We start from the raw sequence: 102933 nt of genomic DNA on the forward strand, positions 1-102933 counted from the left end.
GGGGATACACCACTGCAGTGGCACTCACAGGTGACCCAGTTCTGTTTGCTAGGGAGCTTGTGAGCTCTGGCTCAGGGGAAATAAGCTTGTCTTGGGTTGCAGAGCAAAGTTAGCTGTGAGGCTGGGCTGTGGCCAGCTGGTCTGTGTGTCCCAGCTGGGGCTGAGGCCAGCTTTCACTTCCTTTGGAAATACCACACACTGGGCCTCAGAAGCTTCTGCAATATTCATAGATCCGAAATTCCCTGGGGAGTTTTGATTGATGGGTTTTCTGAGCAGTAGTTCAGTAATATGATGCTCAAAGTTAGAACTTTCTGACCTAGAGAACAAAGATTACAATCCCAAGAATCCTAACAGCCAGAAACACAAAGCAGTGAGACCAAGTGTGTGACTTAGAAAATACATTCTCTCTTACAAATGAACTCACTTACAAAACAGAAAGAGAGTCATGGACTTAGAACATGAACTCATGGTTCCTGGGGCAGGGGGGCGGGGGGTGGTGCAGAGGGGGCGGGAAGGGGCTGTGGATAGATGAATAGTTAAGAATTTTGGGAATTCCCAGGTGGCTCCGGTAAAGAACCAGCCTACAAAAGGAGGAGATGTAAGAGACATAGTTTCGATCCCTGGGTCCAGAAGATCCCCTGGGGAAGGGCATGGCAACCCACTCCAGTATTCTTGCCTGGAGCATCCCATGGACAGAGGAGCCTGGTGGGCTACAGTCCATAGAGTCGCAAAGAGTCGGACACGACTGAAGCGACTTAGCATGCACTGTTGTATTTAAAATGGATAATCAACAAAAACCTATTGTGCTGGCCACGGAACTCTGCTCAGTGTTACGTGGCAGCTTGCTTGGGAGGGGAGTTTAGGGGAGAATGATACCTGTATATATATATATGGCTGAGTCCCTTCACTGTTCACCTAAAACTATCACAACATTGTTAATCGGCTATACCCCAACACAAAATGTTTTTCATGTTAAAGTAAATAAATAAATAATTTATTTTTTTAAAGTACATACTCTCATCTGGACTTGGCAACAGGGGAGATCTGAGTGGTGTCATGGGCTCAAATACCAGCTCTGCCTACAGCCTGGAGATCTTGGACAGACCCTGGGCTTCAGGCTCTTGAGCTTAGGGTCCTCTGGGTTCTGTTGTACATTCTGAGTCACTTCACACATGTCCAGGTCTGTGCGAGGACCTGTTAGAGACACGGAGGGGAAGATGGGGGTGGTCCTTGTTTCCAAGGGCAGGTGGAGACATGGTCCACGTACAAAGTAGGACGGGAATGTTGGAGAAGGAGATAAGGAGGACATGATTCAGGTCAATAAGCACTGTAGGAATCAAAGGGTGTGATGTTGGTGTTTGAAGAGGATTTTCAGAGGAGCAGGAAGGGGACCTTGGAGGCAGGGGAGGTGGCAGAGGCAAAGACACCAGGGGGGAAGGCAGTGGTCCATCCTGGGCCAGCAGGAGGCTATAGGAGACTCAAGAGTATGTGAACTGAGAGCTTCCAGATGTACAAGCTGGATTTAGGAAAGGCAGAGGAACCAGAGATCAAATTGCCGATATCCATCGGATCATAGAAAAAGCAACAGAATTCCAGAAAAACATCTATTTCTGTTTCATTGACTATGCTAAAGCCTTTGACTGTGTAGATCACAATAAACTGGAAAATTCTTAGAGAGATGGGAATACCAGACAATCTTACCTGTGTCCTGAGAAACCTATATGAAGGTCACTAAGCAGCAGTTAGAACCAGACGTGGAACAATGGACTGGTTCAAAACTAGGAAAGGAGTACATCAAGGCTGTAATATTGTCACCCTGCTTATTTAACTTCTATGCAGAGTGAAAAGTGAAAGTGTTAGTCACTCAGTTATGTCTGACTCTTTGTGACCCCATGGACTGTAGCCCACCAGAGTCCTCTGTCCATGGATTTCTCCTGGCAAGAATACTGGAGTGGGTAGCCATTTCCTTTTCCAGAGGATCTTCCCGACCCAGGGATCGAACCCAGGTCTCCTGCATTGCAGGCAGGTTCTTTACCATCTCAGCCACCAGGGTGAGTACATCATGCAAAATGTTTGGCTAGATGAAGCATAAGCTGGACTCAAGATTGCTGGGAGAAATATCAACAACCTCAGATATGCAGATGTTACCACCCTTAAGGTAGAAAGCGAAGAGGAACTAAAGAGCCTCTTGATCAAAGTGAAAGAGGAGAGTGAAAAAGCTGGCTTAAAACTCAGCATTCAAAAAACAAAAATCATGGCATCCAGTCCTATCAATTCATGAGAAATAGATGGAGAAAAATGAAAAACAGTGGCAGATTTTATTTTCCTGGGCTCCAAAATCACTGCAGACAGTGACTGAAGCCGTGAAATTAAAAGACACTTGCTCCTTGGAAGAAAAGCTATGACAAACCTAGACAGCATATTAAAAAGCAGAGACATCACTTTGCCAACAAAAATCCATCTAGTCAAAGCTATGGTTTTTCCAGTAGTTGTGTACGGATGTGAGAGCTAGACCATAAAGAAGTCTGAGCACCGAAGAATTGATATTTTTGAACTGTGGTGTTGGAGAAGATTCTTGAGAGTCCCTTGGGCAGCAAGGAGATCAAACTAGTCAATCCTCAAAGAAATCAACCTTGAATATTCATTGGAAGGACTGATGCTGAAGCTGAGGCTCCAATACTTTGGCCACCTGATGCGAAGAGCCAGTTCATTGGAAAAGACCCTGATGCTGGGAAAGACTAAGGGCAGAAGGAGAAGGGGACGACAGAGGATGAGATGATTGTATGGCATCATCAACTCAATGGACATGAGTCTGAGCAAACTCCAGGAGATAGCAAAGGAGAGGGAAGCCTGGTATACTGCAGTCCAAGAGGTCACAAAGAATCGATACAACTTAGCAACTGAATAACAATGAATAACGGGAGACTCTATAATACAGATGCCCATCCAGATCCCCATCACCCACTCCCCAGAGCTGTGAATGTCTGCTGCTGCTGCCCCACAGAGCATCCTTCTCCAGAGAACTGCCTTTGGCTGAGAGGAGCCACCTGGTCCTTACACCCCCCAGGGGGTGGCTGGCAGCTGATGACTGGGTGATACAAGGTTACGAAGTCCCACCCTCTCCTGTCCTGGTGGAACAGCTCTGTGGGGATGTTCATACTCCAGAATTCCCAAGGGATCAGGCTGTTAAGCTGAAAACAACTCTGCTTGGCTCGTCCACCTGCCCCACCCTGCTTGCCTCCTTTCTGACCAGTTTTCGTCATCTGCACAAAACCCCCCTGTCCTACTCTGCCTCTAAGGAACCCACCAACTAGGTCCAGTACTGGGCAGAATTAAGGGGTCCTTGGATGCTAGACAAGGACGACTGGGGATGAGAGGGTTGGATGGCATCACCGACTTGATGGACGTGAGTTTGAGCAAGCTCCGGGAATTGGTGATGGACTGGGTAGCCTGGCGTGCCGCAGTCCATGGCGTTGCAAATGTCGGACATGACTGAGCAACTGAACTGAACTGGATGCTAGGATATTTAATTGTAGGCAGACCAAATAGAAAGAAAACTGACTTCTTCAACCTGTTCTCACCTGTGCCACTTTACTTTTTTTTTTTTTATGTAGGCCATTTTTAGAAAGTTATAATATTGCTTCTGTTTCACGTTTGGGTCTTTTGGCCATGAGACATATGGGATCTTAGCTCCCCAATCAGGGATCGAACCTGCACCCTCTGCATTGGAAAGAGAAGTCTTAACCACTGGACCACCAAGGAAGTCCCCACCTTTTTGCTTTTAAAGTTCAGCAAGTCAAAGGGAAGCCTGGTGTTCTGCAGTCCATGGGGTAGTGAAGAGTCAGACACAACTGAGTGACTGAACCGAACTGAACTGAAGTCAAAGGGGCCCACCCCACTTTCTCCTGGGTGCCTGCCCCAGACAGAGAATTTCCTATAGATTTCCTCATGGTGCCAGAAGTGCTTTGGTTTAGCTGGAGAACAGTGGCAGGTTCAGATTCTGCTGCCCCAGGAACTCCTCTGTTGCGGGGTGGTCCAACAGCGTGGGGGTTCAGCCTCCTCGTTGGTGAAGGCTCTTAAAGGGACAGAGACTGGTGGCGTGTTTCTTCCTCCACGTGGCCGGCCCCTTAAGAGGCATATGAAGAAGAAAGCCAATGGTAGAGAAAGGCCACCTCCCTCCTTCATGCCCCCTTCTGTTTCCAAGCCACCTCCTTCCTCTCCCCATCTTTTCCAAGTACCACCCACCAGTTCAACTAAACATCCACCAGGTGCCAGGCACAGTTCTGGGCACTGGGCTACGGCTGTGATCATCATGGTGAAGACCGGCTCTCGGGACTTCACATTCTAGTCAGTGGAGGCTGGAAAAGGGAAGTATACTAAACAGAAATAGTATTATCTACTACAAAGGAAAAAACAGTAATGGCTTAGAGAGAGGCTGAGTCCTACGGGGATGGGCCACCGTGGGTAGGGGTCAGGGAGGGCCTCTAGGAGTTAAGCCATCAGTGCTGAGAAGAGGCTGGTCCAGCAAAGATGTGGGGAAAGAGCATCCAGGCAGAGGGAACAGCAAATACGGAAGTCCTGGAGTGCACTGACCACGCCACATCTGGGGGATCCAGGGGAATCTCCGGGGAAACTCAGGTTGCTCTCTCTTTTATTGGTCCTTGTAGGGATGGTCAGGGAAGGAGGGAATCACCTCTATGTGCCTGAAGATTCTACACCTTTACCCCGAGTGGCATTAGACAAAGTGGAGTTCTCTGTGAGGGTATCTCTCCTCTTCCAGACAGTGAGCTGGGTTTTCAACAGTAACCCCAAGGCTTTCAGGACAGTGCACAGCCTTGCGTTCTCTATTTAGTGCCTCGTGGGGTCAGATGTGTTGGTCACTCCCTATATCGGACCACTCCTGACTCCCACGTGCCTAGGATGATGAAACTTCCTGTCTGCGTGCGAAGGCTTTAACTTCCTTCTCTTTGGACACGCAAACATGTTGAAAACTTACAAACTGAAACAGTACTTTTAGCAAGGTGGACCCCAAACACATCTTAGAGCCAAGGGAACAGGGGCCTCCATCTCCTCTCCCAGGAGACGTGGAGCCAGACAAGGTACTGATTAACCTCCAAGCAGGCTCCCTGCCAAGCCGGCTCCCTGCCAAGCCTTCCCTAACAGGTCAGCCAGGCCCCAAAGTCAGCTTCCTTCCTCCACTGACCTCTGGGCTGCCTGGTCACTCGCTTGGCTCATGACAATTTATTTTACTTTATTTTCAGGAAGATGCCCGGGGGTCTCAGCAGGAGAGCAGACGGGATTAGGAACTTCGAGGCCCAGTGTCACCCTCTCATCCCTTTAGCGAATGGCCCTTGAATTAACTCCAGACTTCGGGACCACGAGATCTGATCCCATCAGCTTGGTTTGCTCTATGAAAATAATCATAATAACTACATGGAGGGGAAGGGAGAATCATTCAAACCACTCCCAAGTCTCAGGGTGATGTCTGCTTGGCTTCATCACTCCGTGTAAATTTTTGACAGTTTCTCTTTAGGGTCCTTCGAGGACCATTCTCCTCCAGCTATCATGGGTGACTTGAAGGGAAATCCAGACCCCACGTCAGGGAGATGCCTGTCCCTCTGTTCTTTTAACTGGGCACCCCTCTGGCAGGCAGGAGAGTGAGGCTGGTGAGGGTCCATGACACAGAGCAGGCTAGAAAGCATGTCACAGGGAACACAAGAGCAGAACTCAGTGTGAAAGAGACAGAGACGGTGGGAGTGGGTGGGTGTCAGAGCAGGGGACACTCAGATGACATGGGTGTGACTTCCCGGGGCTCAAGGAACAATCTGAAGTACTTGATTGTAATAAGGAACAGCCTGATTCTGCTGCAGGCAAAGCGACATGCTGGATCTTAGTTCCCCAACCAGAATTTGAACCCTCATCCCTTGTATTGGAAGGCGGAGTCCTAACCACTGGGCACCTGGAAGTCGCCCTGCCCATCCCTCCTTTCATGATGCTTTTAGCTCTCTGAGCATCTGTTCTTATCTCCCCAGAGAAGCAAGAACAGTGTATTGATTCTCTTTCCTCATAGCATAAAACATAATATTTGCTAGGAAGCAGAATTTAAGTAAATATTGATGGGTGGGTGGGAAATGCTTGTTCTGTCTTTTCTTGGAAGAAATGATCCTTCAAGAGCCATCATTAGCCAAGCACTAGATTCTCCCCTGGCCCCAGCACTGGTAGAATACTTGGTCACACCCATCCCTTCCTCCTTGCAAGAAGATCCAACCTGTCAATCCTAAAGAAAGTCAGTCCTGAATATTCATTGGAAGGACTGATGCTGAAGCTGAAGCTCCAATACTTTGGCCACCTGATGCGAAGAACCGACTCATTGGAAAAGACCCTGATGCTGGGAAAGACTGAAGGCAGGAGGAGAAGGGGACGACAGAGGATGAGGTGGTTGGATGGCATCACCGATGCGATGGACATGAGTTTGAGCAAACTCCGAAAGCTGGTGATGGACAGGGAAGCCTGGCATGCTGCAGTCCATGGGGTCGTGAAGAGTCGGATATGACTGAGCGATTGAACTGAACTGAACTGATCCCTTCCTGGAGACAGAACAGGGGCTCCTACTCTGAACAGCCCTCCTTGCTGAAGGTCATTCTCCAGAAACACCTCCTTTTCTGCAGAGAATGGGTTGGTGTGAATTTGGCTCCCACAGGTGTCCCTCTCCAAGGGAGCTTGACCTCGCAGAGCTTGACCTCTGAGCCTGAAGGAAAGGGCTTTGTGGTCAGGTGGGGCCATCCTCAGGGATGATCTTTGAGAGCGGGGTCCTGAGCAGTGCCCAATGAGATGAAGGGAGTCCCCAGGATGACAGAGGACAAAATCCAGAAACAGCCGCTGTGGCCTACAGAAAGCTTATACATGACAGAGGAACTGAAACTTTTAGTCGCTCCATCGTAGGGAGTGAGCATACAAGTCACATGACCCCATGGACTGTAGCCTACCAGGCTCCTCTGTCCATGGAACGCTCCAGGCAAGAATACTGGAGCGAGTTGCCATTTCCTACTCCAGGGGATCTTCCCAACCCAGGGATCAAACCCAGGTCTTCTGCTTTGCAGGCAGATTCTTTACTGTCTGAGCCACCAGGGGAGGCAGCATCACAAATTGTGGGGAAAGAATTTGTAAGTATTAATAAGTATTACAGTAATACTTAGTGTTGGGATAACTGGAGAGCCCTGTGGAATCAGAAACAACTGGAGGCGTTCCTTTTGTATTCCAGGATACATTCCAAAGAAACTGGAGATTGGGTGTAACAAACGAAACCATCCTGGGACTTCCCTGGTGGTCCATTGGTTAAGACTTTGCCTTCCAATGCAAGGGGTGGGAGTTCAATCCCTGATTAGGGAGCTAAGATCCCCCCAAGCCTTGGGGACAAGAAATCAAAACATAAAACAGAAGCAATGTTGTAAAAAATTCAATGAGGTCTTTTAAAATGGTCCACATTAAAAAAAAGGAAACACAACAACAAAAGGAAACCATCCAAGGACTAAAGGGAAACATGAATACATGCTTCTATAATCTTGGGCCAGGGAAATCTTTCCTAATTCTGACTCAACATCCAGAAGCATTAAAGAGAAACAGCAGTAAGTTTCATTTAACTGAAGTTTTTGTCATGGCGCCAAAATTAACTTAAATAAATAAAAACTTAAAAGACAAATGACAGACTGGTTAAAAAATTTACAACTGTATCACAAAAGAGTTAACATTCTTAGAATAAATATAAAATGCTTCTAATATAAATTTAAATGTCAACCAACTGTGAGAAAGATGCACTCAAAATACAAACACTTTACGGAAAAAGAAAAGCAAATAAATATTTCAAAACTACATAAAAAAGATGCTCAACCAAGCTTGTAGTTAAAGAAATGCAAATTGCTCCAAGGAACTAATTCTTGCTGATCAGATTGGCAAAAATCCAAAAGTTTAACAAAACACTCTCTTGTCCAGGCTGTGAGAAGACAGACATTCTCACACTTTGCTAGTGGGAATGGAACCGTCCTGCTGAAAGGGAATTTGGCAATACCTGCTTGGGTCTTGGCCCTTTGATCTTGTGATCCCACTTCTAGGAATCTATCTTAAAGATTCACCACAAACAATGCAAAAAGACACAGGGGCAAGGCTATTGTTGCAGCCTTATTTGTAATAGCTTAAGCCTATAGACACTCTCTTGTCATTTCCTTACGTTTCATACTGGAATGATCCTGCTGCACGTATTCTTAAAATTGCTCTATATTTCAGAGGTGTATGCTTGGTAAAAATTGTTTGCAGAAGTCTTATCTGACAGTTTGAACTGTGGTTCGGGGTAAGAATTCTATTTAGTAGAAAAATTTTATTATAAATATTAGCATCTTCATTTGGTAAATTTTCTTGGGTAGCATACAAACATTCCTGTGATACTTTTTGCTCCTGTATGTATGTTTGTATGCCTGCTAGTTCATATGGGGGAGAGGGCAATGGCAACCTACTCCAGTGCTCTTGCCTGGAAGGTCCCATGGATGGAGGAGCCTGGTGGGCTGCAGTCCATGCGGTCGCTAAGAGTCGGACACAACTCAGCGACTTCACTTTCACTTTTCACTTTCATGCATTGGAGAAGGAAATGGCAACCCACTCCAGTGCTCTTGCCTGGAGAATCCCAGGGACGGGGGAGCCTGGTGGGCTGCTGTCTGTGGGGTCACACGGAGGCAGACACGACTGAAGCGACTTAGCAGCAGCAGCAGTAGCAAGCCTGGAAAAAATGCCAAGTGCCCATCAATAAGCAGAATAAACAATAGTACATCCACACCATGGAGTACTTTGGAGCCATCAAAGGAATGAGGAATCTTCCTCAAAAAGTTGAAAATAGAATTACCATCCGACCCAGCAATTTCACTTCTTGGTATATACTAAAAAGAATTGAACTCAGGGTCTCCAGGAGACCCCATGTTCACAGCAGCATTACTCACAGTAGTTAAAACATGGAAGCCACCCAAGTGTCCACTGATGGATGAATGGGTAGGAAAAATGTCATCTATGCATACAGCGGAACATTATTCAGCCTTCAAAACAAAGGAAAATCTGCAATATGCTACATGGATGAAACTGATGACATTAAGCCACTGAAACATAGAATCTCAGAGATATCTGGGCTCCCATGTTCACTGTAGCCTTACTCAAAATAGCCCAAAAGTAGAAGCAACACAAATGCCTATCAGTAGATGAATGGATGAAGACAATGGGGCATAAACACACAGAGGAATATTATTCAACCTTTAAAAAGGCAGAAAACCCTCTCATCTGCACAGTGTGGATGAACTTCATACTAAGTGAAATAAGCCAGTCACCAAAGGAAAATTACTGCATGGTTCCACTTATGCTGTGCTGTGCTTAGTCACTTCAGTCACGTCCAACTCTTTGCGATCCCACGGACTGTAGTCCACCAGGCCCCTCTGTCCATGGGATTCTCCAGGCAAGCACACTACAGTGGGTTGACATGCCCTCCTCCAGGGAATCTTCCCACCAGGGATCGAACCCAGGTCTCCCTCATTGTGGGTGGATTCTTAACTGTCTGAGCCACCAGGGAAACCCAAGAACACTGGAGTGGGTAGCCTATCCCTTCTCCAGGAGAACTTCCCAACCTAGGAATTGAACCGGGGTCTCCTGCATTGCAGGTGGATTCTTTATCAGCTGAACTTTCCGAGAAGCCCCAGTCAAACTCCTAGAAAGAGAATGGTGGGTGCCAGAGTCTAGGGGAAGGGAAAATAGGAAGTTGTTCAGTGGGAAATAAAGTTTCAGTTGTTTAAGATATAAAGCTCTTGAGAACTGTTGTATGACGATGTAAATTGAGTTAATGTTTTCACGTGTATTTTTAATTTTTAATTTTATTTATTTTATTTTTGGCTGCAAGTGGTCTTTGTTGCTGCATGGGCTTTTCTCTAGTTGCAGTGAGCAGGGGCTACTATCTAGTTGAGGGGCGTGAGATTCTTATCACAGTCGCTTCTCTCATTGCAGGGCACAGGATCTAGGGAGTGCGGGCTTCAGCAGTTGCGGCTCCCAGGCTCTAGAGCACAGGTTCAATAGCTTGGCGCACAGATGTAGCTGTTCCCTGGCTGTGGGATCTTCCCGGATCAGGGATGGAACCTGTGTTTCCTGCATTGACAGGTGGATTCTTGACCAGGGAAGTCCCATATTTACTTTTAGAAAGGGTAATCATTTGCAGCCAATTAAGCCGACTGTGCTCTTTTCCCCATGGGGGCCCAGTGTGCAATGGCTGCAAACAGCAGCCTCCTTGGTAGTGTATGCAGCCTGTTGCCTGTACAGGTAGCCCTAAGGGACCTTGGAGACAACTCTTCCTAGTGGGCATTCATGACTGGCCTGCTGTTTCTCAATCTAGACTCCAGACAGGTATGCGCGGTGCCTTTGGAAAGCCCCAGGGCACAGTGGCCAGGGTCCACATTGGCCAGGTCATAATGTCCATCCGCACCAAGCTACAGAACAAGGAGCATGTGATTGAAGCCCTCCGCCGGTCCAAGTTCAAGTTCCCTGGCTGTCAGAAGATCCACATCTCCAAGAAGTGGGGATTTACCAAGTTTAATGCGGATGAATTTGAGAACATGGTGTCAGAAAAGCGACTCATCCCGGACGGCTGTGGGGTCAAATACATCCCTAATCGTGGTCCCCTGGACAAATGGCGGGCCCTGCCCTCATGAGCATCAGCTCTGTTCCCTCCTTAATCATGCTCACCAATAAATGCTATTTCCTGTCAAAAAAAAAAAAAAAAAAAAAGGATAATCAATCCATGTCTTTTTGTTCTTGTTGTTGTTGTTTTTTGATGTGGATAATTTTTTTTTTAAAGTCTTTATTGAATTTGTTACAATATTGCTCCTGTTGTATGTTTTGGTTTTTTGGCCTCAAGACATGTGCGATCTTAGCTCCCTGACCAGGGATCAAACCCCCATCCCCTGCATTAGAAGGTCTTAAGTCTGAACCACTGGACCACCAAGGAAGTCCCAAATGTCAGGTGATTTTCACTATGATTTTTTAATATGATGGGGGCTTCCCTGGTGACTCAGACAGTAAAGAATCGGCCTGCAATGTGGAACACCCTGGTTCAATCCCTGGGTCGGGAAGATCCCCTGGAGAAGGAAAGGGCAACCCATTCCAGGATTCGTGCCCGGAGAATTCCATGGATGGAGGAGCCTGGCAGGCTATAGTCCATAGGGTCGCAAAAGAGTCAGACTTGACTGACCAACTAAGTTTCACTTTCACTTTTAAAGTGATTCCTGTGGTGGAGAGGCTGATCCTTCCCTTGGTTAACCCAACCTTCCCCGCACTTGATCTTCAAAGGAGGTCCCACCCTGTGCTGCCCAGACCAGACATGGCACCCTTGGGTGCACAGTGAAAGCGTCAGGGGCAAATCCAACAAAGAAGGGAGTAGCTCACTGGGGCTAAGATGCATGTGCAGCGCTGCCCTGCCGCTTTGCAGGCCTTCCCCAGTCACTGCAGAACTGACTGGGTGTGGATATGTTACCTTCCTCTGCAGGCACAGGGCCCTTCGTTGTTGGGCTCTTGCATGGCTCTCAGCCCATGCTCCTGAATCCCGCCATCCCCTTTTCTCATATCTCACGTCTCTGCGATGCCAAGTTGTGTGCCTGGACCATTGTGAGCATGGCCCTCGGCAAACTCATCCCATCAGAACTGTTTGAAGCTTGGCTAAAAGGGGACAGTCAACTAATTTCTGTTATTGGTGCGTGTGTGTGAGTCACTCAGTCCTGTCTGACTCTTTGCGACCCCAAGGACTGTAGCCCACCAGGCTCTTCTGTCTGTGGAATTCTCCAGGCAAGAATACTGGAGTGGGTAGTCATTCCCTTCTCCAGGGGAACTTCCCAACTCAGGGATCGAACCCGGGTCTCCTGCCTTACAGGCAGATTCTTTAAAATGTGAGCCACCAGGGAAGCCCTGTTAAATGGATCCCAAAGAAACTGAGTTTACATGGCTCTCAAGTAACTTCCAGTTAATCCTCTTTGCAATGCCAGCTGGAAGGAATGCTCCTCCAGGAGGTACACAGGGAAGAAGTGCAAGCGTCCTTACCTCCCATTGACAGCTGACCACATGGAGGCCCAGAGAGACTGGCAACTTGCCCAAGTCCACTTAGCTAGTTAGCAGCAGAGTTGGGACCAACTTCCGTAGGTCTGGCTCCAGGCCTGGTGTCCGATCAGATGAAGTGAAGTGAAGTGAAGTCGCTCAGTCATGTCCGACTCGTAGTGACCCCATGGACTGTAGCCTACCAGACTCCTCCGTCCATGGGATTTTCCAGGCAAGAGTACTGGAGTGGGTTGCCATTTCCTTTTCCAGGGTATCTTCCCAACCCAGGGATCGAATCCGGTCTCCCGCATTGTAAACAGACGCTTTACAGTCTGAGCCACCAGGGAAATCCAGGACCAGACATGTCCGATCAAGTACATGCGCACAAATCACCCAGTCAGTTCTCCATCATAAGCACCACAGGCCCTGGGCCTAGTGCTCATGAGCTTTGCCAAGGCCCAGGAAAACGTGTTGGTCCCTAAATTCAAAAAGAGAATAGCAAGACTTCCTTGGTGGTAGAGGATAGGAATCTGCCTGCCAACGCAAGGGACACGGGTTGGACCCTGGTCCCGGAAGATCCCACATGTTGCCAAGCAACAAAGCCCGTGAGCCACAACTACCGAGCCCGCGTGCTGCAACTACTGAAACCTGTGTGCCTAGAACCTGGACTCCGCAAAAAAGAGTGGGCCTCGCTCGCTGCAACTAGAGAAGGCTGAGCGCCGCAACGAAAACCCAGTGTAACCAAAATAATAAATTTTTTTTTAATTTTTAAAAAGAAACCAGGAGATAGAAAGGTTGAGGATGGGTGAGGTGTGTGATTGCCAAAAACAAAGGGGTGATGTGATGGTAAAGAAAAAAAAAAGAAGAAGAAAGAAAAACAATAAAAGAATAAAAGTAAATATTGAGAATTTCCTGGTGGTCCAGTGGTTAGGACTCTGTACTTCCACTGCCGAGGGGCTGGGTTCAATCCCTGTGGAGGGAACTAAGATCCCGCAAGCCACATGGCATAGCAAAAAAAAATTTTTTTTTTTAAATTTTTTAAGCGTGTATTTATAAACTGTGACACTGTCACCTATTCAACTGCAGTTGTGTTCAACTATTTTTGGTTACTTTTCCATTAAGTTGAATGAGGGGTGTACCTGCATTTTAATGTATTTGCTGTGATACGCGGTTGAGCCTCCAAAATCAGAGTGCTGGGCCCCCATAGGTCTTCAGATAGACACTTGGGTAGTAGAACTCTGAAGGGCACAGGTCTGGGCACCCCAGCTCCAATGTCCCGCCTCTGAGATAATTGTATTATTTGGTAAAATGATAGCAGCAAGCCAGACAAAAGAGCACTTGGTAGAAACTCCTCCTGTCTCCAGTGGGGCCCAAATGCTGCTTAGAAAGACTCATCAATGCCATCTTCTAGGTTTACTTAAGCAGCCATGTAGAATCAGACACTCTGAGAGGCAGTACTGACTCAAAAAAGACCTGATGAGACAATGCTTGGGAAATGGAAGGGGTGAGAGTGATACATCTGACGTCACCTCTGGAAGAACCCTGGAGGCTGCTGAAAGATAGCCTGAGGGAGAAGCTTCATGAATGGGAGCAGATCCCAGAGAGAATCACAGAGAGATAGATGGTTCCCTGATGGAACCATGCCTGAAGCCCACTTGATTTCTCAGCTACAAGAGCCAACAAATCCCCTTTGTTGCTCCGCTAGTGTGGGTTGAGTTTTGTTGTCTGAAATCAAAACCATCCTGACTGAGGTAGCCCTCCCATCTCTCTCATCCCTCTGATCCCGGAAAGAATCCAGAAGAGAGATCTTAGCTCCTTGCCCAGGAATCAAACCTGGGTAGTTTGGGTTAAAACCAGGCATCCTCACCACTAGACCACCAGGGGCTAGAGGCTAGAAGAACAGTGGTCCTGGCTCTTTCCCCTATTTGAAAGCAAGAATTTGTTTCTAGGAGGCAAAAACTGTACAAACAGGTACAAAATTTATTATTAAGACACAGCGCAACATTTAGGAGAGCACGCAGAGAAACAGCTTATTTACTTAAGTCAGAAGTTAGGCAGAAATGCACACCCGGAGAGGAACACAGGTGTCCTGAAAGAGGAGTGCCATAAAGAGGTGATACAAATCACTTACCTAGGGCAGTCCTTCCGGGTCTTTGTTTACCTTTGTTTGTTTGTTTGTTTTTTAAATTGTAAATATTTATTTGGCTTTGTCGAGTGTTTGTGCGGTGTGTGGGACCTAGTTCCCTGACTAGGGATGGAACCTGGGGCCACTGCATTGGGGATGCAGAGTCTTAGCCACTGGACCACCAGAGAAGTCCCAACTTGTTTCTTTTTTCACATTTGACCTGTCTTAGGACCCTCCCCAACATGCATGCTCAACTTTTTGCTAAGACGGATCTCACCTCCATCTTGGGTTTGTAGGTGCGTGCCCACGCTTATGGGGTGGAGCCCCCTCTCCTTTTGATCCCCAAGGAGCCTTCCTGCATATGTGCAGACAGGGAAGCTTTCCTTGAACTCAGGAGGGGTCATTGCATCTTTATCAGAACAGAGCTTAGCGTCTGCCACCAGCTCTGTCCTTGGAGTGTCTGGGTGAGAACAAAGCTTCAGTTTTACTCCACTTGACAGACACCAGCTGTCCAACCCCAGGGGCCCATCTGTCTCCTGCCTGACATCCACCTTGAGCACAACCTCAGGCGCCCTTCCCTAGAGCACTTTCTTAGGGGTTGGCCAAGAGGCAACTGCACTCAGGCCCTCTGACCTTTCACTCACTGTGACAGAGCCAACCTGAAATCCGAGAGCTTTAGAGAAACATTCCTTTCCCTAGAGGTGGCCGAGAGGATCAGGGTGTCCAGGAAGCTGGGCTTGGGATGGGAGTGTCTGTGCTGCTGGGTCCAGCACTTTTGTTCCTCTCTCTTATGCCCTCCACACCCTCCTAGCAGTAAGTTGGGTAAGCAGACAGAATGCCCAAACCCCATTCACCCATTGCATAACCATTTACTAACCCCACTGTAAGACACCCCATGATGGGTTCTGGGCAAAGACAGGGGAGCGGTGAGCAGAGCACGGGCTTTAGCAGAGGCCTGAGTAACCTGGGCAATAGGAGGGGAACTAGGAGGTGTTAGAGTGTGGGGTCTGGAAATTCCCTTGTGGTCCAGTGGTTAGGACTCTGAGCTTTCACTGCTGGGCCCAGGTTCTATCCCTGGTTGGGGAACTGAGATCCCACGAGCCCTGTGGCAAAAAAAAAAAAAAAAATTAAAATTAAAAAGAAAAAGAGTATGTGGGCTTTGGATCTGAAGTGCAGTTGTCCTTGGGCAAGTCACTTTGTAATTCTGTGCATCAGTTTTCTTATCTGGCAAATGATTGGCATATCTTGTAAGTATTAGCTTTTTATTATTATTTGTTTTTATTATTAAGCATTAATTTTTATTATTATTGGATTTATTTTTAAGAAAGAGAATTGACTTTAACCCAACCAGCTGGGCAGAGCTTGGGCTCCCTGAGGACGCCTGACCTTGGAATACAGGAGTTTTCAGCTAAAGGGCTTTAGGCAGGGACTTCCCTGAAAGTCCAATGATTAGGACTCCATGCTTCCACTGCAAGGAGCACTGATTTGATCCCTGGGGAACTAAGATCCTATAAGACCAATTCCAATTTCACCTCTGAGGTTCCCATTCTGGGCTTCTATTCAGAAATGCAGGAGGGGTCCTCCCTAATTCTTAGTTAAGTGCAAAGAACCATGTTTGAGGGAAGGAGGGACCTTCCTGGGACAAAAGGATTCCTCCTTTTCACAGCAATTCAATTCCACGCAACCGGAGTTTGCACTGAACACCTGCCGTGTGCCAGGGCTCAGGCTTGCGTACTGGGAGCAGAGAAGAAAGCAAGGTTCCTGTGTCTCCTGAGCCCTCGGCCTCGAGGCCACGGAGGGATGGTGATGGAATGACATCAGTGCCCGCTGTCATTCAATAAAGGCTGAAGGGACCAAGGTCAGAGGAAGAAAGACATTAGCTCTGAACCCTGCAAGACTCCTCAGCAGAAGCAGGATCCAGACCAGGGGAGATGGAAAGAAGGGCAGGCCTTTGATAGGCCTAAGGGCATGGCTCTGGGGAGGAAAGATAAGAAAAGGCACAGAGGTGGGGCCCACAGGGGCCAGCGGGACACAGTCAGGGCGGGAGTGGGTGAGGTGGGACACCAGGGGGAGACATCGGGAGGACTGAGACCTCCTGCAGCCCCAGAAGGCTCGGCCACCTGTCAGACAACTGTGCCCGGCACTCGGGGGCAGCTGCTGGTAGCAAATTCGGTGAAAGGTCAGTGAAGTTCAGAAAGACCAGAGTGAGGGACTTCCCTTGAAGTCCAGTGGTTAAGACTTTGCGCTTCCACTGCAGGGGGGCATAAGTTCAATCCCTGGTCAGGGAATAAGATCCCATGGGCCCTGCAGTGTAGCCCCAAGAAAAGGAAAAAAAAGACAAGGGTGAGCCAGACTGGGTGGTGGGGGGGGCGGGGTTTGAGGGGGACAGGGGAGCAAGGATCCTTGATGGTCCCGCCACAGGTGCCCGCTTGGTTTGATTCCAGCTCCAATCCCCTCTGACTCTGGAATCTGTTCCAGATTCCACAGTGTTTCCACAGGCCCCACGATCAGTTGCTAATTGCTGCTCGCTTGCCCCAGGGCCCCATAGGGAGTTGACGTCAGGGCTCAGTGCAGCCCTTGTAGCCAGCAGGTATGGCCGGCAAGGTAGTCATTACAGATGCTCGAAGGGATTGTGGTCAGACACGATTGGAACTCACTTGTCACTGCAGCTCCATGGCTCAACCCAGTACTGACTGCATAACTGAATTGTTTGATTGCTTCTTTAGTTGTTCACTACAGGGCAAGGGGTGTGTATGTGTATGTGATTTTCATGTATGTGTGTGTGCTGAGTTCTTCATAAATGCGGTTTTGATTGTGGACAGCCCTGTATCTTCTCCTTCTCCTCTGTCCCTTTCTCTGCTGCCTTGACCACTTTGTCTGCTTTGCCCAGGAAGCAGTGCTCACTGCTGAGCATCTAGTCCTCCATCTTTCTCACGCTCGCATATCCATCTGCACGCACTGTACTGGGATTTAATCTCGGGAAGCAGACAAACATAATGAGAGAATGCTGGCTTGGGGGTCAGGAGGCCTACGTCCTGGTCACTGGCTCGACGATACATCTTCTGTGAAGCCCTGAGTCAGGCCTCTCCTCTCGGTGGGCCTCCGTTTCTTTATCTAGGGCCTGGCCCAAAACCAGCATTTAAAAACGTTGACTGAATGACTAAATTAGATTAGATCATCTATAAACGAACTTCCTGGCTTGAAAAATGCTGTGACCCATGAAGGAATTAGTTGCCCTTTAGGTGATTTAAAAAGTAAGTTGGGCAATTCCCCAGCAGTCGAGTGGTTAAGACTCTGAGCTCTCAATGCAGAGAACACAGGTGCGATTCCTGGTTGGAGAACTAAGATCCTGCCTGCTGCCCGGCATGGCCAAATAAAATAAAATTTTTTAAAAAAAAGAATATGTAAAAAAAAGGAAATTGACTGGAAAATGTGTTGCATTTGTGTCTCTCTCCAAATGTGGGGACAGAGGCCATTCTAATGATAGCACAGGGCAGGGACTGGAATGGGGGTGCCGGGCAGGTGGCGGAATGCCTCCCTGAAGGAAAATTTGGATCCAATACCTAGAAGTTGGGGTGGATGTGGGGAAGTAGGGGTGGATCTTGGGGAAATCATCAATTTCAGAAATAGCAAAATATCTGGATTGCTGCCACTACCACCACATACACACCCACAGTACTGAAAGGACAGCTGGACATGTGAGCAAGTATGAAAAAAAAAAAAAAAATAGAGAGAGCTGCTGAATTCCAACTGACTCCAAAGAATTACAAAAGGCAGGGATGTTTGAAAGGGGGTTGGAATGTCATCCGTGCAGCGAGAACTAAAAGAAGGGAAGGGAAAGAGCACGCTGTACCCTCCCTTGGGAGGGTTCCCCTGGGTCGGGCACAGGCATCTGCCCTAGACCACGTGCTCTGTCTGAACAGTGGGTGAATTCTCTGCTGAAAAGGCCAAGGGTGGGCTGAGGCCCTGCTGAGGGATTGTCATTGCCCCACTTGGGAAGCAGGTCCTATGTGCCCTGATGTGTGGGCAGCCTCAGTGGCAGGGACCCAGACTTTTCTTTTGGGAAAGTTCACACGATTCCCAGATTCTCTCTGGGAATCTGAGGAATCTCCCAGGGCTGCAAACCCTGGGAAGAGGCATTACTGACAGCTCCCCAACCTTGCTGTGTCTAAGGGGAGCTCAGGCCCACGGGGCACACAGGCATGTGAGGAGCTAGCCTTGGTCCCTGTGAGTAGTATATTCTAGGAGGAGACGTGAGTTCAATCCCTGGGTCAGGAAGATCCCCTGGAGAAGGAAATGGCAACGCACTCCAATATTCTTGCCTGGGAAATCCTGTGGACAGAGGAGCCTGACAGGCTGCAGTCCACGGGGTTGCAAAGAGTCGGATATGACTTAGCAACTAAATAGCAACAAGCCCAGAGTACTCTCAGGGCTCAGGGGTGGGTCTGGATCCAGCTGCCCCACTCAGGGATGCTATGGAATAGCCAAGGGTCTCCAGGCCTTCCGGTCACCTCTTAGCCCTGCTAGCCACGAGCACCAAGCTTGGGAGATAACTCAAGACCAAGTGCACAGCCTGAACCTTGTCATGGGTTCCCTAACGATGCCTTCTAAAGCATCACAAAACTCCCACCAAGCAAACAGACTCTGGTTACTAACCAAATCAGCTTACTGGTTTTAAAAACTGCCTATAATATCTGCTAGTGGAATTGCAGCTTTGAAAGTGTCAAGTGTTGACTGCCAACTGGGGCATCCTAAAGCTGGTCAAAGATGGGGGCTGGCTTGCCTTCGCCTGGATTTGGAGCTGAGGAACTGCTCTCTACCTACAAGCATATTTCAGTCTCCAGGCAACTGGAATCTCAAAGGTTTTCTTTCTCCATGCTTTGTGGTCCAGGGTCATGGACTATGAGAATTGTACTACGTACTTGCTCCTTGGAAGAAAAGCTGTGACAAAGCTAGACAGCATATTAAAAAGCAGAGACTTCATTTCGCCGACCAAGGTCCATACAGTCAAAGCCATGGTTTTTCCAGTAGTCATGTACGAACATGACAGTTGGACCATAAAGGCAGCTGAGGGCTGAAGAACTGATGCTTTTGAACTGTGATTCTAAAGAAGACTCTTGAGAGTCCTTTGGACAGCAAGGAGATCAAACCAGTCAATCCTCAAGGAAATCAACCCTGAATACTCATTGAAAGGACTGACGCTGAAGCTGAAGCTCCAATACTTTGGCCACCTGATTCAAAGAGCCAATTCATTGAAAAAGACCCTGATGCTGGGAAAGATTGATAGCAAAAGGAGAAGGGGATGGCCGAGGATGAGATAGTTAGATAGCATCACCAACTCAATGGACATAAATTTGAGCAAACTCAAGAGACAGTGAAGGACAGAGAAGCCTGGCATGCTGCAGACCATGGAGTTGCAGAGTCAGATATGACTTAGTGACTGAACAACAACAATCAGGGCCGCAGATCTGGAAAATTACCCCACAATTAGACTCTGAATTAGTCACACGGCCTTGCCTCTTACCCAGCTGTGGGACGTCCAGCCCAGCAGTCACTGAACCAAACCACTCTGACCATCAGTTTCCTTCTCTGAAAAGTGGAGAGTGCTTCTAGTACCAGGACCTGCCCCACCTCCTACTCAAGATATGTGGTTGGTTTCAGCCACAATAAGGTGTCAACTTACTTTATGTAAACTCTCTGGCATGTTATGTTTGTAGGATGTAACGATTCTGAGAATGCTCTAATCCCATCTCCAGGAAGCACATTGCTTTTTTTTTTGGCTGCACCATGCAGCTTGCTGAATCTTAGTTTCCTAAACCAGGGATTAAACCTTGGTCCCCAGCAGTGAGGCTGATTCCTAGGTGGTGTAGTTGGTAAAGAATCCACCTTCTATGCAGGAGACACAGGTTCAGTCCCTGGGTTGGGAAGATGCCCTGGAGGAGGAAATGGCAACCTACTCAAGTATTCTTGCCTGGAGAAATTTATGGACAGAAGAACCTGGAGGGCTATAGTCCAAGGTGTCTCGAAGAGTCAGACACAACTGAACACACATGCATGCATGCCCCAGCAGTGAAAGCTCCAAATCCTAACCACTGGACTGTCAGTGGATTCCACGTAGAGAGAATCCATCCTTCTAGTTTTCCTCCCTGGCCCCTAGTGACCTCCTACAAATTCCTCCAGCCGAGGAAACTCTCTGTGGCCACCATCACAGGCAAAGGGAACAGGTCCACAGAGCAGGGAGCTCCTGATCCCACATGCCATCACTGTCCCCATGGTCCAAGTGGTCACAGACCGCTCAGCCCTGCAGTGTCCTCAGCTCTCTGCCAGGAAATAATCCTCAGACCCCACAGAAGCTCATGTACTCTCTGCATCTTCCTCGTGAAGAGCAGGAAGAGCTGGGCTTAAGATGGAAAAAGCAAACCTACAAGGCAAGAGGTGGAAGGCCTATCCCTCAATAATAGGACAGGTGAGTAAGAGCTGGCCTCTTAAATGAATCCAACACACAGTTCTCGGTAGCCTGGGAGCCTGGCGCTTTGAGGGTCTTGTAGTGGGGAATGCGAGGCACTGCCCAGGTGAACAGGCCAGGAGCTCCTCTTCTGGTGCGGGAGGCAGGTACAGAACAGGTCACTGCCTGTGGCCCTGGAGAAATGTTCAGAGCACAGGAGGGCACAAAGAATGGAAATTTTCAGCTCTGCAGGGCGATAGGGAAACATCATGGAAGCTATGTGAGATGGGTGTCAAAGGCTGGGTTGTCTTCAGACAGAAAAGTCAGGGCAGCACACAGCCTGGACAGAGGGACCAGCTGTCACAAGCCCCGAGGTATAGGGGACTGCTCCTGGGCAGCAAGGAATAGCTGAAGAGGAGGACCCGGGGGAGAGTGGGTGGCAGATGGGCAGGGCCTCTCCCTCCACGGTAGACCTGGACTTTTATCGTGAGGGCAGAGTAGAGTCTGGCAGCTGTTATAAGTGGAGGAGTAAAGCGCTTACCTTTGCATTTCATAAAGCTGAGATAGGCAGAAAAGAGATTACAATCATCCATATCTGTGGCTTCCTTGGCCACAGATTCAACCAACGGATCAAGAATATTTTTGAAGAAAATTCTAGAAAGTTCCAAGATGCAAAACTTGAAATTGCCATGTGCCTGGCATATTTACATAACATTTACATTGTATTAGGTATCATAAGTAACCTAGAGACAATTTAAAGTACACAGGAAGATGTGCATAGGTTATATGCAAATACCACACCATTTTATTTTCTTTCATTTTATTTTTTGGCAGTGCCACATAGCATGTGGGATCTTAGTTCCCCCATGAAGTTTGGAACCCATGCCCCCTGCAGTGGAAGCACAGAGTCTTAACCACCAGACTGAAGGGAAGTCCCAATACTACATCGTTTTATATAAGGGACTTTGGAAAGATTGAAGGTAGAGGAGAAGGGGACAACAGAGGATGAGATGGTTGGATGGCATCACTGACTCAATGGGCATGAGTTTGAGCAAAGTCCGGGAGTTGGTGATGGACAGGGAGGCCTGGCGTGCTGCAGTCCAGGGGGTCACAAAGAGTCGGACATGAATGAGTGACTGAACAGAACTGGACATCTTTGGATTTTTTTTTTTTTTTTTTTTTGCATCTTTGGATTTTGGTACCCGCAGGAGTCCTGGGGATGCTGGTAGTTAGAGAGGGGTGGGGCTGCAACCCGCAGTACAGGCAGGAAATAGGAGCCAGGGACACTGGTAGCCGCCCAGGTTGACTAGGGCCTTCTCCATCATAACGATGAGGTCTTCTGGGTCCTTCCCCTCTTCCTGGGACATGTAGGACTCCCCTCTGCTGACCACTGAGGCCGCATCTGTTGGCTCAGCCAGAAAAACCAACTTGCCTGGACTGCCCCTACTGCCCTTCCCAGAAAGTCAATGAATCACCCTTCCGCATTCTACTGACTCCCAGCTTGGTTAGCCCCAGGCTGTTCTTTATACTTCAGCCTCTCCTCTGCCCCAGGCTACAAGGACTTCCTAAGGAACTTCTGTATCCTGTCCCAGACCCTCCTACCCCCTACTCAGTGCAGCCTGAAACTCAAGCTTTTGCCTCAACCTCCAGCAGACAGAGCACTGTGCTTGTGTAGCCTTGCTGGGTGTGGGTGAAGTGAGTGTCCGCGGCATGAGAGGCAAGGCAGACACCAGTCCCCACTCCCACAAGGAGGCAATCCCAGCCCCTGTCTGCCCAGCCTTGCCAAGACAAGCGCACCACCCTACTCTTGCCCCCTGTCCAAGGCTGCCTTTTGTGGAACCAGGCCTCTGCTGATTTGGCCAAGGTGGGCATGACTGAGCCTGGACTGGGTGACATGGGTATGCCATGTGGCTGGGTATAAGCTCATGGGGTGCAACATGAATCATGGTGACAAGAGCACCCAAAGTGTGTGTGTGTTGGGGTGGGTACCCAGGGTAGCATGGCAGAGGGTTGACTCCAGAGACTGTAAATAAATACAAGCATCAAAGTTGAGAAAGGGAGACTTCCCTGGTGGTTCAGTTGTTAAGACTCCCAGCTTCCACTGGAGGGTTCGATCCCTGGTCTGGGAACCAAGATCCCACATGCCACGTGGTGTGGCCAAACAGAAAAACGTTCAGAAAGGCCAGGTGACTTCATCAAAGCTTTCAGAATGTGGGCACATACCCAGCAGGTCCTTAGGAAGGATATAGCAAGAGACCAGGCAGAGACTAGGTATTCCACTGGGCCTGATGATTTCAGAGCAGGGCCCTAGGGCTGAAATCTGTCAGAACTGGAAGGGCCCCTGGACTGTGCTAGGGTCTGGGGATACCCGTTAAAATGGAGCCCAAAGTTCAGTAGGAAGGCAGACAAGTAAAGGACAGATAGGGCCTGTGGGATAAGGTCTCTGGCATAGGTGTGGTTGTGGGCTTGCCCAGAGGGAGCTCCCATAGATGCCATAAGGCCTGAGTTGCCATAAAAAGTGAGCCTTCTGGGACTTCCTTGGCAGTCCAGTGGTTAAGACTTCACCTTCCAATGCGGGGGGTGAGGGTTTGATACCCCACTGGGGAGCTAGGATCCCACACGCTCCAAAACACCAAAGCATAGAACAGAAGCAATGTTGTAACAAATTCAATAAAGATTTTTAAAAAATGAGCCTTCCATTCTCAAGTTATCCTCTAACATCCCAGGTCATGGTTCTTGACCTTAACCTCCTGAGAAAGGGGGAACCTGAGTGCCTAGACTAAGTCTACATTGCCTGATGGATTTTCAAGACACAGTTTAAGGACAAACTCTCTGAATCATGGTTGCAACATCCAGAAATGTACCAGAATCTGATTCAGTACCATGTTTTCCTATTTCTGAACTCTGATTTCCCCACACTTCACTCTTCTAACTTCAGGGAAAATCCTAGTTACTTAAAACACCGGCTCTTCAGTGAAAACATCATTTAAACCATTCTTGCCCAATCCTCAGCCATGCTTCAGGTCCAGTGATCCTCTTCATGGTCATCAGCTTTGCACAAACTATTTTGGGCTCTGCTTTTTCACATAACATCGTTTCATATACACTTTCCAGCCACACATTTATCCATTTTCATGACCACACCCTCATGTGTCTTGTCCTTCATTTTCAGCTTGTGTTTCTGCTAGTGATAATGGCCTTAGGCACGCCCTGGCGTTTTACCGGCCTCTCACTTCTTTTTCTGTAAAATAGGCTGATCTGGAAACTCTAAGGTCCTTTCCTAAGGTCCTTTCTAAGCCTTAATATTCTGAGGTCTATGATTTCCCGGCTGTGGAATCATAACCTCATAGCAACAATCCCTAGAAAGGAGAGAGCTCCAACATCTGTTGAGAACTCACTGTGAGGCAGAAAAGCACTGAGAAAGAAATGGGTACAAAAAAAAGAAAAGGCAATTCCCTGGTGGTGGTCAGTGGTTAGGATTCTGTGCTTTCACTGTGGAGGCTCTGGGTTCAATAAGATCCTGCAACCCATGCAGCGAGGCCAAAAAAAAAAAGATTTTGTGAAAAAGAAGAAAAACAAAAAGTGACACCTCCCCTTTCCTGCAAAAACACCATCGGAGGTCTGGCTGGGGGAACTAGACCCTTTTGTTCCTTCCAGCCTGGACACCTAGCCACACTAGGAAATGTGGCTCACCCTACAATAAAATCCTCCAGCTGGTTCCTTCCCTCCATGACAAAGCACTTTTGGAGCCCAAGCCCAACCCCTCCAGCCCAGCAGAGTGCTGAGTCACGGTGGGACAGCAGCTCTCCACCCCGCCCCCCACCGCTCCCTCCCCCGCTCCCCTCCAGTTCCCGGATGAGCGGGTGTTCTCCAGAAACTACTGGCCTGGCTCTTCCCTCGTCTCAGCCTCCTCCCGCCTAGGCGGCTGTCCTGGGAGGCCTGCCAAACCCCACCTCCTCCACAGAGTCACGAGGAACTGGAGGAGAGGGAGGGGGAAACCTGGCCAACAAAGGTCCAAAGGTCAGGCCAGGGCTTCGGAAGAATCTAGAAGCTTGGAGATGGCAGTTCTGACACCCCAGGGCTCCCAGAAGGTGGGGAACAGGCCCAAGCAAACACACACACATCACACACACACACACCAGCACAAGATTCCCCTTTCATTTTTCCCAGCCAGCCTCCCCCAGCGGCCTTCTACATATTCCAAGCTGATTCTCAGTTTTGCCGTGATGGTCACTGTAGCTGCATGTGTTTAACTAAGCACAGAGCCAAGAAACCTCTTTTTTTGCACTGGAACAACTTCTGGTAGGGCCAACTTCACGCTGGCTGTGTCCACCTGGATGTCCCAGAGGCCCCGAAACTTGGCACAGCTAGTACAAATCCAAGCTGGCCTGCTTCAATAGCCTTCCCCCAAAACTGCATTTCCTTCTGTGCCCCCATCCTCAGTAAATGGCAGCAGTAATCCAGCTCCCCAGGTCAGAAAGCTGGGGGCTCTCTTGCCCACTCCCACCCCTTACCACCCTGGAGACACTATCGAATCAGCAACCTCATCCTGTCTGTTCTATCAGCTCCATATTTCTCAACTCTGCTTTCTGTCTCCTTTGCTCACTGAGAAGGGCTGTTGCCTCTGAATAGGTACTCAGCCCTTTTGTCTGACTTTAATCCATCCTCCACTTTCAATATGCATGCATCCATCCATTCAGTGCATACTGAGGACCAAGTCACAAGCATCTTGCAAAATGCCTGAAGTGTAGGATGAAGACAGGACCAACGCCTGCCTTCCAGGAGCTTACAGTATATAGTTAACAGGGAAGACAATCCAAAAATGATCTACGTGTCTATGACATACAGTTAAACATACAAATATTTATTTCCTAGTATGGTTGTTAACCTTCACTATTTAACAAGCTACTAATATCAACTTACTTTATATTTGCATTTTGTTTATGGCATCTTCGAGCTTTCCTGGTGGCTCAGTGGTAAAGAATCTGCCTGTCAACGCAGGATACAAGGATTCAACCCCTGGGTCTGGAAGATCTCCTGGAGAAGGAAATGGCAACCCACTCCAATTTTCTTGCCTGGGAAGTCCCATGGACAGAGGAGCCAGGTGGGCTGCGGGCCAGAGTCTGACGTGACTTAGTGACTCTACAGCAACAACATGGCATCTTTTGTCTTACAGCTTTTCATTTTTATAACTGTATGATTTCATTTAAGTGAAATTCCAGAACATGCAAAGTTAATTAAGCAATATTGAAAAAGTATCAGAAGAGTGGTGGCTTTGAGGGAAGTGGGGGAAATCTACCGGAAAGGGGTTCAAAGGGACTTTCTGGGATAATGAAAATGTTCTGCATCCTGTTTCAGCTGTATTCAAATGTCAAAACACATTTAATGAAACACCTAAGATTCTGCATTTTATTTATGTTAATTATACCTTAATTTTTTAAAAATGAAAAATTATTCATTTTTGCAAAGAAAAGAGTTTTGTTGGCTCTTTACCTGCTTGGTTCCAGTCAGCTTCATATTCCTAGATTCAGAATATTTTTCTAGGTATGTCTCCTAGGTATAACTCCACATATTTTGAATTCATCTAGCTTTGGTGGGATCACACCCTTTGTTCTCTTTCCCTAGGTGCTTGGTCCAACTGAAAGAACTTCCTTGCAACTACCTTGATCCGTTCGAGACATTTTACCAAACTATGTGACAGCCATGACCTTGATTTGGTCACTGCCAGGAGGATTCATCTTAATCAGCCTTTGTTACTCAAAGTATTTCTTGATTTTATTTTTTACTAATTGAAAAAAAACAGAGATCTATCTTAGATACTACAAGTCCCAGAAATTTTGGATTTGCTACTTTCCCCTTCATTCCTGCTTGCAGAGGCCAATTCAGTTCTGAATTCATCTCTTTCCTGTAATTAATTAAGTAAGTAAAGTCGCTCAGTCATGTCCGACTCTTTGCGACCCCATGGACTGTAGCCTACCAGGCTTCTCCCATGGGATTTTCCAGGCAAGAGTCCTGTAATTAAATGTACTGGATAACCAAGGCACTCTTGTAATATTCTGCTTTGCAACCCTGTTACTTTTTGAAGCTCTTTCGGGAACTTGAGTGTCATTGATCTTCTCTAGTTTGGCAGATTCTTTTTTTTCTGAAGACTTGGTCTTTTTGCTTTGGTGCACTTCAATAGTTGGGCCTTCTTCCTCTGCCATTGCCTCTCCATGGAGGCTGGGGTGAGGTGCGGTAGGAGTGGGGGTGACCTCTGCCCCACCTGTAGCCCAGAATATCCCACCCTCCACGTCACCAAACCAGTCAGCTGCCCAGATTTTCATTTTTAAGTAGTTAAATCTGCCAACTGGCTTCTTTTTTATGACAGCCTCAGAACACTCCCTATGCCCAAGTTCTGAAAGATAATCCTCTGTATAGTCTTCTGGTGACGTTATAGGGTTTGTTCTGTTTAAGGCTTAGATCTTTAATTCATCTAGAACATATTTTGAAATACTGAGTTACTTTCCCCCACATGACTATCAATTGTTTCAACATCATTTGAACCCATTCTTGCCCTCTCTCCCAATTGAAATGGCACTTTCAGTTCAGTTCAGTCGCTCAGTCGTGTCTGACTCTTTGCTACCCCATGAATCACAGCACGCCAGGCCTCCCTGTCCATCACCAACTCTCGGAGTTTACTCAAACTCATGCCCATCGAGTCGGTGATGCCATCCAGCCATCTCATTCTCTCTCGTCCCCTTTTCCTGCTGCCCCCAATCCCTCCCAGCATCAGGGTCTTTTCCAATGAGTCAACTCTTCGAATCAGGTGGCCAAAGTACTGCAGTTTCAGCTTCATCATCAGTCCTTCCAATGAACACCCAGGACTGATCTCCTTCAGGATGGACTGGTTGGATCTCCTTGCAGTCCAAGGGACTCTCAAGAGGCCTCTCCAACACCACAGTTCAAAAGCATCAATTCTTCGGTGCTCAGCTTTCTTCACAGTCCAACTCTCACATCCATACATGACCACTGGAAAAACCATAGTCTTGACCAGACGGACCTTTGTTGGCAAAGTAATGTCTCTGCTTTTCAATATGCTATCTAGGTTGGTCATAACTTCCCTTCCAAGGAGTAAGCGTCTTTTAATTTCATGGCTGCAGTCACCATCCGCAGTGATTTTGGAGCCCCCAAAATTAAAGTCTGACACTGTTTCCACTGTCTCCCCATCTATTTCCCATGAAGTGATGGGACCAGATGCCACGATCTTAGTTTTCTGAATATTAAGCTTTAAGCCAACTTTTTCACTCTCCTCTTTCACCTTCATTAAGAGGCTCTTTAGGTCCTCTTCACTTTCTGCCGTAAGGGTGGTGTCATCTGCATATCTAAGGTTATTGATATTTCTCCCAGCAATCTTGATTCCAGCTTGTGCTTCTTCCAGCCCAGCGTTTCTCATGACGTACTCTGCATATAAGTTAAATAAGCAGGGTGACAATATACAGCCTTGACGTACTCCTTTTCCTATTTGGAACCAGCCTGTTGTTCCATGTCCAGTTCTAACTATTGCTTCCTGACCTGCATACAGGTTTCTCAAGAGGCAGGTCAGGTGGTCTGGTATTTCCATCTTTCAGAATTTTCCACAGTTTATTGTGATCCACACAGTCAATGCCACTTTAGCATCCACCAAATTCCCATTCCTATGAGGCAGGACCTATGTATCTCTTCCTGTTCCAGTACCAACTTGTTTCTAGTATATTATACTACTTTTTTTTATATATCAGGGAGGGCAAATCTAACCTCATAACATTTCCCCCCTAAAATGCTTGTCAGCTTTTCTATACACTCTTCCAAATGAACTTTAGAATCATTTTGTCAAGTTTCCAAAAGACTACTGAGTTTTACAAAAACTGCCCTGAATTTATAGGTTTATTTGGGGGAGAATTGACAGCTTTACAAAAGCGAGGTTGGCTATCTAGAAACATGGTGTCTCTTCATTTATGAAGTTTTCTTTTCTGTCCAGCAGAAAACATACATAGTTTTCTTCACACATTTGTTAATTTTATTCCTAGGTACTTTGAGTTTTTGTTGCCACTATAAATGAAAGCAATGCTTTTCCTTCATTATGTTTTCTAACTGGTGGTGACTGTTACATAGGAAAACTGCATCTGGTGACTTAACCATACTTCTATCCTACTAGTTTTTCTGTTAATTCAGTATAAGTTTTCTTAAAATTAACACATTATTTCTCTGGACAGAAACCCTTTAGTGTCTCCACGTTCTTCAGGATAAGATTGAACCCCTTTTACAGCACACAACCCTTCCTAACTTGGCCCCTATCCTACCCTACAAGCCTTCTCCAACACTGACTCTCAGGTCAAGGTATTTCCTTAAGGTGCCTTGGACAGGCCGTGCATTTCCACCTTTTACCTTTGAATATAGAGGCTTCCCAGGTGGCTCAGTGCTAAAGAAATCCGCCTGCCAACAAAGGATATTCTGGTTTGATCCCTGGATTGGAAGGATCCTCTGGAGAAGGAAATGGCAACTCACTTCAGTATTTTTGCCTGGGAAATCTCATAGAGGAGCCTGGCAAGCTACAGTCAGTCCATGAAGTCCCAAAAGAGTTAGTCACAGCTCAGCAACTCAACAACTGCTTGGAATTCTCTCCCCACCTCCCTTTTTATCTTTCCTTCAGACTTTGTTCCTGTGTCACATTCTTAGGGAATCTTCTTATCCCAGACTGGTTAAGATCCCCCCTCGTCTGTAATCTCCCACTATACTTCTGCTTACCTTTTTGCAAGCAGCTCTTGTCCCATTGAAAACTTTTTTCCTGAAACTAACATATGTTCATTTTGAAATGAATACTCAAGATAAACCCTTATAATTCAATCAGTAACTTAGTATTTTAGTAAAGTCCTTAAAAAAAAAAAACTTTTCATAATTGAAACAGCTGATTTACAATGTTGTGCTAATCTCTGCTGTATAGCAAAGTGATTCAGTTCCAGAGACACATCTTTTTATTTTTTTGTCTTTTTTTACTTAAAAAAATTTGTTAAGGGTTTTTTTTTTTTTAATGTTTGGAGGTCAAGCTTCTAGTTGCACGTTTGTGAATATCCTGCAAAGGTTCTTCGGTAGGTCCTCCAAACCTGTGATTCAGCCCCTGGCTAAGAATAGTGACCCCGAGGGTAGCCGACTGGGAGCAGGTGCCTGGCGGCTCTCCATTTCTGCGATCCACGAACTCACACGCACTCCGTGCACAGCTGCAAGCCACACGCATTGCCCCCTCCCCCAGGGTCCCTGGCATCTGTCAGGAAGTGCCATCAGCTTCTCTCCAAGGACAACCCCGGGGGTGGCTCCCCGTAGGGCCTCCTCAGCCAGAGGCTTCTGGGACTGGGGCTGATGAAACAGGCCACTTCAAAATGGCCTCGAGGTATCCTTTCAAGATCCAAGTGGCTTCGTCCCTCTTTTCTAACCCCGGCCCCCGTGTTTTAAGTTACCGGAGATTTTCTCAGAGACCAGTGCATGGGGTCGCAGAGTCAGACACGACTTAGCGATTGAACAACAGTGGCTCAGCCCCATCGTTCTCCCGGGAAGGCGGTCTCCGCCGTCTCTCGGGAAACACAGCCCGCCCAGTCTTTGTTGTATCAAATGCACGAGAAGCCATGTTTGCTTTCAGCAAAAGGCGGACAGGGTCGCCGGAGCCCAAAGCGGGCGGGGCGGGCGACCTGCGACGGGCGTTGGACGCCCCACCCCGCCTGCATTCGGCCCCTTTCTAGGCTTTGAGGAAGAGAAAGCGAGCCCCTTTCCCAGCCCCACTCACTCGGCCTCCCCGGGCCCACGTTCACCCTCCACGTTCCCTATTTGCATTAAGAGGTAACCACCTCGGGCTGTGGGGGTGGCAACTGCGGCTCTAGGGCTCGGAATTTTCAAGTACCCTTGGCCAAGAGTCTCGGGGAGCCCTTTGGGACCTCGGATTCGCCCCGACGCCCCTGGGATCAGGGGCAGTTTCCCGTTGTTTCCTAGACCCCAGGACGCCATCGGGGTCAAGGCTTCCAGCTGGGCTTCCTGCCCCCCGCCCCCTGCCCCAGGTCTTCTCCAACCCCAGGAAGCGCGCCCAACTCTGCAAACAACAAGCAGCTGCCTTCAGGGCCCCCAGGCCCCACCACCGGCCCCGCCTCCGTCCCTCCCCTCCCCCAGCCCAACATCCCAGCTGGTCGGGGCCGCGCTTGCACCGGAAAGGGCGGGGCTCGGCGGGCGGGCAGCGTGATTGGCCGTGGCGGGGCTGACGCCCGCTCCGGCTATAAGAGGCGGGCGACGGCCACCTGCGCCACAGTCTTCGCGGAGAGTCGCCGCGGTTTCCTGCTTCAACAGTGCTTGAACGGAACCCGGCTGCTCGTCCACCCCCCCAGCCCCGGCAGGCTACTCAGAGCCAGCCCTCGTCACCACTTGACAACACCCTCCGACCGGCCCAAGGTCCCCGCCGCCGCTCCAGCGCAGCGCAGCCGTCGCCGTCGCCGCCACCGCCCCTTCTCATCCGCCCGCCATGACGACCGCATCCCCCTCGCAGGTGCGCCAGAACTACCACCAGGACTCGGAGGCCGCCATCAACCGCCAGATCAACCTGGAGCTCTACGCCTCCTATGTGTACCTGTCCATGGTGAGCGCGGGCTGGCCGGCGGGCGGCGGGCGCGGCCTCCCCGGGCGGCGGGGCGGGGTGGGGGTGGGGGTGTGGCTCCCGGGCGGGCCCTCCCGCCTCCAGTCTCCCGCCTCCAGTCTCCCGCCTCCTTGCGCCCTTCTTGGAAAATGGAGGTTGCTCCAAGTCCCCGAGGACTTCTGCGCAGAAATTTTGAGCAATTGTCCCCTGGGAGTGCTCCCATAGGCCAGGGCCGCTTCTGCGCACCCTTTTTTGTTTAAAGGGAGCAGAGTTTTCTTACGAGGTTGCTACGCTTGCCATCAGTGCGATCCCGCAGTTTGGAAAGTGGACTTTAGCATTTTCATCCCTTCTTGTGCCTCCCATCACGTGATTGGGGGGGGGGCGGGTTGGGTGGAGTTAGGAGGTTAAGCTCCCATCCCCCTGAGTGCGGCGGAGCCTTCTGGGTAATGGTGTCCAACTCTGGGGGCTGGCGCGAAATGGTTTATCTTCTGGGCCGAAGAACCGGCCGCACCTCTCTGCTCTGCTTATCTCTTAAGTCCCACTTAAATGGAAGCATATCTAGAAATCTCCCCTTCTGCCGACACTGGCGCTTTCTGAGTCACGTCCTTGTGCCAGGCTAGTTAATTTATCTTTTTTGTGTCTTAAGGGTTGTGGCGTAATTGAACCCTTAGTTCTCGGATAAAGTCCACCAACAGTTACGGGGCCAGATGTTTTTCCATGCAGTAATGCGCGGAATCAGTTTTCCAAAATCCTTGTTTTAGGCGGTGTGATAAGAGTTTTAGTTAGAATTGTTTTTAACTGCCAGCATTGTGCAAATCATCCGAGAATAGACATGTTGCAGATGAGTTTGGAACAGAGCTGGATCTCTGACTGTCATTCCATTTTAGGAACACCTGAATACAGCAAGGGTGTAAAACGGAATCAAATTTTTGTTTTCTACTGGTAATATATTTAGCATTAAATGTGCAATAGCGTTTATGGTAACTGTTACCTTGCCTACCTGGGATAATTTTAGAAATCCATCAGCCTGCTGTAAGCTGACAGCTCGAGTTTGAACAAGGATTGTTCAGAGAAGAGAAGGCGCTAATAGTGCAGGGTAAATACTCCAAGGTCTCTCTGAGCAAATTTGACAGTGGTTGTAAAAACTTTACTTTGCACTAACAGAAATGCTTAAGAGTTCCATGGTAGAGACAGCTCCCATGATATTGTACAGGAAGCAAACTTCCAGTTTCAAGGACCAAGTTTCATTTTTGTGTTTCAGAGTAAAAATGAATTACTATTCAATCCAGGAACACACCCTGCTCCAGTCTTCTTAGGCTCAGATCCTTGCTGGGTTTTGAGAAACCAGCTAGCAGACTGCCTTCTTTTGGGACTCTAACATGTTCGTGTTCTACTTTCAGTCCTACTATTTTGACCGCGATGATGTGGCTTTGAAGAACTTTGCCAAGTACTTTCTTCACCAATCTCATGAGGAGAGGGAACATGCTGAGAGACTAATGAAGCTGCAGAACCAGCGAGGTGGCCGAATCTTCCTTCAGGATATCAAGGTAAACGAAAGATCCTTGGGTTGTCCTAGCAATCCTCACGTATCAGAAATCCCTGATGCCAGCAGTTGTCATTGTCAGGTGAGACCTTGGGCTTTTGTCTTTTGTGCTTTTTCAAGCCTACCGTCTAAGCTAAAGTGGGCAGACAGTAATAAGCCAGGATATTAAGTTGGAAACCATTGTCAGGGGGAACTTGGCGCTCTTCCTTGTGCCAGTCGTGGTTGTGATACACTAGATGCTTGCTGGCTTGGTGTTTTTATGGTAGAGGTTGCAGGTACGCTCACCTAAGCGCCTCTTATTCAGAAACCAGACCGTGATGACTGGGAGAATGGGCTGAATGCAATGGAATGTGCGCTGTGCTTGGAAAGAAGTGTGAATCAATCACTACTGGAACTGCACAAACTGGCCACTGAAAAAAATGATCCCCATGTGAGTATGCTGACACCTGGGAGTAAATGGAGGAAATCATTGCCTGAGGGGCCGGGGAGGCTTACCAATAACTTTCTTGCCCATTCTCTTTTCTAGCTGTGTGATTTCATTGAGACTCATTACCTGAATGAGCAGGTGGAAGCCATCAAAGAATTGGGTGACCATGTAACCAACCTGCGCAAGATGGGGGCCCCTGGATCTGGCATGGCAGAGTACCTCTTTGACAAGCACACCCTGGGACACAGTGAGAGCTAAGCCTCCGGCTGGCTTCCCACAGCCACAGGGGTGACTCCTTTGGTCACCAAGGCAGTGCATGCATATTTGGGTTACCTTCACCTTTTCTATAAGTTGTAACAAAACATCTACTTAAGTTCTTTCTTTAGTACCATTCCTTCAAATAAAGTAATTTGGTACCCAGCTGTTCTCTCTTGAGTTTTGGGGATGGGGTGGAAAAGTATCTAGGTCATCTTGATTGAACATGTAAGTACCACATGGTTCAGTCACGCTAATCAAAATGGAACACCGAGGAGGATTTGTATTTATTTACTAAATTCCTTAGTTTGAGAAAGATACCACGACTTGAGTGTATTGAATTCACACAGAACTTAAGGACTCCTGATTCTGAATTAGGTGTTCTATGTTTCCAGCAGCCCTAGCGCTCACAATTTACATGTACAAAAGGCATTTTAAGGCTTAAAGTAGATTTGCAACTACTGATTTTTGTTATCCATGAAGCTAACCATTTATTTCATAGAAACATACTCTTCGGTGTGGACAGCTATATGCCTATGACTGGATCAGTGTCCTGCTGGTGTACACGCAGGTAGGACCAGGCCGGTGGAGCATCCCCCTTGGAGGAAGCAGACTAGGAATGTGCTTCATCCCTAGTGAGAATTCGAGAAAGTTTACATGAGTATAGAAAGACACCTCCATTTCAGTAAGATAGCAGCTACAGTAGGAGGGCAAAAATTGAGACATCTTAAATATTCACCAGTGAATAGTGTTGGAAGACAGCAGAGATTCATTGCTAGCCTGCTCTATTAACCCCTCAACCAGCCACAGTGATTTGCTAAATGTTTAGTTTTCAAAACTATGTTTTATGACCACAGAAGAACTGCTTTGAGAGTCCAGAAATGGGAAGTTAAACTTCCTCTCACATGGTGATTGGGGGTGGGGTAGTGTGGATCTAACTGGGTGAGTGGATGTCCAGGAAATCTGGAATAAAGGGAAACCTCTGGTGGTATTGCAACAGCTTTAGGTTGACCTCAAAACAGGAAGAGCTAATTTAAGTTCAGAAGTCTTTTTAGTGAGGTCCCCAAAGCATAAGATCCATAAGATAACCCCAATGGATCTGGATTCCCCCACCTTATCTGCCATTTCTCAGGGTTGCAGATAGTATACTCAGAAGTGCTTCAGAACCCCTGTTGTAGGGGGCAGAGCTCATATGTGACTTACCAGCTAAGCCTGGGCAGTAAGTTGAGTTCTTGGGCTACAGCCTAAGAGTCCTGAGTTCTGCCCCATGTTTTTGTTTGCCACCCCTGCTTAAAGTGAGCTCGGTCCACTGGTAACATCTGCCCATCTAAACCTGGCCTCGTGGCCCTTTGACATCATTCCTGTCAGTACTACCTCATCTTCCTATACCTGGGCCCCAGAGAAGTCCTGGTGATGTCAGGCTCTTGGGGAAAATAAGCAAAAGTTGCCTGACACCTTTCCATGGGCCTGCTGTGGCAGCCAGGTATGTACCCCAAGCCAGTGCTGGGCATAGGGCCAGCATGCCCTGGCCGTCACAGGACCACAGGAGAATTGTGAACTCAAGGGGATTCAGAGCAAGGGAAGCTGGTGAGGGTCACCCCTGGGGAGCTGGGGGGTTAGTGACCCTGGTTTGGGTATAGGACAGACCTGTTGTTCCAAGTCCCAATAAGGATCTCCATGATCTTTGAGTATAGTGTGTATGTTGCTTGTTGATTGTCCCAAATGCGGTTCTCTGAGATGTTCAGGGGCCTCTGACATGTCCATCAGGTTAAACTCGACAGTTTTCCTTCTCATGTGAATCACTTCTGGGTGCTCTGTTGAGGCCCCAGGATTCTCTGGGAGCAATTCAAAACTCTTCTTGGACCTGGGGGTTGCAGGCTGAAGGCTTTGATCTTTGACAGGGTCATCTATGCCCGAGATTCTGCGAAGACTTGAGGGTGCTGACTGTCCAGGTGGGAAGACCATAGGGGTGTGGCTGAGGGGTGTCTGTGGGGCACTGTGGTAGCCTGACCTTCCGTAGAGCACCGCGGACTTGAAAACATCTTCCCCCTTCCAGGCCTTGCTGTCTTCCTGGTCGCTAGTGTTCTGTCCGGCCCCTCCAAGGTTCTTGGGCTGGTTCTCATGCGAAAGGACTTCTTTCTTGGGCCACAGTAGTTTGGTCTTTGAGTTTGTCCTGGGGGACTGGCGGTCGTGGGATTGCAGCCCTAGGAAGCGGCCAATGATGCCAGTGTGAGCACCCTCTTGCTCCTCTAGATCTGGCTGAAACTCCATGTCTTCCTTATCCAGACTGGAAAGAAACAGAAGACCCCGGGGTTAGTGGAGGGCCAAGGGCCTGAAGCCTGATGTGACTTCTGTACCCTCTCATCTCCCTCCCTCTGGCCCCAGGCCCAGAACACAGTCTTCCTCACCTCACCTTAGACTTGCCTCTCTGCTGATCCATCCTGTACCTCTCAATTAATCCCTCCTGGCTGAGCTCACGTCTTGTCCCTGTTAATGTCCAAACTTCCCAGCCAGGTATTTAAGGACTGCCTCTTCAGCACTCACATTTTCCTTTTAAAACCCCTCACTCCAGGCAATCAACTATTCATCCCCAGGTATGGGGAAAAACCTGACTTCTTGGGAATCCAAAGCCTATACTCTGCGAAGGAAAACCTACCTACCCCAGAATGTGGCTGCCCTGGCCCATGTCCAGATTCTCCCCATGCTTCAGGGTCCAGCTCCTAGTTCAGCTGGAAGCCACCTCTCAGGTGGCCAGAGGTGATCTCTGTTCTATACTCTGTCCCTTACCCAGGCATCCAGTACTTTGTACCTTGTATCAGAGACTGGGCCCTGGATTTGAGCTCCCTCACTCAACTGTGCTTCTTGGAGGCAAGTCTATGTGTTATTAGTCTCTGTTATCCACCTTACCCAGCTGCTGAAGCACAGTCCATGAGAAGAGGCGACCTCCAGCAATGTTTCTGACCTAAGCAAGCCTCCATCCTTAACCATTTGGTCACTTATCCAAACCTTCCTTACACAAACTGGACTCTAAATTTCTTAACTTGCTGCTGCTGCTGCTGCTAAGTCACTTCAGTCGTGTCCGACTCTGTGCGACCCCATAGACGGTAGCCCACCAGGCTCCCCCGTCCCTGGGATTCTCCAGGCAAGAACGCTGGAGTGGGTTGCCATTTCCTTCTCCAGTGCATGAAAGTGAAAAGTGGAAGTGAAGTCGCTCAGTCGTGTCCGACTCTTAGCGACCCCATGGACCGCAGCCTACCAGGCTCCTCCATCCATGGGATTTTCGAGACAAGAGTTCTGGAGTGGGGTGCCATTGCCTTCTCCACTAGCTAATTCTACTGACAGCTTAATAGGATATTCGGTTCTTAGAAAGAGAACAGTGCTTTTAATCCTGCAGCAGAAAACGTTGATGGGATGGACCCTGAGATGCAGCGAACACTCTCCAAAGTTCCCTCCACTCTGTCATCCTGGGGAGACAGAGCTGTCTGGGGCAGCCCCTTGGCCCACTGTGGCCCAGCTACAACTCTAGAGGTTCTAACCAAATCAGGGAAACAGGACCCATGTGGGGCAAAGTGTGGCTGCTGTGGGTGACATGAGGCCTATATTCTGTAGTAAGAAGTCTACTCAGAAGGTGCTTGTGATGACCCAGTCTCCTGCTTGCTTGCTCCCTTGCCCAGGGAACCCCACTCCCACTCTTCATCCAAACACCCCAGCTTATTAGAAAACAAGAGTTCTAAGCCAGAGTCAGGAACCAGACCCTGACATAGCTGCATCTCTGACTGCCCTTGAGTAAGTCTCTTCTCTCTCTGAGCCTCAGTTTCCAACTCTGGACACAGAAGGGTTTGATTGGAGGTACCTAAGGGCCCTTATAGCTTTAAGAGTCCTTACACAGCACAAGATAAGTGTTAAGGGTGTGGAGTTGGAACCAGACATACCTGGCCCACCTGTGCTGCTTGCTAGCTATGTGACCTTGGGTTGGGCAACTGATTTAACGTCTCTGAACCTGGACTTAATCATCTAAAAACTAGAGATAACAAACCAAGGTTAGTGGAACAAGAACAGAATGGCCTATATATATATATATATATATATATATATATATATATATATAAAGAGCATAGTATAATGCCCAGCACTTAAAAAGACACCCAATATGCATTAACTGGCTTCCCTGGTGGCTCAGTGGTAAACAGCCAATGCAGGAGACATGGGTTCAATCCCTGGGTTGGGAATATCCCCTGGAGGAGGAAATGGCAATCCACTCCAGTATTCTTGCCTGGAAAATGCCATGGACAGAGGAGCCTGGGGGGTTACAGTCCATGGGATCACAAAGAGTCAGGTATGACTGAGCAACTGAGCATGCACATGCATTAACTAACTCTAAGTTCTTAATTAAGCAGACCCTTGCATTTGGGGTTTTATACCCACTGAAGTGGCTCCCTGGCACTTCCCACCTGATGTTGAAGGTGGAGCCAAAAAAGGAAGGTCGGCGAGATTGGGCAGAAGCAGCTGTGTAGGGAGGATGTGGTTCTGGCTCATTCCAGTACATATCTCGCTCCATCGGTGGCAAGTCCTGATGCATCTCGTCTACAGCCAATAGGGACACCTGGTCATCAGGGACAGAAGGAGAAGTCCAACAGAAAGGTAAGCCGTAACTGACCATGAATTTGCCAGGTGACTTGGAGAGGTCACGGGTAGCTCAGATGGTAAAGAATCTGCCTGCAATGCGGGAGACCCAGGTTTGATCCTTGGAGAAGGGAATGGCAGTCCACTCCAGTATTCTTGCCTGGAGAATTCCATGGACAGAGGAGCCTGATGGCCTACAGTCCGTGGGGTTGCAGAGTCAGACACAAATGAGCAACTAACATTTTGGAGGGGTCACTTCTCTCTCTTTGGGCCTCAGATACCCTTCTGAAATGAAGAGACTGATGCTACCTATAGCCTCAGAAGTTAGACTGAGAATCCTGGGAGTGAATGGTTGGAGGGCAATTCACAGAACTGTGGGCCCCCTCCCTGGGCCCAGGGGATAGGTTCTCTTCCTCCCCTCGTACCTGCAAGCTCCTGTCGACAATCCAGTTGGTCTCAAAGTCATCGTCATCCTCTCCAAATGGGTTGATGAGTTGCTCTGCCACCTTGAGGGTAAATGAGGTTCTGGAAATCCTCAGGTGGAAGCCCCTGCAGCCTTGCACCCACCCTTAAACCTGGGCTCCTGCCATTTCCACCCCTCCACCCCCTCAGTGATGTCCTTCCTGCCTGACTACTGTCTCCAAATCACAATGTAGGGACCCTCCTCTCCTGGTTCATGACCCTTGGGCCACAGCCAGCCTTGTCCCAGGGAGGCTCACCTTCAACCAGCCAGCATAGAAGAAGAACTGCAGGAATGTGAAGAGGGGTACAACGAGGTCCATCTCGTGGCCAGGGTAGGCCTTGGCTGGGTTCAGAAACTGCCGCCCAATCAGGCAAGCCAGGAAGAAGCTGTATACCGCCACGGTCACCACCTGGGAGGGAAGGGAGGGAGTGGCAGATACAGGCTGGGTGGGGACTGTGGGATCAGGAGGCTCCCTAGGCTGGGAGGACAGGCCTTGCTCTGACTTGCACACTCGTGTGACTTTGGGTCTCCATGATCTCTTCTTTAAAACGGGGAGGGGAGTGCTTGCTTCAGCAGCACATATACTAAAATTGGAACGATACAGAGAAGATTAGCATGGCCCCTGCACAAGGATGTCATGCAAATTCATGAAGCGTTCCATATTTTTAAATACTCAGGAGTATATCTACCTAAAGAAACAAAAGACCTATACATAGAAAACTATAAAACACTGATGAAAGAAATCAAAGAGGACACAAATAGATGGAGAAATATACCATGGTCATGGATTGGAAGAATCAATATTGTGAAAATGAGTATACGACACAAAGCAATCTATAGATACAATGCAATCCCTATCAAGTTACCAACGGTATTCTTCACAGAACTAGAACAAATAATTTCACAATTTGTATGGAAATACAAAAAACCTCGAATAGCCAAAGCAATCTTGAGAAAGGAGAATGGAACTGGAGGAATCAACCTGCCTGACTTCAGGCTCTACTACAAAGCCACAGTCATCAAGACAGTATGGTACTGGCACAAAGACATAAGTATAGATCAGTGGAACAAAATAGAAAGTCCAGAGATAAATCCACATACCTATGGACACCTTATCTTCCACAAAGGAGGCAAGAACATACCATGGAAAAAAGACAACCTCTTTAACAAGTGGTGCTGGGAAAACTGGTCAACCACTTGTAAAAGAATGAAACTAGAACACTTTCTAACACCATACACAAAAATAAACTCAAAATGGATTAAAGATCTAAATGTAAGACCAGCAACTATAAAACTCCTAGAGGAGAACATAGGCAAGACACTCCGACATAAATCACAGCAAGATCTTCTATGACCCACCTCCCGGAATATTGGAAATAAAAGCAAAAATAAACAAATGGGACCTAATTAAACTTAAAAGCTTTTGCACAACAAAGGAAACTATAAGCAAGGTGAAAAGACAGCCTTCAGAATGGGAGAAAATAATAGCAAATGAAGAAACAGACAAAGGATTAATCTCAAAAACATACAAGCAACTCCTGCAGCTCAATTCCAGAAAAATAAATGACCCAATCAAAAAATGGGCCAAAGATCTAAACAGACATTTCTCCAAAGAAGACATACAGATGGCTAACAAACACATGAAAAGATGCTCAACATCACTCATTATCAGAGAAATGCAAATCAAAACCACAATGAGGTACCATTACACGCCAGTCAGAATGGCTGCTATCCAAAAGTCTACAAGCAATAAATTCTGGAGAGTGTGTGGAGGAAAGGGAACCCTCGTACACTGTTGGTGGAAATGCAAACTAGTACAGCCACTATGGAGAACAGTGTGGAGATTCCTTAAAAAACTGGAAATAGAACTGCCATATGACCCAGCAATCCCACTCCTGGGCATACACACCGAGGAAACCAGATCTGAAAGAGACACGTGCACCCCAATGTTCATTGCAGCACTGTTTATAATAGCCAGGACATGGAAGCAACCTAGATGCCCATCAGCAGACAAATGGATAAGAAAGCTGTGGTACATATACACAATGGAATATTATTCAGCCATTAAAAAGAATACATTTGAACCAGTTCTAATGAGATGGATGAAACTGGAGCCCATTATACAGAGTGAAGTAAGCCAGAAAGATAAACACCAAAACAGTATACTAATGCATATATATGGAATTTAGAAAGGTGGTAACAATAACCCTATATGCAAGACAGAAAAAGAGACACAGATGTATAGAACAGACTTTTGGACTCTATGGGAGAAGGCGAGGGTGGGATGATCTGAGAGAACAGCATCGAAACATGTCTGTTATCAAGTGTGAAACAGATCACTAGCCCAGGTTGGATGCATGAGACAAGTTCTCGGGGCTGGTGCACTGGGATGACCCAGAGGGATGGGATGGGGAGGGAGGAGGGTGGGGGGTTCAGGATGAGGAGCACATGTAAATCCATGGCTGATTCATGTCAATGTATGGCAAAAAACACTACAATATTGTAAAGTAATTAGCCTCCAACTAATAAAAATTAAAAAATAAAGTAAAATAAAATGGGGAGGGGATTCCCTGGAAGTCCAGTGGTTAGGACTCCATGCTCTCACTGCTGAGGGGCTGGGTTCATCCCTGGACAGGGAACTAATATCCCACAGTCCTCACAGCACAGCCGAAAAAAAAAAAAAAAAATTAAATCAAATGGGGGTAATCACATTGCCTCCACTGCCTGGACCAGGCAGGGGCCCAAACTCTTTGAACTTGGCGCTAAAAAGACCCTGCAGAGTCCAGGCGTGATTTCTAGAGGAAGCCTCTTCTTCAGTCTCTAAGTGAGCCCTTCTCATCATAGGCTGCTCCCTGGGTCCTTCTCAGTTTCCCAAAGGGGCAGCTTCACCAGCCTAGTCCTCACCTGAGTGTACACCAGTGGGATACTGATCCAGTCGTAGGCATACAGCTGTCCACACTGAGTACGCAAGGTGTTCATTTCCTAGGGGAGCAGGAAGGAAGGGAGGGTCAAGAGGGTGGTCCCTTTTGACCACCACCTGCTCTCCAGGCTCAGCCCCCAGCTCGTTCCCAGATACCAGGGTCTGGAGCTCAGACCCTGGCTGTGTGGTCATGAACAGTTCACTTAACCTCTCTGTGCCTCAGCCTCCTCAACTATCAAAAAGGAACCAGGATCTTGGAGGTTCACTTTAGAGAGAGGATGGGAGGGGAAATTGAAAAGGGGCCACTTTGGGCTATGGAATCCTGTTGGAAGAGATCTTACAGTCCCAAGGCAGGCTCTGGGAAGACCCTCAGGGGCTCAAGCCTTCTCTTTGTAGGAAACCTGTTCCTCATGGGGCAGGACCCTGCCCGCTCCACAGCAACCCCATCAATGTAATGGGCTCACGTTGAGCAGGCTCTGGAGCAGGATAGGGTCCCGAATTCGACCTCCAATCCATGCCTTTGTTGACAAGTTGGCAAACCACACCCAAGGCATCCAGAATGAGTTGTGTGGCAAGCTCCGTTTTTGTAAGTGCTTGTGTTCCGAGGGTGTCATGAAGCCTGCAGGAGAGAGTGGAGAAGACAGTGGGTAGGAGAAGCTGCAGAAGGGGTGGCTGGCCAGGCCTTGCCTGGTCGGGTCCAGAGTTCAAGACCAAGTCCTTGCTGAGCCCACAAGGACCTCAGAGCTCCTTTGCCATCCTCTTTCTCTCAACAAATAAATCACTGAATTTCTACTCTGTGATACTCTGGGCTGAAGACGAGAGAGGGATCTGTCTTATTAACCAGGATCTCGTCAGGCAAGCCAGAGACAAAGGTTGCTGACATACAGGCTGCAAACCGGACAGCAGGAAGCGAAAGAGCAGACGGAGGTAGACTGGTTCCTCACTAGTTCCCGAAGCCCCACTGGGGCCCTCAACCCTCACTCTTCCCTGATCCCTCCATGAGTCCTTAGCCCTGTCTCAAAGCACTGTCTTCTGAGTCGGTTCCTGGCTTCTACCCACTTTCAGGCCCCTGAACCGCCCCGCCCAATTCAGGTCCCCGCCCACCAGATCCCGAGCCCACCCCCCCTGGCCCCACCCAATCCTCTGCCCAGGGGCCTCTGACTCCACCCATCTTCAGCTGCGGCTCCGCCCCATCACCCTCTGGCCCCGCCCACTGCCCCCACTTGGCCCCACCTGCTTTCACCAGGTGCTGTGGGCTGGGAAAGCGTTTGTAGACCGCAGCGCTGACGCTGCGCAGGATGAGCACGTTGCCCAGGTTGGCATAGCGCATGAGCGTGCGCCGCAGCATCCGGCCTTGCTCGTCCTTGCCCTCCACGAAGGACGACACCAGGTTCATGAGGCGGTCGGGCCACGGCAGGTTCTCATACTGGTTCCACCAGCGGGTCACGACTAGCGTCACGTAGAAGCCTGGGCAGAAGGGCACGGGGGGCAGGGGGCGAAGGCCCACGCTGCGGCCAGAGCCCAGCGAGGGCGATGCCTCGGTTTCTCCATCCTTCTAATTGGCTGAACCCAGCCCCAATCCTGCTGGAAGGCGCTCGGGAAGGAGAGACCATCAGAGACTTGCGTGAAGGCACGAGAGCCTTGATTGAGTTCTCCCTGTGGCCCCACTGGCTTTCCTGGAAATCCTCCGGATCCCTCCCCTCCTGCGTAAGGCTCCAGAGACTACTATAATGTCAGCCCTGCCCTCAGAAAGTGGAATCTCAAGTGCTCTTAGCCGGACATTTTTCCTAATGCCTAATGTCAGTCCCTCTGCAGGCTCTCCATTTCCCTGAACCACCGAGAGGCACTGACGTGCAACCCGCCTTCCCAGGAGCTCCTCGTGATCTGCCTGTCTGGAGCCTGGAGAAGCCACCGGGACCCCCACGCGCGGAAAGGGGAGCTCACCCAGTACGAAGGAGATGGGGATGAGCTGGATGTAGCTGTCACAATACAGAGTCAGCTTCTCAAAAATCACCTGCTGTTCGTCCGTGAGGGCCATCCTGGGGGAGGTGAGGGGTTGGGGGCAAAGATGTATAGACACTAGGAGGAGATGGCTGAGACCCGTCCCAGGTCCAGCCACTCCCAGGGTAAGAGAGTGGCAGCCTCATTTCCTCCCTGTCTCTCATGGGCCTGCCTGGGGCCCCTCCTCTGGCCTGAGCCAGGTCCCCCTTCTTTCTCCCACAGCCCCCAAACCTCAATGGGGCTTCTGCTCCATGCCTGAAGGAGAAACCCTCAGGAAGTTTTCTGTGAGGTCGAGGAAGGCAGGTCCTGCTGAAGGAGTCAGTTTTAGGCACTGCTGACTCTTTTAAAGGATCCAAAAGACAGTTGTTTGAAAGCAGGTGGAGGGACTTCCCTGGTGGCCCAGTGGCTAAGACTTCCACTCCCAATACGGGGGCCCAGGTTCGATCCCTGGTCAGGGAACTAGATCCCACATGCCACAACTAAAGAGCTAGTGTGCCACAACTAAGGCCCAGTGCAGCCAAATGAATAAAAATAATATATTAAAAAATGTTGAAATAAAGTGTTTTGTCTTTGAAAAAAATGTCTGGTGAGGGGACGAATTGGTAGAGCACAGAGGGGGTTTTAGGGTTTAGGGCAATGAAATTATTCTGTATGACACTGTAATGGTGGATGCAAGTCATTACACATTTGTCCAAACCCATAGAGTGTACATCACCAAGGAGGAACCCTAACATAAACTATGGACTTTGGGTGATAATGAGGTGTCAGTGTGGGTTCATCTATTATCACAGACGTCCTGCTCTCTGGTAGAATGTTGATAGTGGGGAAGGCTGTGTGTGTGGCGGGAGGGGCTTGGGTATATGCGAATTCTCTGTACCTTCTGCTCAGTCTTGCTACTGCCCCATAAAACTGCTCTAAAAAATAAAGCCTAATTTTCTAAAGCATATTGGTGCCCTAGTAACAACCCAAGAAAACAAATGTGCTGTTATTAGTATTATCCTTATGAACTCGAGAAATTTATGTATTTGATATTTTTCAATTCATTGTCATCACTAATGCTTTTCTTATTAAAAATGCTATATTATATAGTCTGTAGTTTTATTGACAACAGAATATATTGCTATCCTGCTTAAATAAACGTTTGTATTGGGGGAAAAAAGCATGGTCTGGGCCTATGAGAGAAACCATGTGGGATTCAGGAAAACAGGCTAACTGGATGGGACCAGATAAGGGCCCTCCCTGGGATGGAGGAAAGGGTGTCTGAGATGGTCTGACCTGCACTGCGTTTCCTTCCCGGCTGTCTCCTTTCCTCTCCCCAGCCCCCAGGTCCCCAGCCCCCAGCCCTAGGGGTTTTCCACAAGCTTAGCACAGACTTATAGGTCTCTGTGCATTGACCTCCTAGATCGCTGAGGCCCCTGGAGCTCCAAGCTCTGGAGCTGTCCCCCCTTGTCCCCCCGAACCTGTAAATGAAGCGGATGATGTAGTAGCAGAGCAGAAAGATGAGAAACTCGCCATAGAGCAGTTTGTAGATGCTGCCTCGCCAGCACAGCAGCAGGCGGGAGAAGGAGCCTAAACGGGCATTGGCCACTTGGCTCGAGTAGGTGACAGTCATGGCCAGGCCCTGGGTTGCAGCAGGTGGGCTTGGGTCCTGGTGGACAGATAGAGTGGGATACTGATGGGGATGGGCAGGAGGGAGCAGGGACCTCTTCAGAGTCTGTCCAGAACTTGTGAGTGACCCTTCCCTGCTCTGGGCCTCAGTTCTCCCATCTGGACACTGGGAGGGGGGCAGGGAGGTACCCTCCAAGAAGCTAGGGAATTGAGCTCAGGGGCTGTCCTTAGCCTTGGCATGGACAGCCCTTTAATTGCACTACAAAGGCAGCAACACAAGTGTCCAAAAACCTAAGTGTGGGCTCCTTCCTGTGTTCTAAGCCCATCAAGTTCAGTGCCCCCCACCTCAAGCTCTGCCAGACACCCTGGAGTAAGAATTGGTAAGGGACATGGGCAGCCTTGGCCACCACCCTGTCCCCAGTGCTCAGAACAGAGCTTGGATGGTAGAGATGTGACTGAATGATGACCCAGGGCCTTTCCACCTGCTGATCCTCGTTCCTGGGGGACACTCTTCCTAATTTAACTGTATGGCTCACTCCCACTTTAGATCATTTCCTCAGAAAGAATGTCCCCAGCCACCCTACCTGGAAATAGCATCCTAGTACCACCAGCCCTCTCTTCTCCTCACCTTGCTCGATTTTTCTACATTAACACTTATCGTGTTACACTCGCAGTTATATTTTGCAGGCTATCTGCATGTTTATTGCTTATTCCCTCCTGGGAATGGAAGCTCCCATTGTGTTCTCATAGGAGGTGCTAAAAAAAAATTTCCTGAAGCAATGATTGGCCACCCTCCCCCTGCTCTGGTGCAGCTGCACTGGCCGTCTCTGTGCCTGGTGTTCCCTAAGTTCATTCCCACCTCAGGGCCTTTGCACAGACACACAGGTGCCCACATACCTGTGTGTACCCACCATGGGCATATGTGCAGGGTCATCCACCCCAGTGGCCCTCAGAGCCCCAGCCCAGCCTGCTGGGATAACCCCTTACTTACAGTTTGTGCTCCTGGCTGGCCAGGCGATCCCACAGAAGGTCTGGCCACAGGACTGGTGGGACTCTGGGGTCCTATGGCCAGTGCCCCTGCCCACACTTAGGGGTTGGCACTGCCCACGTGTGTGTTATATGGTCACTTGACTCTCTAAGCCAGAGGCCCTCCACAAAGGAGCTCTTGTCTTGGCCCTCTCCTCGTAATCTCCCCTTGAGCAGCAGGCAGCACAGTCCAGCCAGGGCCTCTCTAATTCCTTCCGGAGGATGGGGGGCGGGGGTTGGGTTGAGACCAGGGCTGGAATTGAGGGCAACCCCCTCCACCTTGGGCCTTGATGATCCTGCCATTTCCTCTGGGCCCTAAACTGAGGGGTCTGTTTCTGATCCCTGAGGTCTCGCAGGGAGAGCAAGATCTTGTAGGTAAGAGGGGGCCTTGGGCCTTATCTCCAATGCCAGGAGCCATCAAGAGAGGGGAGACTTTGCCCAGGACCTGTGGGCTTGTGCCACACTTTGGGTACCAGAAAGAACACTGGACCACAGTCAGAAGTTCTGGCTTCTAGCCCTGGCTCTGCCACCTGAGGAGGTGACCCTGGGTGGGCCTCTGCTTCTCCCTAGGCCTCCGTGTCCCTCTCTGAAAAAGGATGGTGTTGCTTTGGAACTCTATCCCCTCAGGGAGATGACAAAATTCGGCACAGGCTCGTGAGGAGCTCTGATTGGCTGCTGGTGACATCATAGATTATTCGGGCTGTGATTGGCTGGCAGGGCCCAGTTAGTAGGTTGCTTTAGAGCCCTGGAAGGAGAAGGAGGGGCAAGGGGGCTGCTGTGTGGGGACAGGGCCTGGTGCGGGATGACACTGCAGTTGCTTATGCTGCTGGCTCCCAGCCAGCCCGTGCAATAGGGGAGTGCGTGCCCAGGTCCCCAAGGAGCGCTGGTTAATATCGCAACAGCTGGTTCCGTACATTTTAATACATCAATCCATATGTGAGAACTCTCCTAAGCCACTGGAAGTGATGGAGTCGAGGAGGTATCTCCTCTTGTATTAAGTGAAAGCTTGAAGCAGCAGTGGCGCTTGGTCTTCGGTGGCTGTAAGAATAATCTCGAATGTTTGTTAAATATGAGGCTTCTCAGTATCTTTCTCCAGAGCCTGATTCTGAGACCTGAGGGATGCTGTATGTCTAACAAGCACTGGGGGAATTATCATGCCAGTGGGCTCCCAACCACACATTCCAAAGCCCTGATTTACAATGTGACCTTGAGCCTTAAAATAAACCCACTCCTTCCTGCCCCCTCCCTCTCTCCTTCACTTTTCTCTTCCCTACCCACCCCCACACTCCGCCCCAGTGTTAACGATGCTGAGACTGCAGGTGATTTTTTGCACAGCATTTTGGCCTTTATAATTCTCTGCCTGGAAAAAGAAACAATTCCACAACGACCTTGGGTGCTCTTCTAATCACAGCAAACAATCGTGCCATTACTGTTAAAAGGGAGTCTCTTCAGAGATCAGGGGCCATCTTCGAGGAGTATTCACTGCATCTCTGCTGCCTGTGCTGTGGGAGACTTCTTTCCCAACACTGTCCTTAACCAAACTGGGGAAAGGGGCAGGTTTACCTGAGCCTCAGTCTCCTCATCTGTGAAGTGGGACAATAATACCTACCTCAGCAGCCAGGTGAGAATGTTGGGTGCGAAACATTATAGTCAACTCTCCAAACCAGAGAGTTCTTATGTCTGTTACCTCTCCCTGGGGAACATCCATAAATCCCTGGTGCCTCTGCCCAGCCCTCTAGAGTCAGCTGGTCTGGGTGGGGTCCAGTGGTTGGTATTTTCCAAGTTCCCCAGGTGAGACTAGTGGATGGTGTGGGTTGAGGATCACTGCTGTGAGAGAATTTTTTTTCTTCCTTGTATTCCCTCTTCACCCACCAACACATGAAAACACTCAAGAGGGAGAGCTTTCCATTTAGCACATGCTTAAACATTTAAAATTAAAACTGAAACCTATGCCTGATACCACACTTGACCTGAGGACACTCTCGGTGTTGGAATAAATGAACCATCTGCCTTTGTGCAATCAGGTTCCTGCCTCCAACTGTGGTGGCCACTGGAGGGCGCCCTTGACCAGCTGGCTTTGGCCTGGGAAGCCTGGTTCACTGGTCTGTGTGGATGGTGAAACTGGCATGGATGGCACTTCATCTCCTTGACCCTGACCAGCAGCCAGAGAGCCAGGAGAGGGAGTCGGGAGACACTAGAGTCCTCCCTGCCTTTCCCTGAACCTCGAGTTCCTTGGCAATGTGCCCCAAATCCCAGCAGGACCAGTTGACTGTGTTGCCCCAGGACATCCCCAGAGACACCCCATGAGCAGCCGCTCCTGGTCACACCTCACTCCTAAGACAGGCACACCCCAGGCATAAGTCATGGTCTTTCCCACCGGGTCTCAGTCATGTAAATGTCCGCAGCCAGGCAGGCATGACTCAGGCACACGGAAAGGCCACCACGAAGCCTGATTGACCCAATCCATCTTGGACGAAGGTCCCAGGATTGAACCCTGCCAGGATGGGGCCCAAATGTATCCGTGTCAGTCTCTTCTGCTTTCCATTCCACAGTCAGTCAACAAACCATTTCTGAAGCCAGGACTGAGCCTAATCCGATTCCTGCCTTCAAGAATTCATGACTGGACTTCCCTGGTGGCCCAGTGGTTAAGAATTCGCCGGCCAGTGCAAGGGCCATGAGTTCAATCCCTGGTCCAGGAAGATTCCCCATGCCATGGGGCAACTAAGGCCTAGTGCCACAACTACTGAGCCCACACAATCTAGAGCCCCTGCTCCGCAACAAGAGAAGCCACTGAGGTAAGAAACTTGTGCACCATGATGAAGAGTAGCCCCCACTCCAGCAACGAGAGAAAGCAAAGCCTGTGTGCAGCAATGAAGACCCAACACAGCCAAAAATAAACAAACAATTAATATTTAAAAGAAGAATTCATGGTTAATAAAAACCAGGATAATGCTTAAATAGCCCTAACACAGAGGGACAAGGCCTAATATCTGTGCCATGTGCATGGAGGTCAGGGAAACTTTTACAGAGATGGGAGCATTTGAGCTGGGTATTGAGGTATGAGTAGGAGTTTGTCTGAGTTGAGAAGAATGAAAATGCATTACATATCAGAGAAACAACCCATGAAAAGTCATAGAGGCATTACTGAGAATAGTTAAGTAAGGCATTATTATCCACATCACACAGAAAAGGACACTGAAGTTCAAAGCCTGCTTTGTCCAAGGTAGCATGGTTATAAAGAGCCAGGTTGGGATTGGAAACTGGGTCTTCTGATTTTAAATCCTGTGCCTTTTCCACCAACCTGTTGTCTGTCATCTTTCCAGTGGAGGTCAGTTTCTGAGTGGTGAAACTAGTCTCACCGGTTAGGGTAGTGGGGTTGAAAAGAGGTCTGAGGGATGGGGGTGGTGCACAGAGGAGACTCTGACTGCAATAGAGACCATGCCTTTGAGGAGCCCCCCAGCAGAGAGCCATCTCTCGGGGCAGATGTAGCAGAGCTGGGCAGATGCATGGAGATTCCAGAGGTGGAATGCTATGGCTTTCTCATCTAGGATCACCATGGCAACAGGAGCATCACAGAGGGCCTGCCACTGTGCCCTTCCAGGCCCTGTTTCAGCTGGGCAGGAAGGAGGGGACCCAGCTTGGCTGGGGGCACTGGCAGGGGGCCCTGAGGTGGGTCAGCCAGGCCTGGATGCTGCCTCCAGGCTCTGTGTAGGGCACCTGCCAGCCCATACCCCTCTCTTGGGCCAATCACTGTGCGAACAGGGCAGAAGCCAAGAAAGAAAAGGAGAGGTCTTGGCACAGCTGGACAGGGGAGTGGAGGGATCCTGCCAGCCTGGGGCCTGAAAGCAAGACAGTCGACAACACCTCTACCCTGGAGCCAACAGCCCTGATCCCTGAAGGGCCAAACAGACTCTATAGTCACAGATATGAACACATGAGCTGTGGCTACTGCAGGAAGACAACAGGGACCAGGAGAGGCAGAGAGGCTGGGACACACTCAGGTCCAGTTTTACCAAGCCCCGCCCTGCCAATGACAATGGAATAGCATGGAATAAACCAGAGCTGGCCCAACTACTGATGCAAGGCGAGAGGACTCACCACAGTTTTTGGGGAGAACCTTGGAATCTCCAAGTTACCCCATCCACATGGACTCTGTCCTCCTGAGGTCAGCCAGGTGAGGCACAGACCCCATCCACACCCCTCAACCCACCTGCTCAGGATTGAGGCTAATGGGCAGGGGAGGGGGAAGAGGGGCCTCACAGGGGGACTACACTGGGCATGAGAGCCCAGGGTGCTATTAGGCATTCCCCACGAGTCAGGAGCCTCAGCTTTCTCATCTGCCGAATGGGCGTGTAAGCAGTTTCACAGGCTGTACACAAACCAAAGTGTAGAGGCAGACATTGGCTTGCCTCGAGTCATAGAGAATTAGAGTCAGAGCTGAGATATATAGGCAGGTCAGAGTAGTGTCTCTGCTGTTCCAGCAGATTCCTGAGGTTCAGCTCCACAAGCAAGCACTAACTATTGGCTGAGATTGGTGTTGTGCTGGGCATTGTAGGAGGAAAAAAGAACAGGAAACAATGGTTTCTTCCATGTCTTCAGCACTTACTGGGTGCCAGGCAGTGCATGTGTGTTTGTGCTGTCGCCTCAGTTGTGTCCAACTCTTTGCAATCCTATCGACTGTATGAAGCCTTACCAGGTTCCTCTGTCCATGAGGTTCTCCAGGCAAGAATACTGGAGTGGGTTGCCACGCCCTCCTCCAGGGGATCCTCCCAGGCAGTGCTCTAAGCACTTTTTAGAAATGATCTCAGCTCATCATCAGAACTGGGGAATAGGAAGCATTGTCCACCCATGACAAGTGGATGTCAAGCCCAGAGAGAAGGTAAGTAACCTACCTGTCTCCATTCAAAACCCTAGCCCAGCTGGTCCCAAGCCCTTGTGGTAATGACTGTGTAAGCTGCCTCCTGGTTGGACTGGGCAGCCTGCTCCGAGTTGGTGTAAGGCTTCAAGGTGAGCCTTCCTCAGGAGGTGGTCAGACCCAAGAGCAGTGGGAGTAGAAGACACAAGGGCAGGTCGCTGAAGAGTAAGCCATGGGGACCATCAGGACCACCGAGTGAGCTGCCTTGAGTAGCCTGGACCGGCCTTGGACACAAGTTGCCTGGCAACCCCAGGTCCATTCCCTCTCCAACGCAGGCCAGGGCTCCAGAGTCAGCAGGTAAAACTACAGGACAGTCAGTGGCATATGAATTTTGGATAAACAGTGAATAACTTTTTAGTGTAAACATGTCCTGCACTAGGTTTCTGGGGGAGGCCTTCTGGAAGCAATGGTCTTTTCTATGCTGGCATCTCAGCTGCAGTGAATTGCTCCATCCATCGCCCCCTCCTCCCTACTGTTGACTTCTGGAGCCTGGCTGCTCAAAGGAAGGAGGGGTTGTCTGCAGTCCAGGTGCAATAATATCATTTAGAAGTTTTATTATTTTTTTTGAACATTTTTTCTAGATAAGATTAACCTTTATTTATTTTTGGCTGTGCTGATTCTTTGTTGCTGTGGCGGTTTTTCTCTTATTACAGGGAATTATTATTATTATCCACAAGGGAAGCCCAAGAATACTTGTGTGGGTAGCCTATCCCTTTTCGCAGATCTTCCTGACCCAGGAATTGAACTGGGGTCTCACCTGCATTGCAGGTGGATTCTTTACCAACTGAGTTATCAGGGAAACCCCTTATTACAGGGAGCAGCGGTTATGCTCTGGTTGTGATGCACTGATTTCTCATTGCAGTAACTTCACTTGTTGTGGAGCACGGGTTCCAAGGCATGTGGGCTTCAGAGGTTTCAGTTCCCAGGCTCTAGAGCACAGGCTCAATAGTTGTGGCACACAGGTTTAGTTGCTCCATGGCATGTGGGATCTTCCCGGATTGGGAATTAAACCTGCGTCTCTTGCATTGGCAGACGGATTCTTTACCACTGAGCCACCAGGGAAGCCCTGAAAGCTTTTTTTTAGAAATGCAAACTCCCAGGCCCTGTCCTAGACCTATTCAATTCGAATCAGTGTTTTAACAGGGTCACAAGAGATCTGTGTGGACATGAAAGTTTGAAAGTCTAGCTTCAGACAATGACAAGAGAGATAAGGGAGATTTATTACTGTACTACGTGCTTATTGTAAACAGGAAAATAAAGAGCGGCAAAAACACAAAAATCGCCAAAGGTGTCATTTTGATGTATTTCATTCTAGTCTTTTCAGCAGCTTTTAGTTTATTCAGCCATTACCAGTATCTAATTCCAGAACATTTCTGTCATCGCTAATGGAAATTTATTCTCATGACACAGTCACTTCCCATTCATTAGCAACCAATCCCTAGCAACCATTAATCTGCTTTCTATCTCTATGGATTTGCCTAGTCTTGACATTTTATATAAATGGAATCATAAAGCACTTGTCCTTTTATGTTTGGCTTCTTTCAGTTAGTATAATGTTTTCAAGATTCATCCATTTTGTTGCATGGATCAGTACATTCCTTTTTGGGTTGAGTAATATTTAATTGTATGGATGTTCCACAGTTTTTTTTACTCATTCATCGCTTGATGGATATTCGAATTGTTGTGTCTCTGTCTATTATGTATATTCATATACAAGCTTATTTTTTCTTAACTTCTGTCTTCTATGCACCCAAGAGTGAAATTGATGGGTCATATGGCAATTCCATGGTTAACTTTTCAAGGAACTACCAAATTGTTTTCCACAGTGACTATACCATTTTACACTCCTACCAGCACTGCATGAGGATTCTAATTGCCCCACATACTCTCCAACACTTTATTTTCTTTTGTTGTTGTTGATGTTTCTTAGTCGCTAAGTTGCGTCCGATTCTTTGCGACCCCATGGACTACAGTATGCCAGGCTCCCCTGTCCTTCACTATCTTCTGGAGTTTTCTCAGATTCATGTTGAGAAGTCGGTGATACTATCTAACCATCTCATCCTCTGTCTGCATTCTCCTTTTGCCTTCAATCTTTCCTAGCATCAGAGTCTTTTCCAAAGAGTTTTCCCTTCACTTCAGGTGGCCAAAACATTGGAACTTCAGATCCAGCAACAGTCCTTCCAATGAATATTCAGGGTTGATTTCCTTTATGACTGACTGATTTGATCTCCTTGCGGTCCAAGGGACTCTCAAAAGTCTTCTCCAGCACCCAAATTCAAAAGCATCAATTCTTCAGTGCTCAACCTTCTTGATGGTCCAACTCTCACAGCTGTACATGACTACCAGACTACTGACTACTTTAGAAAAAATGTATATATACTAGTGGGTTCGCAGTGGTATCTTACTGTGGTTTTGGTTTGCACTTCTTTAATGACAAATGATGTTGAACATTTCATTCTCCCACTCTTGGTAGTCTTTTCACCTTCATGAGAGCATCCTCTGATGCACAAAATTTTTAAAATTTTGAGGAAGTCTCAGTTCAGTTCAGTCGCTCAGTCGTGTCCGACTCTTTGCAACCCCATGGACTGCAGCATGCCAGGCCTCCCTGTCCAACACCAACTCCCAGCATTTACTCAAACTCACATCCATTGAGTTGGTGATGCCATCCAACCATCTCATCCTCTGTCATCCCCTTCTCCTCCCACCTTCAATCTTTTCCAGCATCAGGGTCTTTTCAAATGAGTCAGTTCTTCGCATCAGGTCACCAAAGTATTGAAGTTTCAGCTTCAACATCAGTCCTTCCAATGAATATTCAGGACTGATTTCCTTTAGGATGGACTGGTTGGATCTCCTTGCAGTCCAAGGGACTCTCAAGAGTCTTCTCCAACACCACAGTTCAAAAGTATCAATTCTTCGGCACTCAGCTTTCTTTATAGTCCAACTCTCACATCCATAAACGGCTACTGAAAAAACCATAGCTTTGACTAGACGAAACTTAGTTGGCAAAGTAATGCCTCTGCTTTTTAATATGCTAACTAAGTTGGTCATAACTTTTCTTCCAAGGAGCAAGCGTCTTTTCATTTCATGGCTGCAGTCACCATCTGCAGTGATATTGGACCCCCCCCCCCCCCCCGCAAAATAAAGTCTGTCACTGTTTCCACTGTTTCCCCATCTATTTGCCATGAAGTGATGGGACCACACGCCATGATCTTTGTTTTCTGAATGTTGAGTTTTAAGCCAACTTTTTCACTCTCTTCTTTCACTTTCATCAAGAAGCTCTTTAGTTCTTCTTCACTTTCTGCCATAAGGGTGGTGTCATCTGCATATCTGAGGTTACTGATACTTCTCCTGGCAATCTTGATTCCAGCTTGTGCTTCATCCAGCCAGGCATTTCACATGATGTACTCTGCATATAAGTTAAATAAGCAGGGTGACAATATACAGCCTGATGTACTCCTTTCCCAACTTGGAACCGGTCTGTTCCATATCCAGTTCTAACTGTTGCTTCAGACCTGTATACAGATTTCTCAAGAGGCAGGTCAGGTGGTCTGGTATTCCCATCTGTTGAAGAATTTTCCACAGTTTATTGTGATCCACACAGTCAAAGGCTTTGGCATAGTCAATAAAGCAGAAATAGATGTTTTTCTGGAACTCTCTTGTCTTTTCGATGATCCAACAGATGTTGGCAATTTGATCTCTGGTTCCTCTGCCTTTTCTAAATCCAACTTGAACATCTGGAAGTTCATGGGTCACATACCTTTGAAGCCTGGCTTGGGGAATTTGAGCACTATTTTGCTAGCGTGTGAGATGAGTGTAATTGTGCGGTAGTTTGAACATTCCTTGGTATTGCCTTTCTTTGGGATTGGAATGAAAACTGACCTTTTCCAATCCTGTGACCACTGCTGAGTTTTCCAAATTTGCTGGTATATTGAGTGAAGCACTTTCACAGCGTCATCTTTTAGGATTTGAAATAGCTCAACTGGAATTCCATCACCTCCACTAGCTTTGTTCATAGTGATGCTTCCTAAGGCCCACTTGACTGCATTCCAGGGTGTCTGGCTCTAGGCGAGTGATCATACCATTGTGATTATCTGGGTTAGGAAGATCTTTTTTGTACAGTTCTTCTGTGTATTCTTGCCACCTCTTCTTAATATCTTCTGCTTCTGTTAGGTCTATATCATTTCTGTCCTTTATTGAGCCCATCTCTGCATGAAATGTTCCCTTGGTATCTCTAATTTTCTTGAAGAGATTTCTGGTCTTTCCCATTCTATTTATTCCTCTATTTCTTTGCATTGATCACTGAGAAAGGCTTTCTTATCACTCCTTGCTGTTCTTTGGAACTCTGCTTTCAGGTGGGAATATCTTTCCTTTTCTCCTTTGCTTTTCACTTCTCTTCTTTTCACAGCTATTTGTAAGTCCTCCTCAGACAAACATTTTGTGTTTTTGCATTTCTTTTTCTTGGGGATGGTCTTGATCCTTGTCTCCTGTAAAATGTCACAAATTCTCCATCCATAGTTCAGCAAGCACTCTGTCTATCAGATCTAATCCCTTAAATCTATTTCTCACTTCTACTGTATAATTGTAAGGGATTTGATTTAGGTCATACCTGAATGGTCTAGTGGTTTTCCCTACTTTCTTCAATTTAAGTCTGAATTAGGCAATAAGGAATTCATGATCTGAGCCATAGTCAGCCCTCAGTCTTGTTTTTGCTGACTGTATAGAGCTTCTCCATCTTTGGCTGCAAAGAATATAGTCAATCTGATTTCAGTATTGACCATCTGGTGATGTCCATATGTAGTGTCGTCCGTCTCCTGGGTTGTTGGAAGAGGGTGTTTGGTATGACCAGTGCATTCTCTTTGCAGAACTCTGTTAGCCTTTGCCCTGCTTCATTCTGTACTCCAAGGCCAAATTTGCCTGTTACTCCAGGTATTTCTTGACTTCCTACTTTTGCATTCCAGTCCCCTATAATGAAAAGGACATCTTTTTTGGGTTTTAGTTCTAGGAGGTCTTGTAGGTCTTCATAGAACCATTTAACTTCAGCTTCTTCAGCATTACTGGTCGGGGCATAGATCTGGATTACCATGATATTGATGGTTTGCCTTGGAAACAGAGATCATTCTGTCATTTTTGAGACTGCATCCAAGTCCTGTGTTTTGGACTCTTTTGTTGACTATGATGGCTACTCCATTTCTTCTAAGGGATTCTTGCCCACAGTAGTCATCAGAGTTAAATTCACCCATTCCAGTCCATTTTCGTTCACTGATTCTTAAAATGTCGATGTTCACTCTTGCCATCTCCTGTTTGACAAATTCAAATTTGCCTTGATTCATGGACCTAACATTCCAGGTTCCTATGAACATTGCTCTTATAGCATTGGACTTTGCTTCCATCACCATTACATCCAGAGCTGGGGGTTGCTTTTGCTTTGGCTCTGTCTCTTCATTCTTTTTGGAGTTGTTTCTCCACTGATCTCCAGTAGCATATTGGGCACTTGCTGACCTGGGGAAGTCTAGTTAACCTATTTTTTTCTTTTGTTGCTTGTGTTTTGGGTGTCATGTCTAAGAAACCATTGCTAAATCCAAGATTATAAAAATTTACCATTAGGGACATTTCCTGGCAGTCCAAAGGTTAAGACTTCATGTATCCACTGCAGAGGGTGATGTTCAACCGCTGGCTGGGGAAAAAAGCTGCAATCCCACATCCCGCATGCTTCGTGGTTTGACCAAAAATTAATTCAAAGGACTTCCCTGGTGGCCCAGTGGTGCTACTACCGAGCCCAGACACTATGGAACTCCTGCGCCACAACTAGAGAGAAGGCCAGGCACTGCAAATGAAAGAGCCTGCATACTGCAATGAAGATGCAGTGCAGCCAAAAATAAGTAAAGTTTTTTTAAAAAAGAAAAATATGATTTAAAAAAATAAGAAAAGTAAAAAGATCCCCTGTACCACAATTAAGACCTGACACAGCCTAATTAATTAATTTCTTCATTTTATTAATATGGTATATTACATTGATTAATATTCATATGTTGAACCACACTTGTTTTCCTGGGATAAGTATCAGTTGGCTATTTGAGACAATATAGGGCTAGGGGGAAAAAGAAGGTACTATGGAATTATAGCAAACCATTAATGTGAAAGTTTTGAAAGCTGTAACACGTTTTAGAATTTAAGGAATCTTTTCTTTAATTAAAAAAAAGAGGGAAAATTTTTTCTAGTATTCTGTTGAGGAGTTTTAAATCTATATTCATAAGGGATATTGGCTTGTAAATTCTTTCCTTATGAGGTCTTTGGCTTTAGTATCAAAGTAATACTTGCATAAACTAGGAAACACACACCTTTATTTTTTTGGAAGAGTTTGAGAAGGATTGGTATTAATTCTTTTTTAAATGTTTGAGAGAATTCACCAATGAAGGAGTCTGGTCCTATCCTTCTCTTTATTGGACTTTCTTTTTTTGGTTACTGATTTAATCTTTTGTTATAGGCTTATTCCAATTTTTCTTTTCTTCTTGAGTCAGTATTAGTAGTTCGTCTGTACCTAGGAGTTTGTCTTTTTCATCTAGGTAATCTGATTTGTTGATAAATGATTATTCATAGCATTCTGTTATAATCCTTTTTATATCCAAAGGGTGATAGTAATGAGCTTCCATTTATTCCTGATTTTAGTAATTTGAGTTTTTTTTTCCCTTGCTCTAACAAAAGTTTCGTCAATTTTGTTGCTCTTTTCAAAGAAGTGCTTCTGTTTTCACTGATTCTCTCTGCTGCTTTTCTATTCTGTATTTCTTTTATTTCCACTCTAATCTTTATTATTTTCTTCCCTGGTAGTTCAGCTGGCAAAGAATCGCCTGCAATGCAGGAGACCCCAGTTCGATTCCTGGGTCGGGAAGATCAGCTGGAGAAGGGATAGGCTACCCACTCCAGTATTCTTGGGCTTCCCTGGTGACTCAGCTGGGAAAGAATCCGCTTGCAGTGCAGGAGACCTGGGTTCGATTCCTGGGTTGGCAAGATCCCCTGGAGCAGGGAAAGGCTACCCACTCCAGTATTCTGGCCTGGAGAATTCAGTGCATGGGGGTCACAAAGAGTCGGACATGACTGAGGGACTTTCACTTTCGTTTTGCTCACTTTGGTGTTGTTTTGTTCTTCCCTTTCTAGTTCCTTAACTTGGAAATTTAGGGCTGGACTTGAGTAAGAGGTATGAGGTTGGAGACTCTGCAGCCATCTTGCTGCCAAGAAGGAGCGCCAATCTGAGAATATGGTCAAGCCAGGATGGAGACAAGAAAGACACTAGATCTTAAGGACAGAACTTAGCCCCTGAATCATCCATGTCTGAAGCAAGTTCTGTGGCCAGACACTCAGTTACATGACTCAGTAAATTTTCCTTGTGTTCATAAAAAAAATGTTGGAAGTTCAGATCATTGATCTGAAATCTTTCTTCTGTTTAATATAAATATTTAGAGCTATAACTTTTCCTCTGAGAACTGCTTTTATTGCAGTTCTTGTGAGTTTTAGTATGCTGAGTTTTCATTTTCATTTATCCCATATAATTTCCCTTGTGATTTCATTTTTATCCATTGGGCATTTAAGAAAGGTTTTTTAGTTTGTTTTGTGTTTTGGGGTTTTTCTGTGCTATGCAGCACATGAGACCTTTGATCAGGGATTGAACCCATACCCCCTTCAGTGAAAGTGTGAAGTCTTAACCACTGGACTGCCAGGGTTGCAAAAGATATTGTTTATTAACAATAATTTCCACATATATTCCACAAAATTTTCAGTTTTCCTTCTTATTAATTTCTAGTTAATTTCATTCTGATTAGAGAAAATACCTCATATGAGCAGTGTTTTTAAATTTACTGAGACTTGTTTTGTTTTGTAAATATGGTTTCTTTGAGGGAATGTTTCTTGTACACTTGAAAAGAATGTGTATTCTGCTGTTTTGGGGTAGAGTTAGGTCTATTTGGTTTGTAGCATTGTTCAAATCTTCTATTTTCTTGTTTATCTTTTGTATAGTACAGTTGACCCTTGGACAATGCAAGGATTGGGGCACTAATTCTCCATGCAGTTGAAAATCTGTGTGTAAATTTATAGTTGGGCCTCTGTAAAAGCAGAAACATCACTTTGCTAACGAAGGTCTGCATAGACAAAGCTATAGTTTTGCCAGTAGTCACATATGGGTGTAAGAATTGGACCATAAAAAAGGTGAGTGCTGGGTCTGAGAATTGAGGCTTTCGAACTGTGGTGCTGGAGAAGACTCTTTAGAGTCCCTGGGACTGCAAGGAGATCAAACCAGTACATCCTAAAGGAAATCAACCCTGAATATTCATTGGAAGGACTGATACTGAAGCTGAAACTCCAATATTTGGCCACCTGATGCTAAGAGCAGACTCATTAGAAAAGCCCCTGTGTAAGATTGAAGGCAGGGGGAGAAGGTGGTGACAGAAGATGAGATGGTTGGATGACCTCAATGACTCCATGGACATGAGTTTGAGCAAACTCTGGGAGATAGTAAAGGATAGGGAAGCCTGGTGTGCTGCAATCCATGGGGTTGCAAAGAGTTGGACATGACTTCCAACTGAACGACAACAATTATATCCACAGATACAACCAACACATGTTGTGTAGTACCATAGTATGCATTTATAAAAAAAGAGTCCACACACAGTGGACCCATGCACTACAAACCCATGTTGTTTATGGATCAACTGTAGTTCTACCCATTATTGAAAGTAAAATATTAAAGTCTTTATTATTGTTCAACTGTTTCTCCCTTTAATTCTGTCAAGTTTTGCCTCAGATATTTTGGGGCTTTGAAGTTAAATGAATATATGCTTATAATTATTATATTTTCTTGGTGGATTGAGCCTTCTTTTGTTATATAATGTCTCTCAGAATAATTTTGGCCTTAAAGTCTATTTTTTTCTATTAGTTACAGTCACTTCATCTCTTTTTGGTTGTTGTTGTTAGTCTCCAGAATATATTTTCCTTCCTTTCACTTTCAACCTACTTGAGTTGATTGAGCTAAAGAATAGGTCTTATAGACAGCGTATTGTTAGATTATATGTGTTTTTATTTAATTAATTTATTTATTTGGCCATACCACACAGCTTGTGGGATTTCAGTTCCCTGATCAGGGATTGAACGTGGACCCTCAGTAGTGAAAGCATGAAGTCTATCCACAGGACCACCGGAAAGCTGTGTGGGCTTTCTCTAGTCACGATGAACAGGGCTACTCTGCTGTGCATGGACCTCTCATTTCCCTGGCTTCTCTTTTGCGGAGCACAGGCTATAGGGTGCACAGGCTTTAGTAGTTGTGGAGCACAGGCTTGGCAGTTATGGCACACAGGCTTAGTTGCCCCGAGGCATTTGTGATCTTCCCGGAGTAAGGACCGAACTCATGTCCCTTGCATTAATAGGCAGATTCTTAACCACTGAACCACTAGGGAAGTCCTGGGAACATGCTCTTAACTCCTGAAGGATAGTTTCACAAGATACAGAATTCCTCATTAACCTTTTCACCCCTCCTTTCAAAACTTATCCCACTACCTTTGACCTCCAAGGTTCCTGATGAAAAATCAGCTATGAGTCTATTTACCTGCATTTTCTTCATAATTATCCATTTTAATAGTTCATGTAGCAAATATTTATTGGATACCGTTTATCTGGTGGTCACTCTACAGAGACTGAGTATATAGCAATGAATAAAACAAGACTCTGGCCTTAAGGAGTTTACATTCTAGAAGGTAGAGAAATAAGCGTCACATAAATATTCATTCCTTTTAACTGCTGTAAAATATTCCATCATAAGACTATAACTCTATAACTAGGATGAAAAATATCCCTCCAGAGATATTGAGTCCTAATCCCAGAAACGTGTAAATGTTATCTTATATGGAAATAGGGTTTTTGCAGATACGATTAAGGTAAGGATTTTGGTATGTGGAGGTTATCAGGATTATCAGAGTGGGCCTTAAATGCAGTCAAATGTGTCCTTCTAAGAGGGAGGAAGAGGGACTTCTCTGGTGGTCCAGTGGTTAAGAATCGACCTTGCAATGCAGGGGCTGTGGGTTTGATCCCTGGTCGGGAGTCTAAGATCCCATCTGCCTTGGGGCAACTAGAGACACCTCATATGATGCAACTAAGACCCGACACAGCTAAATAAATTAATTAAAAGGGAGGAAGGGGGAATTTGACTTGTGCAGAAGAGGAAAAGGCAATGTGACAATGGAGGCAGAAACTGGAGTGATGCCAACAAGTGCCTGCAGCCACTTCCAGAAGCTGGAAGAAGTAAGGAACAGATTCTCCTCTAGACCCTCCAGAGAGGTACAGGCCTAGCAACATTTTGATTTTGGCCCACTCATGCTAATTTGGGAATTTGGGCCTCCAAAATGGTGAAAAATAAATTTCTGTTGCTTAAAGCCACCTAGTTTGTGGTAATTTGTTACAGTTACCATAGAAACTAATACAGATTTCTGGAACTGAGAGTGGGGTGCTGCTGTAACAGACAACTAAACATGTGGAGATGGTCTTGGAATTGGATAATGGGTAGAGACTGGGAGAATTTTGAGAAGCATGATAGAAAAAAGCCTAGATTGCCTTGAACAAACTGTTGGTAGAAAGATGAATGTTTGAGGCTCTGCCAGTGCGTGCTAAGTCACTTCACTCGTGTCCAACTCTTTGCCACCCCAAGGATTTAGCCCACCAGGCTGCTCTGTCCATGGGATTCTCCAGGCAAGAATACTGGAGTGGGTTGCCATGCTTTCCTCCAGGGGATCTTCCCGACCCAGGGATTGAACCCATGTCTCTTATGTCTCCTGAATTGGCAGGTGGAATCTTTACAAAATGAGGGAAATGTAACTGGAAGCTGAAGGAGAGGTGATTTCTGCTACACTGGAGCAAAATTCTAGATGAATTGTGTCTTACAGTGGTGGAAAGCAGCACTTTTAAGTGATGAACTTGAATTTTAGCTGAGGCCATCTTGAAGCAAAACTTTAAAGGTGTGGCCTGGTTTCTTTTTGCTGGTTATAGTAAAATGTGACAAGAAAAAGATATTGAGAAGAGAACTGTTCTGCAAAAAGGAACAAGTACATAATGATTTTGGAAACTTGGAGCCTATCCAGGTTACAAAAATTGCTAAAATTAGGTGATTTCCTGTTAGAAAACTGCTCTAAAGAGCAGGCCATAGATATGGTTGGACAGCCTTCTGCTAGTGTTGAGAATATTAGGTTTATGACCCATGGATCCTCTCAATAATCTCAGCAGAAGTCAGAAATAAGAGATGATATTTTCCAGGAAAGATCTGTGGGGGACTCTTATTTAATGATGTGAGTCTCTGTGACATACAAAGGAGACACACGAGTCCTCGAAGAATGTTATATGAGCAGAAATGCTGCCAGCTTGAACTGGAAGGAACAATGAAATAAAAGAAGGTTGTTGTACTCCCAAAATTCTACTGGCAGGAAATAGGTTTATAACACTACTCAGCTTCAGCCATGCACTTACCATTAAGAAAAAGGAAGAATGACTCAAAAAGAAGAGCCTCAGGCTCAGAAATCTGAGCCAAGGATGTCCTAGGCCTTGGGAAAAATGAAAGAAATTTGCTCTTTGTCTTTTCCATTTCCTCTCTTTTGGAATAGGAATGCCTATAGCTGTTATACTGTGCCTGTCCCACTACTGTATTTTGGAAACAGACAACTTATTTCTACTTTCATATTTTCAGAGACAGAGAGGAATTTTCTCCCCACAATAGATCATACTCAGAGACTCACCTATGCCTGGTTTAGATGATGAGATTAGGGAGTTTGAACTGATTATATGTCAAGACTTTGGACTTGAGTTGATATTTTGATGGGTTAAGACTTTTGAAGATGTTGAGATGGGGTAAATGTATTTTGCTTGTGTAAAACAAGAATCTTTTGGGGCCAGAGGGCAGATTCTGCAAGGGTCATAAATGCCTCTCTTTCCCCGAAGATTCTAATTCCTGAAACCTATTAGTGTTACATTATGTGGAGTAACATATAATGGAGTCTTTACAAATGTGATTCAGTTAAGGATCTTGAGAGCTGAAGATTATCTTGGGTTATCAAGGTGAGCTCTAGATGCAATCATGTGTCATAAGAGGGACGAAGAAGGAGACCTGACACAGACAAGAGAAGGCAACAAGAAGATGATGGAGAAATGGTGAGGTCACAGGGGAAGAAATGCCAGCCACGCCCATAAACTTTCAAACTGTGGAGCTGAAGAAAACTCTTGTGAGTCCCTTGGACAGCAAGGAGATCAAACCAGCCAACCCTAAAGGAAATCAACACTGAATATTCATTGGAAGGGCTGATGCTGAAGCTGAAACTCCAATACTTTGGCCACCTGATGCGAAGAGCAGACTCATTGGAAAAGACCCTGATGCTGGGAAAGATGGAAGGCAGGAGGAGAAGAGGGCGACAGAGGATGAGATGGTTGAATGGCATCACCGACTCAATGGACATGAGTCTGAGCAAACTCCAGGAGATAGTGAAGGACAGAGGAGCCTGGTGTGCTGCAGTCCATGGGGTCGCAAAGAGTCGGACATGGCTGAGCAACTGAACAACAGCCATAAGCCAGAAGAAGCAAGGAACAACCTCCTACAACCTCCAGAGGAAGCATAGGCCTACTGACACCTTGATTTTGGTCCAGAGATACTAATTTTGGGCTTCCTGCATCCAGAATGGTGGAAGAACAAATTTCTGTTATTTTAAGTTTCTGTAGCTTGTTATAGTTGCTATAGGATGCTAATATGATAACACAGTGTGTTTATCCAGTCTCTGTTCATTGGGCATTTGAATTGCTATTGTGAACAATCTTGTATTGATACATGTTTCCTGGTGCAAATGTGTTTTAGTTGTACCAGTTTACACTCCTATAAACACTATAGTTTCTGTGGATTCACATTTTGTGTTTCATTTGGTATAATTAGATTTCTTCATTGTTACCAATCCTATTGAGTATAAGGTAGGGCTTCTTTGTGATTTTATTTGAATTTCCCTGATTACTGATGATTTGGCTTGAGTATTTTTTCAAAGTCTTATTGGCCACTTGTAGTGCCTCTTCCTTGAAATGCACGTTCATGTCTTTCCTATTTTTCTAATAAATGATTTTATGTATTTTATGGCTTGTCTTTTTACTAGCTGTTACTTCTGGAATTTGTATATTTTCATATTGCCAAATAACGTGTATACTGACAGCTTTTTATTAATTGTTTAAACATTTGACTTCTTATTTAAAAGTGTTTAGTGTGTACCTGCTTAGTTGTATCTGACTCTTTGCAGCCCCATGGACTGTAGACCGCCAGGCTCCATGGGATTCTCCAGGAAGGAACACTGAAGTAGGTTGACATTTCCTCTTCCAGGGGATCTTCCCAACCCAGGATGGAAACCACATCTCCTGCACCTCCTATATGGGCAGGCGGATTCTTTACCACTAAGCCACCTGGGAAGCCCCCTTATTTCATAGAGGAGAATTTAATTCTTTGATATCACCATGGGTTAAAAAAATAGTATTTAGATGAAGATTTGGCATTAATATTTTTATGCCTACTCAAATATTATTCATAGCTGAGCACTAAAACAATTATATTCAGTGCTGTTAGTTTTCCCTAAAGTTAGTAATTGTCATTTAAAAATTTTTTTCAGATTTGTTTGTACCTATTGCTAATTCTTCCTACACCTTTCAGTATTTTCAATCACATCAGTTAATCTAGCCATTCCAAAGATTTTTCCCTGGAGAGACATTATTCCTCCTGACCATTTTTCACCTCTTCCTAGGCTGGTTACTTTCCATATTGCTGCATAGCCATTGTCCTGGGACTTTGCTGTTGTCCTTGTAATAATCTTACTCATTCTCCTGGTTGGAGTCCTTGTTTTCCTGCATCCTTTGTATTTCTTTCTTATAGTTTTACTCTTCTGTTTTAATGGCACATACCCTGTAATAGTTCTTGTGTTCAAAGTGGTGGGACAGTGGCAGAAGGCATGGTAATAACTACTTTTAACATACCAGTTTGGGATCTTCTCTCTTCATGTTTGGTCTGATTGTCATCTTTGCTGTCACAAGATCCCAGCATCTGTCCTCAAGATCACCTGAAGACTTTCTTCCCTTCAGTCCTGTGTTGGCTTTCCAGTCTCCTGACCTATAGGATTTTTTTCTTAGTTTCCCCCTCATTTTATCGGAGTGCATCCTTCAGTGCCTCTTCTCTTTTTAAAAAATATTTATCTATTTGGCTGTGCTGGGTCTTGCAGCACACAAGATGTTCAACCTTTGTTGCAATATGTGGGCTCAGTCCCCTGATCAGGGATTGAACCTAGGCCCCCTGCATTGGGAGTGTGGAGTGTTAGCCACTGGACCGCCAGGGAAGTCCCCTTCAGTGGTTCTTGAGAAAGAGTACGTGGAAGTTAGATTTTTTGAGACCTTGTATATGCGGAATGATAATTTAGTTGGCATAGAATTCTAAGTTGGAAATAATATTCCTTCAGACTTTTGAGGGCGTCCCTGGTGGCTCAGATGATAAAGAATCGGCCTGCAATGTGGAAGACCTGGGTTCAATTCCTGGGTTGGGAAGATCCCCTGGAGGAGGGAATGACAACCCATTCCAATATTCGTGCCTGGAGAATCCCCATGGACAGAGGAACCTGGCAGGCTACAGTCCATAGCGTTGCAAAGAGTCAGACACAACTGAGCGACTGAGCGCACATAGACTTTTGAAGGTGTTTTTCTCCCTTGTTTTCTTGCTTCTGGTATTGCTATTGAGAAGTCAAAATCCATTCTGATTCTAGGTTCTTTGTTGTGATTATTTTTGTGTTTCTGGAAATTTGTAAGATTTTCTTTTTGTCCTCAGTTTCCTGAAAATGTACACTGATATATCTTAGTATTTTCATGGACTCTACTAGGCACCATGTGGGCCTTTTTGAAAAATCATATACTTCAGTTTGGGAAATGATTTTAAATTACTCATTTCATTCTTTATCCCCATTTTCTTCTATTCTCTCTCTTTGGAATCCTCATAATGCAGATGTTGAGCTTCCTAAATTTCTCCCTGAATTTTCTAATATTTTTAACTTCTTTATTTTGGGAGGTGCGGTATTCCCTCAACCCTTCTTCAGAATTTTTAATTTCTGCCATCACATTTTTAAAACACTATTAATTTCCAAGATTTCTTTTGTTCTCTCAGTGTTCATTTCTATAAATTCAAGTTCTTATCTCATGAATGCAATACCTTTTTCTTTCTCTGAGGGATAGTAAAGAAGGGTTTTGCTTTTTGTGTTTTTGTTTGTTTGTTTGGTTTTCCTTCTCAGAGTCTCTGTTTCTTGCAAGTGCTTTCTTTTTGCTTACTGGGTTTGATTTCCTTCGTGTTGGAGGTTCTCCTTCATTGCCTAAGAGTTCTTGGCTGTCTGCTCATTATTAAGAATGAGAGCTTAAAAATTGATGGGAAGCTCTAAGCATGTTGACTTTGACCTTCCCAGTATGGTGTTCTGATGGGGCATTTCATGGATAACACTCATCTTAGGGTCTTTAGTCCTCTTTTAGTTGGCCTGAGTTACCAGGGAAGGCTTATCCAACCTGCTGCCTGGAGAGTAAAAATCTGACTGCCACGGTTCTGACTGCCAGGTAAGGGAAGAGGACTGGGGAGGTGGGGGGTGGGGTGTCAATTTTCAACTTGTATGCAGTCACTTAATCCCATTAGTCAGTTACTCATGCAATGTCTCTGTTTTATCATCTCTAGAAAACAAATTTCCAGTCTTAGCTAGACTTAGAAAGGGGAATTTGCTCAGTGGCATGAAGTAACGGAGGGGATATAGCCACCTAATTGTTTTTCGATCAGCTTTGATCTAGAGCTTCATGTTTTAGCCTTTACTACCAATGCTAGGGGGCTTCCCAGGTGGCTCTAGTGGTAAAGAACCTACCTGCCAATGCAGGAGATGTTTAAGAGACGCAGGTTCAATTCCTGTGTGGGGAAGATCCCCTGGAGGATGGCATGACAACCCACTCCAGTATTCTTGCCTGGAGAATCCCATGGACAGAGGAGCCTGGTGGGCTATAGTTCATCGGGTTGGAAATAGTCAGACACGACTAAAGCGACTTAGTATGCACACAGGCATATATATCTATATCTAGACTTCCTCTGGTCATTCAAAAATCTGTTTAGTTCTCTTTGATGATCTCTTGCTGTTTATCTAAAGTTCATACACAACCTTTCTATACTGTATGTAAGACCTGAACATCTGGAGTTCCATAGCATCTAACTCTGTTGCGCTGTTTCTTCTGATTCTCACTCTTAGCGCTAGCCTCCTTCTGTGCTGGTGATCGCTGATCCTGAGCTCATTGCTTGATATTAACCAATGGATCCTTCATACTTAAAACTGGACACTTTCCTCCAAAGGGGCTTTGCGTCCACTTCTGCCAGGAGCCAGAGGGTGCCACCAACTTCAGTCCTCCTTGTCTGAGATCCAGCTCCCCTACCTCTCCCTCGCTTCCTTACTCTAACTTTCCTTTGGGATCAGGGAGTGGATTTTGGAGATCTTGGAAGACAACAGGGCCTCGAGGAATCATGGCATCTCTTTGCAGGATATTCTTCTTCTATAGCAAGAAAGTTCCTTACTGCTCTCAGTCTACCACATGAGGAGAAGCAGAAATGCTCCTATCCATTCCACACACATCCATTGTAGATCTGATCACATCACCCTCCTGCGTAAACCCTTCGATGACTCCCTTTTTTTCCTGAAGTATAAACTTGAACTCCTTAGGAATTCCTTGATGGTCTAGTGGTTAGGATTCAGTGCTTTCACTGCCGGGGCCTGGGTTCGACCCTTGGTCAGGGAACTAAAATCCCGCAGGCTCCTTGGTGAGGTCAATTGAAAAAAAAACACACACATAAAGTTTGAGCTCCTTGCCCAGCTTACAAGGCCCTATGTGATCTGGCCTCTGACTCCCTTACCAGATTCATCTCTTGTAATAGCCCTCACTCCCATTCGCAAACTCTTTCCCAGGCCCCGAGTCTAGGAGTTCCTCAATGTACTTCCTGTCCTTGTACCTGTCACATAGTGTCTAAAAAACTTAGATATCTGAATTGCCCTACACACCCTCCCCAAACTGTATACTCTACATGAATGCATAAACTTTATGTATCCACTAATATTTCCCCTGTACCCAGCACAAGTGCTTATTAAATATTTGTTGAATGAATGAACACATTTATTGGGTTCCCAGTGTTTTTCTTTACTTTCTTTTTTTTTTTTTTTTGATGTAGACAGTTTTTAAACTTTAAAAAAATTTATTTATTTTTGGCTGCACTGGGTCTCCATTGCTTTGTGCGAACTTTCTCAGTTGAGGCAAGTGGGGGCTGCTCTTTGCTACCGCGCTGGGGCTTCTGGTTGCGGTGGCTTCTCTTGCTGTGGAACACAGGCTCTGGAGTGCGTGGGTTTCAGTAGTTGTGGCACACGGGCTTACTTGCGGACAGTCTTTAAAGTCCTTATGGAATTTGCTACAATAGTGCTTCTGTTTTACGTTTTGTTTTGGTTTCGTTTTTTGGTTACAAGGCATATGGGCTCTTAGATCCCAACAGTGGAGCCGGTGCCCAATACGTGGGGAGCTCAGAGTCTTAACCACCAGGGAAGTCTCAGATCACGAGCTTTTGGAATCAGACAACTTTGGATGAAAACCCTAGCTCCTCCCCTTGTTCACGATGGCCCAACCCTTTAACCTTTCCAGCTCTCAGTTCTTCATCTTTAAAATGTGAAACTCGCTCAGTCACATGCAACTCTTTGCAATCCCACGGACTGTAGCCCACCAGGCTCCTCTGTCCATGGGATCTCCAGGCAAGAGTACTGGAGTGGGTTGCTATTTCCTTCTCCAGGATCTCCTTCTTCCCCACCCAGGGATCAAACCTGGCTCTCACGCATTGCAGGAAGATTCTTTACCATCTGAGCCACCAGGGAGTGCTCTTTAAAATGCAGAGAGAGTGCAATGAAAGGACCACATGGGTGGCTGCCAGAGTGAACCAAGTCTGATAACATGAAGTCAAAGATCCAAGCATAGTTCCCACCTCACATGTAGCCATTTCAGAAGGGAGTCACCAGCTGCCCTGGGCTCATACTCTCTCCCAGTCATATTTGTCCATCAAGTTTGGTGGTAGTGGTGGTGATTCAGTCACTAAGTCGTGTCTGACTCTTGCAACCCCATGGACTGTAGCCCGCCAGGCTCCTCTGTCCAAGGGATTTCCCAGGCAAGAATACCGGAATGGGTTGCCATTCCCTTCTCCAGCAGATCTTCCAGACCCAAAGATCAAACCTGTGTCTCCTGCATTGCAGGCAGCTTCCTGCATTGATTGCATGTGGATTCTTTACCGCTGAGCCAGTGGGGAAGCCCTCAAGGTTTGATGGGTTTTAATTCCATTAGGTAGCCTGAGCTTTCCTGCTTTGGAGCATGGAGTGGGCAAACAGGTTTCACCTTAAGTAATCCAGCTCAGGCCTCCAGGCACCTTGGTGGGACTTGTGAATTTCAGTAGTTTTATCCCTGGGAAATATTTAAGTCTCCAAAGAGACACCCCCCCACCCCCCCCCCCGCCCCACCAGTGCACTCTGCCCCTTACCATCAGCACCTGGGATGATGCTGGGTCCAGCAGAGCAAGGGCAATCCTCCCAATTTTAAGGTGGGTAAACTGAGGCTCCGACTATCTTCCAGACAGTTGGGTCTAGAACTTGTGTGTCTTCTCAAGGGGCTCTGGGAGGCCTGGGCAGCTGCAGCGGGAGACCTGGGGGGAGCTCCAGCCCCAGAGCAGGAGGCGGCACAGGAACCCTGGCTCTCAAGGCCTCCGCTCCTTGTTCACAAGTGGTTAGCGCCACTCTCTGCTGGTGGGGGGCTCAGTGTCCGTGTATTCTTCGTGACCCTACAGGACTGTGCTCAAGTAGCTTGTTTTGCCTGTGTTGTTTGGGGAGAGCAAGGATGACAATGCACTGGCCGGGGTGGGTGTGTGTGTTGGAGGTTGGGGGTGAGGATGAGGATAATCTGGACAGTGAGAAGGGCAAGCTTAGGGTCAGGAGCCCTGGGTTCCAGCCCAGTTCTATACCCAGCATGTTGAGTCCCTTGGGACGAGCGCCTCCCCCTCTGGGCCCCAACTGCTCTGTTAAGTGTGATGGTGGATGGACTGACCGTGGTCATGGGATCAAAACGCTGTCCCGGCCCGGCCACTCCTTGAGCCCAAACTGTCCCCTGAGCCTGACTTCACCCGACTGGCCCCAGCAAACCTCTGACACCATTCTGCTGCCTCCACCCTCTGTCCTGTCCTTCCCCCAGGGGCCTGACTCCAGCTCCCCACCACACAGGGGGCTGGGCGGGCGGCGGTATTGGTCAGGCCTGGGCGGGGGGGCCTCCAAGCCCACAAATGACCTCTTGAGCCTCTTTCTGGAGCTAGCATCCTCTCTGTCCCCTCCTCTTGAAATCTGAGCTCAGGGATCCAGGGAGGACTCTCCCTGCCAAATATTCCATCCAGTTGTCCAAACACCCTGCACAGCTGGTGGAGGGAGGGGCCAGAGCCCGGCTCTCACCCTCGGGCTGTTGTTTTCATGGAAATGGCTGCATTCTCACTCGGAGGGCCCGCCCATGGGTTGCTTTAAGGGGGTTCGTGGGGCCAGGAGGATCAAGAGCCCCCAACACGCCCTCCTGCTAAAATGGAAGGAAGAAGTCAAGCAGTGGTCTTCCCCTGGTGGGGAGGATCCAGGTGTGTGTGGCCGCCTCACCCCGGGAGGTGGCAGCGGGCGCTGGCAGCCTCGTGAGCATCCCCTCGTGACTGGGCTCGGCGCGGTGGCCGGGGGAAGGGCAGGCGGTAACGACACAGAGAGAGCAGCCCAAGAGTTGACTTAGGACAACAGCTTTTCTGGGCAAGCAGCCCCAGACCTGGCTGCCTCGTGGGTCTGACCCACCAGTGACCCGGGACGAGTCTCCAAGCCTCAGTTTCCTCACCTGCAACAGGAAGGGCTTTGGGGCTGCTTCTGCCTCTGATTTTCCTAAGTCACGGCCAAGGACAAGGTCCTCATAGCTCCCCCCTGCAGTGCCATTTGTGCCTAAGAGTCCAGGAAGTGGCAAGACTTTTGTCGACCATCCTCAGAACAGCTCTGACTCAGTTTCCCCTCAGAGAGGATGGCTAGGACTTGGCAGAGCGGGACCATCGCCTATATACTCTGTCACCAGCCAGGCTCAGACCCTTTGTCTCCTGCCATGTCAGGGTGATGGAGAGGCAACCCCCTCCCCTTCCTTCACACATCCTGTTTTTCATTAATTGTTTCCAGGTGGGCCCAGAGGTTGCCCTGCAGAGGAAGGTGGAGGCACGGGAGAATTTAGCAGGGGGATCAGTGAGGAGCAAAAACAGGAAGGGGTTGGGAGCAGGCCATGGAAAATTCATTGCCAGGAAAGAAAGGCCAGCATCTGGTTTGCATTAAGCTGAGAGAGCTTCGAAGGCCAGAGCCTGAGTGGGAGATATTGTTATCCATCCACAGGGCAGGCGGGGTGTGACTGCTAGTCAGGAACTGGCAGCTTCTCCCCGCAGGAACTCAGGGGCTAACAGGAAAGAAGAGGGAAAGCAAGGAAGAAGACAACAGGAAACTCAGTCTCCACTGTGGCTGACATCTCATGAATGTTATCGTCTGTTTTTTGGCTGCACCGTGCAGCATGCGGTATCTTAGTTCTCCCACCAGGGATTGAACCCACACCCCCTGTAATGGAAGCTTGATGTCTTAGCCTCTGGACCACCAGGGAAGTTATCTGAACGTTATCTTCTTTGATATTCACAACTTCACAGGGGAGAGTTGTCCCCATTTTATAGCTGTGAGAACTGAGTCCCAGACAGGTTAAGTGACTTGCCCAAGGTCACACAGCCAGGGAATGGCAAAACTCCAGATTAGAATTCAGGCCAAATGAGATAAGATGGAACATTCAAACCATCACACGGGTGGATTGAGGCTGACTATGAGCCAGGCAAGGAGCCACTGAGCATTTGGTGATGAGTGCAGGCCAGCCTCTGCCCACGGGTTCACTCCGTTTGTGTAGGGGCATCTGATGGTGCTATGGGACACTCATCATGACACAAGGTGGACTATGTGTCTGAGGGCTCCAGTCCAGTGCCCGCAGAGGTAAAAGCAATCCAGAGGGGAAGGTTTCCTGGAGGAGGGGATATGAGCAAAAGAAAGAAGCTTATCAGAGAGGGCTGTGATGGAGTGGAGGCTGCAGAGAAGGGGATACTGTGAGGATAGTGGGAAGGAGGGGCGTACAGGTCATGTCTAGGTAATAGCAGCTAGCCTGGTGTGGCTTAGAGAGTGAGGGTTCATTTCATAGATTGGGAAACAGAAGCATGGTGAGCCTAAAGTGCCCAAATGTCTGGAAGTGGTTGATTCCAGCCTGTCTGACTCCAGGTCTGTGTTCCTCCTAACTGCTACACTGACTGGTCCCTTTCGATGGTAGTTAAATCTGTTTACAATGCAGATGACACCACCCTTATGGCTGAAACTGAAGAAGAACTAAAGAGCCTCTTGATGAAAGTAAAAAGTTGGCTAAAAACTCAACATTCAAAAAATGAAGATCATGGTATCAGGTCTCATCACTTCATGGCAAATAGATGGGGAAACAATGGAAACAGTGACAGACTTTATTTTTTAGGGCCCCAAAATCACTGCAGATGGTGAATGCCACCATGAAATGAAAAGACGCTTGCTCCTTGAAAGAAAAGCCATGACCAACCTAGACACCATATTAAAAATCAGAGGCATTACGTTGTTAACAAAGATCCGTCTAGTCAAAGCTATGTTTTTTCCAGTAGTCAGGTATGGATGTGAGAATTGGACTATGAAGAAAGCTGAGCACTGAAAAATTGATGTTTCTGAACTGTGGTGTTGGAGAAGGCTCTTGAGAGTCCCTTAGACTGCAAGGAGATCAAACCAGTCCATCCTAAAGGAAATCAGTCCTGAACATTCATTGGAAGGACTGATGCTGAGGCTGAAACTCCAATACTTTGGCCACCTGATGTGAAGAACTGACTCACTGGAAAAGACCCTGATGCTGGGAAAGATTGAAGGCAGAAGGAGAAGGGGCTACAGAGGATGAGATGGTTGGATGGCATTACCAACTCAATGGACATGAGTTTGAGCAAGCTCCGGGAGAGAGTGAAGGACAGGGAGGCCTGGTGTGCTGCAGTCCATGGGGTCGCAAAGAGTTGGATACGACTGAGCGACTGAACTGAACTGAACGCAGTAAACCTGGGTTCGATCCCTGGGTTGGGAAGATCCCCTGGAGAAGGGAATGGCAATCCACTCCAGTATTCTCGCCTGGAATATCCCATGGACTTAGGAGCCTGACGGGCAGCAGTCCATGGGTTATGACTGAGTTTTAAGGGGATATTGAGGGCAGGACCACAGGAAGGCCGGGGTGGCGGTGTTACATGAGGCCACAGAGCCAGCCAGTGACAGGGCCAGGGCTGAACAGGCTCTTTCCATCTTGCCAACCTGGGCAAGGAGGGGACAGACTGCCCCAGCCATGGGCCTTGGAAAAGCCGGGGGCCGTGGGCACGCCAGAGCGAGGTTCCCGCCTCCCTTTGAGGTATCTAACCTTCCCTGGGAGGAGAGCCCGGCATCGTCTGCTGCCCGCTGAGCCATGGGAGTTAATAATTACTGGGTTTAAGGAGATAGAGGCCTGTTGGAGAGGCACCTCCCTCACAGGCCGCTGCTCCTCAGAGATAGCAAAGGTTACTGTGAGCCTCAGCCTGGGGGTGGGGAGAAGGCTCCTGCCACCTCCCTGCCCGGCCGACTCCAGAGGGACCCTGGGTCTGGCCCTCCAGCCATGGACCCCGCAGAGAAGCCTGCTGAGTGCCCGGCCCGAGGAAATTGTCCTGTGTTCCTGGCAGTGAGCTCAGGGACTGTCCGCTACGCTCCATCAGGTCTGGGCCCTGAACTCGAGGGGAACTTAGGAGAGCGGCCCTGGGACACAGACAGGTGAGCTAGTGACCTGGGGAAGGGGGAATCTCGCCATTCAGCAGGGGCCTTGGGGGAGGGGGAGAGGTGGGGCTCCACACAGGGGCTGCTGCTGCTAAGTCAATTGTGTCTGACTCTTTGTGACGCTATAGACTGTAGCCCGCCAGCCTCCTCTGTCCATGGGATTCTCTAGGCAAGAATACCGGAGTGGGTTGCCACGCCCTCCTCCAGGGGATCTTCCCGACCCAGGGATTGAACCTGCATCTCTTAGGTCTCCTGCATTGGCAAGCGGGATCTTTACCACTAGCGCCTCCTGGCAAGCATAGAACTAGGAGGAATTTCAGGAGCCTTCTACAAGGTCAGCCACCAGGGAGGGCCCTGATTTGTCTCCTCTGACTTGTGGTACAGATGTAGCATCTGAGGCTCAGAGAGGACAAGACACCCATCTTTGGTCACACAGTGAACTGAAGTCTAGATCCAGGGCCTACGTCATCCCGGCAAGTCTCTCCCGGATGGGGTCTGTGGCCAGGGCTGCCAGGCTGCGGATGGCAGGGGTGAGAGGGGGCGTTTGGGGGAAGGCAGTGACTTGGGGGGCAGAGGACACACCTTTTATATCCCCTCTCCACTGGCTGCCAGGCATCTAACGGGCTCCCCTCATTGCCCAATAGCATGGAGCTGCTGCTTCCAGAGAGCCCTCTGGTTTCTGGGCTGTCTTTTCAGGAAACTGGCATAAGGGGCCATAGCCCTTCCTTCCCTGGCTGTGTGACATCCAGAAGGTTCCTTAATTTCTCTGAGCCCATGGTTTTCAATCAAGGAACATTCATCGGAGGAGCTAGTGAGGCCTTGGGAGTCCTAAGCAGCTGCATAGATCATGGGGTATTTTTGGCTGGTAATTAGGGTGGTGACAGTGACTCCTCACTTGTCCTTCAAAACCTCGCTCAAGGGTCTCCCCAGCTGAAGACTCTCTCCCTGGGGCTGTAGCCCTGGGCTGACACCCCCTCCACCCGTTATCTCCCACCAGTCTGGGTTACCATGACTTGGACCAGGTCTTATCTCCTGCCGGGGCTTGTGAAGACCTGGAGGGTGAGCTCCCTGTCCAGAGCTCCTTCTGTGTCCTTCTTCCCGCTCCCCTGAAGAGTGAGCAGAGCAAGGTCCAGGAGGACAGCAGTTGCTCAAGACTTATTTGGTGAAGGATTTGTCAACAAACATAATGACAGATGCTTTGGGCAAGACCCTGGGCTGGACTGCGGTGGGTGGAGAAACACAGACCCAAGGAGGAGCTGGTCGCTGCCCTTGGGAAAGCACAGTTGTGGAAACGAATGCCCTACAGAGTGAAGGAGAGAGATCTGGGCAGAATGAAAAAGTCACAGAGGACTGCACAAGTCAGGTTCACTGCACAAGGTGCCAGGGGGCATGAGAGCAAGGCATCGAGTCTGGCTTGCCCTCCACTCACCAAGTCCTGTTCCTGTTCCTTCCTAGTCCTGCCCACCTAGGAAAGGAAGACTGTTCTCTCTCTCTCTTTTTTCATTTTGGCCCGACCAGACAACATGTAGGATTCTAGTTCCCTGACCAGGGATGGAACCCATGCACCCTGCAGCGGAAGTGCAGATTCTTAACCACTGGATCCATTGTTCCAGTAGACTGTTGTTCTCTATTTTGAACTAGGACACTATCCACTTTGCAAGGTGTGCCTTGGGAGTGCAGGTCCCCACTGTCTATCTTGCCACAATACTGAGGACATGTATACTGAGGACTGTCTTCCTCCTCGCCCCAGGAGGACAGAGCCTGGGTTTATGCAGTTTCCTTTTGGGTCCCCAGCTCTCATGTGGCCCATAGTTTGTGTTCAGAAGGGGTGGCTGAATGCATTGTTGTTGTTCAGTCGCAAAGTTGTGCCCAACTCTTTGTGACTCCATGAACTGCAGCACATCAGGTCTCCCTGTCCATCACCTACTCCAGAGTTTACTCAAACTCATGTCCATTGAGTCAGTGATGGCATCCAACCATCTCATCCTTTGTTGCCCACTTCTCCTCTTGCCCTCAATCTATCCCAGCATCAGGGTCTTTTCCACTGAGTCCAATGAGTTGAATGCATGCATGAACAACATGTGTCCCCAGAGGAAGACCCAACAAAACTCAAGCCTGGGGCCCCAGCCCTAGCTCCGGGTCTAAGGGTAGTGCCCCAAGTTCTAGCAATATGAAAGAGAAATAGCTCCCCCCAGTCTCCCAGGCCTCCTCTAGACAAGGAGGGTGGGAGCCACGGTCCCTGGCACAAGAAGTGGGGTTATGCTCTCAAGGAATCAGCCCCAGGCTGGAGTCGAGGCCGATGATCAGGGCTCCAGATAAGTGACAAAGGGACAGAGGGGTTGAGCGACAGGCTAGACCAGTGTTTAGGGAATTTGCAGATGAGGGACCTGACAGGTGTATGTGTTGGGGGAGGGGTGGGTGGGTCCTATTCCCCCAGAAAGTAGGTGGTGGGCAGAGGCAGGGGTGGGCAGAATCTGTTCAGAACAAAAAGGGAGACCCCCTAGTTTGGGGGTGGGGGGAGGTGGCTGGAGACTTGGGCCAAAGGTGAGGCCTCCCTCAGAAGAAGCACTTAATAGGAGGGAGAAAACTGGTTTTGGGGTGAGCCCCCCTTCTCACCAGGAAGGATGTTGCTGCAGAGCCAGGAGCCCAGGGAAGGAGTGATGGCCAGAGGGCCGGGTGAGAGGGAGGGGGTGGGAGGGCGTCCTCTAAGAATCCGGGAGCTGAAAGCTTGGAGCCATGGTAGGTGCTTGAGCAAGGGTGGTCTTGCGAGGGTGCTGCGGGGCGCTGGGCGGAGCGGAGTCAGCTGGGAGCATCCGAGAGCCGCGCGGGCCGCGGGGTGCTGGGGATCGGCTCCTCCCCGCCTCGGGCGGTCGCACTGTCAGTCCCGGGCGGGCGGCCGGAGCCGGGCTGGGCCGGGAGCGCGCGCGAGTTCTCCGCATCGGCCGCCGGAGGGGCGGGGCCGGGCACGTGTCCTCGGGCCACCCCTCTGCCACGTGACCGCCGAGGGCAGGGTCGCGGCGGGACCCGGGGCCCGGGCCGCGCAGACCCACAGGCAGCGGGCAGCAGTGACAGGCGGTGGGGCAGCCCGGCGGCCCCGGGCGGAGTCGGCGGCGGGCGGGGACGGCGTGAGGAGCAAGCGGAGATCGCCGCGGCGGCGCAGGGAACCGACGCCCGGCGGGCCCCCAGGCGCCGGGATGTGGAGCGGGTAGGTCCCCGCTGGGTTGGGCCGCGGCTGCCTCCGGGGGTGGGACAGTAGGCGGTGGGGGGCGTCCCTGCCGTGTGTGCACCCTGACCGGGAGGTGCTCCACGCCCCCATCCCTGCCTGCGACTGGGGGTGGAAGGACACCCGGCCCAGAGCGATCAAGGGGTTTCTCTGCGGGGCAGGGAGTGTGAAGGGTGGGCTGCAGACCTTCCTGAAGTGATGGCACCAACTCCTCAGAGCTAGTTGGGAGCGCAAGTGAGATTGGGGGAAGGGAGTGGGCGGCGGAATGCAAGCCGGAGTGAGCCTGGGAAAAGACCTAGAGGAAGGACGCCTCCACCACCCCCCTCACCCCCCCGCCCAGGCTGGGTGAACCCTTGAAACACAGTGCATTTGGGAAAAGGGGGACTGGGTCTGTGTTAAGTTGGCTTGCAAGCTGGTGAACCTCCGTCTGGGGCTCCTGAAGCGTCTGGGCTCAGAGGTGTGGGTTGGGACCTGCCTGCAGGCTGGCAGCCGGCAGCACGGACTCTGGGCCCTGGGTAGTGGCTCTGGTACCCATATCTGTTCACTGATGCTCAAGGGTCCCTGGGTGACCTGATGTGGGATCCCTTCCCTGTATGTGCAGAAAGACTGCATGGTCTTCTCACCAAGTGGGGTAAACACTTCTTCCTCATGAGCCTGGAGAGACCAGGTCCTGGCGGAGATGTGGCCAGAGGTGGTGGGGGTGGGGGGCTGGTATTCCTGGGTGGGACCAGCCAGATGGGTGGTCCCAGGACAGGGCTCCTCCCAGTCGCAGCTGGGGAGTGAGGGAAGCCCCAGAGGAGAGGCTGGATCCACTTTACTCCATGGCACCTAGCAAAGCTGGAGCTGAGATGCTAGGGGAGGAATGGGGGGAGGGGGGAATTACCTCCAGAAAGCGCTCTGAGAGAATGGGCTCCTGTAGGGGTGAGGTGTGGAGAGGCGTGAGAACTTTTAAAAGGGAGAGAGTTAGGCAGAGCGTGGATTCTTTTGGAATTGCGCCCTGGGGGAAGGAGACTGAGCTTAGGGAGGAGGTTGAGGTGGGCTGCTGACAGTTGGAGAGGTTAGAGTGAGCCTGCCGGGGGTTAACCGTGTTTGAGGAGCCTGGGTGGAGGGAGCTCGTGACTCCTTGCGTTGGGTGCACCCAGGCACACACATAGTCACCGAGGAGTTGTGTGATCCTGAGGATATGGCCTCGCTTCTCTGAGCCTCTAGGTTGTGTGGTGGGACTGATCCAGGCCCAGAGTGTGTCCTTTCCCGCAGTCATCCAGGCTAGGCCTGCCAAACAAGTCTGGGACCTCTCAGTAGATGGATGCTCATTTTAAAGACAGAATCAGAGTCCCAGGACCCTCTGGATGGACCAGGCTTTTCCAGCTGATCCTCACTTGATGCTCAGTGTGGCTCACTTGGATTCCCCAGGGCTTAGCTGAATGCAGAGCACATACTAGGTGCTTCATAGATGCAGACAGAAAGCATGAGACAGAATGAGGCATTTGGGTATCGAGAGGCAGAGTTTGGGGGTTACCATGAGCACTGCCTTCTCATGGACCCTTCACTCGGGTATTGAAGGCAAGGACTGAAGGATCAGGAGTCAAGCTACTAGCACCCACTGGAGGCCTGCTGTCCTGGGAGATCACAGACCCCAGCAGCAGCGGGGAGGGATACTACTTGGACCATGCTTGCTCAGGTAACTGATTGAGCTGCTGTGACAATTTTGGGCAAGTCCCTACCTGAGATCCTTCCTCCTAGACTAGGTGGGGTGGTGAGGAGTCGATGACCCTGGCTAAGCCACTGATGTCTCTGGGGCTTGGTTTCCCCAATCTTGAAGACAACTGAGATGCATGTCTTGGGTGACTGCTCTGTTAATGGCTTGGTCATTGTGCCAGTTCACCTTCTTGGCCCTGGACCATGGACCGCTCCTCCAGGGTGGGTGGCAGTGACCGGACTCTACAGGAGCTCGAGTGGACCCTCTTCCTTAGGACTCCTTGAGTGTGGGCCCTGAACTCAGAACTCAGAGGCGGCTCCCCTGAAACAGAGCTCTGTCCCCTCCCCCGCAGAGTCCCATGCCCATAGTCTTGGATGCCTAGCCAGCTCCGAAGTGATGGGGTGAGGATGGTGGGATACTTGGGATACTTCTGCTGCTAACACAGCAGTAAGCGCTTGAGACTTGGTCATCAGAGGCCAGAGTTCCGGTTCTGGGGTAGTTTCCTGCCACTAAGTGGCCACGTGGGGGTAGCACCTCGGTTTCCCCATCTGCCAGATGGGGGTAATCATACCCATCCCTGGGGGAGGACAGGCTCTGATGTGCTGCCCAGGAAGGGGAGAGAGACCACCCCAGCCTCCCAGGGATGGGGGACCGTGTCTTTGCTGCAGGCCTAGAGATGGGCTATATGATCTTGAGAAAGTCACCTAACTGCTCTGGGACTTGGCTACCTTAACAGGATTGGATCTGTGAGGTCCTGCTTTAAGGTGTCACAGGGAGCTCTGGGCTCTGAGATGGCATCTGAAGTATGGCCTAGGGGCTCCAGGGTCGAGAGCAGGGGAAAAGGGTACAACCGTCCCTGTCACCTCCTCCTGGAAGCCCGCCATGATTTATCTACCTCCCTCCTCAACAGGTGAAGATCGCTTTCCTGCTGTTAATCAGCCCACACCAGTCTGTGGGGCTCAGATGCTCAAGAGAGTCCTGCTTGTTCTAGACTGTCCTCCCATCTGCACGGGATTTGTGCCCAACTGAGTGGGGAAAGGGAAGCAAAATGAATTCCGCTGTGATGAGAAGGGGGCATGGTGAAGTTGCTGCCAGAATCTGTGCCGATTGCATGAGGGTGGGCTGGTGGCGTGCCTGGCACACAATAGGTGCTCATATATATGCGTCGCGTCTTTGAGGCCTTGGGATATCCGTTTCTTCTAGGACCAGACAGGCAAGTGTGCGGCACATGCTGTGTGCCCTGCTCTGCCCCAGTCGTCGAGGGAGCCCTCCATCCTCTTAGGCTTTGTGCCGGCCCCCAGTGGAGACATCCAGGCTGGGCTGGGCGGGCAGTCTTGGAGCTGTGGCCAGGAGAGGCTTGGCCTGGCCCACCTGCCTCGGGTGTTCTGAGCTGCCTGCTTACCATCCCGAAGCTGTCCCTGCCCTCCTCCTCCTCCTCTGCCCTCCTGTTCCCTACCCAGTACATACCTGCGTCCCCCTTCCCGGAGTGGTCCACGCCCACCGTCTCCTACCCCGGGGGTCCCGCTTGCCTCAAGTCTTGGCATTCCTCTGTTCCCATCTGTGACCCTGTTCTCTGATTCTTCTGCAGCCCTCCTGTCCTGGCCCTCAGCTCCTCTGCCACCCATCCCCTCGTCCAGGCTCAGGGCTGCAGCTGCTTCCTCTGGGCTGGTGCCTCCCCTCATCCACCACTTCCCAAATGCCTCAGCCACCCCCCTTTCCTTCCCTGAAAGACCCCCTCCCAGTTCCTCATTCCTGTCCTGGGCACCACTGTTGTCATTCACCTCGTCCTTGGTATTTAATTATATTAATTACTGTTAGCTATTTTGGTCCCCCTCTCCAGCCCCTGGGATTCCCCCCCACTGATTCCCCCCCACCCAGAAGTCTTTTGTCTGTGTGTCCTCTCTGCATGTCCCCTCCTAGCCTGCAGCCTGCCTGGCTAGGACAGCAGCCTTGGGTGGAACCCCCCACCACTACCACCATCCCCAGCACCACTGGGGCACTGGCTCCAACTTCCTCAAAACCCCGTCTGCATCCCGCCTCACTTCTCTGAAACCACCATTCATCCCCTTTCCTCCCATCCCGCCTTTTCTGGGTGACAGTTCACATGACGCACTAGTGCCTGGGCTCTGGGTTCAGATCCCCCGTTGCCGCTTCCTTGCTGTGTGCTTTCAGCCAGCTCGCGTCCCTCTCTGGATCTCGGGTACCTCGTCGTTCACCCGAACTGGGGAGAGCCTCTCGCCGTGGCAGCATCGTAAGTTCACCCGTGGAGACACGGAGTAGTGGGCTGGCATGGATGTGAGCGGGAGCTTGGGAATCTGATCTGGGCCTGGAGCTGAAGACTTGGGCAACACGGGAAACCTTTCCTGGGACCCCCTCGGCCCCTGGACGGGAGTCACTTGGTTGCCAGCCTTAGTGTCCTCAGAGCAGGCTTCCTAACTGGGCCGCTGTGCCGTGGCTGTTCCCTGGGTCAGGATTCCTGTAGACCAGACCTGCAGAGGCAGAGATGCTGCCTGGGCTTCGTGCTCCCAGGCAGAAGGCGAGGGTCCCAACTATCTCCCTTCCTTGGTTTTCAGCGCTTCCCTCGCTGGCACCTCCCCTGATTGTTTAAATGAACCCACTGTGCCCTGTTAGTCTTTAACTCACAGAGGTGACCTGGGCACTGGTGGGCAGAGAGGGGAAGGGCAAAAGGACCGCATGGCAGGCTGGGCCTGGTAGGGCTTGCTGGGTGACTGGAGACCATAGCCTCCAGGGTTGCTCCTCATTTGGCCATTTTTTTTCTGGTTACGGATGAAAGCCCTGCTGGCCCCTCTAGGGGTGGCCTGGGGACTGAGGATTGCAGTTACTGCTCCCCCCTCTCCCGCCCCCACCGCCTGTATGCTTCCTGGGGAAGTGACCCAGCGAGGCCTTTCCTGTATGAACTCCCCGGGCTCTAGGCTGTGGAGCTGGCTTGGGGATGCGGGATGTTGGCCGCCCCGACCTACCCTTAACCTTGACTCATTACCTGCCTCCCCCTGGAGCAGACCCCTTCCCAGCGGCCCCTGCGGCGTGTCCTGGACACCGACCTCTGTTTCTGCAGGGAATAATATGGGGGCTGAGAAGGTTTGAGGAGAAGGCCATGGACCTGGACTGGGAGCAGAGAGGCGGGGCAGAAGGACTTAAGTGGTGACCCATGCTGTCCAAGGAGTGAGCTCCCCACCCCCACAGGTGCTCGCACCTGAGTTTTTGGCCTTCCCGTGCTGAAGTGTATGGATGATTCTGGCTTGGGGTCCCTCCTTCATCTGAACTTTGAGTCACAGGAGCTGGCCCCATGGCCCCAAGTGTGAGGGAGAGGGTCTGCAGACTCTAGTGCAGGGTGGGCCCCTCTCCCCTCCTGCACCCCCGGGCCCAGGCACAGGGAAGTTGGTGACCATGGCGTGGTCCTGCTGTCCCCACACTTTCCGCCATGAGGATTTGCTCGTGGACTTTTCCACTGGGGAGAGAGGGGTGGGTATCACAGATGCTCCATCTCAGGCCTCCCCGAGACACTCTTTCCCCTGGCTGCAAAATAGGGGCCCATCCCCCCCAGCAGCAGGCCAGGTGAGCCCGTTAGGAAAATGCTGGGGGAGCGTGGCTTCTGGACACACCCCCAGCACATGGCCAGAGACCCAGACCACACTGGTGGATGAAGTTCAGGCCTCGTGGGAGAGGCTGGCGGCCTGTGGTCCCCTCCATCTCTCCTGTGCATTCTCAGTTGTTTCTGACTCTTTGTGACCCCATGGGTTATAACCCACCAGGCTCCTCTGTCTATGGGATTGCCCAGGTAAGAATACTGGAGTGCGTTGCCATTTCCTTCTCTTTGTCCCCTAGGCGGGGGGTATGGGCGGTGGCAGGGTGATGGTAGGTGTCTTGAGACCTGAGATCATGCCCTGTGTCCCGTGCTGTCCCTACAAGTCACCCCCTGCCCTTGGCCTATAGTTCTTGCTTGTTCTATTGTAGTGGGCAGCCCCAAGGTGGGCTCAGCCACCAAGCCTGAGTGATTATGGCCATCCTCTCAACTGAGGAAGTGGGGCTGGGCCCCAGGTCTCCAGGCTCCCCCCGTGGGTGCATCCTCAGGGTCTGGGGTTTCAGGTGCAGGACACAGCCTGGGCAGCAATGGTGAGGGTGGTGGGGTGCATGACAAATGTGGGTGCAGACAGCCCCACTATTTCCCTGGGGCCGTGGCCAGTGACTTCCTCAGTAGATTCTTGGTGAGTCCCCTGCAGGTTTTATCCCCATCCCACAGGCAAGGAATTAAGTTGAAAGAATTTCAGTGACTTTCCCAGGGGCTCGTGTGGACCCCAGGTTGGAACCTGACATGGACCCCGCCGTGCCCGACTAGCCTGTGCACTCAGCCACAGCTCCCCCAGTCCTGGACTCCCTTCTGGGAGGCAGTTTGGGCTAAAAATGGGTCAGCTCTCTCTGTCACAGCCAAGGAGGAGTCTCCTGACTGCTTGGGGGCCCAGTGGCCCTTGATCTCCAAGCAGATGCATGGTTCTGGCACCCGCTCCCCAGCCTCCTGTCGGCTGTGGCTGGCAGCTTTGGGCTTGGGCTGAAGACCCAGCCGTCTCTCCCACCAGTGCCCCCCACTAGCTGTGTGACCCTGGGCAGGTCCCATCACCTCTCTGAGCATCATCCCACAACTGTAGAATGGGGGCAATACAACGAATGCTATCGAGAGTTTTAAATGAGATAACATGGGCAGAGCACCGCGTGGTAAGTCCCCTGGGTGCAGCTCCCAGCCTGGGGCCTCCACAGCACTGCCACAGCCCTTCAAGCTTCCTGGGCCCCCTTGCCAACGAGACCCTCCCCCCATACACACAAGGGTATTAGGAGAGACCCCATCTGGCATAAACACTGTTGATGGAGTGGTGGGTGCGCATTCCCACTTTATTCATCAAAGCCCCCTGTCCCTAGAAGGCAGAACCCAGAGCCAGGAACCTCGGGGCCAGTTCCAGCATATGGCAGGCCAGGCTGGGCAGCTGGACGAGGCCATGTGGAGGGATGGGGACGGGCTCATTGCTAGGGTCCCTGGGTGCCTGGTGTTCCTAAGGGGAAACTGAGGCTCAGGGGCTGCCTAGTGACTGTCCCAGGGTGCAGGGGACAGACCCCAGCCTTGCCTTACCTCCCCTCTGCAGTCCTGGATTTTATGACCCCTGGGCCTTGTCTTTCCTCTCTCCGGTGTGGGCCCCTCTTGGCCTCCTTCCCCTGCACTTCCCCACTGCTATCAGCAGCCCAGCCCCCCCACCCTCAGCCCCGTCAGGGCGGCTCAGAAGCTGCTGGCTCAGCTTGTGCTGAGTGAGCAAGTCCAGAGGTGCTGTCTTGGCACAGACCGCCACTGTCGGGGCCTCTCCTTCCCTCCGTCCTCAGGGTCTGCTGCGAAGGGGCAGCGTGGAAGGGAGGGGAGGGGGCTGCAGGGGGGCAGAGGCCGGTGGCCCGCGCCTCCCACTGCCGCGAGGGTCTTCGGCTTCAGGGAGGGGGGGTCCTGAGGGCAGGGGTGGGGGCGGGCAGAGGGAGAGGGCTGTTTGCCTGAGGTCACAAGGCAGACCAAGCTGAGAGCTGGGAGTGCCCTCTACACCGTCCAGAAGGCAGGAAGTGGGGCTGCCGTTCCCAGGCCGTTTGCACAATCTTCCTGTCTTGGCCCTGCCTGCCCTTGGCTGGGTCCTTCCTTTATGGTCCACCATAAATGGGACTGAATCTGCATAAAATTTGTATGAGTGCTAGCAATGAAGGCAGTTCCCACTTAAAGGTCTTATGTGCTGAGACGGATCCATTCAGAGTGTCCCTTGGAGACTCAAGGAGATCCAACCAGTCCATCCTGAAGGAAATCAGTCCTGAATATTCATTGGAAGAACTGATGCTGAAGCTGAAACTCCAATACTTTGGCCACATGATGCAAAGAACTGACTCATTGGAAAAGACCCTGATGCTGAGAAAGATTGAAGGCAGGAGGAGAAGGGGACGACAGAGGATGAGATGGTTGGGTGGCATCACCGACTCGATGGACACAAGTTTGAGCAAGCTGCGGGAGTTGGTGATGGACAGGGAAGCCTGGCGTGCTGCCGTCCATGGGGTCGTAAAGAGTCAGGCACAACCAAGCGACTGAACTGATCCATTCAGTGCCCTTGAGGTAGGGCTATTGGGATTGTCCCAGTTTTGTAGGAGAAACTCAGGCTGTCAACATGGATGCATTTATAGTGTCTGCTGGGCAAACAAGTACCAGCTGTGTGCTGAGCACTTACGTGGTCCTAGGCTGGAGGGGGTGGTTGATAAAGGTGAATGAGTCCTGTCCTTGTCCCCAGGAGACGCTATGCTTGGTCATTCTGCCCTTGTGACAACCCCGATGACGGCCCATTTTACAGATGGGGAGACTGAGGCCCCGCGTTGCAAGTGCATTGCCCAGGGCTGGTCCCTGGGCTCAGTTCTCCAGGCCTCAGACCCACCCCTGTATCTGCTCTTTGCCTTGCAGCCAGCCTCACCCGGAGGAGGGCCACCCGCCGCCCCTTGAAGCTGTCCCAGTCCCCTGGAAGAGCGTGGGCCCCTGCAAAAGCCACAGGGAGTCCCTGGGAGGCCTGCCGGAGACCCCTGCAGGGGAGGAAGCCCAAGGCGAGGAGGGCCCTGCAACCACCCAGCTGGACGTGTCGCGTCTGCGCAGCTCTTCCATGGAGATCCGAGAGAAGGGCTCGGAGTTCCTGAAGGAGGAGCTGCACAAAGCCCAGAAGGTGGGCACCGAGGGTGGGGCGGGGCGAGACACGGGGGGGTGGGGGGCGAGACGCGGGGAGACAGGGGGAGACACAGGGTGGGGGGGCGGGGGGAGACACGGGGTGGGGCTGGGGGAAGCAAGGAGCCAGCCGGTAGCCGCGGGCTCTCACCCAGCACCCAGAGATGTCACCCTCCTGTCAAGGCCACCTACATGCCAGGCCTGTGCTGGGCGTGAGGGCAGCGCAAACAAAACCAGTTCCTGTGACTTTTAAAGGACTTTATAAGCCTTGACGTCCCTGAAAACCAGTCCCAAGGTCTAAGGAACTGACAGCTGGGGTTCAAAGAGGAAGCAAGCTCGGGCCCCTAGGCCCGTGTGAGATGACCCCCCGACCCCCCCCCCCCCCCACCCCGGGCATGGCGCCTCATTTCCCCAGGAGCTGAAGCTGAAGGATGAGGAGTGTGAGCGGCTGTCCAAGGTGCGGGAACAGCTGGAGCAGGAGCTGGAGGAGCTGACAGCCAGTCTGTTCGAGGTGCGGCCCGGGGCACAGTGGGGAACGGGCCTGCTGGGCGTCCATGGCGCCCCCCCCCGCACCAACTCACGCCAAGCCCGCCCTTTGCCCAGGAAGCCCATAGGATGGTGCGTGAGGCCAACACGAAGCAGGCGGCGTCGGAAAAGCAGCTGAAGGAGGCCCGGGGCAAGGTGAGGCCCTCCTTGGCCGGACCTCCTGCCCACCTGCCAGCCCTGCAAGCGCTGGCCTTTGAGACCTCATCGGACCCCGGCGTGGCCTGGGGGGCCGGCAGGGATGGGCCAACCAAGGCCCAGCAGGGAGGGGCAGAGGTCTGAGACAATCCCGCTGAAACGTGCCGGCTGGTGTGGGAGCCCAGCGATCTGAGCCTCTAGCTGAGCTTCCACGCACCAGAGACCGTGCTGGGGGCTTTTCAGGGGCTGGGAAGATCCTGTGGCCCCTGTAACTTCTTTTCCCTCCTCCCAAACCGCTTTTACACAGCAGCAACATCAGTCTGGCTGTGTGAGCCTAGACAAGTAGCTTTATCCCTTGGAGCCCGTTTGCCCATCTGCAGAAGTGTGAGGGCCAGGCTTGTTTCTGACTCCTGGGGACCCCTCATTGGAAGGCCCAGCCCGCTCCCAGACCCATGCACCTCAAGAGTCCTGATTTCTAGGATGACCTTCGCCAGGCTGTATCTCTTTTTTGAACCTCAGTTTCCCCATCTGTGGTGGCTCCGATGGTAAAGAATCTGCCTGCAATGCAGGAGACCTGGGTTCAGTCCCTGGGTCAGGAAGATGCCCTGGAGAAGGAAATGGCAACCCGCTCCAGTATTCTTGCCATGGAGAATTTCATGGACAGGGGAGCCTGGCAGGCTACAGTCCATGGGGACGCAAAGAATCAGATACAACTGAGCAACTAACACTTTCACTTTACTTTCCCTATCTGTAAAATGGGTATCTCAGCCCCTACCTCAGAGGCTGTCCCAAGGGTCACGGGTGGGGTGAGGTGTTGGTCGCAGTCCTGAGCTGGGGTTGGGCAGCCGGGGTGGCCTCAGCCCTGGGCTCACATTAACGGCCGTCTCATCCTGGCCAGATTGACATGTTGCAGGCAGAGGTGACGGCTTTGAAGACCCTGGTCATCACGTCCACACCAGCCTCTCCCAACCGCGAGCTCCACCCGCAACTGCTCAGCCCCACCAAGGCCGGACCCCGCAAGGGCCACTTGCGCCACAAGAGCACCAGCAGCGCCCTCTGCCCCGCCGTGTGCCCCGTTGCCGGGCACATCCTCACCCCGGACAAGGAGGGCAAAGAGGTGAGGGGCGTCGGGCGGGCAGTGGTCATGGTAAAGGCAGCCAGCGCCCCCTGTCAGGCAGACAGCAGTGCCCAGTGGGGACCCGCCTGCCCCCAAGTGTGTGACCAGGAGCCTGTCCTGCCCTCCCTGGGCCTCTGTGTCCTCTGGTCGTGAGGGCCAAGTGAGTTCCTTGTGGTATGAGGTGTCTGACCCTCAGGAGGGCATGGTGGGGATCCCTCCTGGGAAGGGGGCTGGGTGTTCAGGCGGGACAGCGGCTGTGATGTCCTTGGTTGTGGGTCTTGGGCAAGCAGGACCCCTGTCAGCACCTCAGTCTCCTCGCTTAAATGCGGATTCCTGGGGCCATGGGAGCTCAGCTCAGGGCCGCACCCAGTGAACGCCCTGCATGCCCACAAGGACTGTAGTGGGATTCGGGTTCCTGGGGTCTCTGAGGCCCAGGTGGCCCCAGCTCCATCCTGCCCCAGGCCTCCAGGGAGGATGCCCAGGCCAAGCCTCTCCACCCCCTTCTGAGCTCTCAGCTGCCGACTGGCCTCTAACGGTCTCCTTCCTCTGTCTTTCTCTGTGCATCCGTCTGTCTGTCTGTCTGTCTTGCCTGCCCAGCCAGGGCTGCCTCCCCTTCTCTCCCTGCTCCTCTGCGTGGTCCCCAGCAAGGCGGCTCACCTCACCTACGAGCCGGCCTGGCAGCTCCCGCCTGGGGAGCTGCCCGTGGGCCTCACCTCCACTACCTCCCTCTCCTTTTCCCGACAGGTAATGGCTCTGGAGGGGGGCCACCCCCCGCCCCCCAGCCTCTCATTCTGCATGTGCCCCTGGGGCAGCTGGCAAGTTGTGCACGTTCCCTTCCGTGTGCACACGCCTGTGTGTGCCGTGGCTCCCAGCAGGTCCCTACATGTACTGGCGGGTACCTGCAGAGTCACTCTTCAACTGTCCCTCCTCAAGGAGGCAGCCAGGGTCTTTGGGGTGAGACCCCAGAGTGAGTGAAAGTCGCTCCGTCGTGTCCGACTCTTTGCGACCCCATGGGCTATACAGTCCATGGAATTCTCCAGGCCAGAATCACTGGAGTGGATAGGCTTTCCCTCCTCCAGGGGGATCTTCCCACCCTAGGGATCAAACCTAGGTCTCCTGCATTGCGGGCGGATTCTTTACCAGCTGAGCCACAAGGGAGGCCCAAGACCCTGGGCCCACATCTAATTTTCTAGTGCCAAGAAACTATAAACACACCCGGAAGTGAAACTTGGGAGTTCGTATCTCAATTCTGCAGTGCAGAGGGAAAAGAAGAGTCCTTTTCGAGGACTTGGCTCCCCTGCACGGCCTCAGGCCCAGCGGGCCCTGAGCTTCATCCTCCCTGGCTCCCCACCTCCTTGGGCTCTGCCTGTCTCTGCTATGCTGCCCCCCCCCGGCCCCCACCACCAGCGCCCTGACCCCCCACCGGGCTCCCCCGTCCCCACAGGTGGACACAACCCTGTTTGCGGAGTTCCAGGCCTGGAGGGAATCGCCCACCCTGGACAAGACCTCCCCGTTCCTGGAAAGGGTATACCGGGAGGATGTGGGCCCCTGCCTGGACTTCACCATGCAGGAGGTGAGGCAGGCGGAGGTGAGGGCGTCCCGGCCCCGTGACCAGACGCCAGCCCCCCATCACCTCCTTTCGCCTCCCTGCTCTGCCGCAGCTCTCGGCCCTCGTCCGGGCTGCCGTGGAGGACAACACGCTCACCATCGAGCCCGTGGCTTCGCAAACCCTGCCCGCAGTGAAGGTAGCCGCCGTCGAGTGTGGTCGCACCAAGTAAGCTTAGCACCCTGCACCCTTCCTGCCCCTGGTAAAGGCCCGGCGTAGCTTTGGGCTGCATCAAGCGGGTGGCCGGGGAGGGCTGAACCTCAGAGCTGCTATGCTGGGTCTGGCAGTGGGACCCGAGGGTGGGCAGGGGCACCCGACCAGAGAGGGACAGTGGCTGCCCCCACGCAGGGCAAGGAGGCATCTGTGGCCGAGATGTCGCCTCTAGTCCTGGAGCTGGGGTCTCCCCTTCCTGGCTGGCCTGACGTGCTTCCCTCTCCACTCCCTCTCTCCTGCAGTGGGTTCCGGGCCCCGATTGACACGTAAGTGATGTCATTTGTTGACTCCACCTCCTGACAATGACCTAAGGGCCCTGGGATCTGGTCCTCCTTGCTTCTTAGCTGGCACTGGGCAGGGCCAGCGTCAGAGCTAAGCTGCCAGCATGGAGCGAGGGCAGGCACTGGAGCCTGTGAGGGAGGCCCACAGTGGGAGCCTTGTCACGGAGGGGAATATTTGAGCTGGGTTTTGAAGGATGAGTAAGTTTCCCAAGCAGGGAAGCAAGCTTCCCTGATGACTCAAGGGGGTTAAAGAATCTGCCTGCAGTGCAGGAGATGTGGGTTCAATCTCTGGGTCAGGAAGATCCCCAGGAGAAGGAAATGGTTACTCACTCCAGTATTCTTGCCTGGAGAATTCCGTGGACTGAGCCTGGCAGGCTATAATCCATGGGTTTGCAAAGAGTCAGACATGACTGAGCGCTAAGCATGTATGCATGCAAGCAGGGAAGGGCCTTTGAGACAGAGGCAACAGAATCTGAGTATGAGAAGCCGGAACAGTAATGGAAAACACCATTGGGTGGGTAGGCACAGAGTTGGGGCTCAGGCCACAGAGCGCATATGGGACCAGTGTGTGAAGGGCCTCAAATGAGGTTTGGGCTTTAACCCACTAAAGCCAGCATTTCACAGATCATCGATTAACACTGCCTGAAAAGAGGATTCCCTGTTCAGATCCTGGAGGCAGCAAAGGTTCTGATAAGTCCCGCAGCCAAGGAGCCTATTTAACCTTGCTTTAGTTGGGATTCTCCATAACTGTTTCCTGGGCAGTAGGGAATGGTAGGGGGTTTAGACGTGGGTTTGGGGAGTAGCCCCTGGCTGTAACTTGGAGAAGAAGGGTAGAGATGAGGCAGAGAGCTGTTGGAATGAGTGAAGGCATCCAGGCCAAAGGTCCTACTGGCAGGACCTAGGACTTGGTGACCTAAGTGGAGGAGAGAGAAGACTCCTGCTTAGTTGGAGGAAGGGGTGACTGGGTCTCGGGGTTCCAGGAAAGAAGGGGGGTGTGCATTTTTAGGGGCTGCAGAGGATGGAGCTTTGGTATACCTGGCCTGAGGTTGACCAAGCCCTCCTGTCCAACAGGGGTGAGGTGAGGGGGCTAGAGATGGGGTCCAACTTGGCTTAAAAGTCTCATCCGGGGACTTCTGGGGTTGCCCCCCCTCCTTGGCTGGGCTCTAGGCTCCTTGGGAAGCTGGGGCTAGGAGAGAGGGCACCAGTCTCCACTCTGACGTCTGTCTGCCTGCCCTCTCCCTGTGCCTTCTCTGGCTGCTGCTTCTTCCCTGCATGAACTGGGTGGGCAAGCCCCAGCCATCCTCATGGCCCCCTCTGCTTTTTCACAGTACATGTGCCCTGAGTGGGCTGGCCTGCGCCTGTCGTCACCGAATCCGGCTCGGGGACTCTGAGAGCCACTATTACATCTCACCGTCCTCCCGGGCCAGGGTGAGTCGTCCAGTGGGAGTGTAATCTGGTTCCTCAGGGGCTCCCTGGGCTGGGACTCTGAACCCCAGGCTGCACAACCTACAATCTACAGATCAGGGCACAGGCTCAGAGAGGTGCGGAGACTGACTTGGGCCACACAGCCAAGCCAGGTGTATTTGTTTGCTGTTGCTGTGTAACAAGTTACCATAAACTTAGTGGAGTATCTATTAATTATCTCACAGACTCCCTGGGTCAGGAGTCCAGGCACAGCTTAGGGTCTTCGGCTCAGGGTCTCATGGGTTGCAGTCACTGTGTCAGCAGCTGCATCCTTTCTAGAGATCCAGGCCCTCTTCTGAGTTCACATGCTGTTGGCAAAAGTCAGTTCCTTGTGGTTGAAGGACTGAGGTAGTCATTTTCTTGCTTGTTGAAAAGTAATCATGGGAGTGATACCCATCACCTCTGTCATTCAATGTAACCTATCAAGGGAGGGTGAATAGTGTGATTAATCACTCCAGTGACACTAGAGTTCAGGGGAAAGTTCCATGCTCCTGACCCCTGGCTCTAGCCCCAGGCTTTGGAGAAAGGAGGTTCTGAGGCTTGTCTGACAGTCAGCCATGGGCACCAAGGGGCCTCCAGAAATCCCAGCTTCTGCCCTCACATGCCGGGTGACCCAGGATGAGGTCACTGAGCTGGGATGAGGGTTGGATGGGTGGACCCCAGACAGTGAGGAAGACTGGGAAGAAGAAAAGCGTGGAAAACTCTGAAGCTTGGTGTAAAGGTCACACAGTGTGGAAGGCCCTCTTGGAGAAGCCATCTCCTCCCCTTGACCTTCTAGAGGTGCCTCATGGGACTGAAGTAGGCTATTTGCCATCATTGGGCAGCAGACTGACCAGCCAGGGCAGCTCATCTGGTTCTGATGCCTCTGCCGGGCAGCCCAGCATGGGTGTCCTGGTGAATCCTCCCAGCAGCGAGCTGAGCTCCCAGTACAGAGAGGAAGCTTGAACCTTAGAAAGGAAAAGGGGTGCACCCTGGGCCACTCAGCCTAGACCTCAGGTCTCCCCAGTCTGGATCCAGTCTCTGCTGCAGCCTTCACCCTCTGCGTCTGTGTCCAGAATCTTGTTCAGTGGCCATGGGCCCCCTTTGTGCTTTTTTGGCCACACCCTGTGGCTTGCAGGATCTTAGTTCCCCAACTAGGAGTGGAACCCATGCCCCCTGCAGTGCAAGCACTGAGTCTTAACCAGTGGACCATCAGGGAAGTCCCCTCTTTGTTCTTTCTGATCCCAACCAGGAGATCCGTGCCAGGCGCTCCCAGGCCTACAAAATTACATCTAGAACATCGGTTCTTCCAGGCCTGTGTGTCTACTGTGTTGGCCGGAGCTAGGAGGGGAGAGGAGGGGGTGAAGTTTTAGGGTGTGGTCCCCACCTTGAGGGGCTTCCCTTGTGGCTCAGTCGGTAAAGAATCCACCTACAATGCAGGAGACCCGGGTTTGATTCCCGGGTTGGGAAGATCCCCTGGAGAAGGAAATGGCAACCCACTCCAGTATTCCTGCCCGGAGAATCTCATGGACTGTAGCCTGTCAGGCTCCTCTGCCCACGGAATCACAAGAGTCAGACACGACTTGGCAGCTAAGCCACCACCACCCCGCCCTGAGGAGACCAAGGAGTGTGGAATCCATTGGAAGAAGAGAGTTCTGTCTCCAAACCACGGCCCTGGGGAGAGAGGACCACTGCTCTCCTCCCCTCCCCACTCAGGGGTCCACTGGTGGGGCCCACTGGCCGCTAGGCAACACCACGGCCTGGGATTCGAGCTTCTCTGGCCCGCCACACCCCTCCCTGTGCAGCCCTCCCAGGTGGCGCCTTGGCCACCCTGGGTTAACCCCTGACCTGGCCTCTCTCCCACCTCCCTGCCTTTGCCAGGGCCACCAACCCAGCGCACCCACTCTGTCATCCTGGCAAGGGCTCTTGTGTGTTTGAGGCTCCAGGAGGAGCATCACCCCTCCCACAGCTTTCTCCACTTCCCAGCTGGTGCCCCCGCCCCCCACTTGATGTCCGTCCCCCAAAGCACTTGATATTCAGTAGGGGCAGTTGTGAACACAGCTGCCAGCGGTCTTCCACCCTGTCTTAGGTTGGGTTCCCTAGAAGCAGAGCCCAAGATGGTGAGAGTGTGCAATTCTCAGGAGGCGAGGGAGGGAGGCAGAAGCGGGGACAGGCAAAGGTGAGGTCTCCGCTGGAGCCTGCCTTCATCGCTCTACAGCCCAGAGTGGGTTCTACTCTGAGGCAAGGGTGTGGCCTTTTATACTCCACACACCAGTCATTGGCCCAGGTTTGTGAGGGTACTGGGGTGCAGGGGGGTATTAGTAGCCAGCACGCTCAGCTGTGGGGAGGTGGAACCCCAGCCTGGGGGAGGGGGCCTGGGCGAGGCACCAACAGCACCCTCTCCAGGGTTTGAGTCTTTGTGACCGGCATCAGATCTGAGCCAGCCCAGGGTCCCCAGTGCCCCACAGAGAGCCTGGCATGGAGCAGCCTTAGGCAAAGCTGGGGGCCTCAGGCCGGGATCCAGGGCAGCCAGGTGGGCAGCTTCTGATCCCTCATCTTTCCTGGCATCACGCATGGCACCTCCTAAGGACTGGATGCCCCGGGGCCTCCAGCATTCAGACCTAGCAGGCCCCTCAACGGAGCGTGGATTCTTGGCAGCCTGCTGGGGTTTCATCTTCCAGCTCAGCCGCTTCTTAGCTCCGTGGCCCCCGCAGTTGTTGTCCGGTAGTTCTCGCAGCCTCCACTCCCCCAATGTGTGGAATGGGAATGGTAGGCACGTCGGCCTCTTCGGATCCGCCCACTTGATTACACTATAGTTGCCGGCATCGTTTTTTATTAGGAGTAATAGTATTGCTCCTGTTAACTGTAACATTAGAGCCCAGCGGTAATCTGACTCTGCCAGGACGTGGGACTTCCCAGTGTGGTCTCCGATCTTTCCTGGCCTTTGTGGCGGGGACCAAGGGGTTCACAGCCTGTCCGTTCTGCCCACAGATCACGGCCGTGTGCAACTTCTTCACCTACATCCGCTACATCCAGCAAGGCCTGGTGCGGCAGGACGGTGAGCGCCCCCTAGTGGCCGATCGGGGTGGCGCCCGGGAGCGGCGGGGCGGGGCGGGGCGGGTCAGCGGTGGCCCGGGCCCACCCCAGCACTTTACCGCCCTACTCGGAGGGAGGACTCTGCTAGAGAAAATCTTGTGGATTAGCAAAGGGCTCCTCGAAGCGTCTGTTGCCCGGTGGAGAGAGGAAGAGCGGATGGAGCCTCCTGGGCGTTGCCTCATCAGGAAAACCAGTCGGAGGCCCCTGCATACCTGGATCGTGCAGCTTCGTTCTGTGCAGAAACCTCTCCCAGCCCCCGGGGCCTGAACGAACAGCATCCCTGTTACTGGCCTGGCTTCCGAGGCCCTACAGGGTGGGGCCTCCCCTGTGAATCAGCTCCCTGCCGCGTGGCCTCCCAGTGGTGGCTGAACACGGGCTTGCCCACCTTCCTCTGTAGACCCTCCCCCAGCCTTGCCCGACAAGTCCTCTGCCCACCCGCTGTCCCCCCGCCCCCATTCTGCCAGGCCAGGGGATGGGCCCTGCTCACGGCGGCTGGAGAGCATTTGCAGCCTATCTTAAGTGTGTGGCAGTGTGTGCGTGCATGTCCGTGTCAGGCTATGAAAGTGACCGTAGGCACCTTCAAGCCTCCCAGGCGTTCAGCACTCAACAGTTTGCAGGACCTCAGAGTGGAGCCTCTAAGAGGTCCAGCCACTCACAGAGGTCATCTGTCCTGAGGGACTGGGGAGTCCTAGGGGTGCCTGCCAGCTGCCGTGCCCAAAACCAGGAGGAATGGCCAGGCCATCTGCCTGAGGTGACCCTGGGGGTCACTGAGCTGTCCACCTTCTCTCTTTACCTACAGCGGAGCCCATGTTCTGGGAGATCACGAGGCTGCGGAAGGAGATGTCACTGGCCAAGCTAGGCTTCTTCCCCCACGAGGCTTAGGGCATGGCCCAGGCCCGGAGGGCGGCTCTTGAGCTGGAAACAACACCCGCCCCAGGACAGACTGACAGACGGGGTCCTGGAGCCAGCCCTGAGCCAGAAGCTGAACGGAGGGACAAATGGCCAGGCCTCGGAGGCAGCACTGAGCCGGCCCCAAATGTCCAACCCTGGACAGGACCTCAGGAGGTGACCTCCTCTCCTCCCCAGTAGTGCTGCAGCCACCAGGAGACTTTCAAGAAAGCGCCAAAGACCAAGCAGCTGGGAGCCATTGCAAAGGGGCTCAGCCCTTGGCAGGGGACCCCTGGGGCAGCCAGCACCCCCTTGCTATCCCAGGAGCTGTTGCCTGCTGGTGCCTCGCTGGTCCCATCTCCAGGGTATCATCCTCATCCTTCCAGTTCGCAAGCCCTGGGCACCAGCACCCCCTAGTGGCCATGCTTCACCCCATCCCCAAATGGCCTCCCCACCGAAGGCCTAGTGGGCCTGCCATCCCAGGTGCCCACAGCGCAGCAGAGTTAGGAGGGGCGGGCAGGGCCTCCCCGGCTGTCTTCCACTCCATCCTGTATCTGCCAGAGATGGATCGGGCCCTCGTCCCCCTCCCTCCCTGCCGGCTGAGCCCTACGCTGCAGGGAGCCCTGCCCGCAGCCCTGCTGGGAGGATGGGGGCACTGTCCTCCCAGAGTCAAACACAGATGGGCCACAGGACGCCCGGGCCTCTTTTCAGCTGTGCCTGGCCATTCAGACAACGGGGGCTGAGATCGCCCAGCCCTGCACGCAGGCCTGGGGTGGGGCGGGCAGGACCCGGGCCCCTCCTCACCCCGCACGGTGCCGGGGAGCCAACCTGGACACATCCCTCACCACGTCCAATTTCCTCCTCTGAATGGAATGTAACGCGGTCTATTTAATAAAGGATGGCTTTGTTGGTAGAGGCTGGGCAGCCACGCGCCTTCACTCCTGCGCCCTGGGGCTTGGGCCAAGCCTTGGGCATCTGAAGGAATGAAACAAAATCCTTTCCTTGCCCACCCTCGTGCTTGGGATTAAACCCAAATCCTGAAGGGATTGCTGGAAGCAGCACCCCCCGAAGTCCTCCCCAGTGTTCCGTGGGCCCGTGGGTTATTGGGGAGGGGGTGGTGAGCCCCAGCTCCCCCTCCTTGTGAGGAGGGGTCTGCTGTTAGGAGAACAGGGGAATCTGCCCCGGCCTCCCCAGGAATCCTGGGCAGATCCCCTTGAGGTCCCTCCACCTGGTGTCACGTGGAAGCCTGGAGCTCAGAGTCAAGGCATCGAGGGCTGCCCGGCGCACGCAGGACGGAGGCAGGATTGATTGGTGATGTCTGCCAGCAGCACAGCAGGGGCTGTGGTCACCCTGGTTTTCCCCACCCTGGTCAAGGGACAGTAGTGGTCAGAGGTAGAAGAAAGTGGGGGTGGCCCAGGCCTCTGAAGCCCCATGGTGGACCTTGAGAGGTGTCTTGGGGTGCCCGGTCCCCTCCCTACTGGTATGTGGGTTTCCTTCCTTGGGGGGGCATGGCAGCTTCTGGGTCAGTATTTACTGAGGCTGGTGATCCCTCGAGGGGACTTCTCTGAGGCCTTCGGGCCACTCAGCTGGTAGGTCAAGGCCCCCCACTTTGTCACTTGTTCCAGCCAGTAGCCTCTTCCCTCTTGCTCTCCTGCCTCCCCGATTCTCCCTCTGCCGCAGACCCTCCTCTCCACTCCACTTGTGATTTGAATACCTTCTGTCTCCCCATCCCCCCTGGGATGCTCGCCAGCTAGGCCTCCTGTTGCAGACGGTCATTGATTCACTCAACAAACACTGGGCAACTCATGCACAGACACCGTTCCTGGTGCTGGGGTACCTTGTTGGAGCTGAGACTCTCACTGGGAGGCTGGTAATAAAAATAATGCATGGGGGAACATCCAACATGGCAGATGGAGGAAGTGAAGCGAGGAGGGCGATGGAGGGTGTCAGGGAAGGACATGTTACATGGAGTCACCTATGTCCTCTCTTGCCTACAGTCTCTCTGTGTCCTGGGTCAACCCTGGGTCAGCTGGAGGACTGAGGAGGATGGAGGTCTGGGCCCTGGAGCCACCCCAACCCTGCCCCGAGTTTCTGTGCTCCTGACCCAGCCGTACCCACAACCAAGGAGACACCAGGCAACACTTCAGAGCCCTGGCAGAGGGTCCCCACCCCAGACTCGCTCTGCCTGCAGCTGCATAGCATTTTCTGTTGTCAGGCCCAGATGAGGCGAGGTCAGCAAACAGTATGCTAAGATGCCTGGAGGCGCATGTGACAGTGTTGGCTCAGTAGCTCAGTATTTATGAGCACTATTATGTCCTGGGGTGGGTTCCGAGCCCTTTACATTGTGAAATGAAAATACCTCTTGCCATGTTAATAAACTAGAAATGTCACAGCCATCAGTGATTTCTGACCTCCAAATGTCAATGGGGATGCGACCCAGCGATTGCTGCCACCCGCCCCCCCCCCCCCCATGGTGACTGCTGAAGAACTGGGGGAATACAAAAAGCAAGGTGAACAAGCAAACAGGATTGGCCCCAGAGAGCTGAGGTGTGTATGAAAGGAATGAATTTAGTGATGCCCTTCCCTGGTGGCTCAGATGGTAAAGCGGTAAAGCCTACAACGTGGGAGACCCGGATTCAATCCCTGGGTTGGGAAGATCTCCTGGAGAAGGAAATGGCAACCCACTCCGGTATTCTTGCCTGGAAAATTCCATGGACAGAAGAGCCTGGTAGGCTACAGTCCATGGGGTCGCAGAGAGTCGGACACGACTGAGTGACTTCACTTTCACTTTCATACATAGAATGCTAAATTTCTTAACTTGCTGCTGCTGCTGCTGCTAAGTCACTTCAGTCGTGTCCGACTCTGTGCAACCCCACAGACGGCAGCCCACCAGGCTCCGCCTTCCCTGGGATTCTCCAGGCAAGAATACTGGAGTGGGTTGCCATTTCCTTCTCCACCTTAACTTGATACCTGATCTTTAATGTTTGGACTGCTTGTACCCTTTGTTGCAAATTTGAATATAACCCGACTTCCACTCCTGCCTCCTTGGAGGCAGTTTTCTCTGAGCTACTGAGATGCCGTCTCCCTGGCTTGGAGTCCTAAGCATTCCCACCAAATAACTCTACTTGCAAGTTGTGACTTTATTTTTTAGTCGACTGCTGCTGCTGCTGCTGCTACTAAGTCGCTTCAGTCTCGTCCGACTCTGTGCGACCCCACAGACAGCAGCCCACCAGGCTCCCCTGTCAACGGGCTTCCCCAGGCAAGAACACTGGAGTGGGTTGCCATTTCCTTCTCCTTTTAGTCGACAACATGAACAAATTCACTTAATACTCAGGGCACCCCTGTGAGGTACCATTTCTCCCCATCTTGCAGATGAATTGACCGAGGCACCAAGAGGTCGCACAGGAAAAAGTGGCCCCAGATTAGGAATAAATGAACCCCGTCCCAGAGCCCACGGCATCAGGCAGCCTCCTAGAAGCTTTCCTCTCACCACCTGCTGAGTTCCTGATGCTGCCTCAGGCCCTTCCGTGCTTTTCAGTTGTGCAGAATCAGGGTCAGGTGGTGGCAGATGGGGATTTTAATCTAGATTTCTTTCTCACATTTACCTCCTAACAGCTGCACCTACAGGCAGGGGGCGGGGGCTCTCAGGGCTTTGGGAGTCAGGAGGGGAAGGCTAGCTGACATCAGCCACACAGGAGCTGTTCCTCTCAAATGAACTTTCTAGATAACCCACTCAGGTCTTGCTAAGTGCCGCTGGCACAGACAGCCACATCTTAAAAGCCAGCACCAGCCACAGTCATTGAGCCTGAGCCCAGCCCCACCCTGGCCTCATACTATGTGTCACATCTTCCAATCTTCCCAGCCTCTCCTATTTGATCTCACCAGGGCTGAGGACCTGGGCAAGTCACTCCCCTCTCGACCTCAGTTTTGAGTTGGGAATATCGGACTAAATGACCTTTGCAGCACCATTACTCCCCCCCTCCCTTTTTTTAAAATTTATTGTGGTTTAAAAAACAAACCAGAAAATTTACCATCCTAACCATTTCTCACTGGACAGTTCAGGAACATCAAGTATGTTCACATTGCCATGAAACAGATCTCCAGGAAGATTTCATCTCGCATATCTGAAACCAGGAACCCATTAAAGAACTCCCCTCCCTCCACCCCTGGCCACCACCAGGCTATAACTACCTTAGTGATTTTCTCTAAGTGGAAAGTTTAGTCGCTCAGTCGTGTCTGACTCTTTGTGACCCCATGAATTGTAGACTACCAGGCTCTTCCGTCCATGGGATTTTCCAGGCAAGAGTACTAGAGTGGGTTGTCATTTCCTTCTCCAGGGGATCTTTCCAACCCAGGGATCGAACCTGGGTCTCCCACATTGTAGGCATCTGAACCACCAGGGAATCAGGTGTCTCTTGATGACTGGCTTATTTTACTTACCATAATGTCCTTAAAGTTCACCTGCATCGCATCAGGATTTCCATCCTTTTTAAGGCTGAATAATACTCCACTGTATGCAGAGACCACATTTTATCTGTTTATCTCTGTTGATGCTGGTTTGAGCTGCTTCTACCTCTAGGCTAGTGATTAATAATGGCTGCTCTGAACCTGGGAGTACAGGTATCTCTGAGATCCTGCTTTCACTTCTTTTGGATATTTACCCAGAGGTGGGACTGCTTAATGATATAGTAGTTCTATTTTTGATTTCTGTAGTTTTAGCTGTGCTGGGTCTTCACTGCTACGCGGGCTTTCCTCTAGTTGCAGAGAGAGGGGCTGCTCTCTAGCTGCAATGCACAGACTTTGCATGGTGGTGGCTTCTCACGTCGCAGGGTTCTAGAGCGTGTGGGCTCAGTAGTTGTGGCACATGGGCTTAGTTGCTCCATGGCATGTAGGATCTTCCCAAATCAGGAATCAAACCCTTGTCTCCTGCCTCTAATTCTTCACTAGTGAACCACCAGGGAAGCCCTCTTATTTTTCATTTTTTTTGAGGAACTTTCATACTGTCTTCCATAGCAGAGGCAGCATTTTACAATGTCACCAGCAGGGCACAAGGGTTCCAATATCTCCATATCCTTGCCAACACTTGCTTCATTGGTGTTTTTTGATAATAGCCATCCTAATGGCTTCGAAGTGATATCTCACTGTGATGTTTTTTTTTTTAATTGAAGTATAGTTCAATTCCTGTATTGTGTTAATTACTGCTATTCAGCAAAGTGACTCATTGATACATATATTTTTCATATTCTTTTCCACTATGATGTATCATAGGATATTGAATATAGTTCCCTGTGCTATTGAATATAGTTCCCTTGCTGTTTATCCATTCTATATATACCAGTTTGCATCGACTAATCCCCAGCTCCCATTCCTCCCCTCTCCCCCCACCTCCTGTCCTTGGCAACCACCAGATCTGTTCTCTCTGTTCCTGACTTTGTTTCTGTTTCATAAATAGGTTCATCTGTGTCATATTTTACATTCCACATATAAGTGATGTCTTATGGTATTTGTCTTTCTGACTTAGTATGATAATCTCTAGTTGCATTCATGTTACTGCAAATAGCGTTATTTCATTCTTTTCTATGGCTGAGTAGTATTCGGACATTCAGGTTGTTTTCATGTCTTGGCTGTTGTGAACAGTGCTGCTACCAACATAGGGGTGCATGTATCTTTTTGAATTATAGTTTTGTCTGGACATATGCCCAGGAATGGAATTGCTGGATCATATGGTAAATCTATTTTTATTTTTCCAAGGAACCTCCACTGCTATTTTCCACAGTGGCTACACATTCCACCAACAGTGTAAGAGGGTTCCCTTTTCTCTCCTCTATACCTTCTCTGGCAATTGTTATTTGTAGACTTTTTAATGATGGCCATTCTGACCAGTATGAGGTGGTACCACACTGCAGTTTTGATATGCATTTCTCTGAGATTAGTGATGGTGAGCATCTTTTCATATGCTCATTGGCCATTTGTGTACAGCCTCTTTTTTTTTTTTTTTTTTTTTAACTAAGGTGTATTCTAAGGAGCTCTACTGCACCATCATAGTGATGCTTCCAGAGTCTTTCATGCCTGGTAGGGCCACAACTCTTGAACAACAAACGATAACTCTTCACTGAGAAATTGTGTCTAGGGCCTAATAACCAAGCTCAGCTTGGTGAGCTTGTGTGTGTGTGTATTGAGTCGCCAAGTCGTGTCTGACTGCGGCCTCGTGGACTGTAGACCACCAGGCTCCTCTGTCCATGGAATTTCCCAGGCAAGAATCCTGGAATCCAGTTGGCATTTCCTCCTCCAGGGGATCTTCCTGACCCAGGAGATCAAACCTACATCTCCTGGGGCTCCTGCATTAGCAGGTGGATTCCTTACCACTGAGCCACATGCGAAGCCTGCAGTGAGCTTTAACTCAAAGCCAAATTACTAACCTCTGACTTGGGTCCACTGCAGAACAAATGCCTGGGTTTGTGACTGCTCTTTCTGGGAGGCCCACAGCTTTTCTCAGAAATTTGCCCGACTGGGCCACTGCTGCCCCTCTGTGACTTGCCTGAGCCCCACTGGCCTACACAAGCATCACTGGGCTCCAGGACAGTGGCTGGTGGCTCCGCAGGGGGATGGAGACTTCAGCGTGTCCAGAAGGCTGTGAAGCAGCTCTTAGAGAAGCCCAGCAGGGGCTCAGAGGACTCCCCCGACCCTGCAAAAAAAAATGCCCCAGAGGGTCAGACCCTCCTTTGCCTTTTGTATACTTCCCCTCCCCCTGCCCCAAACCAAAGCCTTGACAGTAGCCCCAAGGCAGCTCAGGAATGTCAAGTGGTACCTCTCTCTCTCCAAGTAGCCTGAGGCCTCTCGCTGCCCTGGTGGGGGTTTGGAGACAATGGAATCCCAAGATTCCCCAGGGCCTCTGACTCTAGGAAAGTTGCCAGATTCCCTGGTTTGAAGCCCAAAGAGGCCACGGAAGGTCCGGAGGCCCACAGAAAAGTGAAAGCTGTTCGGGGAGCTCCAGGGAGAAGGCACAGTTCAGGCTTTAAAGCAACTGGCTTCCCCGATGGTTCAGTGGTAAATAATCCACCTGCAAAGCAAGAGACTCAGGAGATGCAGGTTCAATCTCCAGATCAGGAAGATGCCCCGGAGGAGGGCATGGCAACTGACTCCAGTATTCTTGCCTGGAGAATTCCATGGATAGAGGAGCCTGGCGGGCTATAGTCCACAGAGTCGCAAACAGTCGGACACGACTCAAGCCACTTAGCACACACTCCAGGTGGCAAGAAGTTTCAGCTGCCCTTCTCCCCATGTTGGGATGAAGTAGCTGGAGGCAGTGGCCTAGCCCTGAGCCCTGTCCTTGCTTTCCCTCCTAGGGGATCCTTTGTTGGCCTTCATCTTCCTCACCTCTCTGGGCGCAGCTGGGGCAAGCGGAGGTTCTAACCCACTCAATCCCCTGCTACCTCACAGGAGCTGAGACCAGGCGAGGGCCCAGGGAAAGGGTCAGGGGTTAGTAACTGACCAGTGATGGCAGCTGAAGACAGGGTGAGGGCCACGACTCTTCTCTCCTGTTGCCCATGTGTGCATATGATGGGGCAGGGGCATCAGCAGCCATCTCCAGCTGCTTAGCTGCCAGCCACGCTCCTCTACCCCTACACAGACTCAGGGAGGGGATTCCAGGACGCCTCAGCAGAGACAGCTCAGGCAGCCCTCAGCCGTGGGTTCCACAAGCTCTTACTGGTTGTCCTGGTAACCGAATGCAGGTGTTCCGGGTACCAAGGAGAACTCAAAGGCCTCTTCAAACCCGTCTCTGGACCTTGGCCAACCTGGTCCCACAAATATTACTGAGTGATTTCCTGCGAAGTGTTAAATGAAAATAAAATGCTAGCACATCAGAAAACTA

The 102933-nt window shown here is 50.3% G+C and overlaps 3 protein-coding genes and 2 non-coding genes across 7 annotated transcripts; 4 read left to right on the forward strand and 1 right to left on the reverse strand.

Annotated features, from left to right (window-relative positions):
- The first annotated feature begins 10231 nt into the window (after positions 1-10231).
- On the forward strand, positions 10232-10366 carry LOC133040901 (small nucleolar RNA SNORA70). The gene has a single exon (XR_009689066.1). It is a non-coding gene; the product is annotated as a small nucleolar RNA SNORA70 (small nucleolar RNA).
- Positions 10367-30965: 20599 nt separating this feature from the next.
- Positions 30966-33689, forward strand: FTH1 (ferritin heavy chain 1). Its single transcript, XM_061165981.1, has 4 exons — positions 30966-31302; positions 32700-32846; positions 33147-33272; positions 33369-33689. The coding sequence occupies exons 1-4, from the start codon at positions 31189-31191 to the stop codon at positions 33525-33527; spliced, it is 546 nt and encodes a 181-aa protein (XP_061021964.1). The 5' UTR covers positions 30966-31188; the 3' UTR covers positions 33528-33689.
- A 35-nt stretch (positions 33690-33724) lies between these two features.
- On the reverse strand, positions 33725-46250 carry BEST1 (bestrophin 1). The gene is given in 11 exon segments (XM_061165968.1): positions 33725-35176; positions 35178-35811; positions 37976-38127; positions 38573-38653; positions 38867-39019; positions 41515-41592; positions 41995-42149; positions 42764-42997; positions 43475-43569; positions 44992-45179; positions 46131-46250. Coding segments are annotated over 10 exon segments (1770 nt in total). The 5' UTR covers positions 45144-45179; positions 46131-46250; the 3' UTR covers positions 33725-35140.
- Positions 39171-39277, forward strand: LOC133041047 (U6 spliceosomal RNA). Its single transcript, XR_009689112.1, has one exon. It is a non-coding gene; the product is annotated as a U6 spliceosomal RNA (small nuclear RNA).
- A 30856-nt stretch (positions 46251-77106) lies between the features above and the next one.
- On the forward strand, positions 77107-95973 carry RAB3IL1 (RAB3A interacting protein like 1). 3 transcript variants are annotated; one of them, XM_061165993.1, is made up of 11 exons: positions 77109-77282; positions 85484-85736; positions 86151-86246; positions 86339-86416; positions 87315-87533; positions 88978-89106; positions 89195-89307; positions 89595-89618; positions 90962-91061; positions 94068-94134; positions 94972-95973. In XM_061165993.1, exons 1-11 carry the CDS (start codon positions 77272-77274, stop codon positions 95052-95054), a joined length of 1173 nt encoding a protein of 390 aa, XP_061021976.1. In that variant the 5' UTR covers positions 77109-77271; the 3' UTR covers positions 95055-95973. The 3 variants fall into 3 exon arrangements, with proteins under 3 accessions (XP_061021995.1, XP_061021986.1, XP_061021976.1); XM_061166003.1 differs by lacking the exon at positions 89595-89618 and having other exon boundaries at positions 77108-77282; XM_061166012.1 differs by lacking the exons at positions 88978-89106; positions 89195-89307; positions 89595-89618; ... (1 more) ...; positions 94068-94134; positions 94972-95973 and adding an exon at positions 88131-88523 and having other exon boundaries at positions 77107-77282.
- The last annotated feature ends 6960 nt before the right edge of the window (positions 95974-102933 follow it).

This window comes from Dama dama, chromosome 2 (assembly GCF_033118175.1).
Source record: "Dama dama isolate Ldn47 chromosome 2, ASM3311817v1, whole genome shotgun sequence".
In the NCBI taxonomy this organism is placed as follows: domain Eukaryota; kingdom Metazoa; phylum Chordata; class Mammalia; order Artiodactyla; family Cervidae; genus Dama; species Dama dama.

What these genes read in the sequence shown, in the direction of transcription:
- FTH1 (XM_061165981.1), top strand. Translation starts at nt 31,189, where the DNA reads ATGACGACCGCATCCCCCTCGCAGGTGCGCCAGAACTACCACCAGGAC. An exon ending in CCTATGTGTACCTGTCCATG is followed by an intron (nt 31,303 to 32,699) that starts GTGAGCGCGGGC and finishes TTCTACTTTCAG; the next exon opens with TCCTACTATTTTGACCGCGA. An exon ending in TCTTCCTTCAGGATATCAAG is followed by an intron (nt 32,847 to 33,146) that starts GTAAACGAAAGA and finishes CCTCTTATTCAG; the next exon opens with AAACCAGACCGTGATGACTG.
- RAB3IL1 (XM_061165993.1), top strand. An exon ending in GTCGAGTGTGGTCGCACCAA is followed by an intron (nt 89,308 to 89,594) that starts GTAAGCTTAGCA and finishes TCTCTCCTGCAG; the next exon opens with TGGGTTCCGGGCCCCGATTG. An exon ending in CACCGTCCTCCCGGGCCAGG is followed by an intron (nt 91,062 to 94,067) that starts GTGAGTCGTCCA and finishes TTCTGCCCACAG; the next exon opens with ATCACGGCCGTGTGCAACTT.